Source organism: Plecotus auritus (genome assembly GCF_963455305.1).
Source record: "Plecotus auritus genome assembly, chromosome: 5".
NCBI lineage: Eukaryota > Metazoa > Chordata > Mammalia > Chiroptera > Vespertilionidae > Plecotus > Plecotus auritus.
The window spans coordinates 150,054,445-150,198,623 of NC_137776.1; the positions used below are offsets into that span (position 1 = coordinate 150,054,445).

At 40.8% G+C, this 144,179-nt stretch overlaps 2 protein-coding genes across 2 annotated transcripts; both read left to right on the plus strand.

The window, feature by feature from the left end:
- Positions 1-37,331: 37,331 nt before the first annotated feature.
- Positions 37,332-88,577, plus strand: LOC308248332 (spermatogenesis-associated protein 31D1-like; the record flags this gene model as incomplete). The annotated part of the gene is given in 5 exon segments (XM_080668301.1): positions 37,332-37,592; positions 37,595-37,905; positions 78,177-78,715; positions 78,718-78,751; positions 88,574-88,577. Coding segments are annotated over 5 exon segments (1,149 nt in total).
- A 247-nt stretch (positions 88,578-88,824) lies between these two features.
- LOC308248333 (spermatogenesis-associated protein 31D1-like) lies at positions 88,825-94,978 on the plus strand (the record flags this gene model as incomplete). Its single annotated transcript, XM_080668302.1, has 3 exons — positions 88,825-88,897; positions 91,098-91,161; positions 91,576-94,978. 3 exons carry the CDS (start codon positions 88,825-88,827, stop codon positions 94,976-94,978), a joined length of 3,540 nt encoding a protein of 1,179 aa, XP_080524428.1.
- Between the last annotated feature and the right edge of the window lie 49,201 nt (positions 94,979-144,179).

Here is a 144,179-nt window from a genome sequence, read left to right on the forward strand (position 1 = left end):
ACTGCTCCATCTAGAGTTCCATTCTGTAAATAAATTATTTGCTATTTCCATGTGATGCCCTTCCTCCCATCTGCAGAAGGCTTTGCCTTGTCTAAACATTAGCTTTCTATTCCAGGTCAGACCCAAAATAAACTGATCTACAGTGGTGTGCACAGCAAGTGGCTTCCTGTAGATATTTGGAGGGCAGCACATTCCTTTTTATCGTTTCTTTTCTAAACAAATATATCTCTATTTCAATCTTTCTTCCTAGGGAGCTGCTCTTCCCTTCTTCTTCTCATACTCTGAACTCTCTTTGTCTCTCTTTCATCCCATCATTTAGAATCTTCAATTTTTATTCTGCTCACTTTAAAACAAAACCAAGGTGAGGGTGGGCTATTGTTTTACAATGTGTTCATTTAAATCATCCCATCCTTCATGTAGAAAAATGTCATCCTGAAAAGTGACACAGTGGCAGCTGAAATCTAGATAAGAGCATCCCTGATCTTCTTAATCTATTGAGCAGGTTGACACATTTGTAAAGAGGACACAGAGTTTTTTACTTACAAAGTTCAATTCCAAATAAGATAAATCCCTGGCCTTAAAAGCAGTGGTTGCTAAAACCCTTAAAAATGATTGGGCAATAAGATTCTCAGAGCATATATTGGCTTCTTGTGGTTATATATGATCATAGCTTCCATTATGAGGTATAGTACTGGCTGTGTGATTTTTGAGTAATCTTTACATAGCTCAGTTTGCTCATCTCTGAAATGAGGATAATAAAAATAACTACCTTATAGGGTTGGCATGAGGAATAAATTATAAATATATCTTAGAACTTTACCTAAAATTGGAAGTTTAATATGTTACCTATTAATATCATTCATTTAAAATGCTAGATCTCCTCTTTCTTATTTGAGTAGTATCAATTTGTCACTCATACAACCTTTCTCCCTCCCTCCCTCTCTCCCTTCATTTGAAAAGAATGTATTTATTTAGTACATTGAATATATGCCAGACACTGTGCTAGGCTCTAGAATACAATAGTAAGCAAAAGGAGACAGAGTCCCTGCCTTCATGTATCTTACAGTCTAGTACAGAGATAAGACAGAAATTAAACAATCATACAAAATTGTGTAAATAGCCGAAACCGGTTTGGCTCAGTGGATAGAGCGTCGGCCTGCGGACTGAAGGGTCCCGGGTTCGATTCCGGTCAAGGGCATGTACCTTGGTTGCGGGCACATCCCCAGTGGGAGGTGTGCAGGAGGCAGCTGATCGATGTTTCTCTCTCATCGATGTTTCTAGCTCTCTATCCCTCTCCCTTCCTCTCTGTAAAATATCAATAAAATATTTAAAAACAAAACAAACAAAAAAAAACCAAAATTGTGTAAATATCTTGTGATACATTTTATGAAGGGTTCATGAGTTTGATGGTGCCAAGGGAGTTTAAAACAAGGGGATTTGGCCTAAACCGGGCAGGAGAGTCTTCCTGAAGCACCCCTCAGGAGCTGAGGGAGCTGATATGGATTAAGCGCTAAAGGTGAGTAGGAGACAACTTGGCAGGGGAATGAGAGCAGAAGGAGTGAGGAGGGAGGAACATGATGTAACAAAAAAGAGGGAAAAGGGCAGCAGGCACAGATTAAGCAGAGTTCTCTGGGCCAAATTAACTAGTTAAGTCTTTGGAGCAATAGGGAGACAGAGAAAAAAATTTTAATAAGGTTTTACGTGTATGCGTGGGGTATTTAGATTTTACCCCATTATTTAAGTTTTCAAAGGATTACTGTGAATGAATTATTGTAAATTAGTATTGTTTGAGTTTTCAAAGGATTATTGTGAATAAATTACTGTAAATTAATGAATTACTGTGAATTAACATGAAGAATAGTTTGGAGGGGGCTAAGTAAGATGCAAGAGACCAATTAAAAGATGCAATAATCTAAAAGGGATGACATCAGCATGGACTACATTGGTGGAGGCCAATGTGGAGTGATACAGATGGATGTGAGCAACATTTAACAAATAAAATTCATAACATTTAAAGATGGATGAGGTTGGGGATGGGGCAGGGAGAGCTGGTCCCATGGATGACTTCACTAATTCTAATGAGACTGAACATTTTTCCCTCTAGTGCCCAAAAGGTAGAGTAGGTACAATATGTGGTGGTATTTTATTGAGTTGAAATAGTCAACAGACCCAAAACATTTCAGAAAGGCTGCTTAGGAGTGCTTGGTTGGCCAAAATAAAAGAGGAAGTTGACCTTCAACCCTTGTCTTTGTTTTGTTCCAGCTGCAGAAATCATTTTTGGTTGCTCTCTGACTCAAGTAAATAACACTCCCTGTCACCTTATCCCTTTGAAGGTCGGTTCCACGTCTATATTTTCACTGGGACATGATTCTCACTGACAGTAGAAAGTTCAGCACCCAGACCTGCAGCTGTGAAAATACTTGCTCCTCTCCAGAATGATTAGTGCTTTTGGGAGTCACATCACAGTGCCAACCACTCACCGGTCCTGAAGTGACCCTGTTATTTTGGGAGGCAGTAAAGGAAATTATGTTTTAAAAAACCTCAAGTGGCACTCACCTCGGGCATTGAAAGGTGTAAGTGATAAAACGCTCACTATACTGACCGACCAGGGGAGTAAATGCATGCTGAATGTTCCCCAGACTCTCTGTCAGCAAAATATATCTGAGCTTGGTGAAATAACCTGGAACCAAAGTGTTCTCCTCAGTTGAATAATTAGACAACAAAGGTGGTCAATTTAAAAAGAGTTAACTCTCTTCTTTTTCTGTCCTTGTTTTAGAATTTTTATTACACAATTTTAAAAACACAATCCTTAGGCAGATTTACTAGTAAGAGCATTGGGAAAAGACTGCTAGATTTTGAACTGCTGTGAGAGGAGCCTATGTATTATTTATCTTTGTATACAAAGCACATCCATGGTGCTTGCCATATAGTAGATACTCAATAAATGTTGGTTGGATACAGGTTCATCCATGTTTTCCTTGGGTATTTATATGGTATGGTGAGTTAATAATTTTTTGCCCCACTTGATAGAGATGGATGCTTCTTGAACTCTATATTCAGTTTGAACACTATTTAGCTACAAGGATGTGCTAAAATAAAATAATAAATAAATCAGGTTTTGTATGATTTTACATACAAGATGGATGTACTTGCTAACAAGGTGCATCTAGGGGTGCCTTCCCCTGAAAGATGCTTTTGTAACCTACATTGTACTAGAATGAGGTTATGGATATGAGAGGAAGGGAAAGTAAAATAAAACTTGCAGCTTAATCTCTAGACAGAATTACTATTGTAAAATGAATTTCAAGTGTTTTTTGTATACCTGGCATTGGCACTAAAGATGATTTGTGATTTGAAATGATCCAGAACATGGTCCAATGTCCCTTGAAGCAGTTAGTCTTTAAAAAAAAAAAAAAAAATATATATATATATATATATATATATATATATATATATATATATATATTATTGATTTCAGAGAGGAAGGGAGAGGGAGAAAGAGTTAGAAACATCAATGATGAGGGAGAATCATTGATCAGCTGCCTCCTGCACGCCCCCTGCTGGGGATCGAGCCTGCAACCCAGGCATGTGCCCTTGATTGGAACTGAACCTGGGACCTTTCAGTCCACAGGCTGACTCTCTATTCACTGAGCCAAACCAGATAGGGAAGTTAGTTTTTTCTACTAATTGCTGCTCTATACTTTCTCATCATCATCTCCCTAGTCAGGGACCCATTCCTCCTGTCTGTCCTGTTGAAAGATTCCCTTCATTTTTGCACTACCATAGCCCTGACTTCTCCTTGTTAGATTACTCTGTTACTGCTTCTCAAATTGTGGTCTTCAGATCGATACCATTAACATCACCGGGGAACTTAGTAGAAATGCAAATTTTTGAGCCCCACCCTGGACCAACTCAAGAAGAAACTTTGGCCTTGGGGCCTAGCAATTTGTTTTAACAAGCAGGTAATCGCAAATGCAAGAACCATTGCTGTATGTAAAGGTCAATTCTGAGCATATCACCTCTGTTAAATACCCTTTTTGCCTTTTTTTTGGTCAACAAAAATGTCAGCAGTATTTGCATGTCCTTGTATTCAAGGCTGTCTACAGTAGAACACCAGTTTAGGATTCTCTATCCATATTGTATTCCACACTGCAATCCAAACAAATTACTTGCTCTTCCCTCTGCTATCCTGCCTGCTTTGTGTTAGTTTTGGTTCTTCTGCTAGAAAACCTAACCTCCTTCTCCTTTGTAGAGACTTTACATATTCTTGAAAGCTCATTTAAAAATTAATATGTATCTAAGTAGTTCAAACAGTACTGGAGGGTTTATAAAGACACACAATAAATCAAAGAATTAACATCACTAAAATGTCCATGCTACCCAAAGCAATCTATAGATTCAATGCAATTCCTCCCAAAATACCAATGGTATTTCTCACAGAACTAGAACAAATAATCCAAAAATTTGTATGAAAACACAAAAGACCCCGAATAGGGACAGCAAACTTGAATAAGAATAATGTGGGAGGTGTCATGTTGCCTGATATCAAACTATATTACAAGGCTGCATTAGTCAAAACAGCATGGTACTGGCATAAAAACAGACACATAGATAATTGGAAACAAATTGAGAGCCAGAAATAAACCATGCTTATATGTTAAAGTATGACAGAGGAGGCAAGCACATACAATGGAGTAAAGATAGTCTATTCAATAAATGGTGTTGAGAAAACTGGATAGATACATGCAAAAACACCTGAATCTAGAACACATTCTTACACCATATACAAGAATAAACTCAAAATGGATTACAGACTTAATGTAAGACCTGAAATCATAAAACTCCTAGAAGAAAACATCAGCAGTAAAATCTCTGACATTTATCTTAGCAATATTTTTTCTGATATATCTCCCTGGGCAAGGGAAACAAACAAACAAAAATGAAAAAATGAGACTACATCAAACTAAAAAGTTTTTGCTCAGCGAAGGAAACTATCAACAAAATGAAAAAGAGAACCCACTGAATGGAAGAATACATTCACCAATGATACATCTGATAAGGGGTTAATACCAAAATTTATAAAGAACGTAAACAACTCACCCCCCCCCCCAAAAAAAAACCCACCTCCAAACAATCCAATTAAAAAATGGGCAAATAAAATGAATAGACACTTCTCCAAAGAGGACATATGGTTGGACAATAGATATATGAAAAGATGCTCAATGCCACCAATCATCAGAGAAATGCAAATTAAAACTAAAAAGATGGATCACCTAACAGTACCCCTATGTTCACTGCAGCATTATTTACAATAGCCAAGATATGGAAGCACCCAAATGCGCGTCAATAGACAACTGGTTAAAAAATTAGTGGTATGTATATACAATGGGATATTACTCAACCATAAAAAAGAATTAAATCTTACCATTTATAACATTACAGATGGAATTAGAGGTTATTATGCTAAGTGAATTAATCCAGACAGAGAAAGACAATACCATATAATTTCACTTATATGTGTAATCTAAAGAACAAAATAAATAAACAAATAAAATAGAAATAGATTCATAGATCAGAGAACAGATTGATGGTTGCCAGAGGGGAAGAGGGTTGGCAACTCGGTGAAAAGGGTGAAGGGATTAGGAAATACAAATGGGTAGTTACAGAATAGCATGGGGATGTAAAGTACAGCATAGGAAACATAGTCAATAATATTGGGATAACTATGTATGGTGCCAGGTGGGTACTCAAAATATTGGGGGGGACACTTTGTAAAGTATATGATTGTCTAACTTCTACGTTATACATCTGAAACTAATACAAAATAATATTGAATTGAAATTTTAATTGGAAAAAGTAAAGAAAGAAAGAAGAAAGAAAGGAAGGAAGGAAGGAAGGAAGAAGGAAAAGAAGAAAGAAAGGAAGAAAGAAAGGAAGAAAGAATGACAGGCCGTATCCCACCTCACAACCCCAATCCTTTCTATCCCTCCAGTTCCACATCCCAGGGAAAACTTTAGCCATTTCTCTCTTAGTTTTTCCTGTGTCTACCTCTACTTTATAACTAACACACAAATACTTTGCATCTCTCTTAGTGCCTTGCTACCCATTCCCCACCCCGACCTCCTTGTATTACAGCAATGTTTGTATGTGTGCAAGAGCCAGGGAAATCTAACCTCTTTTTCACTTTCTCTGCATCCTCCCAGGATAAAGCACAGGGCCTGGGATAAGATACAGACTGAGTAATTGTGGCCAATTTAAACATAAATAAAATATATGCCTGATCTTTGAAACTTGGTGGTGTGACAGAAGTGCTAGAAATGAATCTTTCCTTTCCAATGTGGTTTTCTAATATTATTGTGGATAATATTAAACTGGAATCAGGAGACTCAAGCCAGACCAGTCTTCTTGGTGACTTCTAAAACCTTCAGTAAGGCACTCATTGGCTTTGTTTCCATTTTTCATCTATAAAATGGCAACAACAATAATATCTATGGACATAATTGTAATGAGGACCAAATGCAACAGCACGTATTATCTGTTTAATAAAAGCCTAAGCAACTGTTACGGCAGAATGACCAGAACAACCGGTCGCTATGATGCGCACTGACCACCAGGGGCAGACACTCAATGCAGGAGCTGCCCCCTGGTGGTCAGTGTGCTCCCACTGACCACCGGGCTCACGGCTGGCAAGCGCAGAGGCGGTGTCAGAAGCCTCTCCTGCCTCTGCGGCAGCACTAAGGAGTAGTGAGCCAAGCAGTAAGGAGCCAGCAGGTGGGCGGTAAGGAGCGAGGGGTCCCGGACATCCCCCGAGGGGTCCTGGACTGCAAGAGGGTGCAGGCCGGGCTGAGGTCACCCCCCCCCCCCCCCACCGACCAGTGCATGAATTTCATGCATCAGGCTTCTAGTTAAATATAAGGTACTATGTTGATTCCTTATATTTAAAACAAAAAGGCAACCTATTTTATGGGTTCATATCTATATATATAAAAGCCTAATATGCAAAGTGTCTTCTCAGGAGTTTGGCTGACTGGGAGTTCGTTAGCTCACTATGACCACCAGGGGGTGGTGTGGAATGAAGGAAGGCCCCAGCCAGCAACTGGCAGCCAGGGAAGGGAGGCCCCGGCCAGTAGCCAGCAGCCGCTAGGGACACTACCCATGCACGAATTTCATGCACTGGGCCTCTAGTAGGGTATAAAGGACATTAGAAACAACCTTTAAATAGAAAACTTCATTTTTAGATTTTCCAGGAGTCTTTCTTCCAAGATCATCCTAAGATTTTTTTTGGGGGGGAGGAGGGGGTAAATTTTACTCTCATTGTCTGAAATTTGAAGCAAGAAAATTCAAATATTTAGTACCATTTGTCTCTTCTGACTTGGTGATGAGAATTCAGCATTACTGACAACTTTTCAGGCTTTGAAGGGAATTCAAGCTTTATCTTGATTTGATGACTAAAAAAAAAAAAAAATCAACCAAAGGTACACTTTCAAAGTCCTTGTCCAGCCCTACCCATTAGAAAAGTGTGAGATACTGTTCTATCAAAACTAATTAAACCTTAAATGTATAACCAACTCTCAATGATCAAGGTTAATGGGACTGCATGCATATATAATTATATCTTACATTTATACAGTGCTTTTAACTTCTTCAAAGTATTCTTCACTGTATTGCATATATAAAACAGATGGATTTTTTTAAAAAAAAAATCCACAGATAAGGCAAAAAGAAATATTGGAATTAATAATTTCAACTTTGTAGCTTACCAAAACTATTAGAACTAGTAAAATTATTTAATAGGACTTTCATCACTCTACTTCCTTCTTGACCCCTCTCAACTAAAGTTGGGAAATGACTGAAAGATCTGGAGGAATCTCCAGAGGAAAGGAAGCCAAGGAGAAAAGGAAGCCAAGGACCTGGCTATCCATAAACTAGATCCGTGGTCGGCAAACTGCGGCTTGCGAGCCACATGCGGCTCTTTGGCCCCTTGAGTGTGGCTCTTCCATAAAATATCACGGCCTGGACGAGTCTATTTTGAAGAAGTGGCATTAGAAGAAGTTTAAGTTTAAAAAATTTGGCTCTCAAAAGAAATTTCAATCGTTGTACTGTTGATATTTGGCTCTGTTGACTAATGAGTTTGCCAACCATTGAACTAGATCATTAGCTCCAGGGTAATTAAGAATAATTGACTGTATGTGTGGCTATATCCAGGAAGTCCAGAAAGAGGTGAAAAGCCATAGGAAATGATCATGAGTAGAAGTATTTACAGAGCTCTTGTCCTTGCCATTCACTCAACAAGCATTACTGAGCACCTACTCTACGCCAAGTCCTTTCAACAAAGGAGACAGATACAGTAATGAACAATCCAGGCAAAACTGCTGATGTTATGGAGGTGACCTTCTTGAATGGTGAAGACAGATAATAAACAAGAACATAAGTAAACAACCAAGATAACTTCAGTAGCACTAAGCACTGTGAAGTCCATAAACCCAGGAATGTGATTGAGGAGGGGATGCTATTTTAGATAGGGCTACTAGAGAGAGCCTGTCAGGATATTTGAGCTGTAATCTGTAAGAGGAGTGGACTCTGTGCAGGTCTGCTAACCAGAAAGATGGAATGAATGAACTCACCAAGAATGTTAGAGGGAGGGAGGGAGGGCAGGGCCCACCCCATCCTGGTTCTGTGGTTATTCATTTTGTGTCTTTTTATGGACATTCCTAAAATCTCTCCCTGATTTATTGCCTCTACAAAGAGGTTTGCTAATACTGATCACCTTGGCAGGGGTGCTCTGAGGAATAATGGGTAAACAATTGTGAGGAGCTATATAAATGCTAAATAATGATCTCAGTAATAACCTTTTATTAAAGTCAGCACCGTGATAGGCAACTCACACTTTGATGCCTTGGCAAATGTGGAAATCGATATGGCTGCTCCCTGTGCACCCCAGCACCAGCCTTTAAAATAGAAAAAATAAATGAGCCGATGATCATGATATTCAAAGTGGTTAGTGATCAAATAACTGTCTTGAGAGAAAGCTGATGTGTGAAGTATAAAATGGGAGTCACAAGATATGGCACATTACAGCCCTGAGCAGGTAGAGGACTGGCAAATGCAACTGGATGCTTGCTGGGACACACGCCGCCTGCTACAGGGTGGTAATTTGAACCTCATCAGAACAGGCGCTGCCACCACCAAAAGCACTGGCAGACGGGAAGTGGGAGAAGAAAGAGCCATATCAGCAGCATCCCTGCCAGCAGCCCCATCTGGCCCTCTTGGCCTTGATCAGCCTCCCCCGGGAAGAGACTGAGAAGCCAGCACCAAGGGGCCCTACCTTGGAAGGGCACCAAGGAAGGGAGGGGGGAGGAAGGAGGGGAGTTAACAGTGCATGGTTTCTTTTCTAGAGTGAAATATTCCAATGCTGGTAAAGACTTCAGTTGTCTTCATACGTGACCCTACCTACACAGTTAGACATAGGAATCCATCCCCTTAGCTGCGCCCCACCCTCTCCCTCAAATGAACACTAATGCAACAAAAATGAATTCTTTTCTTGTGGGTCCTACCATCTCTTTGACATAAATATGCATGTGCCTGAACATTCTTTCCTGTCTCCCACTTCATATCAGCAATCACATTGTGTGACATGAGTACACACATGCCTACCACTGCCCCCACCCTCACCCCCCACCCCAAATCCTTTGTTGACGGTGGCTCAGGCATTATAGAGCGCCTGTGGAGTCAGGCCACATAGCAGAGAAGTTTAAACTGTTGTTGCTTTTTCTCCAAAATGTAGAAAAAAAATAGAAGACAGTAAGAAAAAAAGAAAACACTTATTTTTAGATTGATACTACACATTTTGCAGCATATTTATTGAGCAAGTCCCTTTTCTACTGTGGGACAGGTACAATTGAGATGCTCTTTGAGGTGTTAAGAGCCCCCAGCGCATACTTCACATTTTGAGGGTTGACTGGAAATCATGGAAATTAAAAAGAATATGGCAAGCTAGTCCTAGTCTTCAGGAAATTATAGTTTAAATTGGTGTGGGAGAAGATCAAGATCTTCAAAAAATCTAATTGATTTTTTTTTGTTTTGTTTTGTTAATCCTCACTTGTGAATATTTTTTCCCACTGATTTTTAGAGAGAGCAGAAGGGAGGAGAAGAGACAGGGAGAGAGAAACATCGATGTCAAAGAGACACATTGATTGGTTGCCTCCCCATGCCCCAACTGGCCTGGAAAAGAGGCACATGCCCTTGACTGGAATCGAACCCGGGACCCCTCAGTCTATGGGCCAACACTATCCATTGAGCCAAACCAGCTAGGACAAAAAAAACCTAATTGATTTTAACCAAATGGAGAAGTTTTAAAATGTTAAATACACTTGGATATTATATTTAAAGTACTTTGGGTAAGCATGTTGCATGGGACATAGTAAGTGTTCAGTAAATTTTGTGCTCGTGAGGCATTTCCATTTACCAGTGTCTCAGGCAACTTAAACATGAAGTAATTTATTTAAATATACTATTTCTTCAAGTGCTTTATTTCTCCAAATAGTCAAGGGAGGAATCTAGGGAGAGCTATCCTCAGGAGATGTGGTCATCTTCATGGCCAAATCAGGCTGGACTAAGTTGGTCCATTAGCAGGACTGTCTAAAAGGTAGATTTTTCTTGGTAAGTATTTTTAATGCCTTGTAGACTGTCAATAAGGTGGGAGATAAAATTCATAAGGAGAGAAGGTATCTGCCCACAGCCTATGCTTTTTAAAAAATATAATATGTGTTTATTGATTTTTAGAGAGAGAAGGGAGATGGATAGAAAGATAAAAACATTGATGAGAGAGGAACATAATTGATAAGCTGCTTCCTGCATGCTCCCTATTGGGGGTCAAGCCACAACCTGGGTATGTGTCCTGATCAGGTATTGAACCATGACTTCTTGGTTCCTGGGTTGACACTAAACCACAAGTCACACCGGCTGGGCCAGAGTCTGCGCTTTTAAATTAAGCTAGTCCAGTATCAAACCCCAAGAAATGGTTCCAATTGTCCTGGATCCATTATTTCACTTTGCTTTTTTTTATTTTTTTCTTTAAGTCTCTATTTCTGTTTTAACCTGCACTTGACTTTCTTGATTCCCCTTCTCCTTCCAGCTTCTGGCTCTGTCCTCATCCCTGGGGCCTGGATGACTAATTTTGGCTTTTCTGCTTTTCACCTTTGGCTTTCCTTTGAAAATGGGTGTTTATCTTCTGGCTTTTTCTATTTTTGGCTACTCAGAAGTTTTTACCCTACTCAGCCAAGTTTTGATCCCAGGACCTTTCCTTAGCTTTGACTTGTTTCAGTATCATCTGTGCTGGGCTTGACTCCTCCAGATGAGGGCATGGGCAAGAGGAAAGGTCAAGCAGGGGAACAGGAAGGATACCTGGCTCAACTTAAACTGTGCAGGGCACGGAGGCCTTGCTGGTTGTACACTCTCTGCCTCTTAATTCCTCTGCTTTTTAAAATTCCCTCCTGTATCTGACTCTTTCTATTTCAATTTTTATTAAGTCTCCACCTTCTAACTGGTCAATCCTCTCTAGTATCTCTTTGTAAGACTTAAATGAAAGCGATAGTAAGTGATATCCATTAGCCAAAATAAATTTGACAGCCGGGATAAATCGCTGAATCTCTCGTGTCTTTATAGCACTCATCAAATGCCATTTAACCATAGCAGTTGGCAAACTGTGGTGGCTTTCTAGGGAGTCAGTCAGTAGGTAAGTCAATAAATATCTGCCAAATGAATGAAAGCATACTAGTTGTGTAGCATTGTATCAGGTTCTTTAAATAATACGAAGTATAACACTTCATCCTTGTCTTAAGAAGAAAGATATCTCATGTCTATTCATAAAGAGGCTGTTTTGAAATAGGACTGAGGGCCAGACCAAGCCTACTATTTCTTTTAGAAAATAAGTCATCACTAAATGCACTAAATGCACAACCACTGGACAAAAGGGAATGTGAACAGAGCACTACTTATGGTGGTAACAGATACCTGCAAGCTAATGAACTATAGAAGTTGAACATTTCATTATCAGTGAATTTTACATATAACTAGAGGCCTGGTGCACGAAAATTCGTGCACTGGGGGGGTGGTTCCCTCAGCCTTGCCTGCCCCCTCTCACAGTCTGGGAATCCTCAGGGGATGTCCTACTGATGGCTTGAAGCCGCAGTCTGGCCTCCCTCTGCGGGAGGTGACCAGGAGGATCAGGGGAAGGTGCTGCCCCCATCACGCCGCTGCTGCTGCCAAAGCCGACCACTGCCGACCCTTGGCCCTCACTTCTTAGTGCTGGCCCTACCCCCCACCCACTTGTGTGTGTGTCGGGGGGGGGGGCGATCTTGGGCCAGGCTGGCTGGGTGAGGGGCTTTGGGAGGTTGAGGCACACCCCCCATTCAGCCTCTGCAGAGGCTCCAGGACCCCGGGCCACCCTGCCTCTCCCAGCGCCCACCTCTGTGAGCAGAGGCTCCAGGACCCCGGGCCACCCCGCCTCTCCCAGCACCCACCTCTGTGAACAGAGGGGCCGTGTGGCAGCAGGTGGGACCGACTCACCTCTCCCAGTGCCCACCTCTGTGGACAGAGGGGCCATGCAGTGGTGGATGGGACCGGCCCACCTCTCCCAGCGCCCGACTCTGTGATGGGACCAGCCCGGGCCCTTAGCGCCGCTACCTCTCCTATGCCACCGGCCCTTGACCCTCGCAACTACTGCGGTTTTGTCCAGAAGGAGGTCTGGAAGACCTCTGGTCTAATTAGCATATTACCCTTTTATTAGTATAGATATCTTCATAAACAGTAAAATGCATAAAACATAGATGAATAGAATGAAATGAGCATCCATAGAACTACCACTCATGTCAAGTAAAACGATTTTGATATTGCCCCAAAAGCCTTCACTCTCTTGTCTGATATAATAATCTTTACTTACTTTTCTTCATAATTTTACCACCTTTATACATTCCCCTAAAAAGTTTAGTTTTACCCAGTTTTGAATTCAAAGTAGATTAAAAAGAAACAACAACTGCATGCAACATTAGATATAAAAAAGAAAACTAGTTATTTCCTTCATAAGATATTTTGAAGTGTACAATTTCTGTTGATGATCAAGATGCCTTATCTCACTTTTATGTTTGCTGGCTACCAGTCACTCTACTCCTTAATACTTCAAAGGTATTTTTCCCAAAGCTTCCCTTGCTTTTATACTAATGCTTTTCTGGACTCCATGGAACTTTGAAGGATACTGAGCTCATCATGGTGAAAATGGATGTTGACATTTCATGATTATCACTGTAATTATTTCTAATTTGTACTTTGCTTCAAAAAGTATCTTCCCTTGCCCCCTAAAGTCTGCACTTTCAAAATGGTATCTACAGCTTTAATTATACCTGACAATAAACTTCTCTCACTACAAAATCTGTTTGATCATGGAATACACCCATCATTATCTTCAAATATTTTATTTAAAAAAAATTCCATTTATATCAGACTCCCAAAGAGTTATAATATTCATAATAGTGTTTTCTTAACTGTTTCTGTAATTACTGTTTGTAATTATTGCAAATCAAGTTGTGTAAATGTAGACAAGAAAAAGCTAAAGGAGCTCATTGCCACCAAATCAGTATTACATGAAATGTTAAAGGGTATTCTTTAAGAAGAGGAAGAAAAATGAAGAAGGTAAAAATAGGAATAATAAAATGGCAATAAATATATATCTATCAACAACTGAATCTAAAAATCAAAATAAATAAGGAATCTACCAAACAAAATAAACTGATGAATAAAATAGAACCAGAAGCATGGAAACATGGAACAGAATGATGAATCTCAGAGGGAAGGAAGAGGGAGGGGCCTGAAGAGATTAACCAAAGATCTTATATGCATACTAGAGGCCCGGTGCACGGATTTGTGCACTGGTGGGGTTCTTGGCATGGCCTGCAGGGATTGGCCAAAACTAGCAGTCCAACATCCCCCAAGGGATATAGTAGTGGACCCAAGTGGCAGGCATATGGGGAGGAGCCCGAGCCCGAGCCCAGGCCGGGCGCCATGCCGCTCCCGCTCATCCCGGCCCCCGCTGTGCCTGCCTGCCAGCCATGAGCCCGTGTCTGGTGCCCATCAGTCAGTTGAGCCACGCTCCCACTGTGGGAGCACACTGACCACCAGGGGTCAGCTCCTGCATTGAGCGTTTGCCTCCTGGTGGTCAGTGCATGTCATAACAACCAGTCGACCAGTTGACCGGTCGCTTAGGCTTTTATATATCTAGATATGCATTATCTATGGATACAAACAATAGAGGGGTGAAGGCCTGGGACAGGCCAGGAACTGGGTGGAGGGGAAAATCGGGGGGTGGGGGAGAAAGGACATCTGTAGTATTTTCAACAATAAAGATAAAAAAACACACACAAAAAAAACAAAGTTGTATAAATGAATGGATGCTGGTTGAATTATCTAGTAACTGGGGTGAAACGGTCCTTTAAACTACTGTGTACTGAACAAATCTACAGAGTAAAAACTGAAATGGAACTTGAGCATCTGGTCTTTACAGAGAATCAAATCAGATGCTTATATTAAACAAGGTTCCAGAATAATACTGCTAATCAAACTTCCTCCAAATGAGTCAGCTAACATCAGCTTCTATAAAGAAGGGTATTCTTGTGGGTTCTGGTGAGATAGGATTTGGGAAGACAGAGAGCAGCAGAGAAGCTCCTGGTGATAGGATCAGTTAGAGCAAAGGACAGAAGACAGAAATGAGATGGCTACATTTGTGAGAAGTGGTCTGGACCCTATGTGCTATAATTAATAAGCTTACAATGTTGCCACACTGCTTTGTGAAATACAATATTTTTGTTGTTTATTATTTTCTTTGATTTAGATTTCACATTTTTAATGATATAATGAAAAATAGTGATATATAATCTCATTTTTCTATGTATTTGGTCAGATTGTGAAAAACCTTAAAATGCTTATATTGAATTTTATCCTTCAGAAGTCATTTAATTTTTTAAATTGGGAACATTATGAGGAAAATTATTTTTGATGGTTTCTAAGGGTGATACAGATTCTAGGCAGGAATATAAGGTATGATAATATAGCAATAATTCAGGCATTAAGAAATAGACCGGGGGCTGGGGAACAGGAAGAGATTAACCAAATAATTTGTATACATATATGCATAACCCATGTACCCAGAATGCATGTATATTTTTCACATTTTTTTTCTTTAAAGATCAATTTATTGCTCATGAGCCTTGAAATTGAGGAAATATTTAAGCAAATAGTTTAAACAATATCATATTTTGAGTACTGGTTCAGGATAAAGTGATATAGATATGACAAGAATAATTGATATGTAATCAGAAGATGGAGTTGAAATCTTAGTTCTATCATTTATCACTATATAACCTAGGGCAAGTTATTTAACGTCTTTGACTCCTAGTTTCCAATGTTATAATGTATTTTAAATTACTTAGTAATGCCTGACAAAATATAGATATTTAATAAATTTCCATTTCTCTTTCTCTTATGAAAGTGTACTGATAAGTGCTATCATGTCTAAGTTTAACACATTATTATACTGCTTCCTAAAATGGAATATTTTTATTATTTATCAAATATTTATATTGATAAATTTTTCATAAGCTTCCATAGTGTTGCTTTTACTAGTGTGATCTACCTTACTTTTCCTGGGGAGATAACCTGTTTAATAGATTTGGGGACTCACTGTGCTGGATTCTCACAAAGGCATTTTTGCAGCAATTTTCTTTGGCTTTCAAGGATATGACCCTATTTCACATCTTGAATGTGGTTCCCTACCCTAGTGCAGATGTTAATAAGTTAAGTGCATATCAAATAAGAATTTTAATCTTTTTCATCATATGTTTATGTATTTAAATTTAAGAGTCAAATTGATATAATTGGTAACATTACCCATTTGCTTTGATTTGAGATGCCAAGTGATTGAAAAAAATTTTAATTTAGAAGCGAATTACCTTGCTTATTTGAATTTATCATTTTTGCATAATTAGGATGAACTAATTTAATTTGCAGTTATCCTTCTAAATGACTTAAATGATGTCTGCTGAGATATTCAAGGCCACGTGATTATTGAAATCATTCTGAATATTACTCTGTCTTATAGGTTGGAAAGCACAAGCGCAACTTAAGAAGCTTGGCAATAGAAGTTGCAAGCTTGATCTTTTCTCCTTTTATATCTTTCCTCTGTTTTGCTCTATTCACCTCACTTTATGCTGTTTCATGTTTTCCAGAGGGACCACATATTGCATTTGGTGATGGTTCTCCTTTTCCAACTCTGTTCTGATTTTATGTCATTTTCACTTGATGTTTTGTTCACATTTCAGATCGGCAAAGGAAAGCCTAGTTATTCATTTGGTGAGTTATGTTAGGAATCCCCAATACAATGCCCTTTTGGGTGACTGAGGTTCCTGCAGCAAATATTGCTTTTTGATAATGTATTTAAGTGAGTCTTGAAAAAATTTGGACACAAGACTACCGACTAGAGTATCTGGAACCTATAATTTTAAAACAGTTTTTCTCAATGGCAGGTCCTGACAGGTAGTGGATTATAAAATAACTATTATAGTTAGTGGGGATTGTGACAAGCACTTAAAAAGCAATAAAACAAAATAGAATAGATAATATTAGAGTGCATTATATGTAACAAGGGTCAGTAAAACTTCATAAAACTTTATTAGTTTGTGCATGAGTGTGTATACTGGTCAATGATAGAAATTATGTATATATATCTCCTATATAATAAAAAGGCAATATGCAAATTGACCCTCACACTGTCACAAGATGGCTACACCCACAGCGGAGGTAGGGTGTCCATAATACAAGATGGCTGTGCCCACAGCAGAGCGGGGGTTCCCATAATGAGCCGTAACGAGCAGTCAGCAGGGATCTGAGGCTGCTGTGGTGCTGGGCCAGGGCAGGGGACCTGAGGCTGCACCCCCAGCCCAGTGGGGCTTGACTGGGGACCTCAGGCTGTGCCCCCCTCTCAATGGGGCTTGACGGGGAACCTCAAGGCATGCCCCCCACCCTAGTGCCAGGCTGAGGGACCTGAGGGTGCGCCCCCCAACCTGGTGGGGCTTGACGGGGGACCTGAGGCTGTGCCCCCCACCCAGCACCAGGCCAGGGGACCTGAGGTTGCGTCCCTTGCCCAGTGGGGCTTGACAGGGGTAGGGCTGGCCGGGTCTGGGTCTCGCACGATTTTGAGGCATGTGCAGGTGGGCGGGGACTTGACTCTGGGTCCTGCAGCGCGCCCCAGACTCTGACAGGAGGAAGATTTTCATATACATTTTATTAATTTTCTTTCATCTCTGACACTTCTATTATAGAGAAAGGGCAAATAGCAATATTAAAATATTTCCTCTAATTAATTCCCTTTTAATTGGACAAATTTCGTGCACCGGGCCACGTGTGTGTGTGTGTGTGTGTGTGTGTGTGTGTGTGTGTGTATATATATATATATATATTTCCGTGAGTTGCTGTCAAAAGAATTTGAAAGCCACTGCCTTGGATTTAAAGCTATCTGAGGCAATTTTACTACATAGCAGTCTGAAATGAAGCCCCAACAACTTATTTAAAATATGGAAGTGTAGATAGCTGGTAGTTACACATTTTAAAGGGACTAGCAAGTTACTTTTGCCTGCAAAGCCTAATCCTGGAATAACTGGCCGTTTTCCAAAGGGCCAGAACCCATTTGTCCCAATAAATGCTACCTGCCTGGGATGGTCAGAGGCAATGTTACTTATCCAGTATGTGGTATTGCTACTGCCCTGCTGTGGCTGGAAGTTGGAAGCACTGTGTTTTCCCAAGGTCTCAGTCTGCCAGTCAGATGGCATCAGACTTCTCTCCTAGTAGTGGGGCCTGTGCCTGGCTTGGACAACTGGATAATTCTAACCCTTATCTCTCCTCTTTGGTAGAGAACTTTCTCTTTCTTTCCCAGTGGACCTCGGGATAGAAAGCAGTGTTAAAGGCTATTTTGAGTGTTATCCATACAGTGTGAGTCTCTGTTTTTGTGCAAAGGCCTGCTCACTTAGAGGAGAGTTCCATTTGGGAATTAGAGGGTTAATCCTTACCCAGAATGATGCAGTGACACATTTTCACCTGCTAATGAGCTTTGGAGAGAGATGCCACACCTTCCTCCTTTTGATGGATGCCCCCCTTAGAGGAGATATGATCTCCTCACTCAGTCTTCACTAGGGTAAACTAACACATCAGAACCAAATGAAACCTTAGGGCAGGAAGGGACCCCTTACTTTTTTGGCTCTTGCCTATTTAAGTTTCCCAACTTCTCCTCACTTAGAATCTACTTTCTCTCCCATTAAAATGTCTGCTTATTAAACTTACTAGTGGAATCGGCCATACTGTGTCACTTAACTTTTTCTGACTATGTATTTGTTTGTTTTTCATATAAAGCCCTGACCTAATTCCTTTACTTGTCTTATATGAAGCTTTTATTTTGATCTTACTACTGCAGAATTTCAACCAAATTCCTTCACCACTGTCCCTCTCCTGCAATCTCCATCAATCTTTTTCTGTTATTCAGGTGTTTTTTTTGTTTTGTTTTTTTCTTCTATAGCTCAAAATGTAGCAGAAGGCCCAATTTAAGGAAAAGAGCCTTGGGGGTGGGGATGGGAAGAGATTAGACAAAGAATTTATATGCATAGCTCATGGACAAACAATACTGGGAGGGGGGGAGGCCTGGGGAGGGGGCGAGAGCAGAGGGGAGAAGGGACAACATTTGTAATACTTTCACCAATAAAGTTTAAAAAAGAAAAAGGGCCTTATTATAAGTTGTCTGGAAGATTCTGAGATTGTCTTTCTTTAAGAGCAGTGCTATGGGAGAATATGAAGCACAATCTTGGACATACCAGTATTTAATTTAAATGGCAAAAGAGAGATGGTCTCCCAAAGCACTGGGATTGATTTTGCCCTGATCCCCTCCTCAATGGTTTTAAATTCTTACAACCACAGAATACAGAGAAGGAAGAAACTTGGTGTTCATTCTGTCTCATGTTACAAAGCAGCAAATTGAGACTCAGAGGCATGAGATCATGAAGATCATCCAGTTATTTGGTTGGCTACTTGGACTAGGGTAGTTTCAGAAAGGATGCAGAAAAGTAGAAGTTTTTGAGTGCAACTAGGGGCTGTCATAATCAGCACCCACTGACTGGTTGGGGGTGGGCTGACAGATTGGGCACTGGGGGGTGGGGAGGGAAGATTCAAAGATGGTGTTCAAGTCTTTAGCTTTAGCCTCCATACATATGGGAGAATTCATTTTCAAGGAAGGCATAGGAGGAAAAGTGTATGTGCAGAGAAAAACTGCAAGTTCAGTCTGGGAGTATTGTGTTTGGATGCCTTTGTAAAGTCTCCAAGAGAGTGTATTACAATTGAATATACACAGGAGGAAAAACCGTGAGACTATTGAATTATGACATTTAGTAAAGTCGGTATTTCCAAGAAAAAGTTATCATCATCCAAAGCCAAGTAAGAGAAAGATGGAAAAGTCACTGTTGGGTTTAGCTAAGGAAATTGTTGGCGATTTTGACAAGTGACACTTCAGTGAAGTGTGTATGGGGGTAGAAGCAAGATTGCAGGAGGCTGAGAATTGAGTGGGAGGTGAGGAAGTAGGAAAAATGATAGCAACTATCAAAAAGCTTGGGACAGTTAAGGGGAGGAGAGAAGTAGGGCCGTACCTGCAGGGAAATATGTGGAGGAAGGGTTTTATTTGATATGAGAGAGGGTTGGGCATGTTTAGTGCTGATGGTAAGTGGGAATTTTTCTACTGAAGTAATTTGTCTTTTCTGTGGCTCCTGCCTTCTGTCTGAAGGTCTATGTAGTTCCTGGAAATCTCAGAGCAGATCTTTTAGGAGCATTAGAATAATATCTTGCTGATCCATTATCAAGTTACTCTTTAACAACCAGCTTTTGTTATCAACTCATAAGCCTAAAGTCCCCTCTATTTTCCAGATACTCATACTCACATTAAAAATACCTCTCAAATGTATTAATGAGGGTAAACAGAGCAAAAGTAATCTTCCCACACTGCAAACTGCCCTGTTTATGAGTTCAAACTGAGAGACCAACATCTTAAACCAATTTTTAAAGATTGGAAGAAATCATTAATTATGACCATATTAATCACAACTTTAGTTACTAGTTTTCACTATTTTTTCTTGCTTGCCTACTATATAGCAACTTTTTGACATTACCAACAAGCTGCAGAGTTGAGATTTGAACATGGTCACTTTTGTTTGTTATGAATTCCAATACTTCTGGTCCTAACACTCTACAAACAGCCTTCACTGACACTTTGCACTCATATGGTGATGCTTCCCTCCTGTTCCCGACCAAGGCAGAGTCTGCATTTCACTTGTCCTTTTTATATTTTACTAGGGGCCTGGTGCACAAGATTTGTGCACGGGGGTGTGTGTCTCTCAGCCCAGCCTGCACCCTCTCCAATCTGGGACCCCTCGAGGGATGTCCGACTGCCCGTTTAGTCGGACATCCCTCTCACAATCCAGGACTGCTGGCTGCCAATTGCTCGCCTGCCTGCCTTCCTGATTGCCCTTAACCACTTCTGCCTGCCAGCCTGATCACCCCCTAACCACTCCCCTGCCAGCCTGTTTGCCCCTAACTGCCCTCCCCTGCAGGCCTGGTCACCCCTAACTGCCCTCCCCTGCAGACCTGGTCCCTCCCAACTGCTCTCCCCTGCAGGCCTGGGTCCCCCCCAACTGCCCTTCCCTGCAGGCCTGGTCATCCCCAACTGCCCTCCCTTGCAGGCCTGGTCACCCCTAACTGCCCTCCCCTGCAGGCCTGGTCACCCCTAACTGCCCTCCCCTGCTGGCCATCTTGTGGTGGCCATCTTGTGTCCACATGAGGCCAGCCATATTGTGTGTTGGAGTGATGGTCAATATGCATATTATCCTTTTATTAGATAGGATTAGATAGGATAGAGGCCTGGTGCACGGGTGGGGGCTGGCTGGTTTGCCCTGAAGGGTGTCCCGGATCAGGGTGGGGGTTCCCTTGGGGCATGGGGCAGCCTGGGTGAGGGGCCTGTTGTGGTTTGCAGGTTAGCCACGCCCCCCGGTGACCCAAGTGGAAGCCCTGGTATCTGGGGTTTATTTATCTTCTATAATTGAAACTTTGTAGCCTTCAGCGGAGCCAAGCCTCTATGGCCGCACCCATTTTTGTTGGGATTTATTTATCTTCTATAATTGAAACTTCGTAGCCTTGAGCGGAGGCCTGGGCCCGCCAGGGCGGGTGGAAAGCTTGGCTTCCTCCATTTCCAGGGGCAACCCAAGCCTCCTGCTCTCTCCGTGGCTGCAGCCATCTTGGTTGGGTTAATTTGCATACCCACTCCAGATTGGCTGGTGGGGGTGGCTTGTGGGTATAGCGGAGGTGCGGTTAATTTGCATATTACTCTTTTATTAGATAGAGGCCCAATGCACAAAATTCATGCGAGAGTAGGCCTTCCTTCTCCCGGCTGCCCACATAGGTTTCCCTCTGACACCTGGGACCCGGGCTTCCCTTGCAGCTCTGGCTTCATCTGGAAGGTTGTCTGGAAGGATGTCCGGTCTAATTAGCATATTTCACTTTTATTATTATAGATTTTTCTCACTTGCCCAAGAGGAAAGGCAAATTTCTATTCTGTACGGCACTTCACCCATTCTTCTGTTCATGATGGATATTAAGTTGATGACTATAGCCCAGCCGTGGGCAAACTACGGCCCGTGGGCCGGATCCGGCCTGTTTGGCTGTTCTATCCGGCCCGCGGAGCCGAAAGAGCGGAGGGTTCTCTTGCTCTCCCCTCCGCTCCTTTACTTTGAATTTATATTAGTTCACACAAACACTCCATCCATGCTTTTGTTCTGGCCCTCCGGTCCAGTTTAAGAACCCATTGTGACCCTCAAGTCAAAAAGTTTGCCCACCCCTGCTATAGCCTATCCCAATGAGCCATCTGGAGAATCCCTCTCCCTGTTCCACAAGAAGCCAGACCACTGCAATTGGTTAAAGATGAATCCTATTTAAGATTCCTAGCCTAGAACCATGTCTCTCACACAAATATGCTAAGCACATTGTTATTAGCATATTTCCATTTTCTTCATTACAGTTGAAGAAATATTATTTAAAGACTTAAATAATAAGCTATTCATGTGGGCATTTTTGTGCCCACCTCATTGGGTTTTTGTGAGGATAAATTGAATTAGTGCACATAAAACTCTTCAAATAGTGTCTTTGCATAAAGTAAGTTAGTTATTAGTACTCAAAACTACACATGTTGAATCTATAGAGATTGGAAGGCTATTGGTAGTTGGCAGGGGCTCGGGAGAGAGAGGAATGGGATGTGACTACTGAATGGGTATGAGAGGTTTTCTTTGGGGTGATGAAAACTTTTGGTGCTAGACATAGATGGTTGTTCTCAACATTGTGACTGTACTAAATGCCACTGAATTATAGATTTCAAAATGGTTAATTTTATATGAATATGCACGCCATTAAAATAGTCACAGAGTTTGTAATGGGTGGAGCAGGACCAGAGGGAACCCCGGAGTGAGTGTTGCCTTATATTTTTCTCCCTGGGCTCATTGCACACCTTACCCTAGTCGAGACCTGGTAAGGTAGCCAGAATTTGGACCTCAGCCTTCAGTTCTCTAAATAAAGCATTCTTTCCACTTTAGTAGGTTGCTTTAGAAATCAGGGATGATCCATCCTCACTGGTAGGTAGTTGTGAGATGTATGCTGTTAATTGCAGATGGAACAGGAGTGTCTCCACCTCAGGCAGGAAAACAAATGAATTTAAAGGCCTTTATGGTTTACCAAGCAGTTTTGGAGAACAGTGGTTGCAAGTAATAGGAACTTATTGGACACTGGGTACCACCCAATGTGCATAGCAAACATGACTCAAGGGAGGGGTGGGCTCAAAGAAGCTCTTGAAAGTTCATGCCCCCTCCACCCCTGCCCTGCCTGGTCTGAGAAGAACTCCCTTAGCTTGTTGTGGCATTAATGAGGCTGACGATGGCCAGTTAGTCTAGTTAAATAGACCTTAGGGTACAGGCATGACTTTGCCATAAACATGAAGTGACTGGGAGAATCCTAGTAAAAACAAATAAAATCTCAGATCTTCCACTGTTAATCTCTTTGCAGTCTGCTTTGTTTATGATTGTGTCAATGCGTTGTAGCCACAATCCATTTTATAAACACAGTCACCTCATTGCTTATTAATAAACAGCTACTTCTCATTTTGAAGCAACTTGACATATAGAACTTGGCTAAGAATTAAGTGGCAAAAAGAGGTTTTAATTTATTACATGTTGTTCTTGTATTTATTGTAAAGGGATTTTTGAGATGGCCTTACCTGATTTCTGGGTCGAGTGGGAAACCAGTGTCTAAGTGGGAAGCCCAGATGTCCATCATCCTGGTAACCTTGTCCCTGATATATAGTGGAGCAGAGGAAAGGGCATAGGAATTACTTCTATTATTTATAAAACTTTAAAGATATCTTAAAACCCTTTTCATATTTTCTTTCAGCATAAATTCTGAACCTTCTCCCTCTTCTACTGGCAATACAAAGGTAAACTGCCTGATTTCTGCCTATAAGAGCTAAAAATCTAACCGGAAAATGGTCACTGGAAGAGCTAACTATAACACAGGTGATAAGGACCATTCTAAAGTTTGGGGACTAAGTGCCAGGTGAGCAGAAGAGTGGGGTGTGGGATGTTTAATTATGTTGGTCAGATGGAGGGTGGGAGGTGGTTCTGGAAGTCACGGTATGGGGCGAGGTTACTGAGGAGTTAAGACCACATATAACTAAACCTTGAAGGATTTTCTTGGACAGTGAGGGGAGTCAAAGGGTGTGTGTATGTGTGTGTGGTGGAGACAGGGAAAAATGTTTCCAGAGCAATGAAAAAACACAGAACCCTGTGCTTAGGTGAATTTAGGAAGAGAAAAAGACTTACATTGTTGAAATGTGGGAACCAATTGGAGGGGTAGGTTGGGGAAAGAGTTAGTTGAACAGTTTTGCTTTCCTATTTCATCAGTGAGAAAGAACAAAGATGTGGAAAGTTTATTTATTTTTATTTTTTATTTTTTTATTATTTAAAGTATTACATACATTAGTACATATATCTTTTTTTTTTCCCATTGACCTTCCCCCAGCCTCCCCTACCTCTGTCTCAAGCCCTCATCCCACCCCCCAAGTGTCTTGTGTCCATTGGTGTGCTTATATGCATGCATACAAGTCCTTTGGTTGATCTATTTCCCTCCCTCCGCAACACTCCCCAGCCTTCCCGCTGTAATCTGACAGTCTGTTCGGTGCTTTACTGCCTCTGTATCTACCTTTTTATTAATCAGGTTATAATGGTCTTTATTTTCCATAAATGAGTGAGATCATGTGGTATTTTTCTTTCATTGCCTGGCTTATTTCACTTAACATAATGCTCTCCAGGTCCATCCATGCTGTTGCAAATGGTAAGAATTCCTTCTTCTTTTTATTTTTTTTATAGCAGCGTAGTATTCCATTGTATAGATGTACCATAGTTTTCTAATCCACTCATCTGCTAATGGGCATTTAGGCTGTTTCCAAAAAAGATGTGGAAAGTTTAGATGGCCCACTTGAAGTTCACAAAGATAAGAAAGAATGCAGATAGTAATGGAAAAATGATGCAAAGGGGAAAGATGATCCTTTGAGATGCTACAAAGGACAAATATTTTTGTTTTCCTAACAATACAGATGATTTTATCATGATTTTATTTTTTTAAATATTTTTTATTGTATTACATATAGTAGTACATATATCTCCTTTTTTTTCCCCCACTGACCTTCCCCAGCCTGATTTTATCATGATTTTAGACAGCAGATGTCAGAAAATGTATCACTGAGGACCTGTCTTAGCAAAGATGTTAGAAGACACGTTACTTTAATGACTTATGCAGACAGGTCAGTGTGGATGAAGTGGGCTCGTGTCTCCACTTATGATCTGACATAGGATCACTCTTTCTTCAGCTTTCATTTGCAGCATTTTTATTTCCAGATTTGTTTTGGTGATTAAGTTTTATCATGTCATTATTTCTACAAACTCGCTATTTCTATAGCTAGAAACTACTGGGGTCTGTAATGCTAACCAGGGTTGGGGCAACTTAGCTGAAACTGTCATACGCTGGTTTCAGAATGCATTTAGCAGTTGCTTCCTGTGCTGGAGGTTTGTTATATAGCAGACCCCAAGCTTTAGCTTTTTTGGTATTATATAATTTACAAACAAGTCTGGCCCTTTGCCCTGGGAATAGCAAACACAAGTAAAGAATTGGCTTCAGTAGTGTTTGCTTCCACATAACCTAAGCCAGTGGTCGGCAAACTCATTAGTCAACAGAGCCAAATGTCAACAGTACTATGATTGAAATTTCTTTTGAGAGCCAAATTTTTTAAACTTAAACTTCTTCTAACGCCACTTCTTCAAAATAGACTTGCCCAGGCCGTGGTACTTTGTGGAAGAGCCACACTCAAGGGGCCAAAGAGCCGCATGTGGCTCGCGAGCTGCAGTTTGCTGACCACTGACCTAAGCAAACAAAAAAATGCCTTATTCTTATCCACTGCTTCCTTCTCATTTTCCTAAAAATATTCACAAACCCTCTGCCAATATAAGTGTTGAGGGAAATGAGTTTCTGAATTGTTGTTCTAGGAACTGCCTTTTGCAGCTAAAACTTTACCACTTAGTAAAGCCCTCCCCTGCCATCTGCTCGCCTCTAAAACTGATGCAAAGGTTGAGAGGAGCTACTTAAACTATAAAGAACCATATCTATGATATAATTTCCATGGCATGAAATCTCTCATTTTTCTAACCTGTCGAAAACTGGCTCCAGAGGATCACATTTTTAGGATCGCCAGGGAATTATTGAAAGGTATTAGATCTTCAAAGGCAGTCCCTTGAAAATGGTTCACAAAAATTTATCTCATAATCTATGGTTGCATACTCATCTTATCCTAGGATGAAAAAAGCAGGAATGTGAGGGAAGAACCAATGCAACTTTATGCTCCAAGATAATTTTCGTACCTACTGATTTCCCAAACTTATTTATAAGGATGTCCCAGTGTCAGGTGCTGAGCAGCTTGGGCAAGGAGTAGCTGAGTAGGCATGCTGGGGATGTTTGTATTCCCCACTCACTCATCCCAGCAGGCAAATTCTGTCTTGACAGTTGGTATTACAGGAGAAAGGAGGCTTTGGGGAAGCAACTGTAGCCTATTACATGAACTCTTTCTACCTTCTTTGAATGTTCTTGTTTGACTTTCCCTACATATGTAAATCTGGAAATGTAAATTAGTATTTTCAAAATGTTCACAGATTTAATAACTTGTTTGAGTAGGCATTGGAAAGGGCTCAGAAAAATATTCTGGCTAGTTTCCTTAATAACCAGGCCAGAGGTGACAAATGTGTATGAAGTTTCTTTCCATTCTGACCCCTTCTCACTCTTCTACTATCAGACATCACTAATAGATCACTGTATTTTCATACAGAGCTTTAGAATCTTTCCTAAAATGTTCCAAGTAGCAACCACCAATTCAACAGAATTGGCACATGAGACAAAACCTTACTTTCCAAAGATGGTTTTACATATTTCTAAATGTGAGACTCTTATTCTACCTCTTATTTCCTTTTTTAAAAAAAATATATTTTTATTGACTTCAGAGAGGAAGGGAGAGATAGAGACATCAATGATGAGAGAGAATAATTGATTGACTGCCTCCTGCATGCCCCCTACTGGGGATTGAGCCCACAACCCAGGCAGGTGCCCTTGACCAGAATCTAACCCAGGGCCCTTTAAGTCTGCAGGCTGATACTCTAGCCACTGAGCCAAACTGGGTAGGGCTACCTTTTATTTCTTCTTTACCTCCTCATGAAGTAATTGATCAAGGGCCTTGAAGGCAGGAACTGGGGAGGCCTCACACCAAGGCATTCTCAGCAGAGTGAAGAGCATAAAGATGTGGGGTGACCCAATGGAGCAAAGCAGAGTGTGCATTGGAAAGTCACATGAAATGAACTTGGAATAGTAGGGAGGAGCCAGATTAAGGTGGACATTGGCATCTAAACCAGGATATTTGAATGTATTTTCAAATGTCAATGTTCCCAAAGGCTGGCAAGGGTATTAGGGTTTTCCAGAAAAACAGAACCAATAGGCAATAGGACAGGATGTGTACACACACACACACACACACACACACACACACACACAGAAGTAGAGAGAGAGAGAGACAGAGAGGGAGAGGGAAAGAGGAATGGGAGCAGGGATTTATTCATAGGGCTCTGGCGTTTCCATACTTCAACGCTAAGAGAATGGGAAAGGAATTCAGATCAGTTTAGTAAGTACCTCGTGTTAATCTAGCTCAAGGTTGCATTTCACTTAATGGCTTGAGAGAGCCATTCGAATTCTGTGATTCTAGTAATAAAAGTTCCAATGGGGAGGAGAGATGAATGCTCCTGTAATGTTTAGCCTATTAAAATGGCCATATGCAAAGTTTAAGCAGAGTAAATTCTTATTCTGCATAAGGGCATATCAACATGGAATAAACATGAGAACATAGGAGAGCTAAAGCAAGTCTGGGAGTGTCATTTCTCTCTCCAAATTAAGTCCCATGATTATAGTGGACATTTGTTAAAGCCTCCCTCTAATGGAGATTGGGCAGTATCTCCCCAAAGTCTCTCTATGTGCTTCCAGAATGCTGACTCATCCCAGGGTTTATAATGGAGTATGAACATTAGACAACAGTTTCTCAAACTTTCTGAGGTGAAGGACAAGTTTGCTTCCTCTTGTACACCGCTATCCACCCTGGACTAATATTGTGGAAATTACAATCGAAATAAATCACTAGCAAAATGACACACAAAACAAAAACATACAAAATACAAGCCTCAATTTTGTTATTATTAGATTTAATTACTCTGTCAAATGGCAATAAATGTTTCCTTTTAACCATTCTCAATTTCTATACTTAAACTGTTGCAGATGATAAGAAAAATGTAAAAACAGACATTGGTCCATGAACCACACTTTGAGTAGCAGTGACATAGACTTAGCTAATAGTAATCTCTGATTCCAAGTAATTGTTTCAAGAGTGTTCTTAAGACTGAGATAGTCCCAATTCAGTGGAATATGGGAACTTTAGTTGAGAACACTGGGACAACAATTCTGCTTTTCCTGTCAGGATGCCACCTTGGGACCATAAATGAAGTGGATTGGGAATGAGCCAACACTGAGGAAGCAGAACCAAGGGATGGTGAGCCAGAAGCTCAATCTACTCCTCTATTGTGGAGAAATATATGCCAATAAAGCATAATATTAGCTGAATCCAGAATTCATCTGGTTTTCTATAATCTCCAAGCGAAAGAATCTTATGTGACATAGTGATTAATTTGCATATTTCTCCATGAACTTGCAACCATCTTTTCTTTTGCCAGTCATCTTCCAAAACAGAGATCTGGATATGCCTTTCTTCTGGCTGTGAAACTTAGCTTCCCACTGCCCTCAGTACAAAGTTCAAATCAAGCTTCTTAAACTGTCAGTCAATGCTTTTCACCACTGAGTCCCCTTCTATTTTTCAGCCTAATTTTTTGCTGCTCTCCTTAGTTAGGCACCTACCTTATGTTTTACTGTGACCAGATATATACTTTTATATATGTTATAAGTTTGCTCATGTTCTCTCGAGCAGTATTGCACTTCCTCCACCCACATCCTTTTCAGACTTTCTAAGAATAGAACCTTGAGAACATAAGGTGTTCATTATTTTTAAATGTTAAACATCACCATCATTCCTGCTGATCTAAGGGCTATTTTTGAGAGTGTTGGCAGATATTTGATAAAAACTTCATTTAAACCCCAAAGGTCTCATTTCAAAGAGAATCTAATATGGTTATACTACCAAAATCTCAGAAAGCAACAAGCTTTGACAGAGTGTAACTTTAAGTTATTACAAAAATGAATAAGCAGAAATGAAAACATATGTCTGCACCAAAACACTCACACAAATGTCTTCTGTAGCTTTATTGATAATAGCAAAAAAATGAAAATACCCAAATGTTCAACAACTGATTTATGTGTAAAGAAAATGTGGCATCTCTATACAATGGAATATTATTTGCCATAAAAAAAAAATGAAGTACTGATTTGTGCCACGTAGAAACAAACCTTGAATACATGCTAAGTGAAAGAAGCCAGATACACAAGGCCTTGTAATGAATGATTTCATTTATGAGAAATGCTCTGAATTGACAAATCTACAGAGTAGATTATTGATAATCTAGGGCTTGGGGGGGGCATAAGAATATTGAAGGGTAAAGGCTAAAGGGAACATAATTTCTTTATGAGTGTTGAACATGTTCTAAAATGGATTGTGGTGATGAATGCACGACATTCTGAATATATGAGAACCCACTGAATTGTGCACTTTTAATGGGCAAATTATATGGTATGTGAATTATATCTCAATAAAATGTTTTTTTTTTAAATAAAAAGAGTTTACAGGAGATTTATTCATAGTTGCCTAAATAGGAAGCAATCAAGATGTCCAAGGTGAATAAATAAAGCAACTGTGGTACATTCAGATAATAGAATATCTTCAACACTAAAAAGAAATGAGTTATTAAGCCACAAAAGGACATGGAGGAACCTTAAATGCATATTACCAAGTAAAAGAAACGAGTCTGAAAAGGCTACACACTGTGTAATTCCACCTAGATGACATTCTGGAAAAGCAAAACTCTGGTGACAATAAAAAAAATCAGTGATTGCCTAGGGTTATAAAGAGAATGGGAGGAACAGGCATAAAACAGAGAAATTTTAGGCAGTGAACCTACATGTGTGATATTATAACAGTGGACACATGTCATTGTACATTTTTCCAAACCCATAGAATGTAGTACATCGAGAATGAACCTATTTTAACTATGGACTTCGGGTGATAATGATGTGTCCATGTGGATTCATCGATTCTAAAAATGTCCACTTGGTGGAGGATATTGGTAGTTGGGAAGCTTGTGCCTGTATGTGTATGGGGCATGTAGGACTGTGTACTTCCTGCTAAATTTTCCTATGAAGCTAAAGTGCTCTGGGCAATAAAGTCTAAACAACAAGAACAACAACAAAACAAACGAAGTGTAATAGGAGAAGGAAGGAGAAGGGAAAGGGAACACAACCTCATAAGGCCCATGTCACTTGGCACCAAGTCTGAAGTTTAAAACCCTGATATCCACTATGTCTGGTAAAAGAATTATTGCTCCTTTTCCCCATGTTTGCACTGTGTTCTTATTCCTACTTATTTTATAACTCCTATCACTTTATTATAGTTGTACGCAGTTCTCTTAGGAAAAGATTATATTTACAGGGCCCACAAAAATAATCAGGTGAGGATGCTCAAGACTGAATCTGCCCTGAGGCTTTGACCCTCCGAGGTCCCACCCTATCACCAAAGGACTAAGAAAGAAAATCAGTAGCTTAGCACAATGTAATCTATTTCAATCTTTGGGTGTGTTATAGACTGAATGTGTTCCACCCCAAGTTCATAGGTTGAAACCCTAACCCCAATGTGGTGGTATTAGAAGATGGGGCCTTTAGGAAGTGATTAGGTAATTAGGATGGAGCCCTTATTAATAAGATTTGTGCCCTTAGGAAAGAGAGCTCCCTCACTACGTTTTTCTTTAAAATTTTTTTCTTTCTTTTTTTTAAGAAGTCTTATTCCATTTTGAGAGTAATAAAGTTGGGAAGGGATATATCTTATTCATCTTTACAAAGCATATTACAGTGATGTTTTGCAAATACCAGGGCTCAGAAATGTGATGCACTGATTAGAATATCAAATAATCATGCATTAATATCAGTAAGTTCCTTACTTAATTAACCCTTAGTAAAAGGGAATAGATGATTATTATTCCCAAGTTAGAAAAATGTATAGAAAGTGTTGTAAAAAAACAACCCCCAAAAATATCTTTGATTCATGAAATCTATCAGTAACCTTTCCTCATGCTTTGCCTTAGATATTGGTGAATGCAGTGTATCAGAACTCCGTCTGGTGTTGACTTCAATCTGGATCGGTACATGGCTATTTATGTGTCTCCCAAATACAAGAACATCTGACTAAACTCGTTAAACCACAGCACTGTAATATATTGTATATGATATAATTAATGGAATGTAACACATTTCATTATATAGTATCATATACATAATACGTTATTCTGTATGCTGAGGGCATTCGGGAGACGCTGTGGAGCGGGCTAACAGGAGGTTGATGATAGCGGAAAAGGGGAGGTAAGGCAGGTTCAAGGTAAACCATCGAATACTGGAAGAAACGCAACTCCAAAGTTGTAGCAGCTTTCCAATAAAATCAAAGAAAATTACCAAAAGGCTTCTTGTAACAACCAGGGCTAGAAGGATCTTGTTCCGTCAGATATGTGAAACTGAGAAAAATCTTACCTCCTGCCTCTCGTTGGGGCCAATGCTGTCTCCTAATGAGCCCATCTATCTTGGCTGGACTCAAGCCCAGGTGGGCCCACTAGCACTAGACCTTCACTTCCGCTGTGGAATCCTGGAGGCTTTTTCCCGCCACTGCCCGGGTTTCCGCCTCTGGCCGCCCGCAGGAAGCGGGACTGCGCATGTGCGGTGCCCTGCGGGCTAACAGGCCCTCTGAGGCTCCGTGGACAGCGGGCCCTCGGGGAGATGGAAGCGAGCCTGTTGCACTAGTTCCCTTTGCTTCTGCCCCAGAACCGAACAAAAACCGTGTATGAGGGATTCATTACTACTCAGGTACTGCCCGATGTTGCCATCTCGCTAAGAGAGCCTCCCTCTCTTGGCGCAGGGCCACCCCTTGGAGTCTGTGACCCGAGGGGGTGAGGAACCCTGACTTATGGACCAAAAATTTTTTTGAACCAACTGATTTTAGAGAGAGAGAGGGAAGGTGGGCGGGAGAGAGAAACATCAATTGGTTGCTTCCCTTACATGCCCCCACCAGGGATGGGACCTGCAACATAGGTATGTGCTCTGACCAGGAATCAAACCTACAACACTTTGGTGTATGGATGACGCTCCAGTCAACTGAGCCACCCGGCCTCGGCGATTTTACAGCTGTTAGGGGCTGCCTATTTTAGAGAGAGTACAAAGAAGTAGGGTCAAAATAAAAAGTAAAAGATTGAAATAAAAAGAGAAAACACTTTATTATTAAAATACAGGATTGGTTTGTCAAAAGATGTTTGTGTGTGTGTGTAGCATATACTGAAAGTGTTTACATAGTTTAAGCTTCACTAATTTCAGAGAAATAAGTGCCACAGATTTACTCCCAAGATCATTTGAATGTTTAATTATTTAATTTATTTTATACTCATTTTGGTTTTGTGAATGTTGAATAATGAATTATTATTTTAGTTATTTGAATCATCCCCTCTTATAGAAGACAATAAAAGCGAACTGAAACAAAAATCTAAAATTTGCTATTCAAAATTCAGAAAACTGAGTATTAAAGAACTCAGTTTTAAGTTCTATGTCTGGGTTCGTGCAAGGCAAAACATTCTATAGGAAAGACAGATCTTATTTTTTCCAGGCTTTCAAAGTAGTGGGCATGGTGAGTCCCACGTCAAGGTCTCCAAACAGTAAAGGGGGACCCAGGTAATATCTGGGTTACAGATGGAATAAAGAGAACATTAAATATATGATGTCAGGTGGGTTAAAAAATTAGGTAGGCAGCCTTGGCCAGTGTGGCTGTTGGTCATGGGATTAATTCCAGCTTGGGGCACATGCCTAGGTTGTGGGCATTATACCTGTCCCAGCCAGGGTGCGGGAAGCAGATGGTTAGAGTTTCTCTCTTACACAGATGTCCCTTTCTTTCTTCCTTCTTCCTTCCTTCCTCCCTCCCTCCTTCCCTTCCCCCTTCCCCCTTCCCTCTTCCCTTCCCTTTCCTCCTTCCTTCCTTCTCTCCTTCCTTTCTCCCTCTCTCTCTCTCTCCCCCCCCTCCTTCCTCTCTCTAAAAATCAATGAACATGTCCTCAAGTAAGAATTAAAAAAAAAAAAAAGAAGAAGAATGGCTGAGTAGGGCAGAGGGACCTAGAGAAAAATGATGGTGGGTTAGTACAGGGAGAGGCTATGGACACACCCTCTTAAAGGTATACCCTTCCCCATCCTCAGAAACCCTTTGTGACTCCTCAGTGCTCTGTGATGCAGGCCTGGCAATAAAGTCAGGATTCTGCATTCTCAGAGCTCAGTTGCCTCAGGCAGCATTGCCATTCAGAAAATGTCTTTCAGCCTATTTCTGAATAGCCTCCTAGAGCTTAATCTGAGCTTCTGCTCAGAATCTTTGTTACTGCAACCTAACTTGCCTCTTTGTGTTGTGCTTGCTCCTCCTCTTCTATTTCCTGGTGAAAGTTCTATTGACTCCACGAACCTTCTGTGAAAATGAACACACATAAAAGGTAAGGAACCCTACACAAGCCCCAAAAGAGATTCTTTACTGTTGTTTCCACTGCTAGTCCCATATTTATAAATGAGTTTAGTTGGAAACATCACTCTTCCAGGAGAAGAGACCAGGCAGGGTTAAGGGTTCAGGAAGGACTCAGGTTACAATCTGAAGCTCACAGACTATCGGGGTATAAATCTGGGTATAAAGGCAGATTGCTCAATAAAGTCCCAAACAATGATTTCTTGGCCCTGGATTGAGTTATTTTGAGAGTTTGGGATCTCCACAGAAGAACCAAATTGCCTAGCACTTCATCATGAGTCATATTCCCATGTCAGGCCTCACTTGATAAGCCTTCCCTTGTGTTGGGCTAATCAGGAGAGCAGTGCTGAGCCACTGAGAGGCACTGTGTAGAGGCTAACAGCCTTGGGCAAACTACGGCCCTCGGGCCAGATCCGGCTGTTCTATCTGGTTCTCTTGCTCTCCCCTTTGCTCCTTTACTTTGAATTTATATTAGTTCACACAAACACTCCATCCATGCTTTTGTTCCGGCCCTCCGGTCCAGTTTAAGAACCCATTGTGGCCCTCGAGTCAAAAAGTTTGCCCACCCCTGGGCTAGAACCTGTTCTCTCTGAGGGAACAGAGATGCAACTGTTGGCCTCTGATTCTGTGCCTTTCTTGAGCAGAGCACCTTTGAGAATATCAAGTGTGGACCTCATAGACACAATACTACTTTGAATTTTTCAAAAAAGAAAAACTTAAAAATATTTTAAAGCTATAGGAATAAAAGGAAGGAATATGACGTTCTCATAATTAAAACTGAGTCATATTATTCTTGGATTATGAATGTCTGATTTTCCTAAGGAGAGAAGTGAGAGAAATGATTCTCTTCTTTTTATAGTGTCAGAGCAGAGCCAAGAGGAGAAGGAAAAGTGGGACACAGGAAGGTAAGGTTCTGCCTATTCCCCAAGGTTTTCTCTCTCCTTTCCATGAAATCTCAGGTCCATAATCATTGAGGTTGTCAGTTGCTAGATATAATCCCACCCAGGAAACAGAGCCCTCAGAGCAGGCTCTTGGGAAGACAGTCAGAACCTGAGACACATCTCAGATTCCCTGCTCTGCTGTCCCTGGGTATGAAGCAGTGATGGGCCTGGACAATGGGTGTTGCCCAGTAGGTGTCGAGTGTCAGCACTTCTGTATCCTAACTTTGTGAAAGTACTTTGACTTCAGGATAATCAGATTCCTCTTTGATGTAACTACTGACCTCTCTGCTTCACACAGTGGTTTTCAGCATCAAATGAGATAATGTACGTGAAAGTACTTTACAAATGAAGCAACACACATAGGAACCATTTTAATATTATCATTGACCAATTGACCTCATCTACTAATTATTGGGGCTTTCAGAGTTTAGTATCCCAATGATCCCCCATAAAGGGACTCCTCTGTAATACCTGTGCTTCTACCTTTATCACATATAACCCACTGTACTGGTTTCCCAGGTTGCAGATACTACCAGAGGGAAGAGGAGGAGAAAAAGATGCTGATTTCTATCCTTAAAAGGTGACTGGTCTTTCCCCCTTTTTCCTGATCCCTCTTTAGCATGTTCTATGCAATTTCGGGGATTCAGTGCAGCCTTCCATAGTGATGGGAGGGGGTGCCACCGGAACGGGGAATGTGAGTGAAGGCCTTGGTGTGAGTGCTATTGAGTGCATTGTGAAATCATGGCTGTGGGGCAATGTGAAGGGGCAGCAGGCTTCAGGTGCTCTCCCTGCCCAATCAGGCCAGTAGGTCCTCCTTTCCTTGTTCTGGTTGGTCTTGGCTGCAGCTTTGTATCTCTTGTCTCCTGTAGCCGCTTGGGCCAGCATCATGATTCCATCCGCTTTCGTCAGCTGTTATGTCCAGATCCCTCCTGTGATGTGTGTAATAATGCAACCCCTGAGATGGATCAGCTGCTGTCCTCATTGGCCTTGGAAGATGCTACTCTCTCTGTGTCCCCTATAGCTTCCACAGCTCCTGTGACCTAGCCCATGTTCACTCTGTCCCCTGCCTTCTCAGCAGTTCCTCCAGGAGAACTAATACAACTTACACTGCCTGAGCCCTTCCCACTACCCCTCTCCAATCTCTCTCCTAACCCAGTGACCCCCTTAAGTGATTTTGTATCACCATCACCACCAGATCACTCTCTGCCACCAGAGCCTTTTCCTCTACTGGAATCGGAATTTGCAGTGAACATTTCTTCCCCCAACCCCTTGCCTTTCCATCTCTCCCACCACATGTACTCAGAATGCGGATCCTATTGTCCAATCAGAAGACCCTCTGACTCTGAATACCATCTTTCTTGATTCCTCCATTACCCAAGATATCAACCCCTTACCTCAAACCCTGCCTGAATCCCAGCCCCTACCACTCACTCAGATCCAACCCCAGGTTCATATTCCATACCCACTTCCAGTCCTACCATTCAGTCCCATACCCCAGATTAGGGTCTATGGAGTGTATTTTCAGAATGAATCAGACTGTCTCACCTCATCTGAAATTCAACAGCTGGAATGGAATATGTTGCAGAAGCAACATGAAAGTTTGTGGGGTTTACCTACTGTGGTGCAATGATCTCAGGAAGAATTTTGTTCCTCAGCTCCCAACTCTCCTTACTGCTCGCCCTCTAAGGCCCATGTTTAATCTCTATCCTTCCTGTGAAGTTTTCTCTCAGCAGTGAATTTAGGGAGAAACGAAAACATCACCTTGGGAAGAGGCTCATCCAACACCAGTGGGGCCTGCTCTGCAGGATCCATGTGTCTCTGTCACTGATGAGGCCTCTGAGAGTTTGCTCAGAGATATCTGTGTCAAAGAGTAGATATTGCCTCTCATGCATCTCCATGAATAAGGGTCCAAGTAGCAACAATCTAAATGTTGGATTGAGCCAACCAGGGTTTCTGTGAAAGGGGCTCAGAAATGCTTCAGCCAGAGGAGAATGAGGGGGAACACAGCCCAGAGAGTGGCCCCAAAAGATGCTCTGTTGAGTGACTAGAGAGCTCTTCTAATAAGGATTTGGGGTATGACTCTGAGAAATATCTAAACAGCTACAAAATGAGTCTGTCAAGAGAAAATTCAATGGTGTCTGGACAGAGTGTAAGAGAGAACCAGAAAAATGCTCTAAAAGAACTTGAGCAAGAACTTTGAGGAAATCAATGAGGGTCAGCTCCCTGTGACTGTGCATAGTTCATGGCATGTTATCGAGCAGACATTTTCTGTGGAATCCAACACCGAAATAAAACAGAGAAGTTGGTACCATGAGTGGGAAGGGAAAACTGCCTGAACACGTGCCAGGAGCTTTCTTTCCTTGAGTCCAGTGCTGGAAGTCCACATTACCAAGTTTCATTTAAGGAGGATGTGGGGCCTTCCCACCAAAGTCCTTGAACCTAGGGAGAGCATTAAATTGAAGTATACTTCCTCTCATTCCTTGCTTGATTCCAAATCTTCCTCCTCAACCAACCTGATCGGAGGTGGATTCCAAATCTTGGGGCTTCACATCCCTTCAAGGAAGCTCTAAAACCCTGAATCATCCTCGCCTTGCCACCTCACTTGTGGGCAAGGAAGGACAAGGGACCCTGAGACAATCACCCTCATCGCCCATGGGCTAGCAGAGAAGGTTCAGAGAATTCAGGATGCCGGACAGACTCTTCTGCCGGTCACAAACAGTAATATTGGTAAAGAAAGTCAGAGACATTCTCTAAGAGGCAATATTCGCACCCCCAAAGCTGCCCACAAGGGAAAACAGGGCTGGACATAATCCCTAAAAGATCAGAGAATGAATTCCAGTCAGGGCAAAGAGATGAAGAAATCAGAACCAGTCTCCATATCCAACATGTCCAGGTCTGAGAGGCTCAATGATCTTCAATCCAAAATGAGTGACACCTTGACAACCAGCAAGCCGGGAATCCCCCAAAGGATAAATGTGAGTGAGAGTAAAGGAGTAACTACTGTGACAAATGAAAGCCTCCCAGCAAAATTGTCAGTTCTCCAAGATCCTAAATCAGCAGACCCTCAGAAGCAACTACTTTCTGAGTTAAAGTGGAAGCTGGAGAACAGGAAGCAGAGCCAGACCCAAGGCCAACACACATGTCCCATGCCTCCAATAGCTTGACTTACAAAGCCTCCCTGACTCATGCTCAGGGTGTCTCCAGTGTGGATGGGGCAGCTCACCAGGTGCTGCATGTCCATTTGGGGAACAGAGGAGTCAATATGGAGCAGCCACAGGAGCCTTGGGTCCCTAAGAATATCTCAAGGTTGTGCCAGGATAAGAATTTCCCACCAGCTGCAAAGAAAGCGAGGCCCACAGGCTCCACATCAGAAGAGGCTGGTGGAGGGAATGCAGGCTTGGGCACATCCCAACCTGGAAGGAAGAGATTTCCAACTCAGGACCTGCCATTAAAGGAGAGGCTCGGGAGCAAGTCTTCCCAGACCCCATCACAGAAGGCATAGTCTCCTCCTGAAAGCCTGTTCAGAAATAAAATAACCCCCTTTTTTTTCAATGGCTTTATCTTGGGATAAAATGCAAACAGCAAGAATACTCTCAGGAAAAGGGCAGCCCCATATCATCCACACAGAGCAGAGGCCCAGTTAAAAGTAGAGCAGACACTGGGAATTTTCCAGAGAAACTGGGGCATCAGCATGTAGTAGATATCACCTGCCCTCAAGATGCCCCAAAGCTCAGCAGTGTGGGCATAGGCCTTTTAATTCCAGGGCTCTCTCCTGTAAAGTGACAAATACCAAGTCCTGTGGCCAAGAAGCTGTCTGCAGAGAAAGTTCTGGCATTAAAGGACCAGCTATTATGTCAGAAGCACCCCTAATCTGTGCCCTGCAGGGGCCATCCTAGCCCCACCTGCAAACCTCCAGCTGCCTGGGATCTCTTGCTGCTCTCACCACTGCTGAAGGCACTGTGTTCAGAGATCCATCTCTAATATGTAGACAGAAAACCATTCTGCAGAATTTCCATGGGAAAAAATTTCGCACCACAAAATAATTCCTTCCTTGTAAAGAATATTGATTTTCCCTAATAAATGTTTCACTAATAAAGTGATGCCTTTTCTGTGTACCCAGTTGGAGACATGGGTTTGGGGTATCTCAGAGCTTGTGCTTAAGAAAAGAAAGAAGTTAGTTCAGCTCTTACTGTTTGCTTCCTTTGGCTTCCAAAAGTGACCTGCTTCCTGGAGCTCTTGTTGAGAAATAGATATCATGTGCCTTGTGCCATCCCCCCTCCCCGCCCCAGCTCATATCCTCCCTGATGAAGTTTGAGAAGATGGGCTGTGTCTCTTATCTTTTAGTTTAGCTTTAGTAAACATATATATCTTTCCTCTCATTCTCTCTTGGGATGCTTAATATCCTTTCAAACAGCACAGAATACAAGCCTCTGTATCTGAAGATCAAGGTCAGGTATACTTTTCAGAGAATGTCAGTGAAGAAGAGACAGTGGCTTAAGCATTATTTAGAAGGTAGTGATAAGAGCATCCCACAGGTGGGTGAACCCTGAATGGGAATGTTTGGGGGATATGGCTGCAGTAGATCCTGGGCTGGTTGGGGAAGGGTCTAGGAACAGCATAGATCTGCTTAAAAATCTGTCTCATGGGTCATGTTAATGTGATGGGGAAGTGTATTTTAAACTTGACATTGAAGTTAAACTACTGGAAAATCACTGTGGGGAAGGGGTTCCTGCCCCTGGGTGTTTCTTAGATTGCAGGATTGATGCTATATTTTTGCAGAGCAAGAGCATCACTCAGCTGGTCAGAACTCTGAATAGGCAGTAACTACCTCCCAGAGTAAAATAAAGATGAAAGTAAGGAAGAGATGCCTTAGAGTGAGTGGGAAAGTACAAACAAATGCAGAGGGGGAAAGAGTGACCTTACTGTTGGAACAAAGGTTTATGCCTCATCATCCCCACACTATAACCCTGTCTTGGTCCCAGCTTCCTCAATCTGATTCAAGTTCCACCTGATTGAGGCTGATCAGAGCACTGCACAGCCTACTGATGCCTCACACCAAAAAGGCATGGGGCTGTTCCTTGGGCACTAAAACAATATTTACAGGATGTCATCAGGCATGGCATCTCTGTCTTTGAGGAAGGTGATCTTGGTGCCTTCCTTCCATCCATGCTTGATGGAAATATGCAAGATCTTGCCCTTAGCTAATACATTTCACCTACCGGGATGGAGGTGCCATCTTTGATATTCATGGTCTTGATGGAGTTATAATCTCCCCCAGAACACCTGCAGCATATGAACCAGAGGTGAGATCTAGACTATGCACCAGGATTACAGATGTTTTGGGGGGCTCATCATGGATCTCCATGGAATGCTTCCTTTGGGCCAAACCTGCACACATTCCCACCCTTATCATAAGGGTCTGGAGGGCAAGGAACTCCATTTGTACAGACTGAAATACAAAAATGGGATGAGTGTCCTAGTGAGTATTTCAGGTAATTTTCCCAGTAAGCCTTGTGAATCCTGGGTAAAAACAAATAAACAAAACAAAACAAAAAAACAGATGTTGACCATAGCCCTCTCTCACTACCACACTTGTATCTTCTTGTTCAGAGTTATGCTATTGACTCTACAAGGTCACAGAAAATAATGCAGATTTTGTGGAAGCCCTGGGAGGGACCAAAGGTCGGATGAGGCCCAGGCAGGGAACTTGAAGAGGTGAGCAGGCAGTGGAGGACTCTAACATCCATACAGACCGAGGAGCCAGTAACTCAGCCTCCAGTTCCTTCATCATCTCATCCTAGGCTCTTCACTTCCACTACAGTGCACTTTCTTCTACAATATAAAGCTTATTACCAGGAACACCTCTGCCATCTGGAATAGTACAGTCTAACCTTCCACCCTTTGACCTTAAACCCCTATCCTTCCAGTTTATATGCCCCTTGTTAAGTTTTCATTTTTTACTTATCATTAATTTTTCTACTTGTGATCAGTCCATCAGGCTCTTTCTTACCTTCCTTCCTCACAAAGGTAAACTTGATGGCCTATTAAGCAACCAACATTTAAAAAGCTCCACTACAAATTAGCCCTTTCAAGTTCCCTTTAATCCTTCCTGTCTGGCAAAATTCCAACTATGTGTTTTTCCAGAAATGCCTTCCTAACTGATCACTATTGAATTAAATCTCACAGTTGAGTCTATTGGTGCCCCAGAACTATCTGGAAACCATTTATTTACTCCACAAATAATTATTCCATGCTTACCAAGAGTTGGACAAAACAAATGGAGCTTAGGTCCCTATTTCCTTAGTCTGTTCTCTCTCCAAAGCTACTCAAATCTATTTCAAATCTCTTTCACTTTCCTCAAGCTGAGACCATCTCCACTGGATCAACTGATGTGCTGGCCCACTGTTCACAGAGGATATAGAAACCTTCAGATGGGAACTTTTCAACAAAACACTTTCACATTCTTCCTTTTCATGTTATATGGAAAGAGCTTTCCTTCCAAACCTCAAAGGAATGACACTTCCTGAAATCACCCTATTGAGACAGAGTTAAATTCTAATCTTGATGGACTGATGCACTCTTGGCAGGTTTTTCTCCCCCTTCTCCTGTGAGGACCCTAACATCTTTTATTTATTTTTTTTAAAGCTTGTTGTTACCGAAATATATAAACATACACAAAAGCAGATAGAATAGTATATCTTCCCATATACCCTCACCCAATGTTCACAATTATTATTTGGCATATGTATTACAACCCATTTTTACATTATGATTAAAGTACAAAAGTCCATTGAAACATCTTGCCATCCACCTCTCAGACTTATGCTATGTACCAATACTATGTTTCAAAGCTCTCACATTTCTTTGATATTTATCACACATGGAACATACGTTTGCACCACAGATGTAAACAGCCTTGGTAAGGAAAAAGCATTGAGTTTGAAAGGTTTTGGTGATCAGTTCTGCTCTGCCTTTTAGTCAACCCTGAGGAGTCATTCGAGTGAGTTCTCTCAACTACGCAAGAAGTAATCTTACAGAGTAAACCCAGTGCACAATATCACTGTTCCTTAATCACACAGGAACTATACTAACATGCTAAATGTATAGAAGTAGAAAACTATAGAATTGGCATCACTATATGTGTTTTCAAATATTTAGAAAATGTTTTTCCTCTCATACATGAAAATTACTTAAACTCAGTAGATCAGACACTTGTTTACCTCTTTTTCTTCTCCAAATGTCACTAAAAGTAAAAGATGCTCAACATCATTAGCCATCAGAAAAATGCAAATCAAAAACACTATGAGATAGCACTCCACACACACACACACACACACACACACACACACACAGAGAGAGAGAGAGAGACAGAGAGAGAGCAAGAGAGAGAGAGAGAGAGAAATAGCTAGAATCAAAAAGTCAGATAAGTGTTGCAGAGAATATAGAGAATGTGGAACCCTCTTACACAGTTGATGACAATAAAAAATGGTACAGTCACTTTGGAAAACAGTCTGGCACTTCCTCAAAATCTTTTTTTCCCTACTCAAAATGTTAAGCATAGAGTTACCATATGACCCAGCAATGTGACTAACATTTGATTGAAATGTTCTGAATATATCAATTAAATCCATCTGATCTAGTGTGTCATTTAAAATCACTGTTTCCTTGTTGATTTTGTGTCTGGAAGATCTATCCACTGATATCAGTGGGGTGTTAAAGTCCCCTATGACTGTGTTTACTGTTGATCTCTCCCTTTATGTCTGTCGATATTTGCTTTATATATTTAGGTGCTCCTACATTGGTTGTGTAAATGTTTAGAAGATTTAAATCCTCTTTTTGAATTGACCCCTTTATCATTATGAGATATCCTTCTTTGTCTCTTAATATAGCCTTTGTTTTAGCTTTTAAAGATGTCTTTTTAGATCTGTTACCAGTAAACTGTCTTCATTTGTAATTAAGGATCTACAGAGTTGGGAGAGCTCTACAGTAAGAGGCAAGCTAAAAGACAAGTTTGTGAAGGAGACTGACTGTTCTACTTAAGTAACAAAAACCTCCTCAGCTCCTCCTCCATGCTCCAAGACCTGCTGGTTCTTGAAATAGGCCTTTGCCCACCCCTTATTGTGGGGCTGGTTCCTTATCCATCCTGACCTGCAGCATGGATGTCTTGTGTGCTACATTCCCTTAATAAATTCTAGCTGTAATACATACATATATATATATATATATATATATATATATATATATATATATATATATATATGTATCTATATATATCCTTTGTTTTAAAGTCTATTTTGTCTGATTTAAGTATTGCTATCTCAGTTTTTTTGTTTCCATTTGTATGAAATATCTTTTCCCGTTTCTTTTCTTAAAGTCTGTGCGTGTCATTTGATCTGAAGTGGATCTCCTAAAAAAAAAAAAAATAAATAAATAAATAAATAAATATCTCCTATCTAATAAAAGAGCAATATGCAAATTAACCATCACTCTGCTACACACAAGCCACGCCCACAAACCACACCCGCCAGCCAATCAGGAGCGAATATGCAAATAAGCCCAACCAAGATGGCTACAGCCACAGAGAGCAGGAGGGAGGCTTGGGTTTCCCCGGCAATGGAGGAAGCCAAGCTTTCCGCCTGCCCTTGCTGGCCTAGGCCTCCACTCAAGGCTACAAAGTTTCAATGATAGAAGATACATAAACCCAAACAAAAATGGCGGCAGCCACGGAGCTGGAAAGGCAGGAGGCTAGGGTTGCCCCCGGCGATAGAGGAAGCCAAGCTTTCCACACACCCTGGCCGGCCCAGGCCTCGCTTAAGGCTACAAAGTTTCAATTATAGAAGATACATAAATCCCAACAGAAATGGCTGCTGCCACGAGCAAGCAGAAGGCTTGGCTCCGCTCCAGGCTTCAAAGTTTCAATTGTAGAAGATAAATAAACCCCAGATACCAGGGCCTCTGCTTGGGTCGCCAGGGGGCATGGCCAGCCTGCAAACCACCACAGGTCCCTCGCCCAGGCCACCCCATACCCCAAGGGAACCCCCACCCTGATCCGGACACCCTTCAGGGCAAACCAGCTGGCCTCCACCTGTGCACCAGGCCTCTATCCTATCTAATAAAAGAGTAATATGCAGATTGACCATCACTCCAACACACAAGATGGCTGCCCCCATGTGGTCAAAGATCCTGCCCCCATGTGGACACAAGATGGCTGCCACAAGATGGCCAGCAAGGGAGGGCAGTTGGGAGGGACCAGGCCTGCAAGGGAGGGCAGTTGGGGGCGATCAAGGCTGCAGGGGAGGGCAGTTAGGGGTGACCAAGCCGGCAGAGGAGGGAAGTTGGGGGCGACCAGGCCTGCAGGGAAAGGCAGTTGGGAGGGACCCAGGCCTGCAGGGGAGAGCAGTTGGGGGAGACCAGGCCTTCAGGGGAGGGCAGTTAGGGGCAAACAGGTTGGCAGGGGAGCAGTTAGGCATCAATCAGGCTGGCAGGGGACTGGTTAGGGGGTGATCAGGCTGGCAGGCAGAAGTGGTTAGGGGCAATCAGGAAGGCAGGCAGGCGAGCAGTTGGGAGCCAGCAGTCCTGGATTGTGAGAGGGATGTTCGACTGCCCGTTTAGGCCCGATTCCACTGTGATCGGGCCTAAACGGGCAGTCGGACATCCTTCAAGGGGTCTCAGATTGGAGAGGGTGCAGGCTGGGCTGAGGGACACACACCCCCGTGCACGAATTTCGTGCACCAGGCCTCTAGTCCATATATATATATATATATATATATATATATATATATATATATATTATTATTGACTTCAGAGAGGAAGGGAGAGGGAGAGAGAGAGAGAAACATCAAAGATAAGAGAGAATCACTGATCGGCTGCCTCCTGCATGCACCACACTGGGGATTGAGCCCGACACCCAGGCATGTTCTCTGACCAGGAATCAAACCATGACCTCCTGGTTCATAGGTCGATGCTCAACCACTGAACCACACTGGCTGGGCTGAAGTGGATCTCTTGCAGATATGTATGATCTTGGTTTCTTATCCATTCAGCTACCATATGCCTTTTGATTGAAGCATTTAATCCATTTACATTTACAATGATTATTGATAGGTACATAGTTATTGCCATTTTATTATTCATATTTATGGGTTTATTTAATCTTGTTCTTAAAGAAGTTCCTTTGACATTTTTTGTAATACTGGTTTGGAGTGATGAACTCCTTTAACTTTTTCTTATCTGGGAAGCTCTTTCTCTCTCCTTCAATTTTAAATGATAGCCTGGCTGGGTAGATTATTCTTGCTTATAGATATTTGCTTTTCATTACTTTAAATATTTCAATCCAATCCCTATTATACAAGAGTGCCAGGTGGATAGTAACTTCTTGGGGGTATCACTTTATAAATTATATAAATGTTGAATCAGTATACTATACACCTAAAACTATCTATATATATAAAAGGCTAAGTGACCGTCCGACTGTCTGACCTTCCGACTGGCCAGTACTTATGACACGCCAGGGGGCAGACGCTCAACACAGGAGCTGCCAGGCTGCGGTGACAGTGGTGGTTCTTGGTGACTCATCCTGGAACCAGAGAGGAGGGAGCCCGATTCCTTGTGGGGCTGCGCGCTTCCACCTTCCTCTATGGGTTATGTTGTTGCTGGGGCACTGTCGGCCCTGAATCTGGTTTACTGCACACTTGCATTTGCTTTCCACACCCTGTACAACAGCAACTTTGCAGAGTGCCCTCTCATACTCTGGGACCCCTCGGGGGTTTCGGCCCGATCCCCGCAAGCCAGGCCAAGGGACCCCACCTGCCGGGGAGGGTGCGAGGGAGGTTGGCTCCAGGGCATGTCTGGCCTTCTCGCCCAGTCCCGCCCCGCTGGCCACCACCTGGGACCACCTGCATTAGTCCCTGCACCGGAGCCAGCGCCGTGAGTTGGAAGATCCGAGCATGAGTTTTCTTTCTTTTTCTGTCCTCTCCTCCCCTCCACCACCCTCACTCTGCAGATGCTCTTCAAGCTGCGGCACCACCCCAGGAATTCTAATTAATTTCCTTTCAATGTGCATGAATCCATGCACTGGGCCACTAGTTATAAAAGAATACTGAATGTTAACTGTAATTGAAAAATAAACATAAACAAATGTTCATAGCAGTATATCATTCATAATAGTCAAAAGGTGGGAACAACCCAAATGTCCAGTAACAGATAAATGGGTAAGTAAAACACGGTATATCAATCAATATTATTTTGGCAATAAAAAATACTGATACATGATACATCGTGGATGAACCTTGAAAACAATATGCTAAGTAGATGGAGCCAGTCACAAATGACCACATATGATCCCATTACTAAGAAATATACAGATAAGGAAATCTGAAGAGTCAAAGTAGATTAGTGGTTACTCAGGGCTGCAAGGCACCAGCTTTATTTAAGTAGGAGGTTTAGGGAAACCTAAAGACACTACAGGGGACAATAGCAAAGATAATATAGGAAATGGAAGCCTTTGACATTAAATATAGCCAACACCTAGCCTTTCCCTGTAATTTTCTGTCATTCATTTCACTTATCCACATCATATAATACATTGTTGTTGTTGTTATTATTATTATGTCAATGTTGCCAAAGCATGGAATAATCTTTTGGCCAAGTCTGTTATACATCCATCCTTAAAGTAAGAGTGTTATTAAGGAAAGACCACTCCACTTACACTTGGACTGGTACTGAGAATGGGGTTAGTTTCCCAGAGGTCAACAGAGCAATTATTTCCAGAATAAATCCTGGGTATCAAACAAAACAAAACAAAAAACAAGTAAGATGTCTACTACAGCCCTCTCTCTCACCGGCCCATTTCTGACTTCTTGTCTGGAGTCATGCCATTGACTGAAGCTTATAATTGCTCATTCTGTGGGTGGACCCTTTACCTCCATTCCAGTTCAGTTATGGACATATCCTAGAACTTATCACCAGGAACCCTTTGGCCTTCTGAAAATATGACATTGAAACCGAATCCTTTCAACTTATGCCCTCAGAGTGCCAATTCCTCAACCTATTCAGGAACTACAAGCCACTTTATACTTTCTCCCTGTCTATTTAACAAATGTTTCTCTTCATTTCCTCTCCAGGAAAACTTCATGGTCCATCACTTAACTCCTAACCTAAACAGTCTAAACATCCCACCCCACGCCCCTTTCCTCCACACTGCCTGTCAAAATCAACTGCCTTTTTTAGACCTGCCTTCTAGTAAGGGGCTTATTTCACTTGGATAAAATCATGCATGTATGCTTGTGCCACCATAAATCTATGTTATACTACTGTGGGTTAGCTCCATCATGCCTGAAAAGAATCCATTTCCTCCTTCCGTGTTTAAAATATGTACTAGGCTCTCTTCTAAGCACTTGGGACACAGGAGTGAAGGAAACAAACAAAGCTTCCTGTCTTGGTGTAGTTTACATGATTGCTTTCTTAGTCAATTCTCTTGTTTAAGTACTGAGAACTATTTCACTTTCCTACAACTTCTGCGCACACCTCACTCGTTGAGCATTATGTGCTGGACCACCGCAGGTGAGTGAGAGGTCAGCAGATCAGAAGTTTTCATTATAAAATCATCAAAACAACAACAAAACCAAAACCAGTATGTGACCCCCACCCTCTATTCCTCCTTTCCTTCCTATTATACTGAAAGGTTCCCCTGGATGTTTTCCTGGAACCCCACCCCCACACCAGCTGGTGGTGTCCTTGCTTTCCAGTTCACACCACTTTGCACATTGTGTGGAATACTTGGCTTAATTACAAATGACCCTCAAAACAACGCGGGTTTGAGGTAGATGGGTCCACTTATATGTGGATTTTTTTCCAATTGACAAGCTCAGTTCTATATGATCACAGTTCAATTGACCCAGGAAGTTCAATTGACCCTGTTAGTTCAAAAATTTGTTGTTCAAACTTCAACTGCTGGGAATCCTCATGCGCAGTTAACATGCAGATTTTCGTGCGAGTCGTCGCCGCCCCAACCCCAGTGTGTGCTCATGTCAACTGTGTCTACCTTCTGAGAGGACAGAGATTTACGTTTTACCTCATCACAGCCCGGAGCACCTGGTGGAGCTCAGGAACCTCTGGAGGAAGGAACTAGAATTCTGCAAGGGGAGCTCCGCCCAACGTACCCTGGGGGCGGGGCCACGTCCGGGCCGGCCCCTGAGGCTGTGGCTTTTGGCTTTGTAAAGCAAGCTCAGCGCCAGGCAGGTGTTGGGACTGTACCTCCAGCTTCTGGGTCGTATTTTCATCTTCCTGGAAGATAAGAGTTAAGATTGAACTCAGAGAGTTTGCCAGGAAGGCATTAAGACTTCTCCCTGCCCTGCCAGCCCTCAGTCTACCTTTTCACCCCTACCTGCCAGGCCTCACAAGCTCTACTTTCCTGCACCCTGTGGAGGCTGAGGCCCCAGAAGACGCTCAGAGGCCTGGGGTAGCGGCTCTGCCAGCCAGACGAGGTCTTCCTTCAACGTAAGGACTCATCCAAGCTCCACGGAGGCGGATTTTCTCTTTCTCCATCTTAGTATTGAGGACCGAGAGGGCTTCACCTTGCCCTGGCAGCCTGGCCTTTCAAAGTAACTGCAGTCTTAGATCTCATCTGTTGTGTGCGGAGATACTACTGGAGGTGGAAGAGAATCTTTTTTTGTGACTTTCTTCACTATCAGAACGTATTATGTAGTAATTTTGAAAGAAAATGGAAAAGTCAAAGGAAGAGCCTCATAGATTCCCACCTTCAAGACAATTCTTAATTTTCTGATGCATGTTTTTCCAGATTTTGCTATGCCTATTTTTTTTCACTTTTTAAATAATAGGTACTGTAAAAGAAAAACACTATCATTAACATTTTTATGTTATTAAAAACTTTCATTAGTAATATTTTAATGATAAAATCCTATTAAGTGGAACAGTATTAAATTATATTTTTTGACATTTGTATAGTTTATAATTTTTTGAAATTTTAATATTTTGCTTATTGTGTTTGCTCAAAATTGTAGTTGCTTATAAACAGTCCTGTCCAAACAGCATAAAGCTGTTCCTAGATGTCTGCTTACCCCAGGATTTTGTCCAGAGCTGAATGCTTTTCTTTCTCCATCTTCCTTAGATGAGTTGTGCACCCATTTGGTTAGCGATTTCAGTACTAGATTTTTCTCTGAGTTTCAAGCCAATGAAACCAATTACTTGCTAAACATCCTCACTGTAGAACCTTGCACACTTAACCTATTATTTTCCTCTACCCTCAACCTTTTTTTCTCTTATACTTTCAGTATCCAACACCACCAGGTTCATTCTAGTTTTCTCCCTTTTCTTGTTTGTAACTTCTTTCTCCCACAATGAGGAATCTAATTCCATTATCTTTAAATATTGTTCAATCATTCCTCCTGTATGTGAGCAGTCTCTCATTAACACTGTCCCCTCCACGTATGGGTGTCCTCTTCTACCACTTGTGCTGAGAAATCCGCATGTTTGGAAGTTGTGTTAGGAAGCACCAACGCTCTGTACCAGGTAACCCTTCTATGCCAAGCCCCCTTCACCCTGCTTGGGCTCTGAGACTCACATTTGGGACATTGACAACACCTCTTATTGCCCCACCCCCTCCCACATCCCCTTTTGGTTGTGAATGTCTATTTTGTTTGGCTCACAAATTTAATGGGCATAAGGCTCAATTATTCATGAAGGGAAGAGGAAGAGGAATGCATAATCTTTTACCACCTTAGTTTTCTTGAATCATAATTGACGTAAAAAACTGCAAGTATTTAAAGTGTAATACTAGCTGAGTTTGATAATGAAATTATTACAGTCAACACATTCAGATCTCTACATTCATTTTGAAATTTTTTTAAATTAAATTTTTATTGAGACTTGAAGATTCACATACCATTTTAAGAAATAATTAGCTGTATCTCATGTATTTTTTATCTAGTTTCCTCCCAAAACTGCAGAGTAATATCACAATGAAGATATTGACATTGATATAGTCAAGATACAGAATATTTCTATCCTTACAGATGTCTCTCATGTTGGTATGTTATTGACATACTCATTTCTCCCCTTTTCCTACCCCCTCTAATCTGTTTTCCATTTTTATAACTTTGCTAATTCAATAACATTTTATATATATGGAATGATATACTATTTAACTTGCTTGGATTTGCTCTTTTTACTCAGCTTAATTCTGTGTAGACTCATTTAGGCTGTTGTGGGTTCATTTATTTTATTTTATTGCTGAGTAGTATTCCATGGCATGGATGAACTAGAGTTTGTTCAGCCAGTTGAAAATACTGTTTTCAGTTTTGACTGTTACGAATAAAGCTTCTTTGAACATTTGTGTACAGGTTTTGGGAATATATAAGTTTTCACTTCTTTATGCTAAATGCCCCATAGTGTAGTTAGTGAGTTGTATGGTAGCTGCAAGTTTAGTTTTTTAAGAAACTGAAATTATGACTGTATGTCCATTTTTACATTTCCTTCAGCAACATATGAGTGATCCAGTTTCTCCTCATCCCTGTCAGCATTTGGTGCTGTCACTGTTTAAAAATTTTTTTAGTGATCTGACATTGTTTAGTGATATCTCATTGTGGTTTTAATATGCATTTTGTGAATGTCAAATGATAATGAACATTTTTTTCCTGGGTTTAATTGCCACCTATAGTCTTTGGTGAAATGTCTCTTTGTGTCTTTTGCCTATGTTCTTAATTGGATTGTATTGCTTTTTTACTGTTGAGTTGCCAGAGTTCTTTATGTATTATTGATACTAACTAGCCCTATGTTGGATTTGTGGTTTGCAAATATTTTCTCATAGTCTTTTCATTCTCTTAACTGCCTCTTGCAGAACAATAGTTTTTAAGTGTGACAAAGGTCAATTTATTAATATTTTCTTTTACAGGCCATGCTTTTGGTGTCACATTTAATAACTCTTTGCCTAACCTTAGATCATGAGGACTTTCTCCTTTTTTTCTAAAAGCTTTATAATTTTATGTTTTACATTTAAGTTTGTGATCCATTTTGGGTTAATTTTTACATAGTTGTAAGCTTAAGCTGAGGTTCATTTTTTGTTGTTGTGGAGAGGATGCATATGGGTGTCCACTAGCTCCAGCACTATTTGCTTATTTATTTACTAGGGGCCCAGTGCACGAATTCGTGCACCTTGAATAGAACCATGGGCCGTGAGGCTGCGGTAGGCACAGGGGCGGTTCTCGGCCCATCCTCTGTGCTCCTGCCCATCCCCTGCTGTCACGCTCCCCCCAGTCACCTGTCTGCTGGCAGCCCTGCTCCTGCCGCTGCCGCTCCTCTGTGCTGATGGTGCTGGCCCTGCCTGCACCCACTGAAGGCACGAAGCAATTGGGGCTAGTGCCGGCAGTGGGTGTGAGCGGCAGCTGCTGCCCCGATTGCCCCTTAGGAGCAGGGGGAGGTGAAGAAGCCCTCAGGGGCGATTAGGGCTGGCAGCTGCCACTTGCACCCACTGATGGCGCCAAGTGATTGGGACCAACACTGGACACCGGCAGCGGGTGTGAGAGGTGGCTCCGGCACTGGCAGTGGGTGCGAGCGGGGCCATCACCAGCAGCAGGTGCAACAGGTGGCTGCCAGCCCCGATTGCCCCTCAGGAGCAGTGGGAGGTGGAGAAGCCCTGTGGGGCGATTGGGGCCAGCAGCCGCTGATGATGCCGAGCAATTGGGGCCGGCACCAGGTGCCAGCAGTGGGTGTGAGCGGTGGTTGGGTGCAAGCAGGGTCGGCACTGGCAGCAGGTGCCAGCGCCCGACGGGACCGCAGTGTGTGGGAGCAAAGAATTTTCAGTACACCAGAGGCTTGCCCTGATACAGCGACTGGCACCATGACTTGGTCTGGCGCCGCCATTCACCTGCTCCACCATCCCACCACGGCTGACACCCATCACGTTCCATGCACGTCCCCTGGTGGTCAGCGCACGTCATAGCAACCGGTTGTTCTGCTGTTGGTCTATTTGCATATTAGCTTTTTATTATATAAGATATTAAATTGATTGGGGTTACATTGGTTCACAACATAATATAATTTTTAGGTGTACAAGCTTGTAATTCAGCATGCTCACCACCCAAATTCTAGTTTCCTTTCATTACCACATATTTGACCTCTTTACCCACATTGCTGTCCCCACATTCCCTTTCTTCTCTGATAACCACTATCCTGTTGTCTGTATTTCTGTTCTTGTTTTGTTAGATTTTTTGTCACTTTTTGTTTTATGTTGCACATGAGTGAAATAATATGATTTTTGTTCTTTTCACCTAGCATAATACTCTTAAGATCTATTCATGTTGTCACAAATGGAAACATTCCATCTTTTTTATGGCTGAGCAGTATTCCATATCTTCTTTATCCAATCATTTGATGATAGACACTTAGGTTGTTTTCATGTCTCGATGCTGCAGTGAACAGAATGGTACATATATATTGATAAATAAGATTTTTCTTACTTTCTTAAATACCAAGAAGCAGTATTGCTGCATCATATGGTGGTTCTATTCTTAATTTTTTGAGGAACTGATTTCCATAGTGGCTATACTAATGTAAATTCCCATAAACAATGTACAAAGGTTTCTTTTTCTCCACATCCTCTGTAATACTTGCTCTGTTTTTGTTAATGGCCAATTCTAACAGGTGTGAGGAGTTATCTCAGTGTGGTTTTGATTTCTTTTCCCTAATAACTAATCATGTTGAACATATATACTAATAAAAGCCTAGGTGGCCCTCGTGTGATGCCCTCATATCATCACAAGATGACCGCCCCCACGCCATCACAAGATGGCTGCCACAAGATGGCTGCCCCATGTCATCACAAGATGGCCATCCCCACGTTGTCACAAGATGGCCACCACAGGATGGCTGGAAGGGGAGGGCAGTTAGGTGGGACCAGGCCTGCAGGGGAGGGCAGTTAGGGGCTACTGGGCCAGCAGGGGAGGGCAGTTGGGGGCGATCGGGCTGGCAGGGGAGGGCAGTTAGGTGTCAATCAGGCTGGCAGGGGAGCGGTTAGGGGCGATCAGGATGGCAGGCAGAAGCAGTTAGGGGCAATCAGGCAGGCAGGCAGGTGAGTGGTTAGGAACCAGTAGTCCCGGATTGTGAGAGGGATGTTTGACTGGCAGATTAGGCCTGATCCCTGTGGATCCCCAGATTGAAGAGGGTGCAGGCTGGGCTGAGGGACACCGCCCCCCCTCCATGCACGAATTTTGTGCACTGGGCCTCCAGTCTTTTCATATGTCTGTTGACCATCTGTATGTCTTTTTTGGAAAATTATTTATTCAGGTCTTCTTCTTTTTTCTTGATTGGATTTTTTGTTGTTATTGTGTTGTGTCAGTATTTTATGTGTTTTGGATATTAGCCCCTTATCAGAAGTATCATTTGCAAATATCTTCTTTCATCTGTTTGTTGTCTTTGTTTTATTAATGGTTTCTTTTGCTGTGCAGAAGGTTTTTAGTTTGATAGAGTCCCATTCATTTATTTTTGCTTTGTTTTCCTTGCCTTTGGGGTAAAGTTCACAAAAACACCTCTGAAACCAAGGTTCATAAGTTTTCTTCTATGCATTTTTAAAATATAGGCATCTAATTTATAGCTATTGGGGTGTTACTGCTCTCATGTCTTTCTCAATGGATAGAGCTATATACATACATATAATATGCACCTAGTCTATATTTATTTCTATATCTATGGACATTGAAAACTATGAATTCACACTAATACCTCCAAAGCCAATCAAACACCCAACACTGCAGGGTTAATTTTAATTATCTTCCTCTCCATATCTGTAACTCTCTTTTCTATTAGTGAGCATTTTGGCTCCTATTATTTTTCCCTTTATATTGAAATATAATTGACATATAACAAGGCTCTTCCTCCCCCTCCTCCTTTTCCTCCTCCTCTCTCTCTCCCACCTCCCCTTCCCCTCTTCCTCCTCCTCCTCCTCTTCCCCCTTTTCCTTCTTTTTTGATCAGAAAAAGAGCTCAATAGCCTCTGGATTTCTTCCATATGATCTAACTTCCCTCTACTTCTGTGGTGTTATCTCTAACATTCTTTCCTTTCCTTATTCTACTTTAGCCTTTGTGCTGTTCTTTGAACATAACAAGCATTTGCCTGCCTTAGGGCCTTTGCAATTATTATCTCAGGCAGGAATGCTCTTTACCCTGACACTTGTTTGCCTTAAATTGTTCAGTTCTTTTTTCAGGTCTCTACTGAAATATCACCTTTTCAGAGAAAGCTTTGCTGACTGCCTTAAATAAAATAGCACTTACCTCTTTATGCTCACTATTGCCCTTATCCTATTTAATTTTTTTCATAGCACTTGTCATCATTAGACATATTTTATATATAATTTAACTTGATATGAATATATAGTCGACTTATAGCCCCGACTAGACTAAATAAAGTCCATGAAATCAGGGACTTTGTTTTTCTTATTATATTTCCCCAATGTTTGGAACACTGTGTAGAATGTAATTGGTGTTCCATTAATATTTGTGAAATAAACTAATAAAAACACCTTATGAGAGAAAGAACCTATTTTACTCAGCTTCTAATAGTACCTATTAAGTCAAGACATTTCCTGAAATTTTTTCCCCTTCCTTTGACCTGTCCATCCCCAATGGAAGCAGGGGCAAATTTGTGTGTGGAGATGGGAGTTAAGGGGATAAGTAAGAAAATGCAAGGTGGGGAAATAGAGAAAAAGAATACCATACCTTCTTCTACTCTAGGTCTCTCAGCCTAAAAGCACTACCAATTTGGCAAGAGAAGTGTTTTAACTTTAAATGAAGTTGGTGTTTTGCTTAATAAAATAGACTGGACATTTAAAGTACAGAGCTAGATTATTTTTGGCTCTATAAGTGACCTAAAAGAAGTGTGTGTACGAAAATTATGGGATCTTCTCTCACCCAACATTTCCTTCAAAAGGCAAGGGAATAACGAGTCTGTAGATGGGTAATGAAGGACCTGTGGAAGTAACAAATGAAGTTTTTTGTTTGTTTGTTTTTGCCTGCATGCATTCTAAGGAGTTCTGCTTCTTCAACGTAATGGTTACCCTTCTATTGTGGTCCTTATTATAATGCTGAGTAATCTATCATTTAAGTGTCTGTCTCCTTTACTAGACTATGAGCTCCAGTGTTTTATTAATTCTGTTTATCTAACACCTGCCATCATGGTGCCTGACACATAGCAACCGACCATTTAGTGTTTGTTGAATACTCTCCCGATCCCATCTCAGTTCAAAAGTTACTTAAATACCAAAAATGCCTTGAGTATGAAAAATGCAATATTTGATAATATAAAGAAGACTGACCCTAGATATTTAAAGAGATTATACTGTGTTCCAAGATGGAAATTCATTTACCGTTCTGAAATTTAGCATCATTCCATTCTAAGGAAAAACACTTTACTTCTAAAATGTATCACAGGATTGGCTGTATTTTTTCCTTTTCACTTAAGCTCTTCGTCAACTAGTCTGTCTCCCTGTTGCAGCAGGACAGGAATGTGGCTTTTATGGAGTCCAGTGTTTGGAATTAATGCTAAAAATAATCCCTTTCTCTCCAGATCTGGTATTGCTGTGATTCCTCTTAAAGGCCATGCCTGAATCCTTATTATTAAAAGTTTGAAAGTCAACATGTGCTGTATTTTTATGACAAGTGCAAAAAAACAAAAAAAGATAAAAAAAGAAGACAGTGTTTTGAAAGACAATAAAGGGGGTCTGTGCTTCAGGATAAAAATATAGCATTATTATCACTGTGATCTAGAGATGAAAAGTTATAAAGCATTTTGGCTCAAAGAGATGCCACATGAGTTTAATAATTTTCATGTGGATAATCGTTTTCCAAACAAACTGTAGCCATGAATTAATCCCTCCTAGAAAGACAGGAGTGTGTCTTCAAACAAACTGCCTAAGCTGTTCACAGTTTGCTTTTTGATTCAGCAAGATGGATTATGAGGGGTAACAACCAGAGCTGTGACAGCTTTGGCTAAATCCCACCTGGCATTCAATCCCTGTTTTCTTTAAAAAGCTCTCCAAGTTCATAATTCTACAGAAGGCTTAAAGTCATTGGAGGAATGCCTTAACTTGGGGGTAGGGAGGGGGATTTAACATGCCAATGAAAAAATCCATTGTTATTGAAAACTTCTTGGCTTGTTTATTTGTATAGTGAAGGCAACCAAAGTACCACTCCTGTTTGAATAATGCTGCACTTGGGCTGACAATGAAGTGAAGTAAAAACATTGAAGACCTATCCTACTTCTTTTAGTGAGTTTTTGCTGGTCAGTGACAGCCCAGTGAACCTTCTTGGGACACAGTGAAGTTGCCATTCTCCTGCCTCTAGATATCGTATCACCCATAGCACTCATCCACAATCATGTTACATATACAATATCCATGGGAAACCATCATATTGATCAGCCTGTCTGCTTTCTACTGTGGTTACCATCTCCTACGTTCCCTTCACCCTGGCTAAAACTGTCAGTAGGGAAGGCAAGAAAAATTATGATAGTCTTTCAGTGTATATGAGAGTTCCAGACAGAGGAGTTACAAAATACAGGACCAAATGGCTATTAAGTATTTCTTCTTTCCATTCTATGATGGTTTTCAAAATACCTCACAGTTTTTTGGTTAGAATTGTTAAGTTAGTATTAATCTTTTCAGGTCAACAACTGTTCCCTTTGAAATACCACCATATTGGTCAATCTTCATCACTCATAAAGTGTGTAGCAGATAATTTGCCATTAATAATTAAAATGCTGACATTTAAGAATAAATTATTTTAAAAAATAGGAGCCAAATCGAAGCTATCCTTATTTATAGTAAAATCACTATTACTTGCATTGAAACAGCAGAAAAAACAATAGAATTCACGTGGAGAATTGCTTCCTATGTTCCTGGGAGGACAAAATGTTAAGAAACACAGAAATTGGCTCCAAGGACCTAATAGTAGAATAAATTAGATGACTTTATATTCTTTCATTCCCTGTCACCATTCTCAGTATGGAAAATAGTTTTTTCCCCAATGCTTATTTTTAAAGTTGTCTTCAAGACTTGGTTTCTAATATATAATTACTTAGCATAGATTTGATTATATATGAGTGCTGATGGCCTTAGAAGCCAATCACACTGAAGCCAGCGGATGGGCATGTAGAAAGGTAGAAGAGATCAGAAGGCATCTTGGCAGAGTACCTGCAGGGTCTGCTACAGGAGTTATTTGACTTACTAAGCAATAGAGATTCATCACAGGGGTTCCTAAACTCAGTTGGACATTTAAAAACTCCTGAGGAACTTCTAGAGAGAAATTAATAACTGGACTTCATCCCAGATGAATTAAATCAGAACCTCTTCAGGTAGAAGTTGGGCATCAATGCTTTCTAAAAGCTCCTTCCGGAACGAAAGGATTGACCTTATTATAGGCTCCTGGGCAAAAATGTGGCAGAGGGTGCAACAGTACTTTATTTTAGGGAAATAAGTGGGCAGGGATTTATAGGCTGGAGTGAAGGAAGAAAAAACTGGAGGAGACAGAGTTTGGGCAAAAGGCGATGATGTGGACTGTGATAATGGCAGAGAAAAAGAAACAAATGTGAGAGAGATTTTAAGGAAAAAAATTTAGGAAATTTAATATCTGGTTGAATGTGAGGGCTTGAAGGGATGGAGGAGTCAGACGGCTTGAAGATTTCCAGGCTGGGAATCTGGCTTTGAAGCAATGTTGTTTGAGGAACTGTGAACTGTGATGCTCAGACTATGTGGGAAATTGTATCAGCATAGTCTTTTGACATTTTCAGTTGAAAAAGGGAAGATACTTAGTATTAATGAGGAAGCTTGTCTTGGGGCCTAAATATATTCTTTGGTCATGATTTAGAAATTTTACAAACTCTTTCAGGCTGAAAGTGATTTTTTAAATCCAATGATATAATGGAACTAAATATCTTATATACTAAAAGGGTAATATGCAAATTGACCGAACTGCGGAATAACCGGTCGCTATGATGCGCACTGACCACCGGGGAGCAGACGCTCAATGCAGGAGCTGTCCCCTGGTGGTCACTGCCCTCCCACAGGGGGAGCGCTGCTCAGCCACAAGCAGGGCTGATGGCTGGCAAGCTCAGCAGCATGCCTCTGTGGCACTGCTAAAAATGTCTGACTGTGGCTTAGGCCCTCTCCCTCTTGGGAGGGGGCCTACGCCATCAGTTGGACATCCCCCGAGGGCTTCCGGACTGCGAAAGGGCACAGGCCGGGCTCAGGGACCCTCCCCCCCCAACCCTCAAGTGCACAAACGTTGTTTACCAGGCCTCTAGTATCTTATGTTGCCTGAGAAATTTGTTCCTGTGGAACTTGGAGCTTGGGTATTTAGAGGATGGTATTCATAAACCTAGCATACTGTGCTAGTGTCAGTATCCTAGTTGACAGGATTGTCATTGGTTAGTTCTGTTATTGATGCTGGTAAATATACAGGTTTGTAGCTATCTTTTCTTCAAATTTGTAACCCTGGGCATGCATATATTAGATTATAAATTAAATGTTTTATGTTGGAAGGCATTTCTCACGTTTGTGGAGTAATAGAAATGACTTTTTTCTCTTGACACAATAATTATACAAGCAATTGAAGTTTACATATTTTGACCTAATTGTGCAGTGTTTCTTTAGGTGTACAAAGCAAAAGATAGTCCTATAACTACTATTACCACTCATTTTGTATATGTTCTCAATATATCACATGAAGAATCCAGTAAGACAGTTAAGTAGTACTATTATCGTCACTTTACAGATGTAATAGTCGAGGCCAGTAGAGGTAGTGTGACTAGCCCATGATTGCTTAGTACATAAAGTGGTGGGAAAGAAGAATGAAATGAAGACTTTTGTTTCCCATCTCAAATCTCTTTCCTGTATGTACTGGTCTCTCATCATAAAGCACTAAAAAGTGATTCTTCTGAGTTCTGCTTTTCCTAGGTAGTGATCATTCAAATTTGGCTATTTTACCTGCTGTATATGAGCTGTAGCTTGTCAGTTTACAAACATTTTCTCTAAGCATTTTAATAATCCTATATGAAAGGCAAGTAATAATCTCATTTTACAAATAAAAAATTGAGCCTTAGAATGATGTTTTTCTTCACCAATAAAAACAGTTGTATTTTTCAGGAGTTACAGTTCAAAGGAAAGAAAGGAAAGGAAAAATGTATTCCCAATTTTGAAGTTCATACTATAGACAAATGTTTATTGAAACCGTATTCTTCAAATAGTTTTCTTATATGCATGATGTTTTACATAGAAAGATTTCTATTTGATTAGCTTCTAATCATGGAGTGTTTAGAATAATTTCTTCCTATCTCCCCTAAGGCTCCTATTAGTTTCTATATTTTTGGGTAATGAAGTGTTTTTTGTGGATAGTTAGAGTGGACAACTGTGGCTCATAGTTGTGTCTTTTTTTTAATCCTTATCTGAGGATATGCTTATTGATTTTAGAGAGAGGGGAAGGGAGGGAGTGACAGAAGTAGGAGGGGGAGAGAGAGAGAGAGAGAGAGAGAGAGAGAGAGTGAGAGAGAGAGAGAGAGAGAGAGAGGGGGAGAGGGAGAGGGAGAGAGAGAGAGAGAAGAAAAAACATTGATGTGAGAGAGAACAACAATTGGCTGCCTTTTGTGTCAGGGGTCAAACCCACAATCTAGGTATGTGCCCTTACTGGGAATCAAACACTCAACCTTTCAGTATATATATGGGACAATGCTCCAGTCAACTGAGCCACAATGACCAGGACAAAGTTGAGTCTTTTCTTCTAATGTTTTATCCTGGTTTTAATTCTGTGGTTCCTTCCAGAAACCTCCTATCCAGAACCCCATGCTCTCATCACTGGAATGCAAACAGATCCAGCTTGGCCAATCAGATTATTTCATTTACTAAACCTTAGTGATTGATTCTTTTAGGGATGGCCAAGTAGGGTTGTGTAATAAAGAATTTGGCCTCAGTTCAAGGAGAAGGCTGGCCTTTGTCCCTAGTTCCTAGGAGGTAACCTCTAATCCCTTGGAATTTCCTAATAGGAGTGTTTTTATTAGTCATGATGGGCCCATTGGACCATATCTGCTACTTTATTTTAACAAAGTGAATTATGGTGTGCTCCTTAGACCACGTGATGTCATCTTGACTTCCAGAAACTATGTGGGCTGGAGGTTGAGTTAAACCATGTAGGTAATTATTCAATCAATCATGCTTACATATTAACCCCCAATAAAAACTCTGGCCACAGTAGCTTCTTTAGCTGGCTGTACTCTTAGAATATTATCATACATTGGTGCTGAGAGAGTAATTTGTCCCTGAGGAGGATGAAAGCTTGCACCTGGAACCATTCCAGACGTTGGCCTCTGCATCTTTTTCTTTGGCTGGTTCTAACTTGTATCCTTTTGCTATTATAAAACTATAATGATAAGTCAAATGTTTTCCCGAGTTCTCTGAGTTTTTCTAGCCAATTATTGAACCTGAGGGTGGTCATGTGTTACCCTAATTTTGTAGCTAACTGGCCTGAAGTGAGGGTGGCCTTTTTGGGACCCCGAACTTGTGGCTGGTGCGTAAAGTGAGGGGGCAGTCTTGTGAGGACCATTCCCTCTCATTTTGCACTTTGGCTTATTCACTGCAGTTGGTGTCAGAAGTCTTTGGCAGACTTGGCTGTCTGGAGACCATTGAGTTTGACTAACCTTGGGTAAAGATCAAGCAGAATATTTCATAGGATAAATATATGGGCAGAGAGGGAAATTCCATTTCTGGAAATGTTAAGCTGGGGATATTATACTGGAAAGATGTGGTTGGTTTGCTGATGGCCATATTGACTACCATGTGGTGATAGCTTGAATGCAGAATATAGTAGGAAGAGTAATAGAATGAAATGGAGAGAAAAAGGAGGCCTGATAATATTGTTTGAGCTCATTGATTTCATTGTGCCAGATGTCATATGAATCCATGGTTTCCTGATTCAGTAAATCATTAAATTTCCGTTTTGCTTAAACTAGTTTGAACTGGCTTCCACCATTGCAATAAAAGAATTTGTCAAACATCTGTTCTTTGAATCCAGTGTTTCTTCTGGAGGATCACAAAGCTACACATGTAATACTGAATAAAATTTTGATCAGGAATCTCCTTATTTTCATATGATCCTGATCATCACTTAGAATTTCATTTTAAATATATTTTAAACTTTTATTTATTAAGGAATAAACCTTATTTCTATGAAAACATTTCAAAACTGAGTACCCATGTTTATCCTCCTGAACTATATTATCTGTCTGACTATATATTTTTGTGGTATGGAAATTGAAAGGGGGAAATAGAAAGTCCAAAAGATATTCTCTCTCTCTCTCTCTCTCTCTCTCTCTCTCTCTCTCTCTCTCTCTATATATATATATATATATATATATATATATATATATATATATATACACACACACACATACACACAGTCTAAATATTCTTTGTTGAGCAAAATAAATAACTAATAACAGTTTGATGTTCTGGGTACACAGACTTGAATTTGGGAGCAAAATATGTTGGATTAGAATTATATTATGTATAAATTCACATTTGTGGAAGTTAGCCCTTTACAAATGAGCGAATAGAATTTACTATTATATTTACACATCTATATATATAAAAGCCTAATATGCAAATTATCCCCATGGGAGACAGTCGCTTGCTATGATGTGTGTTGACCACCAGGGGGCGGTGCAGAATGAAGGAAGACCCTGGCCAGCAGCCAAAAGCTGGGGAAGGGAGGTCCAGGCTGACATCCAGAAGGAAGGCCTAGGTTGGCAGCCAGAAGGCCCCAATTGGCCTTAATTGCCTGCCAGGCCTAGGGACCATACCCATGCATGAATTTCATGCACTGGGCCTCTAGTGTTTTAAATAATGATTGAGTCTGTTCTGTTAGAAAGCAAATAATACGTATTTTAGAAAGTGGAGAAATGAAAAATATTAATTTACTCAATATATATTTCTTTAGCACTTATTATATATTAGACATTCTGAAAATATCACGGTAAACACGATAAATGTAATTTTGCTCTCATGGAGATTAAACTTTAGTAGTATAAAAAGAAACAGAGAAACCAAGATGGCGGCATAGGTAAACACCTAAACTGGTGCCTTGCACAATTTCAAAACTACAACTAAAAGACAAAACTGACATCATCCAGAACCACAGGAAGGCTGGCTGAGTGGAAATTCTACAACTAGAAGGAAAGAGAAAAGCACACTGAGACCCAGAGGAGCTGCAGGAGGCAGAGGTACTAAGACGCGTGTGTGCACAGAGAGGACTGGCAACTGAGTGCGCGGCTGGCTTTCTCAAGCAGGAGGGAGACAAAAGCTCCTGACTGCACTGAACTCCAGTTCTGGGCGAGACTCTGGGGACCCAGACTCATACGGGGTGAAACTGGACTGTCAGGAAAGAGAAAAGCACACTGAGACTCAGAGGAACTGCGGAAGGCAGAGGTACCGAGGCGTGCATGCGGAGAGGGCGGGCAACTGAGTACACGGCTGGCTTTCTCAAGCGGGAGGGAGACAAAGCTCCCGACTGCTCTGAACTCCAGTTCTGGGCAAGACTCTGGGGACCCAGACCGATTCGGGGAGAAACTGGACTCTCTGGCAGTGGGTGGAACTCGAGAGCGGCTTTCTCTCAGAGGTGCTTGCAGAGATTACCGCGGGACACTGAGACCCAGGCGTAGGGCAGCTCTGATGGGAAACCAATGCTGTCTGCTTTGCCCTGAGACTCCACCCCATCCAAGCTGAGCACAGAGGCGTTTGCAAGTCTTATCTCATGAGGGTGTCTCCAGCACAGTTGTTCTCCCATCATAGACACAGCTGATCCTCACAGCCAATTTGCCTGGAGGTCAGTTCCTCCCAGTGATACCAACAACAATCAAGGCTTAACTACAACAAGACTGTGCACACAGCCCACAAAGGGGTGCACCAAGAGTGTCCACCTCAGGTAACTGGGGAGGCTGAGCCACTGTGCCCTAGAGGACACCTAGCACACAAAGCCACTCTATCAACTCAGGGGAGCAGCCAAAATGCGGAGACAAAGAAACAGGTCACAAATGACAGAAATGGAGGAAAGCAAACGACTGGATATAGAGTTCAAAACCATGGTTATAAGGTTTTTCAAGAATTTTCTAGAAAAGGCTGATAAATTTAGTGAGACCCTCGAGGATATGAAAAAGGACCAACTAGAAATTAAGCATACACTGACTGAAATAAAGAATAATATACAGAGATCCAACAGCAGACTAGAGGATCACAAGAATCAAGTCAAAGATTTGAAATACAATGAAGCAAAAAACACTCAACTGGAAAAGCAAAAAGAAAAAAGAATCCAAAAATATGAAGATAGTATAAGGAGCCTCTGGGACAACTTCAAGCGTACTGACATCTGAATTATTGGGGTGCCAGAAGAAGACAGAGAGCAAGATACTGAAAACCTATTTGAAGAAATAATGACAGAAAACTTCCCCCACCTGGTGAAAGAAATAGACTTACAAGTCCAGGAAGCGCAGAGGACCCCAAACAAAAGGAATCCAAAGAGGAGCACACCAAGACACACCATAATTAAAATGCCAAGAGCAAAAGACAAAGAGAGAATATTAAAAGCAGCAAGAGAAAAACAGTTAGTTACCTGTAAGGGAGCACCCGTATGACTGTCAGCTGATTTCTCAACAGAAACTATGAAGGCCAGACAGGAGTGGCAAGAATTATTCAAAGTGATGAATAGCAAGAACCTACAACCAAGATTACTCTACCCAGCAAAGCTATCATTCAGAATTGAAGGGCAGATAAAAGCTTCACAGATAAGAAAAAGCTAAAGGAGTTCACCATCACCAAACCAGTATTATATGAAATGCTGAAAGGTATTCTTTAAGAAGAGGAAGAAGAAGAAAAAGGTAAAGATAAAAATTATAAACAACAAATACATATCTATCAACAAGTGAATCTAAAAATCAAGTGAATAAAAAAATCTGATGAACAGAATAAACTGGTGAATATAAAGAAATCAGGGGCATAGAAAGGGAGTGGACTGACAATTCTCAGGGGGAAAAGGGTATGGGGGTGCGGGAAGAGACTGGACAAAAATTGTATGGATGAAGACAGTGGGGGGCGGGTAAGGGCAAAGAGTGGGGTGGGAACCACGTAGAGGGGAGCTATGGGGGAAAAAAGAGGAACAACTGTAATAATCTGAACAATAAAGATTTATTAAATTTAAAAAAAGAAACAAAAATTAGCCATAATCCTACTCTTAGGCTCTACAGCAGCGGTTCTCAACCAGTGGGGTCGCGACCCACAGGTTGAGAACCGCTAGCAGGGTCGCCTAAGACCACTGGAAAACACAGATATTTACATTACGATTCATTAACAGTAGCAAAATTACAGTTATGAAGTAGCAACGAAAATAATTTTATGGTTGGGGGTCACCACAACATGAGGAACTGTATTAAAGGGTCATGGCATTAGAAAGGTTAAGAACCACTGTGTTAGACTCCTGCCAACGAGTTAGAAAATGCTTATTTCATTTCACCTTTGTGGTCATTAACCACATTTCTTGCCAACATTGTTTTATACTTTTGTTTTTGTTGAAGGATGCTCTTCTGCAGTACACCTTCAACTTACTACAGGCATTTAGCAGATCAATTGATATTTTGCTCTGCTTTGCTCTTCTGCAGCAGTGGTCTTGGTTTGAAGCAACAATCAAACTCACAACTCACAGTAGGCTTCACCTAGCTTTAAGTTAATCTAGCATTAGGAAAAGACAGATACACCTGAAAGAAGCATACACAACCACGAAGAAGAGGTTTTGTGATTTTTAGGCACAGATTCCAAAGTCCCAGTTACCTCATATTTGATATATGTATGGGGATGCAGATGAGGCTGTGTGGTAAACCATCTCAACTTAGGGAAGCCATCATCTCCAGGGTCCCTCCAACTTTTATATAGCTTATCTAATAGCCTCTTTATGGATACAGGAGTAGAACCCATTCTCTAGTGCAGCTGAATCTTATCAATATATATTCCTCAATACTTGATAAATATATATATCCTCACCAGAAGATATTGAGAAGGAGGAAGGGAGGGAGGGAGGGAGGGAGGGAGGGGAGAGAGAGAGAGAGAGAGAGAGAGAGAGAGAGAGAGAGAGAGAGAGAGAGAGAGAGATTGGTTGCTTCCTGAATGCGCCTTGACTAAGGGCTGGGAACTGAACCTGCAACCCAAGTATATGCCCTACGACCCTTTGGTATAGGGGCTAAAACCATGAAGGAAATTGTTTAAATCTGATGCTTTTCAATGAGTTGCTTAAACACTCAGATTCCCAGGCTTCTCCTTTGGGGATGCTGATGCATGGGGTAGATATGTCGCCTGCATATGTATTTTAACAGCCATGTGTTTGTTGTCATGAGCAAAATGTGGGGAACACTGTCCTACAAAGTATGATTTTGAAAGGTGATTAGAGAAGGGGAGAACATGATTCCCAAATAGCCTTCATCATCCCCATGAAGATATTTCTCTTTCTTATTACTTTCCCAAACCTTTATTTTATACCTCCCACTAATTGTCATTTAATTCCACTTGGGTATGTTGTTCTTACCTCAGATTTATCACGTCCCCATCACTTCACCTCAGCCTACAGTTTCCATACCATTTCAAGTCATTCCCTTCCCACACACTTTCAGTCATAGTGGTACCAAACTATTTGCTCTCCCATGCCTATACCAAGCTCTTCAAAATTTTTGACCTTTCTCACATTCCTGAGTCTTTTTCAGCTTCCTCAGGCAGAGTTAATTCTTGCCTCTGTGTTTTCATAGCATTTTTCTTACCTATAAGGTATGTTATGTTGGAATTATTTGTTCATTCATCTGTTTCTCTTAGTAGGCAGCATGGATAGGGACAATGTCTTTATCTCTATATTCCTATGTCTAGCAGAATACCATGTAGATAGTAGGAATTTCACAAATATTTGCTGTGACCTTCAGACTGTAAAAGGATTATTATCAAATAAAAATACATGGATTAGTTTATTTATTCAGGCAAACATCCATTGCACCCCTATTATATGCTAAGCGTTAACGATTCTGAGCTAAGCAAAAATTAGACATGATCCTTGCTTTCATGAAACTTTGAGTAATATTTAATGAGTAGAAGATTCACTACAGTAGAAAATACCAAGAAGAATAAGCATATGCGGGAAATGAAAGTATACACTGGAGGTGGGGGTGTCATACTTGATCTTAATGAAAAGGGATTATCTAGGGAGAAAAGGGAATGAAGAGCCTTCCAGGTTCAGGAAAAAGTCTGTTCAAAGGCCCTTTGGTGGGAGGAAGTTTGGTAAGCATAAGAGACTGAAAGATGGATAGTATGTCTGGAGCAGTGAGCAAGTAGATTTATGGCCAGAGAAAAGGCTATCACTTAAAGCATATGAGTTTTCATAGGCCCTGTTAAGAAGTTTTGTTTTTATTCTAATTGTAATGGGAAACTAGTGAAAAACTGAACGATTTTGGTGTGTTATTCCCTTTTTTTTTTTTTTTTTTTTTTGGTGGGGATTTATATTGGCCAGGCAATGTCTTGCTTTACTAATTATTATTGTTTTGACCTTGCAATCTTCAGGACAGGAACCATGTCCTATATTTCTTAGTGTTCCCCGCAGCACTATACAATAAACAGAGTAGGTGACTAAGAGATTTTGCTTCTTGTTTGATTTCAGATTCTTGAGAGTGAGGCTTTATAGAAACACACTTGGAGAGATAATTAATTAACCAAATCCATTGTAGTTTATAATGACAACAATTTGTGTTAAAATTGTGAGAAATGTGTTTGACATGGTGAGTAGACAGATGGTTATCCACTACTATTTTAATCAACAAAGACTGTTTCTTAAGTGTTTGGGAAGCTAATAATCAGAGTTAGTTTCAGGAGAACCTTTTCCCCCTTTCCAATAAATTTGCTTTATCCCTCATGATGCTTGAAATCTTATTTTACAGAATCATTGATAGGCCTGAAAAACCCTTTAGTCTTTAAGAGTCCTCTTTGAAAATATAAATACCTAATTGTATGTGACAGATATATTAATATTTATCAACTAATGTATTTGGGATGTTTTGATGAGGATTCAAGTATAAAGGAAATATATATATATATATATATATATATATATATATATATATATATATTTATTGGGTTAGAACAAGGGCATTGGTGATATAGAAGTAAAGTTTGATGAGGATTCAAGTATAAAGGAAATATATATATATATATATATATATATATATATATATATATATATATTTATTGGGTTAGAACAAGGGCATTGGTGATATAGAAGTAAAGTTTGCCAGGTTTTACTTCTGTTGTTACCTCTAGAAATGAAAGTCATTTTGTGAATGATAGCAATGATTGTGCTACTGACTGTAGCTGAATCTGTCTGGACTCTGTTTTCACAATAAAACAGGAAGTACCATTTTTCTAACCTTTAGGACACTAACGTTTAATGATATCATGAGGCTTTTTTGTAAGGCCAGAATTTCATTACCCATGTGCCAAATATTAAAATACTGCATTCTCATCTTCCATCAAATTTTCAAGACTTCTGTATTTGCCTTACTACTCAATAAATTTCTAGTTGCTGGAGGGTACATGAATGAGAGAGTGTTTGTTGAGATTTTTGGTTGAGAGTCTTTTTTTTTTTTCCAGAATATTTCATGATGGTTTTACAAATTAAGGTCTCTGTGGCTAACATTTTCATTACACACATTGCATGAGAATTTTCTGATTTCTCTCTAGGGCTCCCTCCACTCTGCCTTATGGGTTTCTACCACATCATTTTCATATTCAGTAATTGTTCCTCATTGAATGGATTGTGACTATCACAAATTTTGTATAAAAAACATTTTAAAGTGAATGAAGCAATTCTGTTATTAAATATAACAGTTTTACTTCTTTACATACTCACAAGAAATGCCATATATTTTATTTGGAGTTTTAATAAATGAAAACAACAACAACACCTCCAAGGAATAAGGTTCTGATTATAAGTGACCACACTAACCAAAGACTGAACCACTCATTTTTTTGCCTCTTCCTCTGAAAGATGCTCATCTCAGGCCCTAATTTGTCTAACGGAGTCTAAGTCAGGAATCAGCAAACTGCAGGCCAAATCTGGCCAGCAGCCTTTTTCTGTAAATAAATTTTTATTGGAACATAGCCACAAGCTTCTATTTAAGTAATGTCTGAGAAATAGAGTGAAGAAATAAAATGGAGTCACTATAGTTAAGCTGCTAAATTACTAAAATCAAGTATGTTGAGGCATGAGGAAATGGTTCTATTTTTAACTAGCCTGAGAACTTAAACTTTTGAACTTTCCAGTTCTGAGTCAATGCCTAGATGTACATCAAACCTCCAGATAACCCTCTGATAACTCCCTGAAGGACTAAGTAAAGAATCTTCATGTATCCAGACAGCCTGGCATTCATTCTCCAGATGTTGGTCATTGAGAGAATTATCATCTCAGACCAATCTTGAGGCTAAAAATGTAGGACTCATTATTCTCAAGAATGTACTTGTGGTTTTTTTCCCCATAAGAACCCTTAGCTTTTCTTTCTTCTTTGCAATACAATGGTTATTGCCTACTTGTATTTCTAGTTTGCAAACCCTAAGACCCTTGAATAAATCTTTATCATTTCTTTCTAGCCAAGCCTCCATATTCTTCTTGAGTTTGACATACTGATGCTGATGCTGCTTTTGTGCTACAATAGCAGAGTTGCGTAGATGCAACAGAAAACATGTGGCCCACAGAGTTGAAAACATTTATTATCAGACTTGTTATAGAAAAAGTTTGCCTGCCCTGGTCTAAGGAATGATTTTATATGTTCTGTGACTGTCTAGTAAGGTAGGCAGTCCCTGAAAGCATGGTCAAATATGATTTCTCTTTGTATCTTCAGTGCCCATCACAGTCTTGTTGAAAAGAAATGCTTAGGTTCAAAATAAATGAAAGTAACCGAATTCATCTGTATAAATAATCATGTTGCCCCTACCCCCAATCTTAAGAACTATGGAAAAGAACTACTGAACACCAGATATAGGGGGATTTTTTTTTCATCATGAGAATTTTGGGTTGATTTTCTGGAAAATCTATATCAGGAGGGCAAACTCTGTTCTTGCTGTACTGAAAAGGCTTGCTTCTGTTTTCATTCCAGCAATCTAGGGATGGGAAGGCAGATATGTGAGGGAAGGACCAATGTAACTTTATGCCCCAAGAGCATTGTCATACCTGGTGATTTCCCAAAAGTATCGCATGATCTCACACATATGTAGAATCTAAAGAACTAAATAAACTGATGAACAAAATAGATCCGGAGACACAGAAGCATGGAACACACTGTCGAATCTCAGAGGGAAGGTGGGGGAGGGTGGGTGGTGGGAAAAGATCAACCAAAGAAGGTATATGCATATGTGCATAAACCCGTGGTCGGCAAACTGCGGCTCGCGAGCCACATGCGGCTCTTTGGTCCCTTGAGTGTGGCTCTTCCACAAAATACCATGGCCTGCGTGAGTCTATTTTGAAGAAGTGGTGTTAGAAGAAGTTTAAGTTTAAAAAATTTGGCTCTCAAAAGAAATTTCAATCATTGTACTGTTGATATTTGGCTCTGTTGAAACCATGGACAAAGACAATAGTGTGGTGAAGATCTGGGGCAGGGGTGGGGTAGGAGCCAATGGGGGTGGGGGGGAAGACGAAATATGTAATACTTTCAACAATAAAGATTTTAAAAAAGGAATAAACAATATTAACACCTTAAAAAAACTGCCCGCTGGTGTTGCTCAGTGGTTGAGCATCCACCTATGAACCAGGTTCCATTTTGAGGAAGTACTGGATAAAATTAGGAGCTTTTTGAGTACTTATCTTTATATTGAGAGGTGATTTAGGGCCCCGAAAAGAAAGAAGTCTCATATTGAGTATATAAATTGTTAAAATTCTGCAGACACCAAGTTTCCAAACCTTCTAAGAAAACAGAAACACACATACACACACAACACACAGGCATATACAAACTCATACCCACACACAAAATGAAGAATTAAGAAGAAAAGAAATAATCCTGTCCCGAGCTCACTTTTCAATCTGTAAAATGAGAAAGCTAGACTAGAAGTTTCTCTATGGTCACTTCCAGCTCTGAGTGGAGCAGATATCTCCAATCCTCTGCCTATATTAGCCTTTGATGGACAGTGAGATTAAAAACTTTAATTGCAAAACTTTAAATAGAAACAGAATCAGTAGGCTCTTCCAGAAACTGTTCTTTTTAAATTTTATTTTTACTTGTGTTTTTATTGTTTCCATTTTATTTTAAAAGAACTGAAATCCAGATTTTGCCAAACTGCCACACATGCTTCCTTGCTATATAACTGCCCTAGTAAGTTGACTTAAAACAATATTGTAAATATACTTTTTAAAAAATATATATTTTATTGATTTTTTACAGAGAGGAAGGGAGAGGGATAGAGAGTTAGAAACATCAACGAGAGAGAAACATCAATCAGCTGCCTCCTGCACATCCCCCACTGGGGATATGCCTGCAACCAAGGTACATGCCCTTGAATGGAATCAAGGCTCTCCTAAGCCACTGAGAGAAAAGCAACTTTGAGCTAGACTAACAAAAGGTACTTACTAAACAGATCTGATTTTCTTTCCCTTGCTCTTGGCAATGAAGCATGGAAACTGCAGATCTTTATGAGAGGTCTGAAGGGGAAAAAATGTGCAGGACAACTTTTGAAGTTAGAATTTTCTCATTAAAAGTATATTTAAGCCCTGACCGGTTTGACTCAGTGGATAGAGCATCGGCCTGTGGACTGAGAATACTGGGACAACAATTCAGCTTATTTTCTGCCAGGATGCCATCTTGGGACCATAAGAGAAGTGGATTGGGAACACTGAGGAAGCAGAACCAAGAGGCTAGGCCAGCCGTGGGCAAACTACGGCCCGCGGGCCGGATCCGGCCCGTTCGGCTGTTCTATCCAGCCCGCGGAGCTGAAAGAGTGGAGGGTTCTCTTGCTCTCCCCTCTGCTCCTTTACTTTGAATTTATATTAGTTCACACAAACACTCCATCCATGCTTTTGTTCCGGCCCTCCGGTCCAGTTTAAGAACCCATTGTGGCCCTCGAGTCAAAAAGTTTGCCCACCCCTGGGAGCCAGAAGCTCTATTTACTCACGTACTGTGGAAAAATATAAGCCAATAAAGCATAATATTGGCTGAAGCCAGAATTCATCTGGTTTTCTATCATCTGCAAGAGAAAGAATCCTATGTGACACAGTGATTAATTTGCATGCTCCATGAGTTTGCAACCATCTTTTTTTTTGGCCAGTCATCTTCTAAAACAGAGATCTGGGTATGCCTTTCTTCTGGTTGTGAAAACGTTAGCTTCCCACTGACCTCAGTACAAAGTTCAAATCAAGCTTCTTAAACTGTCATTCAGTGTCTCCCACAATTCAGTCCCCTTTTACTTTTATAACCTAACTAGAAGTCCAATGCATGAAGATTCATGCAAGAATGGGCCTTCCTTTCCCTGGCTGCCGGCACCGCCTTTCTGCTCCAGCCCCGCCTTCCCACACTGCCCAGAGGCCCTGAGTAGCTGGGGTGGTGCGGAATGCCTGCATTGTCACCATGGTGACAATGCAAGCGTCCCGCCCTGTCCCCGGCTGCTCGGTGCCTGTGTATGCAAATTAACCCACCATCTTTGTTGGGTTAATTTGCATACTCACTCCTGATTGGCTGGTGGGTGTCACGAAGGTATGGTCAATTTGCATCTTTCTCTTTTATTAGTGTAGATTTTTTGACACTTTCATCCTTAGGCACCTACCTTATGTTTTATTGTGACCAGATATATACTGTTATAGGTTTGCTCATTGCACTTCCTGTATACCCATACTCTTTTCTGACATTCTAAGAATAGAACCAAGAAAATTTAATGGAGTCATTATTTTTAAGTGTTAAGCATCACTCCTGCTAATTCAAGGGCTAATTTTGAGAGTATTGGCAGGATGGCAAATTGATGACCCAGATTTTTAATAAAAACTGCATTTAGCCCCCAAAGATCTAATTTCCTAGAGTCCAATGGTAATACTACCTGTATTAAAAAGTATGACTTTAAGTGCAAAAATAAATAAGAAATAAAAACATACATCCACACCAAAACATGTGCCCAAATGTTCATATCAGCTTTATTCATAATAGGCAAATAGTAGAAACATGTTCAACTGATTAATCTTTAAACAAAATTGGGTATATCTATGCAATGAAATATTTTCTATAAAAAGAAATGAAATAATGATATGTGCTACAATGGAAACAAATCTTGAAAACATGCTAACTGAAAAGCCAGATACAAAGAGCCACATATTGTATGATTCCATTTGCATGAAATGTTTGGAATTGACACATCTACAGAGAAATTAGAACAGTGGTAACCTAGAGATGGGGGAAATAAGAAGACAGCTGGGGGAAATAAGAAGACAAAAATCTTTATAGTGATGAAAATGTTTTAAATTTGTGGTAATAGATGCACAACTTTGTGAATATATCAAAATCCATTGAATTTACACTTATAATATGTGAATTATGTATCTATAAAGTAAACTAAAAAAGGGGAAAGTTTATAGGAGATTTATTCATAGTTGCCAAATCTGGCAATCAAGCAAGATGTCCAAGGTCAATGGATAAATGGACTGTGGTACACCCAGATGCGGAAATATTATTTAGCATTAAAAAGCAATGAGCTATTAAGCCATGAAAAGGCATGGAGGAATCTTAATGCATATTACTAAGTGAAAGAAGTCTATCTGAAAGGGCTACACACGGTATGAGTCCACCTAGAGAAAATTCAGGAAATGGAAAAACTCAGGGGGCAGTAAAAAAATCAATGGTTGCCTGATGTTAGGGTGGAGAATGAAATGAACAGGCAGAACACACAAGATTTTTAGGCCAGTGAAAATACTCTGTATGATACTATAGTGGTGAATACATGTCATTATATGTTGAACAAAACCCAAAGATGTATGACACATGACACCAAGAGTGAATCATAATGTAAACTACAGATGTGGGATGATACTGATTTGTCTATGTAGGTTCATCAGTTGTAACATATGTCCCACACTGATGCTGAAAATAGACAGTGGGGGAGGTGGTGTGTGTGTGGTAGTGTCAGAGGGCATATGAGAACTTTGCCCTTCCTGCTACATTTGTTGTTAATCTAAAATTGCTCTAAAAAAATAAAGTCTAAAGAGGGAAGAAGAGGGTGATGATGAGGAGGAGGACAAGGAGGAAGGGGAATACCTCATAATGCCCATCTCACTTGGCACTGACTCTGAAGTTTTCCCTGACCTCTTTCCCCTCTCCTTCCTTGCACAATACTTAATTGCTTCTTTATCTATATTTTGCGTTTTTATTCCTACTTTTGTCATAGTTCTTATCACTTCATCAAAGTTGTTTGTAGGTTTCACTTACACAGGCAATGCCTTACTTTGCTAATATTTCTATTCAAAATACTACAAAATAGAATTCAATAAGTTTGTTATGTAAATGATGGACATCTTATAGCTACTGTTTTAACTAAAGTTTTAAAGGATTTTGCCCCAGAATCTGTTTTTCAGCCTTTTTGGTATCCTGAAAAGTCTGTACCCATGTGGTTCATTCCAGGGACAGTGATCAGGATGGGAGTGAGGACCTTCCCTAGAAAACCGAGGACCTAGGAGAGTCCTAAACTAATGACTTATCTCTAATGTGTCTCCTCAAATAGAAGCACAGTATTCTGGTATAGCTTTTGGAAATTACTCCTTCTTGGAGACAATAGGACCAAGTGCAGTCTGAAATCTGAAACCAGACTTCTGTGTGGTATGTACCCTAGTTGGGGTTGTATGGAGATCTATATCTACCAACATCAGCTTGGGCATCTCCATGCTGCCTGAAATGCCCTGAGAGCTTTATTACAAAACCTAGTGGTTAGATATATGTAAAATATGTGAGATGTATTCCTCAGAGAGATCGCATTTTAACCTTTTATTATTCATTTATAACTTATTGAAACAATGAAAATTTGATATTCAACATTCACAAAACTAAATAAATGTAAGATAACTTTAAGTTCTGTATCCAGGTTCATGTAAGCAAAAATATTCTATAGAAACCATGGATTTGAGGATATACATGTTCCTGAGTGTAAATGTTTGGGCACAAGCAAAAATTCCAGGCAATATTTCAGACTTTCAAGGTGCTGGAGTCCCAAATCAAGGACTCCAAACATTAAAGGGAGACTCAGGTAATTACGAGGTTACAGATGGAACATGCAGAATATTTCATTAAGGTAAACGTATATGATATAATGTGGCTGGAAAATAGCATGGCAGGATAGGGCAGAGGGACCTAGAGACGAAAGAGGGATGGAGGGAATCTGCTGGGCTGGTGGAGGGAGGGGCTATGGACACACCCTCTTGAAGGTGTACCCTCTCCCCCACCCTCAGAAACCCTTTGTGACCCTTCAGTGCTCTGTGATGCAGGCCTGGCTATAAAGTCAAGAATCTGCACTCTCAGAGCTCAGTTGCCTCAGGCAGCATTGCCGGTCAGAAAATGACTTTGAGCCTATTATTGAAAAGCCTCCAAGAGCTTTATCAGAGCTTCTGCTGGAAACCTTTAGATTGTTACTGCACCATAACTTACTTCTGTGTGTTGTGGTTGCTCCTCCTCTTCTTCTGTTTACTGGTGGAAGTTCCATTTACCCTAACCTTCTGGGAAAATGAACACACACAAAAGGTAAGGAACCCTGTGGGAAGCCCAAGAGAGATTTTTTATTTTTTTTCCATTTCTAGTCCCATATTTATAAATGAGTTTAGTTGTGTCAGAGAGACACCTATGATGGGATGTCTGAGGAGAGAACAGAACATCACTTTTCTGGGGGAAGAGACCAGGCAGGGCTAGGGGTTCAGGGACTCAGGTTACCATATGAAGCTCATAGACCATCTGGGGATGGCGGAGAATTCCTGTATAAAAAAAAATCCCACAGTGATTTCATGGCCCTGGATTGGGTTATTTTGAGTTTGGGATCTCTGCTAGAGATCAGAGTTCCATCGCACTTCATCATGATCATATTCCATGTCAGGCATAACTGGAACAAGCTTTCTTCTCTGTTGGGCTGATCAGGAGAGCAGTGCTGAGCACCTGGGAGCCTCTGACAGAGACAGGAGCCAGAGCTCTGTCCCAGGTCACAGGGTCTTACCTGAGGGAGCAGAGATGAGACTGTTGGCCCCAGATTTTATGCCCTCCTTAAGCAGAGGGCTTCTGACTGAGAGCTGACTATGAATCTCATGGATACAATCCTATGAGTTTTTTAAAGAAGAAAAAACTGAAAACATTAAAAATATTTAATAATTGATATAAAGAAGGAACACGTAGTTCCATTAATTAGTTATATTATTCTTGTATAATTAACGTCTGAGATTGCTAGGGAGAGGAGTGACAGAAATGTGTCCCAACCCCTCATTCTTTTGTTCTTAGCATCATCAGGGCAGAGCCAAGAGGAGGAGGAAAGGTGGGACACAGAAAGGTAAGGTTCTACCCGTCAATGTGACCTCCCCAAGGGTGAACCTTTCTCCTTCCCATAAGGAATCAGGTTCATGATTTCTATGATGTCAGTTGCTAGACACAGTTCCTCAGAGGAGAGGCTATTGGGAAGACAGTCAGAACCTGAGACACATCTCAGATTTCCTGCTCTTCTGTCACTGGATATGAAGCAGTGATGGGTCTGGGGAATGGGTGTTGAGCAATAGATGTTCAGAATCAGCACTTCTGTTTCCTGACTTTGTGAAAGTACTTTACTTCAGGATGATCACATTCCTCTTTGATGTAACCACTATCCTCTATGCTTCACACAGTGGTTTTCAGCATCAAATAAAATAATGTATGTGAAAGTACTTTACAAATGAAGCAACATACACATGGGAACCTTTTTAATATTATCAATAACCATTTGACCTCACTTACTGATTCTTGGGGCTTTCAGAGTTATATGCCAATGGTGTCCCATAAAGGGACTCCTCTGTAATAGTTTTGCTTCCCCTTTCACCATATATTATCTACTCTCCTGGTTTCCCAGATTGGAGATACTACCAGAGGGAAGAAGAGAAAAAGATGCTGCTTTCTGTCCTTAAAAGGTGACTAGTCTTTCTCCTTTTTTTCCTGATCCCTCTTTAGTATGTTCTATGCAATTTCAGGGATTCAGTGCAGCCTTCCGTAGTCATGGGAGGGGGTTGCCACAGGAATGGGGATTTGGGTGAAGGCCTTGGGGTAAGTGCTATTGAGTGCATCGTGAAGTCATGGATTGGGGCAATATGAAGGGGTAGCAGGCTTCAGGTGCCCCCGCCCTCCAATCAGGCCAGTAGGTCCTCCTTTCCTTGTTCTGGTCCTGGCTGCAGCTTTGCACTTCCTGTCTCCTGCAGCCCCCTGGGCCAGCATCATGATTCCACCTGCTTTCGTCAGCTGTTATGTCCAGACCCCTCCTGTGAAGTGTGTAATGATGCAACTGCTGAGATGGATCAGCTGCTCTTCTCAGAGACCCTCCAAGGTGCTACTCCCTCTGTGTCCCCTTTGGCTTCTGCAGCTCCGGTGACTGAGTCATTGTTCACTCTGTCCCCAGCCTTCTCAGCAGTCCCTCCAGGAGAGCTAATGCCACCTCCTCTGTCTGAGCCTTTCCCACTACCCCTCCCCAACCTCTCCCCTAACCCAGTGATCCTCATAGATGATTTTCCATTACCAACACCATCAGTTCACTCTCTGCCATCAGAGCCTTTGCCTCCACTGGAATCTAAATTGACAATGGATGATTCCCCATTCCAAACCCTTGCCTTTCCCTCTCTCCCACCACATGACACTCAGAGTTCGAAAACTTTTCTGACCCTGAATACCATCTTTATTGATGCCCCCATTACCCAAGATATCAACCCCTTCCCAGATTTGGGCCTGACTTTGAATTCCACAGCATCAGTGATTTATCATGGTCCACCAACCATGTCTGTTTCACCACCACCACACTACAGTTTAACTGTGACTCAACCTAAATCCATTCACATCTCATCCAAGCCTGCTCTGGAGAACTCTTCTCCAGACAGCACTGGGGCATTGTCCACTTATGTCCCTCAAGGCACTGACCATCCAAAACTGTCAATTTCACACTTTTTCTGTCAGGAAGCTTGTGTCAGAGACCCATTGCTGTCCACCTTGGCACAAAGTGATTTCAATCAAGTTCAGGATGTGGGGTATGACTCTGAGAAAGACCTAAACACCGACATAATGAGTCTGTCAGGAGCAAATTCATTGATGTCAGGGCAGAATGTAAGGCAGAGACAACCAGAAAATGCCTCAAGAGCACACTTGAGCAAGAAGTCTGAGGAAATCAATGAGGGTCAGCTCCCTGCGACTGTGCATAGTCCATGGCATGCTATCCATCAGACACTTTCTGGGCAATACCACAACAAAATAAAACAGAGACATTTGGCACTATCAGTGGGTGAGGAAAACTGCCTGAACACCTGCCACGAGCTTTCCTTCCTTGAGTGCAGTGAACAGCAGAAACTGGAAGCCCACATTACCAAGTTTCATTTGAGGAGGATGTGGGCCCTTCTAGCCAAAGTCCTAGAATCCATAAAGATCTTTAAATTGAGGGATACTTCTTCCCATTCCCTGTCTGATTCCAAATTTTCCTCTTCAACCAATCTGATTTTTGAGAGGGATTCCAAATCTAGGGGCTTCCAGACTGTTAGAGGAATCTCTAAAACCCTGAATCACCCTCACCCTGTCACCTCACTTATGGGCAAGGAAGGACAGAGAACCCTTAGACAATCACCCCTTAATATTGCCCATGGGCTGGCAGAGGAGGTTCAGAGAATTCAGGTTGCCCCACAGACTCCTCTGCCTGGTACAAACAGCATCATTGGCAAAGAAAGTGAGAGACACACTCCAAGAGGCAACATTTGTCCCCCAAAGCTGTCCATAAGGCAAGCTGGGGCTGGACATGAGTCAAAGGATCAAAGAGTGAATTTCAGTCAGAGAAAAAGGATGAAGTTATCAGAACCTGTCTCCATGCCCAACATGTCCAGGGCTGAGGAGCTTGATGCTCTTCAACCCAAAATGAGTGACGCCTTGACAACCAGCAAGCCGGGAATCCCCCAAAGGGTAAATGTGAATGAGAGTAAAGGAGTAACTACTGTGACAAATGAAAGCCTCCCAGCGAAAACATCAGTTCTCCAAGATCTTAAATCAGCAGACCCTCGGAAGCAACTACTTTCTGAGTTAAAGTGGAAGCTGGAGAACAGGAAGCAGAGCCAGGCCCAAGGCCAACGCACTCACATGTCCCATGCCTCAGACAGCTTGACTTACAAAGCCTCCCTGACTCATGCTCAGGGTGTCTCCAGTGTGGACGGGGCAGCTCACCAGGTGCTGCATGTCCATTTGGGGAACAGAGGAGTCAATATGGAGCAGCCACAGGAGCCTTGGGTCCCTAAGAATATCTCAAGGTTGTGCCAGGATAAGAATTTCCCACCAGCTGCAAAGAAAGCGAGGCTCACAGGCTCCACATCAGAAGAGGTTGGTGGAGGGAATGCAGGCTTGGGCACATCCCAACCTGGAAGGAAGAGATTTCCAACTCAGGACCTGCCATTAAAGGAGAGGCTCGGGAGCAAGTCTTCCCAGACCCCATCACAGAAGGCACAGTCTCCTCCTGAAAGTCTGTTCAGAAAGCAAATGAACCACTTTTTTCAATGGCTTCATCCTGGGATAAAATGCAAAGAGCAAGAATACTCTCAGGAAAAGGGCAGCCCCCTATCATCTATACAGAGCAGAGGCCCAGTTAAAAGTAGAGCAGACACTGGGAGTTTTCTAGAGGAGAAACTGGGGCATCAGCATGCAGTAGATATCACCTGCCCTCAAGAGCCCCTTCCCTCTGCAGTGAAGATTGAGAATGGTCAGCAGAAGGCAGTAGTGTGTGCCCCAGCAGAGCCTGTCCAGGGGCATCCTTTCAACTGCAGGACTCCCTCCTTTAAAGTGACAAATACCAAGTCCTATGGCCAAGAAGCTGTCTTCAGACTCAAGGACAGACACCCCCAGAAAGTTGTGGCATTTAAGGACCAGCTATTAGATCAGAAGCAACCCCAATCTGTGCCCTGGAGGGGGACTGTGCCTCATCCAAGCCCCACCTGCAGGCCTGCAGTTGCCCGGGGGCCTCCTGCTCTCACCACTGCTGGAGGTATAGTAGAGATCAATGTCTACTATGTAGACAGAAACCGACTCTACAGAATTTCCAGGGAAAGAATATTTCCCACCCCCAAATAATTTTTCCTTGTGGTGATTATTGATTTGCCCTAATAAATGTTTCACTAATAATAGTGATTTCTTTTCTGTGTACTGTGATGGGGGCATAGATTTGGTGTGTTTCAGAGCTGCTGCTTAGGGAAAGGAGGGATTTAGTTCAGCTCCTACTGATTGCTTCCTTTGGGTTCAAAGTGACCAGCCCCCTTTAGCTCCTTTTGAAAAATAGATATCTTGTATCTCTCCCTTCCCTCCACCCTCCGCCCCTAAAAATCCCATTTCCTCCCTGATGAAGTTTAAGGAGATGGGCTCTGTCTCTTACCTTTTAGCTTAGCTTTAATAAACAGGTATGGCAGCCCATATCTTCCCCCTAGGATATGCTTAATATTCTTTCAAATAGCATATAATACAGGCCTTCTGTATCTGAAGAAGATCAAGGACAGGTATATATTTTCAGAAAATACCAGTGAAGAAGAGACAGTGGCTTAAGCATTATTTACTAAGTTAGTGATAAGAGGATCCCACAGGTTGGGTAAACTCTGAATGGGAGTGTTGCGGGGGATATGGCTGCAGTGGATCCTGGGCTGGTTGGGGAAGGGTTTAGGAACAGCACAGATCTGTTTAAAGATCTGTCTCATGGGTCATGTTAATGTGTTGGGGAAGTGTACTTTAACCTTGACACTCAAGGATGCCTACTGGAAAGTCACCTTGGGGAAGTCATTCCTGCCCCTGGGTCTTCAGCTTGTGGGATTGCCAACTTCCTCCCTCCCTCCTTCCCTCCCTCCCTCCCTCCCTCCCTCTTTCTGAGCAGAAACATTACTCAGCTATCTGTGGGAGGGATGTTAACCAGGCAGCCACCTACCTCCCTCGGTAAAATAAAGCTGAAAGTAAGGAAAATATGCATTAAACTAAGTGAGAAAGTAGGATCAAATGAAGAGAGGAAAGAGTGACCTTGTTGGTGGAACAAAGGTGATACCCATCATCCCAACACTGTGATCCTGTCTTGTTCCCTAGCTTCCTCAAACTGACTTAAGCTCCACCTGCCGTGGCAGATCAGAGCACTGCACAGCCTGCAATGTCTCACACCAAAAGGCATGGGCTCTTTCTTGAGCACTAAAACAGTATTTGCAGGGATGTCATCCCTGTGTTTGGTGATGGTGAAATTCGTTCCTTCCTTCCATCATGCTTGATGGAAAATGCAAGGCCTTTCCCTTTGTGTGTGTACACGTCACTTATCAGGAGGGAGGTGTCACCTTTGATATTCATGGCTTTAGGGGAGTTATAATCTCTCCCAGAACACCTATAGCTCATGAACCAGAGGTGAGTTCTCAACTATGTACCAGGGTTACTGATATTTGGGGGCTGTGTTTTTTCCAGAAATGTCTTTGTATAAGTAACTGACCATTATTGGATTAAATCTTTTAATCGATTCTACTGGTGCCCCAGAACTATCTAGAAGTCATTAATTACACAAATAACTATCCCTTGTTACTAACATGTGAATAACACAAATGGAGCTTAGGTCCCTGTTTCCTTAATCCATTCTCTCTTCAAAGCTACGAAAGTCTATTTCAAATCTCTTTTACTTTCCTCAAGCTGAGTCCATCTCCACTGGCTCAACAGATGAGCTAGAAGACATGAGATGGGAACTTTTCAACCAAACACTTCAAAAAGCACTTTCATATTCTTCCTTTTCCTTCCTGTTGCATGAAAAGAAGTTTACTCCCAACCTCAAAGGAATGATACTTCCTGAAATCACCTTATTGAGAGAGATAGCTAAATTCCTGTCTTAATGGACTGATGCACCCTTGCCAAGTACCCTTTTGCCCCTCTCTTTCCTTATGAGGCATTTAACATATTTTATTTTTAAAAAGCTTGTTGTACAGAAATACATAAACATGTACAAGAGCAAATACAACAATATATCTTCCCATGTACCCGCAACCCAACTTTCACAATTAAGAATTGGCATGTGTAATAAATAGATCCCATTTTTACAATAAAAGTGAAAAAGCCCATTGAAACATCTTGCCATCTGCCTCTCAGACATATTCCATGTGCCCATGTCAAAGCTCTCACATTTCTTTGATATTTATCACGTGTGGAACACATGTATGCACCACAGATGTAAACAGAATTGGTGAGGGAAAAGCATTGAGCTGTAAAGGCTTTGGCAATCAATTCTGTTCTGCCTTTAAGTCAACCCTGAGGAGTCATTTGAGTGAGTTCTCTCAACCCCATGCACAGAGCAAATCCCGTGCACAATATTGCTGTTCCTTCATCACACAGTGACTACACTGACATGCTAAAAGTACAGAAGTAGGAAACTACATGTTCAGTTGGCATCACTAAATGTGTTTTCAAATATTTAGAAGAAATATTTTCCTGTCACATTTAAAATAAGATATTGTGTTTTGAGTTAAACAGTCGATCAAACATATGTGTTTATCTATTCTCACTTCTACATTCCATTAAAAGTAAAAGATTAGATGTTCAATATCATTAGCCATCAGGGAATGCAAATCAAAAGCACTATAAGATAGCACTACACACAAAAAAAAGATGGCTAGTATCAAAAAAGTCAAATGTTAAGTGTTGGTGAGCATGTGTAGAAAGTAGAACCCTCATACATTGTTGAGAATAAAAATGGTGCAGCCATTTTGGAAAACATTCTGGTCCTTCCTCAAAATGTTAAATACAGAGTTAACATATGACCCAGCAATTCCACTTTCAAACATATACTCAAGAGAACTGTAAACATATGTCCACTCAAGAATTTATAAGGAATGTTCATAGCAGTATTATTCATAATAGTCAAACAGTGTAAACAAACCAAATGTCCAGCAACTGACAAATAGGCAAATAAAACATGGTATATTTAGAAAATGTAATATTTTAGCAATAAATAATACTGATGCATGCTATAACATGGATGAACCTTGAAAACACTATGATAAGTGAATGAAGCAAATTACAAATGACTACATATGAAAAATACACAGATAAGAAAATCTACACAGAGAAATAAATTAGTGGTTTCTTAGGGCCAGGGTGGGGTGGGGAGGGAGAAGAGAGATGATTGCTAGAGATTATAAGCTTTCTTTTTGAAAATGTTTTATTTATTTAGATTTTAATTTCCCCCACCTCACCCCATCTGAGGATATATATATATATATTTATAGATTTTAGAGAGAGAGGAAGGGAGAAGGAAAGAGAGAGAGAGAGAGAGAGAGAGAGAGAGAGAGACAGAGACAGAGACAGAGAGACAGATCTGTTGCCCCCAGTAGGAGGAACCTGCACCTAGGTATGAGCCCTGACTTGGAATCGAACCCACAACCTTTTGGTGTAAGGGATAATGCTCTAACTAACTGAGCCACCCAGTCAGGGCTGAAGTCATGAAAATATTTTAAAATTGATTGTGGGGATGCCCATGCCTGTGAATATACCAAAAATCACGCAATTATGCACTGTAAATGGGTGAATTGTATGGTATATGAACTCTAATTTCAATAAAGCTGTTAAAGCAAGTAAAGGGTTTAGAAGAGTATGTGCTTAACAATGACAAGAGGGGATAGGATATAACAAAAGATGTCAACACATTTCTGGAAGATGGAAATCCAGGTGAGGGGTGATAAGTGACTAGCAGAACAGAAAAAATGCTGGCAAAGCCATTCACTGCACAAAACACAGAAGACAAATGACCTGCTGGACCAGATAAGAAAGAAATTAGGTGTTCTATGTGGTAAAAATCTTGATTTTTTTAAATGTTCTATATTGTGTATAATTTTTTTTATTATTTTATTGATTTTCTACAGAGAGGAAGCGAGAGGGATAGAGAATTAGAAACATCGATGAGAGAGAAACATCGATCAGCTGCCTCCTGCACACCTCCCACTGGGGATGTGCCCGCAACCAAGGTACATGCCCTTGACCGGAATCGAACCTGGGACCCTTCAGTCCGCAGGCTGACGCTCTATCCACTGAGCTAAACCGGTCAGGTTGTGTACAATTTTTAAAGATTATTTTTGGAGGGCATGAGGTGAGTATTTTGTACCATCTTGTTAAAATGTTAGTGTGTTTCAAATGTGCAGAGGATCCCAGGTTACTTGCCTGGGACAGAACCCAAGACAACTGTGGTACAGCTGGCATTGCACACTTCTGTGTTCTGCATATGGTGGTGGTGATTGGCTGTGGGGATCAGAGGCAGAAATCTCAAACTTCAGCTAAAATTCAGGACAACAGTCTGTGGTCCATTTTATAAAATGTATTTAAAATTTTGCATGGATCGTAAAATCATAAACCCTTTGTCTAGATATACCTACAAACATTTTGGCCCATTTACTATCTCTCTCCTCTTTGTTGCTACCTCCTTCCCTCCCTCCCATTTCTCTATATATGAACACACACATATACATTAATGAAAACTATCCACACATACCTGGATATTTGAAAATATATGTTTTTTATTGATTTCAGAGAGGGAGAGAGATATAGACACATCAATGATAAGAGAGAATCATTGACTGGCTGCCTCCTGCACATCCCCTACTGGGGATCAAGCCTGTAACCTGGGCATGTGTCCTTGACCAGAATCGAACCCTGGACCCCTCAGTCCACAGGCTAACGCTCTATCCACTGAGCCAAACTGGTGCAGGGGTGGGCAAATTTTTTGACTTGAGGGCCACAATGGGTTCTTAAACTGGACTGGAGGGCCAGAACAAAAGCATGGATGGAGTGTTTGTGTGAACTAATATAAATTCAAAGTAAAGGAGCGGAGGGGAGAGCAAGAGAACCGGATAGAACAGCCGGATCCGGCCCGTGGGCCGTAGTTTGCCCACGGCTGGGCTAGGGCCATCCATTTTCTCTTTGAATATTTCATTGTGTGTTTATTAAGAAAAAGTAGTGTGTCTTACATACAGTAGTTACTCCCTTCAGTAAATTTAACTTTTGGCATAAAACTTTTAACTAATTTCCCATTCTTAATTCTATTTTTGCCAACTTATGGAGTAACTAGAGGCCCGGTGCACGAAATTCGTGCACGGGGCGGGGGGTGTCCCTCAGCCCAGCCTGCACCCTCTTCAATCTGGGACCCTTTGAGGGATGCCCACCGGGATCGGGCCTAAACGGGCAGTGGAACATCCCGCTCACAATCCAGGACTGCTGGCACCCAACCGCTCACCTCCTGCCTGCCTGATTACTCCTAATCGCTTCTGCCTGCCAGCCTGATCACCCCCTAACCACTCCCCTGCCAGCCTGATTAATGCTTAACTGCTCCTCTGCCAGCCTGATTGCCTCTAACTGCCCGCCCCTGCCAGCCTGGTTGCCCTTAACTGCCCTCCCCTGCAGGCCTGGTCACTCCTAACTGCCCTCCTGTGCAGGCATGGTCATCCCTAACTGCCCTCCCTGCAGGCCTGGTCATCCCTAACTGCCCTCCCTTGCCAGCCTAGTCACCCCTAACTGCCCTCCCGTGCCAGCCTGGTCACTCCCAACTGCCTTCCCCTGCAGGCCTGGTCACCCCTAACTGTCCTCCCCTGTGGGCCCAATTGCCCCTAACTGCTCTCCCCTGCTGGCCTGGTCACCCCTAACTTCCCTCCCTTGCCAGCCTGGTTGCCCCTAACTGCCCTCCCCTGCCGGCCTGGTCACCCCTAACTGCCCTCCCCTGCCGGCCTGGTCACCCCTAACTGCCCTCCCCTGCAGGCCTGGTCGCCCCCAACTGCCCTCCCCTGCTGGCCTGGTCACCCCTAACTGCCCTCCCTTGCCAGCCTGGTCACCCCTAACTGCCCTCCCCTGCAGGCCTGGTCCCTCCCATCCTCCCTCCCCTGCTGGCCATCTTGTGTCTACATCGGGGTGGCCATTTTTGACCACATAGGGGCAGCCATCTTGTGTGTTGGAGTGACGTTCAATTTGCATATTACCTCTTTATTATATAGGTTGTCTTTTGTGTTTTTGTTTGCCAAGAAACTCCTCCATTACAAGATTCAGTCTAGATTCACATACTGCATTTAGTTGTCTCCTTTAATCTGAAAAAGGTTCTTAGCCCTTCCTTTTTCGTGACAAGGTCCTTTTTGAAGAATATATTCTATGTGCCATTTTTATAACTACTTCTCACCTGGAAATTTCTTGGTGGAGCTGATCCTGTTTATCCTTTAAAGGATGTTTTTGTAGTTGTGAGTCCTAATGACCTTAGAAACAGCCAGAACCAGACTTGATATAAAAAATTAACAGACATGCAAAGATGTTGAGGGATTTTTCTTAACAGAGACACCTCTGTCAGATAAGGGAGGATATGGGAGAAGGGGGGGCAAGGAGGCTTGAAGTGTGCCTTCCTTTTGCATGTGGACAATGGCAAAGCTGTGGATGCAGTAGAAGACAAGCAAAGAAAGGAGCTGTCATTACTGATAAAACTTCCTCATATGGGAGGGAAAGGATTGTGTGTCTGGGGTCAAGACTGATTCACCAAGACTCAGCGAGGGAATGCAGGCAAGCAAAGTAAGGAATTGACACAGTAGGCTTCATTTCAGAAATTTATATCTAAAGAATGAAGCTGAAGAGTTATTATTAAATGACCAGAGGCCCGGTGCATGAAATTCATGCATGGGGGTGGTGTCCCTCAGCCAAGCCTGCACCCTCTCCAATCTGGGACCCCTTGAGGGATGTCTGACTGCCCAACTGTCCTCCCCTGCAGGCCTGGTCCCCCCCAACTGCCCTCCCCTGTGGGCCTAGTCTCTCCCAACTGCCCTCCTCTGCTGGCCTGGTCATCCCTAACTGCCCTCCCTGCTGGCCTGATCTCCCACAACTGCCCTCCCCTGCAGGCCTGATCGCCCACAACTGCTCTCCCCTGCAGGCCTGGTCCCCCCCAACTGCCCTCCTCTGCAGGCCTGGGTCCCCCCACACTGTCCTCCACTGCAGGCCTGGTCCTCCCCAACTTCCCTCCCCTGCAGTCCTGGTCCCCCTCAACTGCCCTCTTATGCTGACCTGGTCTCCCCCAACTGCCCTCCCCTGCAGGCCTGGATCCCCCTCCAACTGACCTCCACTGCAGGCCTGGTCCCCCCCAACTGCCCTCCCCTGCAGTCCTGGTTCCCAGCAACTGCCTTCCCCTGCTGACTTGGTCTCCCCCAACTGCCTTCCTCTGCCGGCCCAGTCACCCCTAACTGCCCTCCCTGCTTGCCTGATGGCCCACAACTGCCCTCTCCTGCAGGTCTGGTCCCCCACAACTGCCCTCCCCTGCAGGCCTGGGTCCCCTGCAACTGCTCTTCCTTGCTGGCCTGGTCTCCCCCAACTGCCCTCCTCTGCTGGCCTGGTCACCCCTAACTGCCCACAACTGCCCTCCCCTGCAGGCCATCTTATGGCAGCCATCTTGTGTCCACATGGGGGAGCCATCTTTGACCACATGGGTGTGGCCATTTTGTATCTTGGAGTGACAGTCAATTTGCATATCACTCTTTTATTAGATAGGATTAGCTGGCATAAAGAGATGAAATAAATACATATACACCACCAACAAAAAAAATATTATTTAAAAGGTATGGAGATGTCAATAGGGATTTTGGTAAAAAGTAAGAAAGTAGAGTGAGAAAAAAATCATAAACTTTTCATGGAAGAAATAACCATAGGTGTGAGTCAAAAAAGACAAAAATGTATTTCTAATGGGTTGTGCTCTTTAAAAGTTATGCTAAAGAAAAGCCCGTTCTCTAAGTCAAGGAGAGTTTGGTCCTGTGGGTTGTGGGCCAGTACAACTGCTCTGTAAAATGAAGAAATTAAAGTATTGCAGGGAGAGAAGGGATTTGGCAGAGAGAAGAAGGAAGAACAGGGAGAGATAATGTATGGCTGGAAGGGGCTGAATAGCCTAAAAGAGATACTGGAAGAAAAATTATTTGCCTTGTCTCTCTTTCTCTGTCTCTCATCATTTTTATTCATTATTACAGGCTACTCTGTCCTTTTATATTTTCAGTGAATGTGAATTCTTTAGGGAGATATGAGGGTAGGGCTGCTGATGAATAGATTTCAGGTTTCATTCAAGTAAAAACACATTATATAAAAGGGGAGATCTTGGATGTGTAAATCCCTGGGCTCAGCAGACTTTGAAAGGTTATGTAGGGTCCAAAATGAGATCACCAAGCATTAAAGGGTCTCAGGGACTACCTAGTTAACAGGAAGAATAAACAGAAAAGTTCATTAAGGTAAACATAGGGTATGGTAAATGGGTGGAGTTGGAAGTTAGGTTAGAGCAATGCAAAGGGACCTGTAGGAATGGACAGATCTGCTAGGCTGGATGATAGGGGTGGGTTGTGAGTTCACCTTCCCTTAGTTGTCCCCTCCCCCACCCTCAGAACCTCCGGTGTCTGTGCTGAAGCTCTGTGATGTGTGTGGGCCTGGAATTCTAGTCAAGAATGTGCTCTCAACATCCAGCTGCCTGAGGCAGAAAAGAACTTTTAAAGATGCAAACCACCTTCTTTGTCTGAGCAGCCTTGCTATAACATGGCTGAAGTCCTGCTCAACTTCTTAGTGATTCCCATCTTTGCCTTCCTGTGTGGGGTGGGGCTCCTTCTGCTGTCTCTGTATCACCTAAAGAAGGATCCATCTTTCCCAGTATTTTGGAAACAGAGAGACATCAATCAGGTAAATATTAAATTTATAAATAATAAATCGTTCCAAATACATGCATTTAATATAATCAAATTTTCTAAGTACTGCTTTAGCTGCATCTTACAAACTTTAATTTGTATTTCTATTTTCACTTAGTTTAAAATTCTTTTTTTTCTTTTGAGACTTTTCCCTTCACCCATGTGGTTGTAGTATGTTGTTTAATCTCTAAACATTTTGGGGTTTTCTAGCTGTCTATCTGTAATGGCTTTCTAGTTTTAATTCCTTTATTTGTTTGAAAACATTCTTTGTATGACTTCTTTTATATTTGTTATAGTGCGGTTTATGGCACAGAATGTGGTATATCTTGCAGAATGTTTCATGTGTGAATTCTGTTGTTGGATGAAGTTTTTATAAATATTGATGAGATCAAGTTGATTGACAGTGCTATTCAGGTCAACTATATCCTTACTGAGTTCCTGCCGGCTGAATCTATTCTTTTCTAATAGAGGGGTGTTGAATTCCTCAATAATAACAGCAGATTCATCTATTTCTACTTGCAGTTCTACCTCACATATATGTGAATTTGTACCTCACATATTTTGATACTTTGTTGTTAGAAGTTAAGGGTTATTGTGACATCTTGGGGAATTGACCCCTTTGTTGTTATGTAATGCCTCTCCATGTATGATAATCCTCAAGTCGGTGTCACATTTGAATGGGATCTGAGGCTTGCTTGGTTTATTTAAACTGTTTTTTCTTGTTTTTAACGTGACTTGTAATTTTTTGTTGGAAACCAAACATGAGGTATTGGGTAACAAGAACTGGAGTAAATAGACCATCAGCATGAAGTTTTATGTGTTCTGGGTAGGTGTTGACTTTGTTTAATATTTACTGTAGCTGTATATGTAAGAGTCTTCAAATTACTTTAGTTTTTAAAAAAATGTTGTCTCCAGTGATGTCTTTAGGTTTCCCTAAGTCTCCTCCTTAAATAGAGCCTATGCCTAGCTGTTCTTTCAGTGTGATCCCCTTACTATTCTGGAGCTCTGTTGATGTGGTGGTAAGGTCTTGGGGGAGTGCATATGATTAAATCTTAGGCCTTTAGTGCACTTGTGTCCCTGGGTTGTGAGGTCTACAAGTGTTTATAACCTTTTTTCTTTTCCTTTTCACTCTTTAGATGAGACAAGAGGCTAGAGAGGCCTACAATTGAGTAATTTTCCTTCTCTCATGTAAGATAAGGCTCTGGTAGTCTTTTTGCCAACTGAGGAGGCTTCTGTGATGGATAGCACTCAGGGAATATTTCAAAATGTTTCAAAATGGTTATCTTTCACCCCATTCCACCTTGGCCAGAAACACGAGAGTTTTTTCATTGTGAGAACCTAATGGAGTTCTTGGGGGTAAAATCCATAAATAGTTGGGGGCCCCGACATGCATCCTCCAGCAATTTGTCAATGTGTCAATGTGTCCTGCCAGTTTATGGCCCCAGTGGCTTCTGCTCCATGTAAGTGGATCTTGACTATGATTCTCTGAATTCACTATGAAAATTTTGGGTAGAGCTTTGTCCTTTGATCTCGATTCTCTGATGACTCCACAAAAAGTAATTGCTTTTCCCATTTTTAGGCTTTTGCTGCTATAAACTGGACAGATGTCTTTAAATATAAGCACTTTAAATATCAGATGTGGAACCATACATTTTTTCCCAAAGAATGATTCTTTTATTTTTCTGTTACTCTTCTCACATTTATAAATGAGTTTGTTTGGGTTAGAGAGCCACTTAAAATGGAAAGTCTGAAGAGAGAATAGAGAACATCACTCTTCTAGGGGAAGAAGAGACTGAGCAGGTCTAGTGGTTCAGGGAAGATTAATATTTCACAAACCATATGGGTGTGGTGGCATGTTGCTGGATAAAATCTCAATATAGTATATCTAGCTCTAGATTGTGTTAGAGAATTTGGGGTCATTGCACTTCATCATGAGTCACATTCCCATGTTGGGTGTCACTGGACCAAGCCTTCCTTTGTATTGAGCTGATCAGGAGAACAGTGCTTAGGCCCTGAGTGCCTCTAAGCGAGGCTGGAGCCAGAGCTCTGTCCCAGGTTACAGGGTCCTAGCTGAGGGAGCACAGATAAAACTGCTGGCCACAGATTTTATGTCCTCCTTAAGCAGAGAACTTCTGACTGAGAATACTAAGAATGAACTGAGAATACTAAGAATGAACCTCATAGATAGAATCCTTCTTTGAGTTTTTCAAAGAAGAAAAAAAAATGAAAATATTTTATCCCCCTTAAAACTTAATAAAAGATAAAAAATGCAAATTGTATTAATTGAAATAGAGAGTTGTATTATTCTTGGATCATAACTGTCTCAGTTTCCTATGGAGAGGAGTGAAAGATATGTGTCTTAGCCCCTCATTCTTTTCTTTTTGTTTTTAGCGTCAGGGCAAAGCCAAGAGGCGGAAAAAAGGTGGTAGACAGAAAGGTAAGGTTCTGCCTATTTTATGTGAGATCTCCTTTCTGTACTTTCCTTGAGGTCCTAGGTCCATGGTCTCTGAGGATGTCAGTCTAGATAGAGTCTCTCTCAGAAAACAGAGCCTTCAAAGGAGAGGCTCATGAGAAGACACTCAGAACCCGAGACACTTCTCAGATTCCCTGCCCTATAATTCTTGGGTATGAAGCAGTGATGGACCTGGGCAATGGGTATTGCCCATAGGTGGCCATGTGAGATGTCGAGAGCCAGACTACTGTCTACTAATTTTAAAAATGACTAACTTTCTGGAACTGAAATTCCCCTTTGAGATAACCATTGACCAATACTCCTCAAAGGGTTGTTTTGAATATAATATGAAATAATATATGTGAAAGCCCTTCGTGAATGAGAAAACAATACACCTCTGAGCTTTATTATTATTACTGAACATGTGACCTTGAATCCTAATTTTTGGGGCTCTCCAAATCCAATTTACCAAGGGTATCTTTCAAGAACATTCTAAATAGCCTCCTATAAGATGTCTTTGCTTCTACCTTCATCACTTTCCTGGTTTCTCAGGTTGGAAAACTTACCGGAGCAAAGTGGAGGAGGCAAGGAAGGTGCTTTCTCTTCTGCAAAGGTGACTAAACTTTATTGCTTTGATTCTGTAATCCTCCTTTTAGCAGTGTCTAAGGCTCCTTAGCAGAGTCTAAGGCTTTTTAACAGAATCTAGGGCTTCAGTGAAGTCTGGGATTGACAGGGGAAATCATCAGAATCAGAATATGAAAGCCTTTGGGAAAGGAATACCAGTTATATTGTGAGATCAAGGAAGTATCGAAATTGAAAGGATAGTATACAGTGTGAAGCCTTACCTGGGCCAGACCTGCCAAGATCCCATATGTTTGTTCTGGTCCTGGCAATAGTTTTTGTTTTGTTTTGTTTTGTTTGTTTGTTTGTTTGTTTATTTATTTATTTATTTATTTATTTATTTATTTATTTATTTATTTCAGAGAGGAAGGGAGAGGGGAGAGAGAGATAGAAACATCAATGATGAGAGAGAATCACTGATTGGCTGCCTCCTGCACACTCCCTACTGGGGATCAATCCTGCAACCCAGGCAAGTGCCCTTGACCGGAATTGAACCCGGGACCCTTCAGTTTGCAGGCTGATGCTCTATCCACTGAGCCAAACCAGCTAGGGCCTGGCAATAATTTTGTACCTCCTTTCTCTTGCAGCTCCCGGGGCCGTCATCATGATATCCAATTTCATCAATTATTATGTCCAGACCCCTCCTGTGAGGTATGTAATAACACAACTGCTGAGGTCAACCAGCTGCTGTTCCCAGAGGACTTGGAAGATGCTACTCCTTTGGCTTCCACAGTTTCTGGTACTGAGTCAGCATACTCTCTGTCTTCTGCCTTCTCAGTAGTCCCACTAAGAGACCCAATCCCTACCTCTCTGTCCAAGCCTTTTCCACCACCACTTCATATTTTTTCCCCTAATCCAATGACCCCCACAGTTGACTTTGTTTCACCTTCACCATTATGTTACTTTCTGCCACTAGACCTTTTCCTACTTTAGAATCCAAATTCCCAGTGGACCATTTCCCACCCCAACCCCCTGCCTTACCCATCTCCCACCACATGACAATCAGAGAGTGGATCCTATTCTCCAATAAGAATCTATTTTGTCTCTGAATACCATCTTCTCAAGTGATCCCATTCTTACCCAAGATATCAACTTCTTACCAGGTTTGTCACAGTCAACGAATCCCACTGATTCACTTGCTTGTCAACACATCCCATCAATGCTGTCTACTTCACCACTACCAGACTGCCCTTCCACTGTGATTCAATCAAAATCAATTTTCCCCTCACTGAAGCCTGTTCCAGAGGACTTGTCTCCAGATAGTACTGGTGGATTGTCCACTCATCAACCAATAATCAGAGACACTGACAATTCGAACTTGTCAATATCAGACAATTCCTGTTGGCAGGCTTATGCCAAGAACATGTTTCTCCCCACATTATCATGCTCTGATTTTCAGCAAGAGCATGTTTTTCTCCATCTACCAGAGACCGGCCTCTGGGAAGACTCTGTTTCAAAGCACATGGAGGCCAGTAGCCACTCTTTCCTTGGCCTTAATGTCCAGGCACTCCTGGAGAGACAAATAAAAAAGAGAAAGGATTTGCAGATTGTAGAGAAGGAAGAAAATAAGCAGGGACCATATTCAAAACAATTTTGGTCAGAATACCAACAGTCATCTTTAGGTAATTCATTGCAACTACTTGATGTACAGAACACCATAGTCCCCCAAACTGGCTGGAACACTGAAGACAAACCAGAGCAGCTGCACAATAGCCAGGAGCTATTTTATGTCAAGACACTGGAAGAAAACTTGCAGCAGAAATATAGCCAGCTCTTCTGGGGTCTTCCCTCTTTGCACAGTGAGTCCCTAGTAGCTACTTTCCTGGTTTCCAGTAGTAGCTCCCCACTAGAAACTCGCTTTGTCTTATTCAATGGAATTTGTAATGCTTCCATAATCAAAATGCAGCATCAAGGATCTCCACCATTTCCTCATTTCCATTTCCTTCCCCTAAACAATGTAGATCCTCAACATTTGCCTCAAATCAAGCCCCAAACACAGTATTTCACTCAGGTCCAGCCCCAGCCCCACTTTCAATCCCAACTTGCAATCCTGCCATCTTCTTCATCCCAGATTAGGGACTGTGGAGTGTCTTTCAATAGATCTCAGAATGAGTCAGACTCTAATATCTTGACTGAAAATCAACACCTGGACTGCCATATATTGCAGAAGCAACAGGAAAGTTTGCAGGGTTTAGTTCCTATTCTCCAAAATGCTCAAGATGCCACTTGTCCTCAAGCTCCCAACCTTCCATTGGTCAGCCAGTCATCCCATGCCTATGTACCAGTCTCCATCCTTCCTGGCCATTTTCATACCACCAATGAACCTCAGGGGCAACTGCAGCTCTATGCTCCGAGTAGGGTAATCCCATTCCAATGCCATCATGCCTGCAGGAATCTAGAGCCTCTAGAACTGATAGTACCTCAGTATAAATTAACAGAAACCTCTCTGCAGAAAGACAGGCATGCTCACTTACAACTCTCTGAGCTTCAGGGAGAATATAGCAAGTCTCTAGGCAAGAATGAATTGTGTTTCCCAGGACATTTATGTGAGGGGGTTCCACAAAACTTTCAACTAAGGGAGGACATAAAGAGGAATCTTGGGTATATCCTAGAGAAGAGCCCAGAAGACAGCCCACAAAGGATCTCAGAATGCTACTTAGTAAAGCGTCTGAGGGCGGCCTCAGAGACAAAAAGTAACTGTGTGTGTCACTCGAGTCACTTAGGAAATAAATTATTAAGTGTCTCAAGGAAGGGCATAAACCAGAATAAAATTAAAGGCATTCTTACATTACATTTGAGCAAGAAGTCTTCTCAGATCACTGAGGGTAGAATCCCTATAGGTGTGTGTCATTCATGGATGGCCGAGGACAATACATGGTCTCCTTCTGGGAATTCCTACACCAATAAGAAAAATACAAATTCAAAAAACACAATGACTGGTAGAGTCTTCTGTCAGATTACCACTCTAGAGCTTTCTTTTCTTGATCCCAACACTCGACAAGTGCTAGAAGCCCATATTATAAGGTTTCGTATGAATCAGAGATGGGGTCTCCCACTAAAGGTTATTAAATCCATAAAATTCTATACAGCAAGAGAAGGCAAAACATGGCCTCTTCCCCAGTTTGACTTTACCTCCTCAGCCATCCATATTTCTAATGTAGTTTCTGAAGCTGAGGTTTTCAAGCCCCTTGAGGGAAGCTCCAAAACTTTTCAGGGAAACAAGCTGAGAATAAATTCAGTTGGTATCCTGGAGTCTCCTCTCCCGGCTTTTCCACATGTAAGCTGGGAAGGACAGGGGGTCCTGAAAACATCACATGCTGGTATGGAACATAAGCTTGCAGAGAATGTCCAGAAAACTGTGTGTGGCAGGCAGACTTTTCAACCCCTCATGCACCACACCATAGACAAAGGGAGACAGAATGAGACTGTACTGAACAACAGATACAGCCCAAAGGTGCCCAGGAAGCTAGCTGGAGCTGGACATGAGCCCAGGGATGAGAATGTGAGTTCCCGTGATAGAATAAAATTGATTCGGGGCCAAAAGACAATGGCGGAAAATTTAAAATATTTTCCCATCTCCAAAATGTTCAGTGAGATATTAAAGGCCCAGGAGCCATGTGCAATTAAATCACAATCTTGTGACATCTTGACAACCCAGGAGTTGGGAGTATCCCAAATGATAAATGTCAATATGAGTAAAGAAGAATCTACCCTGGCCACCGAGTGTTCCTCACCAAAAATATTAGTTCCCCAAAATTCTAAGCTATCAAACCTGCAAAAACAGCTCCTTGATGAGTTAAAACTTAAATTGAAGAGCAGGGAGCAAAGCCGCACTCAAGGCTGTCCCACTGACATGTCCCTTACTTCAGATAGCTTTCCTTCCCTAGCCTCACCGACTCTGCCCCGGAGCATCTCCAGTGGGCACATGGGAATGTCCAAGGGGCCTCATGTCTACTTTGAGGACAGCACAGAGCTCAGGCAGGAATCCTGGGTCCCTAAGAATGTCTTATGGAAGTGCCAAGGTATCAATTTACCACCAGCGGCTAAGAAAGTGAGAACTTTGGATTCCAAAGCAGAAGAATGGAGAAGTGAGGATTCAAGTGTATGGACATCTAAAGCTAGAAAGAAGAGCCACCCTGTTGAAGAAAGAGAATTAGAGGGTACTTTCCTGTCTTTGTCACAAAATGAACAGTTTCCTCCTGATAGTTACTTCAAAAAAAAGAGGAGGGAATTTACTCAGTGGGTCAATTCCAAAAGAAAAAGTAAAGAGCTGGAAACTCGCCAGCAAAAAACTAACTTCATGTCAACCTTTGCACAGGAACATGACTTAGCTGAAAGTGCAACTATCTTTTTGGATTGTGGGCTTCCTGAAGCTCATGAGCTCATGACAGCCATTGGGAAGATCCTAGAAGAAAAGGTGGCAAATAGTCATGAACTTCAGGCCTTCCATTTAAGTCAACAGAAGTAGGAACTGCAGGCCTAGGAAAAGACTGTCAAGGGACATCCCTCCAACTATGGGGGGCTCTCTCTGACCCACTACCAAGAAGAATGTGCAAGTACCAAATGCTGTAACCAAGAATCTGTCACTAAGTAGAGTTTTCTTGCAAGTGTTACAAAGAACAGAGTCAGGATCAGACATCCTCAGAAAGTTGTAGCCTTCAAGGACCAGCTACTGTGCCAGAGTCAACATCCTTCCTTACACTCTCAGGAGCCCATCCAAGACCCACCAGCATGCATTAATTATGCCAGGTCCCTCCAGCCTCTCTCACCCCTGATGAAGACACTGCACTCAGAGATTTGACTCTTCTTTTCAAACAGAAAACATTTCTCCAGCACTCTCCAGCACCACCAAGGAGAAAAAATTTCTTTAAAGAAATCATTTGGTCCTTGTTGAGAAAGCCTCACAATTTTCATGACAACAAAGCCTCTGATGAAAACAATCTTTCTTTAAAAATAACCGAAGATATTGATCCTGCTCAATAAACGTTTCTTTTAATGGAGTAGGGTGTCCTCTATGTACTGCACTGGGTCTTGGGTTTTTCATATCCATTGACTTGTGCTTAGAAAAATGAAGGAGTCATTTCAGTCCTAACAGATTTCCTCTTTTTGTTTATCTAAAAGATGACCAGTCCCTTGTAGGGAGTCTAGGTGGCCTCAGTTTTATCCTGGGATCCTTTATTTGACCCTGCTCAGATTTCCTGTAGTTAAAAACACTATTTTCTCATAGAGAGTACAAAAAGTTTACTCTAAAACCTTTCAGGCATTTCCAAAGTGAGAAAAACCCTAAAGTCCAGAACTTGGCTCACACTGCCTTTTTATTTGCTCCCTCATATAGCCAGAATCCTTCCTTGTTACCTCCCAAAAGTTTTGGAATTGGAAGTGGGAAAGGAAGGGTGTTTAGGAGCAGAGGTTGGTGGTAGGGAGAAATCTTCCTCTTAGGTCTCTTGGTGAAGAATAAATGTCACCTGTTCCTAAGAGCTCTTCTCTCCCTCATGAACTTTGGGGTGATAGGTTATGTTTCCCACCCCTTAACTTATTCTAATGAAAATGTATAGCAGTTCACCATTTCCCATTCCTCTTCACTTACTGGAACAGAAGGGAGGAGAGAACTTGCATTTCTAAAAAGAACCAGAGATAGAAATAATTTCCTGAAAATAGTGGCTAACTTTTATTTATATGTAGGAGTGGTCAACAGGAAGCCACCCAGAATTTGGGACAAAGGGAGACAAATAGTAATGAAAACTAATGGTGGAGTGAGTGGGAAAGAAGAAAAGAATGAGGAGAAAAATGATATCATTACAACTCATGACCCCATCCTGGCTATCCATTCCACCAAACATTATCTTATCTCCAACGTACCTCCTGGAGACTAGCCAGGGCTTGGTAGAGCACAATGATACCATTTTAGCATAAAAAATATGTGGGATAATCATTGAGTATGAAAACAGTATCTCCAAGGATGTTGGGAGGCTGCCCTCCTACTTGGTGCCTACCTTCTCAGCCATACTATATCTTACACCAAGGTTCTAGAAATTTAGGGTTGTTTAAGTTAACTCTTGCTATATAATGGATACTTCAAAATTTAGTGCTTTAAAAAAACACATATTTATCATTTCACAGGTTTTGTGGGTTAGGAATGTTGACCCAGCCTACCTGGATTCTCTGCTTCAGTGTCTCTCAAAATGTTGCAATTACAGTGACAGCTGGGCTCGGGTTTCACCTGAAGGCTCAACTGGAGAAGGACCCACTTGTGTGCTCACTTTTGTAGCTGTTGTTGGGATTCAGTTCCTTAAGGCCTATTGGATTGAGGTACTCAATTCCTTGCTGGCTGTTGGCTACAGTCCTCAGTTCCTTGTCATGTGGGCCATTCCAACATGGCAGCTTGCTTCATCAAAGCCAAGAGAGAGTCTGCTATAAAGACAGAAGTTACAATCTTTTATAAACTAATGGAAATGACATCCTATCACCTTATCCTGTGAGCCAGAAGCAAGGAAATGAGCCTACACACAAGGGGGAGGGTAATTTACTCATGGTGTGAATTAGGAGGTATACATATCATTGGAATCTTCTTAGAAGTCTTCCTAACACAAGGATTTCTTCCTGGATACCACACTAAGTTCACTGAAGCACAAGTGGCCAAAGTTGCCAAGTGGATCCTCATCCTCAACTATACCAATGCCATCAAGGTCAAAACTGTTTAATTGCTAAGATGTAGTAGTGGTGGCTGGTAAGAAAAACATCAAAGAATTGGAGCATCCAAAGAAAGAGGGATAGGTGCTATTCCGCTCCTTTACTTTGAATTTATATTAGTTCACACAAACACTCCATCCATGCTTTTGTTCTGGCCCTCCGGTCCAGTTTAAGAACCCATTGTGGCCCTCGAGTCAAAAAGTTTGCCCACCCCTGCTTAGAACCACCTGACTCATCAAAGACAGTATGTAGACTTAGAAGAGAGGAAAAATAAGGCTCATCCTGGCTCCACTACAGTCTCTTCACTCTACCCTGGCTCCCAGACCATAAGCCTAAAGAAGCAAACTTCAGTTCTTGTAGAGGTATCCTGTTTGTGACAGTACCTCAAGAGGAAGCAAACCATACAGGTTACAAGGTTTAATTTCTGTTCTTCTTAGTATACTTAATATAGCACATATATTATTTCATATTTATTTAATTCTTACAGTTTGACCATAAGAGAGAACGAGTCACCCAATTGATGGAAAAGTCGTACTGTATTAGGGAATGCAGACCATGTATCTCCCATTGTGGAATGTTTTCCATATACTCATGGCCCAAGGACTTTGAATCAACAAAGTGTGGTGGCTTAAGGCCTGAGATACTTGGTTTGGGGTCATATAACCAGTCAGAGAAACACTGAATGAGGTCATGAGAATGAATTTGCACACTCAGAATATCTAGAAAGTGACCTCTCCAAATGAGGTGGCGCACTTTCCAGGAGTGATCTCAAACCCTTGTTCTGCTTCTAGGACTTTTTTCCGTTTTCTCAGACTTTTGTTCCTATGGGAAAGCAGGACCATTATAGGACGCAGGAAAGCATGTTAGTTGAGAAAATGTTTGGAGAGATGAGGATCAATTTCTCTAGAATAACATTTCATGTGCTTTGTGCCCACACTCATGGATCAGTGATATATAATTTCTTTTTTTTTTGGGGGGGGGTATCATTTACATGATATAGTGTGGCACCTGAAGAATTGTCACTAACATTCAATGGGAATGCACTACCACATTTTTTACAATCTCATGCTTACACCCTGACCTAATATCAGAGCAAACAAAATGCATGAATGGACTGGTACCTTCACCTGGACTGGGCCTGGGGACCCTAGATCCCAGCTTTATGTATTGAGAATATCTCTGGTGCCAGGTGTGCCTAAGAAAATAAGATTCCTTGAGGCAGCCTTTAGAGAGATTAACACTGAAAACTATGATCCATTTTGAAGTCTCAGTGAAAAAGCCCAGACTATGAACCCTTCTCTTGAATCCCTTTTTCTAGAACCTCCATTGGCCCTGAATAGGTGTGTGTATTAGGCTATTTTCCTAGGGCACAAGGACATATTTAGTTTTTGGTAGGGAGACCACTGTGGAGACTGTCTTCTTATCTCTCTCAAGAGACATAGGGTCTGTTCCTTCCTTCCTGGAGGGGGACTGGGTGTTCATAAAAGAAACATTATTATGCAAGTTTATCAGTGCTTCACTGTGGGAAGGAGGTTAGGCTGACAATGACAAGAGTGCGTAATTTTCCTGTGCAGGGATTCTTGTCCAGCTTTAGGCCATTTTCATTTGAGGCAGGACATTTTACCAAGGTATTGATGTTCCTACTCCCTGCCAGAGGGGACTCCGAAGGAATAAAAATTAACTTTCCTCTTTTGTCTTACAGGAAGTTCTGGGCTTCAGGTCTCTGGGATTATTAATGCCTACCATGTTTCCTGACCCAAACAGAACTTGTGAGGCACCTGTTGTACAGTCCTGTGCAGACTCTCATGTGAGAGGAACATTTAGCTGGTGTTCCCAGGATAGAGGAGATAGGGGTTCACACAGTTGTTGGGTTGAAATAAGGATAGTTGCCTAAAGGTAGCAGTGGCTCCAATAATTTGAGAATCCTATCTAATAAAAGAGTAATATGCAAATTGACCATCACTCCAATACACAAGATGGCCGCTCCCATGTGGTCAAAGATGGCTGCCCCCATGTGGTCAAAGATGGCAGCCCCCATGTGGACACAAGATGGCTGCCACAAGATGGCCGGCAGGGGAGGGCAGTTGGGAAGGACCAGGCCTGCAAGGGAGGGCAGTTGGGGGCAATCAGGCCTGCAGGGGAGGACAGTTGAGGGGGACCCAGGCCTGTAGGAGAGGACAGTTGGGGGGGACCAGGCCTGCAGGGGAGGGTAGTTAGGGGTGACCAGCGGGCAGGGGAAGGCAGGTAGGAGCAATCGGGCCTGCAGGGGAGCAGTTAGGCATTGATCAGGCTGGCAGGGGAGTGGTTAGGGCAGGGGTGGGCATACTTTTTGACTCGAGGGCCACAATGGGTTCTTAAACTGGACCGGAGGACCGGAACAAAAGCATGGATGGAGTGTTTGTGTGAACTAATATAAATTCAAAGTAAAGGAGCGGAGGGGAGAGCAAGAGAACCCTCCGCTCTTTCGGCTCCGTGGGCCGGATAGAACAGCCGAACAAGCTGGATCCGGCCCGCGGGCCGTAGTTTGCCCACGGCTGGGTTAGGGGCAATCAGGCAGGCAGGCAGGCGAGCGGTTGAGAGCCAGCAGTCCTGGTTTGTGAGAGGGATGTCTGACTGCCCTCATGGGGTCCCAGATTGGAGAAGGTGCAGGCTTGGCTGAGGGACACCGCCCCCCGCCACCCCTGTGCATGAATTTCGTGCACTGGGCCTCTAGTAGGGATATAAAGATAAGTTCCTTAAGTATATGGGTTTTGTGTGAAACCCGTGTGAAAGTTCTTTTGTACACAGCACAATTTTTTAAGGTCTGAAATGATGTTTGCTGAGATAACTAATCATCAAGCCCTATTATCTTGGGAACTAACAATACATTGCATTGCAGACAGTTGGCATAGAGACAGTGTAGCCATTGGCCTTTTAATAGGCCAAATGGCCTTGGACGTTGAACATCACAGTAACAATCATGATGGACTTAAGAGCCTCTGCTTTTGAAAACTTAAAAAAAAAAGGACTCATTTTCATAAAAAGTCTGAGAGTAAGGTTGGCCTCTGGAAGGACCGTTCATACTCTGGCTCAATTATGCCATCAAGATTCAATTTCTATCCCCTTTTTTTGGCCCTATACTCTGGACTGGCTTCATTATGAGACTTTCTGTCTGGCAACATCCTCCAAGCTTCAGGTGCTGCTGAAAACGGGTTGTCTCTCACTAGTTTCTTCAAAAGTCCCATTGTGCCTAATTGTTTCCAGTTGGGTCACATGCCCTTTTCTGACCAATCACTGTTGCCAAAAGCATGGGGCAATTTTTTGGCCAAGTCTTAGTTACATATTCATCCTTAAAAGAACATTGTTGCCCAGTCAGCATAGCTCAGGGGTTGAGCATCAACTCATGCACCAAGAGGTCATGGGTTCAATTTCTCCTCAGGACACATGCCTGGGTTGCAGGCTTGATCCACAGTAGGGGATGTGTGGGAGAAAGCTGATCAATGTTTCTCTCTTATTGATATTTCTATCTCTCCTTCTCCCTTTCTCTCTCTTTCAAAATAAATAAAAACGTATTTTTTTAAAAAAGGGACAGTGTTATTAGGACCCCTCCACTTGCACATGGACTGATACTGAGAATGGGATTAGTTTTCCAGAGGGCAATAGAGAGATTATTTCCAGAAGGTGAGTGAATGCTGGGTGTCAAAACAAGCAAAACAACAACACAGATGTTTACTATAGCCCTCTCTTTCACTGTCCCATTTCTGACTTGTCCAAAGTCATGACATTGTACCTCAATTCCAGTTCAGTTATGGCCACATCTTAGAACTTATCACCAGCAACCCTCTGCCTTCTGAAATACAGTCTGATATTGAAACTTTATCCTTTCTTTCAGCTTATGCACTCAGAGTGCCAATTTCTCAACCTATTCAGGAACTACAAACCATTTTATACTTTCTCCCTATCCATTTGACAATCTTTTATTTTCATTTCCTCCTCCAAGGAAAGCTTTATGATCCATCACTTAACCCCAAACCTAACTAGTTCTACACTAAACAGCCTACCCCAGTCTGCTTTCATCTCTCCTGCCTGGAAAAAATCCAACTCTGCTTTTTTTTTTTTTTTTTTTTTTTTTTTTTTTTTTGACCTGCCTTCTAATAAGGGGCTGACTCCCCTTAAGTATGTTGATGTCACTATAAATTTACATAGTAGTTACTGGTTAGCTCCAAATATGACTGAAAAGAATCCATTCCTTCCTCCCGTGTTTAATATGTCCTAGCAGTCTCCTAAGCACTTGGGACACAGAAATGAAGGAAACAAAGTTCCCTGTCTTGGTGGAGCTTACATGATTGCTTTCTTAGCCAATTCTCTTGCCTAAGTACTGCGAACTATTTCACTTTCCTACAACTTCTCCGCACACCCCACTCATTGAGCATTATGTGCTGGACCACCACAGGTGAATGAGAGGTCAGCAGATGGGAACTTTTCATTAGAAAAACTTCAAAACAAAACGAAAACCAACCCATAAACCTCCATCCTCTCTTATCTCTTTCCTTCCCTATTATACTGAAAGTTTTCCCTGGATGTTTTCCAGGACCCTCCCAAGCTAGGATATATCCTTGTTTGCCCATTCACATCACTTTCCACATTGTGTGGAATATCTGGCTTAATTACAGGTGACCCTTCAATAACGCGGGCTTGAACTACATGGGTCCACTTATAATTGGATTTTTTCAATTTACTCGCTCAGTTCTGTTCATCACAGTTCAATTGACCCTGGCAGTTCAAAAATACGTTGTTCAAGGTTCAACTGGCAGTTAGTTGTGAATCCGCGAGTGCACAGTTAATACGCAGATTTTCGACTGTGCAGATGGTTGGCACCCCAACTCCAGCGTGTTTCCGAGTCAACAGTGTCTGCCTTCTGAGGGGACAGAGACTTACCTTTGACCTCATCACAGCCAGGAGCACCTGGTGGAGCTCAGGAACCTCTGGAGGAAGGAACTAGAATTCTGCAAGGGGAGCTCCGCCCAACGTACCCTGGGGGCGGGGCCACATCCGGGCCGGCCCCTGAGGCTGTGGCTTTTGGCTTCTTAAAGCCGAAGCATTGGGCAGGTGCTGAGACCATGCCTCCGGCGTCTGGTTCCTATTTTCATCGTTTCTGGAAGATGAGGGCTGAGATTGAACTCAGAGAGAGGTTGTTAAGAAGGCATGGGGCTCCCGCAAGACTTCTCCCTGCCCTGCCAGCCCTCAGTCTTCCTTTTCATCCCCAACTGCCAGGCCTCGCGGGCTCTCCTTCCCTGCACCCCGGAGAGGCGGAGGCCCCAGAAGACGCTCAAAGGCTTGGGGTAAGGACTCTGCCAGCCGGACGAGGCCTTCCTTCCGGGTAAAGACTCCTCCAAACTCCACGGAGGCGGTCCGAGTCATAAATATAGTGACAGTATTGACGGTGAGGGCTTCACCTTGCACTGGCGGCCTGGCCTTGCGAAGAAACCTCAGTCTCAGGTCTCATCTGTTGTGCGCAGTGATGGGGTTGCTCTGAGAACTGGAATGAACTGGTACAGGCCCATGTTAAGGGATGGGCTGGGCGCCCTGATGTAGTTAGCTCGTGGGCCTTGCCAGCCCCCAGAGAGCCCCGAGCCGAGCCGTGCGAGTGCCGGCCCCGTCAGGCCTGTGAGTCATCCAGTTTCCAGTCCACGCTCCAAGTGAAGAAGGCGTCATCTCTGATTCCCTGCAGGACCAGTGGCCTCTCTGGTTGTTTTCGGAGGATCCAGCAAGGGAGTTACCTCCCCTGGGACCCGTCGGTGAATCCGGTAAGAATGGTACCTGGGAACCCCAGGAAAATGTACATCAAAGCATTCGTGTCACTGGACAGAAAGGTAAACGCAGATCAGTTTGTCGAGCACTGGAAGATCCGGGGCAGCAGGAATGAGTCTCTCCAGCAAACACGACTGCAGGCTTTCTATGGGGCAGAAAATCTCAGGTAACAGCCTTCACTGCAGTTATAGATACGTTTATGCATTTACTGAGGGCCTACTGTGTGTCCAGGTTCTCTGTTAATTAGGAACTCTCACCATGTTTATCTTAGGAAGAGGCACAAGAAAATCTTTTGTGTGACTTCCCAAGTAGAAAATATGTAGCAAATTTGAAAGATATGGAAATGTAGAAAAACCTCATAAATTTTTACCTTTAAAACATGCTAACTTTTTAATGCATCTCTTTCCAGATTTTACATGTCTTTTTTTCATTGTTCAAATAATATGTTGTTTAAAGGAAAAACACTATCATAAATATTTCATGTTATTATAAAGTTTCATTAATAACTTAAAATGATAGCCTATTAAGTGGTAGAATATTAAATTCTATTTTTGTTGACATCTGGATAGCTTATAACTAATGTGGTTAGGTACCCACCCATGAGGTTATCTATTTCAGCACTAGATTTTCCTGAGTTTCAAGCTTGTGAAACCAACTGCTTGTCAATCAAACATCCTCAGTGTAAAATCTTCCAAATGGAAGCCATCATTTTATTTTACCTCCAAACTTCTCTTTCACTTATATTCCCAGTATCAATCAGTAGCACCTGGACAGCCAAGCAAGAAACATAAAATTCACTTTACATTCTTCCCTCTTAATTTTTCCCATTGCTGGTCATCTATTACATGGATGAACTGGAAAATGTGATGGGAGAGAAATCCTAGCGTCACAGTCCACCACATTCCCCTCAAATATGTAAGAAGGTCATGAGCTATATTTTTAATTACCAATTTTAATTATGTTACTAATACATGGTCACATTCTGTGAGTCAAAATTAAAACATTTTTAGTAAAGATGAATTTCCATTCCAAAACAAAAACATGTAATTTCACATAAAATCTTCAATTTCTTCATTTACTTATTTTCTTTCTATTTATATAAGTATAGATTCTTGGTTTTCTAACTGATTCACTTCAATATGTTACTAACAATATTTCACAGATTTAATTAGTTACTTCAGTCTGACTTCTGCATTCTTTTGATTTATGTGTAAGTTCTTACTTTCTGACACAAAAAGATTTTTCAGGCTGATTGTATACATCAGCCCTGGGAAAATTTCAACAATTTCTCCAAGTAGCCTAATTCCTTTAACGGAGAATGATATTTAGACTTGAAGGTCAGGGTGTTGAATGTACTCAATTTTAAAAGTATACACATATTTTTTATTTCAGAGAGGAAGGGAGAAAGGATGAAAGAGATAGAAACATCAATGATGAGAGAGAATCATTGATTGGTTACCTTCTACATGCCCCACACTGGGCATCAAGCCTGCAACCGGGCATGTGTCCTTGATGGGAATTGAACTCGGAACCCTTCAGTCTGCAGGCCAACACTCTATCCATTGAGCCAAACCGGCTAGGGCATTTTAAAAAATATGTTTTTATTGATTTTAGAGAAGAAGGGAGAGGGAGAAAGAGATAGAAACATCAATGATGAGAGAGAATCATTGATAGGCTGCCTCCTGCAGGATTGGGGATTGAGCCTGCAGCCTGGGCATATGCCCTGACTGGGAATGGAACTATGACTTCCTGGTTCATAGGTGGACACTCAACCACTGAGCCACCAGGGCTGGGCAGATGTGCTGATTATTATTAGGATGTTGCTGCTTCTAGGCCATCTCAGTGAACACAGTTAGGGAATATGTGTATGTATATGCATGTAGACATTTACACATTTAAATATTGACTTATTTTTATATATATGCTGAAAATCATGGATTTAAATTAGTGCCTCCATTTGCAGTCCAACACCACCGGGTTCATTCTAATTTTCTCTCTTTCCATGTATGTAACATCTTTCTCCAACAATGAGGAATGTGGCTTCATTATCTCCAATATATTTACTTGCTCAATCATTTCTGTATGTGAGCAATCTCTCATCACCACTGTCCCCTCTATGTATGGGTGTCCACCACTTGTGCTGAGAAATCCGCATGTTTGGAAGTTGTGTTAGGAAGTACCAACACAATGTATTAGGTAACCCTTCTATGCCAAGCCCTCTTCACCCTGCTTGGGACATTGACAACATCTCTCTTACTGCTCCATCCCTTCCCACATCCCCTTTTCGTGTGAATGTTTATTTTGTTTGGCTCACCTAATGGGCATAAGGCTCAATTATTCAGAATGGGAAGAGGAAGAGGAATACATAATCTTTTACCACCTTAATTTTCTTGAAGCATAATTGACATGTAAAAAACTTCAAGTATTTAAAGTGACCTACTAGGTGAGTTTGATAAGGAAAGTATTACAGTTGAGAGAACATATTCAAATCCCTACATTCTAATGTAGGTACTTAAGCTTTCTATTCCTTTCTGTGCCTCAGGCTGGTTAATTCATTTAACACATCCTCAAGTTTTCTGATTATTTCTTTAGTCAATCTAAATCTGCTGTTATACTCCTCTAGTGAGTTTTTCATTTGTTATTGGACATACAGCTTCAAAATTTCTGTTTGTTTTAAAATAATTTTTATCTCTGTATCGATATTCTTTATTTGTTGAGATACAAGCTTTGTGATTTTCTTAACTCATCCATGGTTTACCTCTTTGAGCATATTTAAGACAGTTGTTTAAAGTCTTTGACTAGTTAGTCCAATATCTTATTTCTTTTTTCCTTGTAAATGGAGCTTAATTTCGTATTTTTCTGCATGTTTTATAGTTTTATGTTGAAAACTGGGCATTTGAGCTGGAAAGCTATCTAGTGTTCCTAAGCGCAAGAAAGCTGTGATGTGCCTCATGGAGAAAATGTGTCAGTTAGATAAGCTTCATTTAGGCATGAGTTGTGTTGTTGACCATGAGTTCAGTGTTAATGAATGAACAGTCAATATTAAATAAGGTGTCTTTAAATAAAAACTCACATAAAAAAAGTTATGTATTGATTGGGTGACAAAAACGTTCTGACCAGAAGCTCTGAGAAACTTAATCCGTTATTTCCCTTAGGGGTAATGATTCAATATTTGCTAAATCAGTGTCTGCAATGACATTATAGAACACAATTACTATGAATAATGAGAATTGAATATATTTTCTCACATTCTGTGGGTTGCCTTTTCACTTCTCTGGTGATATGTTTTAAAGCATAAATATTTTTAATTTTGGTGAAGACCAATTAATCTATTTTTTTCTTTTGTTGCTCATGCTTTTGGTGTCATATATAAGAACCATTTGCCAAATCCAAGGTCATAAAGATTTACCCCATGTTTTCTTTCAGGATTTTTAAAATTTTAGCTCTTACATTTAGGTCTTTGATCCATTTTGAGTTAATTTTGGGTATGGTGTGGAATAAGGATCCACACCATACCCAAAATTGTTTAAAGGCTCATTTTACAATGATCAGGTTAAATAATTTCTCAACAAAAGTGTTTGTGCACCTAATGACATTTCTTATTAGGGTTTAATGGCAACGAAGACCTAGATCATTAGGTTTCACCAGACAGTTTTTGTTTTTGTGCCCTGGGACAAACTGGAGATTCTGTGATGCAGGTTTTTTGCATCCATTCATTCATTATTCATTCTCTCATCAAAAATAGTTATTGTTATAAACCCTGTGCCAGACATTATTAAGGACTTTTAAGACACATTGATAGAGAGAGAGAGACAACCTTTTAGTTAGTTATTTACCTCTAGATTCCTGTATCCACAATAGACTGTACATATTATAAGGCAGAGACCATGTTTGTTTTGTTCCCCCTGATATGTCCTGCTCCTGATAATGTCACTTTTGAATAATTAATTGATTGAATGACTTGAGGGTCCATGGAGAATTACTCAATATTTTAAAGAATTGAAAAAGGAAAAAATTATTTTGTAACTTATTAGGAATAAGGGCAAATTGGGCCTAACATGGGCCTATCATTTGTTAAACTCCATTGCTATCTTTGGTAGAAAACTTAAAAAGAACATTAGAGCTTGAAGTGTCTTAGTAATCAACTAGTAAAGTCCCTCCCTCCCTTTACAGGGAGGGTAGAAAAATGAAGGTAATTAGCCCATGTCCCACAGTTGTCATGCAACAGATCCAGGACTTTAACCCAGATTTGAAGAGTGTCAGATCTTTGATCATATTAATATTCTGTGACAATATGTGAGGATCACTTCAAGAGATTAAATATGTGTTTTACACTTTAGCCTTTATACACTAAGGTGAAATTATATCACCCTTGATAAAGATCTTAACCATGGAGAGAAATCCTTAAGTAAATCAGGATAATCAAATGTGGCAGGTGTTAGTTGGCATCACGTTTCAGGAAAGAATAACTTGAGTTGGCTGTGTCCTAGAGCTTACACTTGTCTCTTGCATGAAAATGTGTTGGGGCTTTGACATGTGTGGCAATCAGTTCTCAAAAGAGTGAGTCACACTTCCTCCTACTCTGCAACTGTCAGTGCTGGCTTCTGGAAACATTGCAGTCATGTGGCTTGGCTTGCTGGGGGAGAATAGACCATGAGCCAGGAGAAGGCAGCACTAGAGGAAAGTCAGGAAGAATATGAGACAAATGAGGGTAAAAATGGAACCTCAGGGAAGGTGGCTGACCATTGGATATAGTGTCCCAGAAGGAATGAGTCTAATCCAGAGTATTTTCTAAGATCTATCTGCTTTAATTCCTGCAAAGAGAAATGGTAGATTTTGAAAATGCAGGTAAGATTTTACAGGTATGATTTTGAAGATGCTGAGTATTTAAAGAGTTTTAGAGTATGTTGCATTATCCAGAGAATGTTTACAGGCCATTACGGGAGAACAGGAATAGGCAGGTAAATTGGTTCTAAACAGAAAACTAGGAAGTAAGATAGATCCCGTTTTGGTAATATTCCTTTGGGTGGTATCTTGGGAGTATCTGGCCATTCCTCTGTTAGCTGGAAGCAATGAACTTGTTCCACTCCTCCTGCTTTTGGGGCATGCATATGATAGGCTACTGTCACTAGGTTCCTCACTGGTTCTAGGGTAGGTTATGCCAGGGTGTTTATGCTAAATAGCGGGACAGTGCTAGGGCATTATGGGAACTTATGTGTAGCTCAAATAATAATCCTGAAGCATTTTGGAGCGAGGCTTTCCATGGCTACTGATTTATAGGTCACCTGAGTTGGGGTCTTGGGGAAAGGTATGAATTTTTGAAAGTATAAAAGAAAGCTATGCACAACGAGAACAATTTGTATATGCACAGAAGCAGGTGTTAATGGCAGCTTAATTGTCACGGAGTAAGGCAGATGGGGTAATGGAAAAGGAGTAAACAACAAAAAGGCAATTTCTACTCATATTCAGAGCAAGCGAGTTCTGACTTAGGCAGAAACATACATTTTAGAGTAGGCCAGCATATATGTATGACTTTTCATGCGAGAAGGGAGCTAGAATTATAAGACTGGACACATAACATTAAATTCATCACACTTGTGTAGACTTTCAGGGCTTACAATTTTTATATGCTTCCTTTAGTTTTTCTTGTGCAAAACATATAATTAGGTATTATTTTATTCTTATATCACAGATGCTGATGTTGAGTCTCAGAATCATAATCGTCTAAGCTCATATAAATACTAAATTAGGAACTAATCTCAGGTCTTATGATTACGAAGCATTAGTTTTTCCTCCAAGATTTTACTGTTTCACTCCAGTGAAGTCTGTGCATTGCTCTGGATGGTCTTGGCTAGGGCCATGGCTATCTTGGTCCTGATGGTGCCCAGAATGCTTAGTCTGATGTCTGGTACATGCTAGATAGGCACACAGTACATGTGTCATAGGAAAATATAAACAAACAAATGGGTGAGAAATATAGGTGATATTTAGTGATGATGTGAATTAGACATTTGCCCCAGTAAATGCCACTCCTAGAGATAGTGCCTTTTCATTCACCACCACTGTTGACTCCCTGACCCTATACTTTTCAGTTACAGTGAGAAAGAAAACACAGTAGCGGATGGGCAACTAATCCAGTGTTCATCTAATATCTGACTAAAATTTTGGGTTAAACATTAGCCCACATTAAATCACATTATGGATCAACATTATTCTTCCTACATTAGACACCACTGACATAGAACATCTACCAGCTCATGTAATATTATTGTTTTTTTTCTTCTTCCCTAGCCCAGTGAAACAGAGTAATAGCTTTATTTTACTGATACCAATCCCAATTTTCTTTGCACTAAATAATCTTTAATATTATTATATAATAATACATATAATTGTTGGCATTTATATGTATTGTTCTGTGTTGAGATTTCTTTGGGAAAATGAAGCTTGTTTTCTGATTCTTTCATTTCTCCCACAATTTTAAATACAATGTTAAGCACTTAGTTTGCTCTTAATAAATACCTGCTGATGGAGTAATTTTCTGAAAAGAAAGTGAATTATTCTCAATTTTGCTCGTCTGTCATTGTGTAATAAAAGTTGTATATGTTATAGAAGTATGACTTTGCCTATTATGGGAGGAACCTAGTTTTGATATCATACATAACTAGATTTTTATCCCCGTATAGTGGCACTTATATACCTGTGGGACTTTGGGTAATTTTATAATATTCAGAGTCTTAGTTTTGTCACCTGTGAATGGGAATATAATTCCTGTCTTACAGGGTAATTATGATAATTACATGAGCAAATAGATGAAAAACCACTGGAATACTGTGTAACATATGACAGGCATTCTATCTTTTTTCTACTCTTAAAAAGTATTTTGTGGACAAAACCAGTTTTAACCTCAGCTTCCACATTTATAAGGTGTATAATTCTGGACAAACAATTTGACTTCTGTAAATTGAGACCAAGAAAGGATCAAACATAATAGTTAATGAGAATGGATTTTGTAAATGACAAATCCTTATACAAATGAAAGATTTTACTACCATACATATTTTATTGACTGTGATGAGGCACTAAGAAAAGAGATTGTGGTATTAATTTTCTTTCCTCTTTGAATAGAAGAAACGTGCACAGTGAATTAAAGGTTTTCCAACCAAATTCAATTTTAGGAGACCTGGCCTCAAAGTAGAATATTATTTTTTATCTCTTGGTCACAGAGTCAAATTATGGTGGAGTCCTAGTTATTATCATACATATTCATTAGTAGAAATGCTAAAAATATATTTTCAGCTTTTTTGCAACAAATACCAGCCTTTTTTTTGTTGATAGACTTTCAATCTACTTACACAATTCTAGAACCACTTTTTTCTTCCCCTTTCAGATCTTCTAAAAGTGATTTTTGTAGTTGATCATAGTAATAAACATTTATCAGAGCTAATAGACATCAAACATGTTATAAAACATATATTTATAAGCTTTAATTTCAAGAATGGAATGGGCAACACTTACAACAGTCATTCATAAAAAACATGAAAAGAAGGTAGATACATAATGCATATTTTATTATGGCATTACAGGGAAGACATGTATATGATGCAAATGCAAAGTTAGTATCACCCTTAGTTCTTTTTGAACTCAAACAGTAGTATGAATATTTGGCTTCCATTCACTGAACTTCCAGAACCTCCTTAACAAGATTTATCTTTCCATAGGAGGGCATTAATCAACACAAATTCCATCACAACTGTTGCCACACATTTCTTGCCATGTGCTGTGTAGTTAGTTCACCCAGAGCCTACTTCAAAGGACTATAATTTCAGTATTTCATCACTTCAGCATTTCATCTGTCGTTCTGGCAATATTTGATGCCTCTTTTATCTTTCAGGTTTTTTTCCATCTAAACTATTAATATATATGAAAATGCATGTGTCTCTCTTAGGCTCTCATTACCATCTTGCCTGCACTGCTAGTTTTGTATGCAGCCTACAGTAAATTCAGTGTGGATGGTCTAAGTAAGTTATGGAAAAACCAAATCTGATTGTACTGATTCATAAAATATAGTCAGGTTGTACACTACTGGATATACATTTCTTCCTCCTTCCTCTACACCCACACATAAGGCAGTGTGCTTGGGAATATACATACTAGTACTCTATGGGAGAAGTCTCGGCCACACATAAATAAATTGATGAAGTCCAGGAGTCATATAGCACTTACCAGACATTGAGTTGCAGTTCATGAATCAGAGCTAACTATAAATAAATGGCCATGGGTTCATTACTGTGCTGGTTATGGGCCTTTTCAGGTGATTGGTTTTTAATCTAAAAATAGGGACCAGTAGGCTATTTCAAATATTTCATGTCAAGGGAGTAAATGTCCATAATCAATTGCCTCCTTTTTTTTTTTTTTTTTTCTTCTTGAGTCAAGACTCATTTTAATACATAATGGCTAAGAAAAGTGGTTGGCTCCAGGCTTTCTACGTTGTAATTTCCCCTCAGATGCCAGAGCACAAAGCATTATGTGACCCTGCATTAATGATTTATCATCCCTGTGTTCCTGTTTACTAAATTTCTAAAATGTAATCATATGTCATAAAATTAATCTCAGCTAGTTAGCTGGTTGGTTTACTTTCTGGACACCATTCCATTATTCATGGTTCTTCAGCTTTATTGTGCAGTGTATTTGTCTTTTGGTTGCAAGTGACAGAAATGCAGTTGAAAGTAGTTTAAGCAGAAAGAGAACTGATCAACTTACTTGCTTCCTTCATCTGATGGTGCTCCAACCAAGAAGAGAGCTTTAGAGAACAGTCACATGACCCCCCTTTCTTACAAAGGAGAATCTTACTTATTTTACTTGAACATTAACCTTTCTTGGTTTGCCAGGTCTTCCAGTGGATTCTCCAGAGCCTTTATCCTAGAATACCAAGGGTATCTAAGCCCTTTATATGAGAATTTCAGATAGAGGAAAGAATAATGGGAGAAATATTTTCCTTCCTTCTCTGGGTGGAAACAAATTATGTTTCCATTTTTTAACAAAGGCCGTGTTGGGGTTAAATCAGTTAAACTTATTAGACCTGGTCTGTAAGAGACTAAAATAGGGCTCTTTCCCCTTTTTTAAAATGAAATAACCAGAATTCTAAAGGACATCCCAGTTCCATAAGACTATGTGGATTGTGTCCACTACTTACTTTGTTTCCAGAACAGTTCTAAAAACACAATTTGATGGAAAAAATAATTTTGGTGACTGATACGTTTTTATACTCCATGTTACCCTCTTTCCCTTCCTGTACCATTTTTAGATTTTGTCACAGTATTATCTGGCTTATGATGACATATTGGCAGATGAGAACATAACACATACTTTTCTTCCTTGGACTCAATATCCTTTGTCAATAAAGAAAAGACCTCTGCCTCCTTCTTACAGCTACTGGTGTTGCGATGTCTGTAACAAATACCCTCTCATTGTCTTTTGGTCAGGAGTTACCATTTGTATCCACAGCCAGGAATCCTTTTAGTGTGGATAGCTCTTCTTAGAGTTATTTCATACCCACCCTTCAACCTACAACTGCTTCATGTTTGGACTTTACATTTGAGACCATCTGGATTTGCTTCATCTTAAGTTTTCTTGTGTAACTGAGGTATTTACTTGAATCCAAATAGGGATTCAGACATGTCTAGGGAATGTTTAATGAACTGGTATGGCAGTCTGCCAGGAGACTATTTGATTGGGCCACTTTGCATGAGATTTTCCCTCCCTCCCTCCCTCCCTCCCTCCCTCCCTCCCTCCCTCCCTCCATTCCTGGAAGAGATGGAGGAAGCCTAGGAAATGAAAACAGGAGGATTACAATACAAGGTCTGTTTTGTTCAGATTGATCCATAGGCCTAGTGTCATGGATATTTGTCTAAGCATTTTGGAGAGAGAGAGAGAGAGAGAGGAGAGAGAGAGAGAGAGAGAGAGAGAGAGAGAAAGAGAGAGAGAGAGAGAGAGAAAGAAAGAGGGGAGAGAAGGGAGGGGAGGGGAGAGGAGAGGAGATATAAGTGCAAGGGAGCCCTTTTCTTGTCCCTCTGTGAGACAAATGGGCACACTTCACTACTTTAGTCCTCTTTTGGCAAATGATGTTAGAAAGTGGAGGAGAAGCACAGTCTCTCCATTTCTGCATAAATCACATGCATAGAACACATGACTGTTTTAGAGTATTGAAGTCTATGGGTGAAATTGCTATATTTTTTCCTTAAAAATTTGCAGGCAGCTTTGCAAGCAACAGGAGGCAGCATCTTTCCATAGACATCAACATCTTCATGGTGAGGTGCTGCTGCATTAAATTTAGTAAACTGCCCTTAGTTGTTTCTCCAGTAGCAGACATCAGTGAAGGGGATTAGGATGGGAAGAACATGGTGGACCCTACTTGGTAATAGGGAGGTCTGTTCATGAACTCCCAAAAGACAAATTTGAGGGACTCCTATGAATTACTGAGTGATACCCGAGATCCTGAGAGAACAATTTAAGCCAATTGTCAGTGAAATAAGAGCTATTACTTTTAATCAGACCATGGTTGTACTCTATGAATCCTGGGCAAACAGTTTACTCTTGTAAAGATTTTGACTTCATAGTTTTCTTTAAGAGATATTGTAAGAATTGATTCAGATATCCTGAGGGAAAAGACTTCAAACAAATGCAGACCTATTGCCCTAGCCCCATGGTCGGCAAACTGCGGCTTGTGAGCCACATGCGGCTCTTTGGCCCCTTGAGTGTGGCTCTTCCACAAAATACCATGGCCTGAGCGAGTCTATTTTGAAGAAGTGGTGTTAGAAGAAGTTTAAGTTTAAAAAATTTGGCTCTCAAAAGAAATTTCAATCGTTGTATTGTTGATATTTGGCTCTATTGACTAATGAGTTTGCCAACCACTGCCCTAGCCGGTTTGGCTCAGTGGATAGAATGTCGGCCTGTGGACTGAAGGGTCCCAGGTTCGATAAAGGTCAAGGGCTCATGCCTGGGTTGTGGGCTGGGTCCCCAGTTTGGGGGCGTGCAGGAAGTAGCCAATCAGTGGTTCTCTCTCATCATTGATGTTTCTATCTCTCTCTTCCTCTCTGAAATAAATAAAAATATATTATCCCAAGAAACTAGAAACACGAATCGAAAGGATATATGCACCCTATGTTTATAGCAGCACAATTCACCATAGCTAAGATTTGGAAACAGCCTAAGTGCCCATCAGCAGATGATTGGATTAAAAACTGTGGTACATCTACACAATGGAATACTACGCTACGGTAAAAAAGGAGTTCTTACCATTTGTAACAACATGGATGGAGATGGAGAGCATTATGCTAAGTGAAATAAGCCAGGCAGAGAAAGATAAATATCCATGATCTCACTCATTTGTGGAATATAATGAACAACATAAACTGATGAACAAAAATAGATCCAGAGACAGAGAAACATCAATCAAAACGTCAAACCTCAGGGAAGGTAGGGAACAGTGGGGGTAAGGGGGAGAGATCAACCAAAGGACTTATATGCATGCATATAAGCCTAATCAATGGACACAGACAACAGGGCAGTGGGGGCATGAATGGGAGGTGGGGGGTAATGGGGGAATAAGGACACATATGTAATGCCTTAATCAATAAAGAAATTAAAAAATAAAAAATAAAAAATAATGCAGACCTATTATTGCTACTTCATTATTTTTCAAATAAATTGCATGATTTACTAAAGATGAATACATACCTACATAAATATATATGTATATACTTACAAAGAGAGAGAATGAGAGAGAGAGGTAGGTTGATTTAAAAAAATGATTGACCATAGAATGATGCCAAATTTTGACTATTTTGATGTACTTTCATCTCTTTATTCAGTACTTTTTAGAGACACATGATTTACCTAGTCACAGATGTTTGGGGATATTGCTGTGTAGTAGACTTATACTATAGTCAATTTTTAATTTTCTTTATAGGAGATAAGCTATGTGTATTCCAAGAAATGTTCTTTAATTCCTGGTAATGTTTGTTGAGGCAAACCACATATCTAAGATCTACACATAACTGGAATTTGAGGAAGAAGAAGCTATTCTTGCTATTTCTCCAGTGACCTGAGTTAGGGCCATTATATTTATCTACCTAAATTCTTTCCCTTTTTGGGGGGGACATTAATAAAACATTGATGGTATCAGTACACTCCATAGCCCTATAACTTTATTCAATTTAGAATATTTAATTCCACTTACTAGAAGTGCAGGTTTGTTTCACAAACAAATCTCCACTAACCATCTCATAGCAGCTCTCTTCCAGCACATTCTTGGGTTTTGATTTAGTCAGCCAATTAACTGAGTCACATTTGCAGACTGACCGCTTGTTGTACAATCTTAGCAATGTCATCTTCATTATGTATTTACTATGGAAGCTCCAAGAGAGCATATTTTTTTCTGTGGTTGCCTGGAGTTTGTGTTTGGACACACTGAACTAGTTTCTACTTCATTGGCTGTGACTTGCATTTATGTGAATTTTTTTGGTTAGATATTCCAAAGATTTATATAAACACAGCCAAGACAAAGCCTTCCTTTTTTGAAGGACATCCTCTAGGAATAGTAATATTTATGCTTCAGATTATTCCTCTCTCTCCCTTGGTACTATGCTGACAGCCATGAGAAATGTGTTTTCTTTAGAAGGATCAGATGTCATTCTTCTCAAGTCATCAGAGCCACCTCCTGCAGAACTTTGGCTTAGTTTTCTTACCTTGAATTTTCCATTGATGTTTCATTTAGCTATAACCAGGTCAAGCAAAGCTGACTGAATCCAGACAGGACTTTATTTTTCTTCCTTTGGCATGCCTACTTAAAACATTTTCATCAATGGTTATTTCCAAGCCTTCTTCTGTCTCTTCAAACCTAAGATCATATGTGTCTTTTAAGACATGTAAAAATAATACGAGGAATGAAAACAAAACACATTTAGTGAAGTTTGGAAGTCTTTCAAACACAGAGAGCTTGACACAAGAAACCAAAACCAGTCGTCCTATACTTAGAGAATTTTGCTCATGATAAAATGTGGCTTCCTGTTTATAAGGCTAATCCAAGTTCATGAAAATCAACTTGGTTATCAGAGGGCTCTTGCCAAATTCTGTTTTGGGTGATGTAAGTTCAAGCAATTAAAAAAAAATACAGTCATATAAAAACTTAGTTAAATACAAGACTAGAATATTGACATATTCCTTGCTGAAATATATTTGAGCAAACTATTCCTATTAAAATATACATAATTCTAGCAGAACTTATTAGATATTAAAAATATTACACATTTATTTATTCATCTATTTTATTTTAAACCCAATGAACACTCTCATTTCTCTCAGATTCATTATTTAATGTGTTGAATAATCAAACTTCTGCAAGAGCAACTTAATGCTCATGACAAATATAGGTTTTGGAAGATGTAAGCAGATTCTTTTTGAAGTCTGCCTCTGTGGCCCTAACCGGTTTGGCTCAGTGGATAGAGCGTCCGGCCTGCTAACTGAAAGGTCCCAGGTTTGATTCCGGTCAAGGGCATGTACCTTGGTTGTGGGCACATCCACAGTAGGGGGTGTGCAGGAAGCAGCTGATCCATGTTTCTCATCAATGTTTCTAACTCTCTATCCCTATCTCTTCCTCTCTGTAAAAAATCAATTAAAAATATATAAAATAAGTCTGCCTCTGTGACAGACTCAAAGCAAGTAGGTTTAAAATAGGGCACATGTATTTAACATTATTTATAGAAATATTAAGTTTAATGTAAAAATTATATAAATGAATGCTTCAAATGCATATGATAGTCAATATTTATAACTTAAGTTTGGTTTTCCTGTGGTGCTTTCATATTCTGAGGCTAGAGTGATCATGGGTAAACCACATCCAACTGACTGTGGAAAATAGGAGTCTAAGCATTTTACAGATGTTAGATAACCTTCTGGGCAGGTAAAGTGTTCTTGGATGTTGGGAAAGGTCAGTGTGTCAGGATAATCAAGATACATAAAGATATAAGTGTCCTGGTCATTTGGGGGTCCACAGAGATGGTTAGTGTGCCTTTGTACAGTTCCATCCTTCTTTATAGGCCTTACTGGCCTGAGAGTGGGGCCTAAGAGCAGCCAAACCCAATGTAGCAGTGGGAATGAGGGGTGGTGGTGGTATCTTTCAGGGTCTTATTAGGAAGAAAATCTACCCCCTGCCCTAATCTATCCTATCCTGCCCCATTCACATTTTTTTTTCTTGAATCCATTTATATTTTTTAAAACTCTAATAAACAGGTTTATCAATTAAGTAACAATCATCTATACATACTTTAATTCTAGAAAAGATGAATAAGTGAAAACAAAATGATATTGCAGATAGTTTAAAAAGTAATGATGAGAATGTGATCTTTGGTCAGTATAAATTCTTTTAAAAACACATTTATTAAGATATAATTAATGATCTATGCAATTCACTCATTTAAAGTATAAAATTCACTGTTTTAATATATTCACAAGGTTATGCAATAATCACCAGAATCTAATTTTAGAAAAATTTCACTCCCTTAAAGAAATCTTGTATTCATTAGTTGTCCCTTGTCATTCTTTCCCAGCTCCTCCCACCGTCCTTAAGCAACCATTATGTATTCTCTGTCTCCATAGATTTGTATATTCTCGATATTTCATGTAAATGGAAATGTAGGATATATGGCCTTTTCTGATGAAGGATTTCTTTTACTTAGCATGTTTTCCAGGTTAATCTATGTTTTGCCATGTAGCATGAATCAGTACTCCATTTCTTTTTATCGCTGAATAATATTTCATTGTATGGATATACCACAGTTTATTTATCAATTCACCAATTGATGGATGTTGGAGTTGTTTCCACCTTTTGGCTATCATGAATAGTAGCCAACCTTGGTATTATTGTATGGAATCTACATAATGTGAGTGAGCTGGAATGGAATGATTGGGGTCTCAGCATTCTTGGCCTGCCTAAAATATAGCTTCCATCTTAAGAATGGGAGCTGGTTGGAAGAAGAGTTACCTGTTCCTCTTGGCTGTGCCACCTGAAGAAGAATTTCTGCAACACAGGGCTGAGGAGTTTGAGAACCAGCAGCAGTCTGCTGTGGAACTGAAGCCCCAGACGTGGAACTGGGCGAGAGGAAGTCTCTGTCTTTTGGGTCACGCATGCCTTCTGTTACTTGGGAGTAGGGTGGGTACAAAGTGGAGTGAGTTATGTCTCAAACCCTATAAACTCTTTTTGTTCTTACCAAGATTTGGTATATTTTCTTGATTGATTATTTTTCCATTTGCTTTACGTTCTTAGGAAAATTTCCAGAGACTTTATATAATTTGCTTTTTATAATTTTCACTAAATTGTTGTTTGCTGAAGAGTGGATCTTCTGAGCTTCTTACTTTACCATTCTGGAATTCCTGCCTCCTTCATTCAAATTTAAGTGCAAATATTCAAGTAATTCTGACAAAATGATAGTACTCATATATTTCATGCATCATTACTTTTTAGTCTTCAAATTACTTTTCTTTCTTTTTTTTTTTCTTCCTGTTTTGACACATGGAGCCCAAAGAGTTTACCAGTTGCCTGTCCTCTTATGGAAAGAGAAGCTTACTTTAGGCATCAGTATTTGCTGAGGCAGCATTCTTAGTATTCCTTTACATGTACTTAGTCTTTTTTGAGAGAATATGGCAATTCTATAATTATTTCTCCCCACATGTATTATTTGATCTGGAATAATAATGGATTATTTATTTAATGACAAGTGATAATGCTGTGCTATTCTATGAAAGATAACGTAATTCAATTTTTTTTCTAAAAAAGATTGAAAAGTGAAAATAAAATTATACCCTTTTAGTGGTATATTTCTTGTCACAGCTTTAGTCTGGGATAAAATACAGTAAAAAATATGTCATGGCTAGGGAAAACTGATAAATTATGATTGGTAACATTATTTGAAAATTTGAATGATTCATGGGGTATAAGTTGTATGTCAAGGTCTGGCATTTAATACTCTATAACAGAATCTTTGGAAAAAGCACAGACCTCTGAAGAATGATTTTCTAAGCATTAGCTTATTGATTTCATTTTGAGTGTAGAATTTCTATAAGAACCTATAGCATAACCCCTCAAAATCACCTTTACTGCTTCTGCTTCTGCTTCTATATAATAGCCCTGGAAGTTGGCTTTAGAAATATCCAAATTACAAAAGAGAGGTTGTTATTATGTATGTGGTATTTTTTAATATATATATATTTATTGATTTCAGAAAGGAGAGGGAGAGGGAGAGAGATAGAAACATGAATGATGAGAGAGAATCATCGATCGGCTGCCTCCTGCACACCCCCTACTGGGGATCGAGCCCACAACCTGGGCATATGCCCTTGACTGGAATCGAACCAGGGACCCTTCAATCCACAATCTAAAGCTTTATCCACTGAGCCAAACCAGCTAGGGCTGTATGTGGTATTTTTTTTCTAGGTATATTAGTGATTGTAAATTTATAGATTTTTTTCCCCTCATGAAATGATGAAAATACTAATTTTGCAAACACAAATCCCCACGGCTCCTGTTTTTATGGACCTGAGCACTCCAAACGACAGGACAAGTAATAATGTTTTCTCTGCTCTTCCATTTGAGATTATTGCCCATTTCTTTTACAGTACTAGAATTAAAGTGGATTTCTGAACCTACTTAGAGTAAATGTTATGTCTGTTGGTACTTTTATCTTTCTTAGAACTAATTTCAAAGAATAACTGGGAGTAGTTCACCCATCTTCATCTCCATGCATGAACTTTGTTGCAGAGATAAACCTGTCCATGAATCACCTTTAGTGAAGATTTGCAGATGCCAATGTGTAGTGGTGCTGATGACTACACAAGAAGAATTCTGGAATTTCCCTCCATATTTTATTTTATTTTTTTTTAACTCTTGGTTTTTTTTTTGTTCCACATTCTGAAATATTTTCTCACCTTTATCTTTTAAATTTCTGATTGAATTTTTATTTTTTTTCAATTATATGTGTTTTCTCCCTCTCTGATTTTTCCTTTTATCATTGCATTCTGTTCGTCTTTTGTGGATCACATGTCCTCCTTCCAACACTGAAATCTCCTCCACAAATATTCTAGTTTGCATATTTCTCCTATCTATGACACTATTGACATGCTATTATTTATTTTCTATCGTATGTATTCATTGAAATTTACTCCCCCTGAACATGTTATTTTCTGTATTATAGATTTATACCTTTAAGTTAGTTATTCCTTTAACATAATTTTAATAGGTTCTGAAAAGGGAGGAGAGGGAAACCTATACTCTCAGTTGAACACTTTCATCCAGAAGTTTTCTCCATACCTTACTTTAAAAAAATGTTTTTATTGGTTTTAGAGAGGAAGCGAGAGGGAGAGATAGAAACATTGATGTGAAAGAAACATGGGGCCTCCTGCATCCCCCCCCACTGGGGATCACACCAGGAATCAACCAGTGACCTTCTGGTGTTTGGGACTATGCTCAATCCACTGAGCAACACTGGCTGGGTCATATCTTAATTTTCAAAAAAATAAAAATCCTAACTTTACATGCTCTGATTAAGGGATCTCCTTTCACTTGGTAGCATCTATATTTGCTATACTTTCAGTTTTTCCAGCTAAAAGCTCTTAAAAATAAAGTTGGTTTAGACAGCCGTGGGCAAACTACGGCCCGCGGGCCGGATCCGGCTGTTCTATCCGGTTCTCTTGCTCTCCCCTCCACTCCTTTACTTTGAATTTATATTAGTTCACACAAACACTCCATCCATGCTTTTGTTCCGGCCCTCCGGTCCAGTTTAAGAACCCATTGTGGCCCTCGAGTCAAAAAGTTTGCCCATCCCTGGTTTAGCATCTACTTGGATAGGAATGAAATATTCATATTGATGTACTATTATATTATCTAGATGTCATTATATTATGGAATATGGTAGGACTATTATAGTCCCCTCTCTCAGCTGTTTTAGGATTATCTGATATATAGAACAAGAAATCTTACCATAAATATATATAATTATGCTTAATTAACATAGACAGATTTCTTGTCAGTGGTTGGTATATTAATCTGGAAAGCCTATTTTTTCTGATCCTGCCAAATTTTTTATTCCTTGAAAGTCTGCCAATCTAATTCTTAATGGCTCTAAATTTGGGGAACCCTTCATTTAGACTTCTTGAAGCAGTGGCCTGCCTTCTTGCTGCTCTTACTGTAATTCTCATGGATTGTTCTATTTTTTCCTCTTCCTTGTTCAAAACTTGAGAAAGTTACTCTCTTCCTCAGTGGTTAGACTTGCCTGGTTTACTCTTAAACCCTGTTCATATTTTACTAAATCCTCTTTGAATTCTTCAGGGGATATGGTTTGCATGTCCTCACCTTCCTTTCCTTTTTCTCTTATGAATACATCTAGCTCTGTGTTCCTTAAATTCCTCTTGAGATTTTTCACATTCACTTTCTCTGTGTGTTACTTTTCACAGTGCATTGTGAAGGGGGTGTTTACAGTAGCCTTTTGATCAGATAAATAAGAAAGGACCTTAGAAACCATTTGGACTTTCACTTTCAGCAACCTTAGATCATTTTTGGGGGGATCAAGATACATGATTAATAACTCTTTAGAAGTCTAAAGTATCTCCCTCATTCTATTAATTATCCTATCTAATAAAAGAGTAATATGCAAATTGACCATCACTCCAACACACAAGATGATCGCCCCCATATGGTCAAAGATGGCCTCCCCCATGTGGACACAAGATGGCCGGCAGGAGAGGGCAGTTGTAGGTGATCAGGTCAGCAGGGGAGGGCAGTTGGAAGGGACCAGGCCTGCAAGGGAGGGCAGTTGGGAGTGATCAGGCCTGCAGGGGAGGGCAGTTTGGGGGGACCAGGCCTGCAGGGGAGGGCAGTTGGGAGGGACCAGGCCTGCAGGGGAGGTCAGTTGGGGCAACCAGACCTGCAGGGGAGGGCAGTTGGGGGTAATCAGGCCAGAAGGGGAGGGTAGTTAGGGGTGACTTGGGCCAGCATGGGAGGGCAGTTGGGGGGGGGCAGGCCTGCAGGGGAGGGCAGTTGGGGGCAACCAGGCCTGCATGGGAGGGCAGTTGGGGGTGACCGTGACCAGGCCTACAGGGAAGGGCAGTTGGGGTGAACAGATTGGCAGGGGAGGGCAGTTAGGGGCAACCAGGATGGCAAGGGAGGGCAGTTAGGGGTTACTGGGCTAGCAGGGGAGGGCAGTTGGGGGCGACCAGGCCTGCATGGGAGGGCAGTTAGGGGTGACCAGGCCAGCAGGTGAGGGCAGTTAGGGGTAGTTAGGTGTCGATCAGGCTGGCAGGGGAGTGGTTAGGGGGTGATCAGGCTGGCAGGGGAGTGGTTAGGGGGTAATAAGGCTGGCAGGCAGAAGTGGTTAGGGGCATTCAGGCAGGCAGGCTGGTGAGCGGTTGGGAGCCAGCAGTCCTGGATTGTGAGAGGGATGTCCGACTGCCCGTTTAGGCCCAATCCCGGTGGGCCTAAACGGGCAGTCAGACATCCCTTGAGGGGTCCCAGTTTGGGGAGGGTGCAGGCTAGGCTGAGGGACACACAACCCCCCACCCTGTGCACAAATTTCGTGCACCGGGCCTCTAGTATATATATATTTATTCAAGAATATACATTGAATTCTATTAAACCCTTATATACTGTGGTCAAATAACATATATGGGTTCTATTTAAGTATTAATAAATAATCACACAAATAAAAGTAAAATTGCATAAGAGCTATGAAGGAGAGAGACAGTGCCTTGAGGATTTATCATGATCTTTGAGGTTGGGGAAGGATCTTAGGAAGTGATATTTGACTATGGGAGGAATGGCATGATTATATTTGCATTTAAAAAGATTATTCAGATTGACTGTATTAGAAGGAGGGCCAGAAAGGATGTGAGTGGAACAGTAACAGGAACAGTGCAGGTGAGATATGAATGTAGTTTGGTCTGAGATTGGGAATGGAGAGAAGAGTTAATTAGAAGGTAAAACAAAATCTGATGATTGGTTAAAAAATATTGAAAGAGAAGTATTTCAAGGATAATTTCAAGGCTTGAGCAGATAAGTGGATGAAGGTGCCATTTATTGGGGTGGTGGCACTGAATGAGGGCCAAGTTTGGCAAGGAGTAAGAAGATCTTATGTGGGATTCTGGGCATGCCAAATTTGAAGAAGTTTTCTTATCTGAGTGGAAGTTCCATGTAGTTACTGAGTTATAAATAGACAACTAAAGCTACAGTTCTGAACAGGAAGGATACCTATTAGCTATTTAGAGAAGTTGCCTATAGATTGAGGGAATTTCCCCCATCAAACCCCTTAGTGAGTGACAGCTTGGATTAGAACCCAGATATCCTAATATCCAGCAGCAAGCATTCTGGTACAGCTCACCACAATCCACTATTCAAAGGTATTGCTTTATACACCTTTCTCTAACTTGTCGTCTCTCATGGCCCACACTTTTATTCAGACATTTTTATTCTCAAAACCCAAGGCTCACTTTTTCATAAGAAGTGGTTAAATTTTTAAGAGCAATTTTGAGTTCACAGAAAAACGAATTGAAAACTACATAGAGTTTTCATATATTTCCTGCCCACAAACACTCACAACCTCCCCCACTATCAGCACAGTGGGACATTTTACAATTGATCAACCTACATTGACACATCATTATCACCCAACACTTTACATTATGGTTCACTTTTGGCATTGTACATTCTATAGGTTTGGACAAGTATATATTGACATGTATTTATAATCATAGTACCAAATAAAAGTGTTTTACTGCTCTAAATGAAAGTCCTCTGTTCTTCATATATTATGTATCTCTCCCCACTAATTCCTGGCAATCACTGAACATTTTATGGTATGTATAGTTCTGCTTTTCCAAAATGTCATATAGTTTGAGTCATAATGTGTGTATCCTTTTAAGATTGACTTCTTTCACTTAATAATATGCATTCAAAATATATTCATGTCTTTTCATGAGTTGATAGCTCATTTCTTTTTAGTGCTGAACAATATTCTATTGTCTGGGTATATCACAGCTGATTTATCCATTCATCTGCTGAAGGACATCTTGATTGCCTTCAGGTTTTGGCAATTATGAATTAAGCTTCTATAAACATCTATGTACAAGTTTTTGTTTGGACATGTTTCTAACTCCTTTGAACACGTTTTCAACTTCTACCAAGGAGTGTGATTTCTGGATGGTATAGTAAGAATATGTTTAGTTTTGTAAGATGCTGCCAAACTGTCTTCCAAAGTGGCTATACCATTTTGTATTCCCACCAGCAATGGATGAGAGTTCCTGTTGCTCTACATGCTTGCCAGCATTTGGTGGTGTCAGTGTTCTTAGCTTTGGCTATACTAATAGGCATGTAGTGGTATCTCATTGCTGTTTTAATTTGCATTTCCCTAATGACAATATGTTGAGCATTTTTTTCATATGTTCATTTGCCATCTGTGTATCTTTGGTGAGGTTACTGTTAGTCTTTAGTCCATTTTTTAATTTGGTTGTTTGCTTTCTTATTATTGAGTTTTTAAGAGTTCTTTGTATATTTTGGATAACAGTACTTTATCTGATGTGTCTTTTGTAAATACTTTCTCCCAGCCTGTGACTTATCTTCTCATTTTCTTAATATTGTCCTTTACATCAAGGTTCATTTAGATATACAATTTTATGTTTTGGGCACTCTGGCTCTATGTGCTGGAAAATACTTATGGAATTTGGAAATTCATGTTGAAAAGTGAAGTAGCTTTTGTGAATTCTGAAGTACTCTCTAGAGTGACATTTCAAACTTGACATCTTAGTATACCTTTGAAAGCTCACAATATGTGTGTCAGTACTCACCTCCTCAAAGGGAGTCTTCTGCTCTTGACACAGGAAAGGTGTGGAGTTTTATCTATGAAATGAAAGCTAAATATAGTCTGCAGTCTGAGTCTCTCATTGGAAGGAATGTAAAACCTACTCCTATAAATATTTAAATTGGTTGCAATAATGTAAGAGGCAATATGGTAATGAAATGTGCATGTGACGAAGAATAGAAAGATCTGGTTTTTAGAAACCAAGATGGCGGCATAGGTAAACACCTGAACTTGCCGCCTTGCACAACAACTTCAAAACTACAACTAAAAGACAAAACAGACATCATCCAGAACCACAGGAAGACTGGCTGAGTGGAAATTCTACAACTAGAAGGAAAGAGAAAAGCACACTGAGACTCAGAGGAGCTGCGGAAGTGAAGTGCAGAGGTACAGAGGCACGCACGGAGAGGGCTGGCAACTGAGTATGTGGCTGGCTTTTTCAATCCTCAGGGAGACACAATCCTCCTGACTGCTCTGAACTCCAGTTCTGGGCGAGACTCTGGGGACCCAGACTCATACGGGGTGAAACTGGACTGTCTGGAAGCGGGCAGAACTCAAGGGTGGCTTTCTCTCAGAGGTGCTTGCAGCGATTACCGTGGGATACTAAGACCCAGGGGCCTCTTAGGGCAGGGCTGACGGGAAGCCATTGCTGTTTGCTCCGCCCTGAGACTCCGCCCCATCCAGCTGTGCGCAGAGGTTTTTGCATATGAATGGCCTGGTCCTTTGAATTCTAAACTTACCTATCAAACTGCAGCTGAGTCAGAGAGACCCAGAACATCGAAAAGAAGGCCCAAGGCTCCACAGAGCTTGCATTGCTTCACAGCTGGGCCTCATCTGGGCAACTCCAAAACCCAAACAAAGAAGAGGAATCTGCAGATCTCTCTGTAGCTCCTGCTGAGTGGCCTCAGGCAGAGGCTAAATTAGAACCTCCTTGGAGATCCAAGAGCCAGTGTACTCAGGGGTCAGAGTAAGACCATCCAGATTACAACTCCTCAGATCCATAAGGGACACACTCAGGGGGGAGACTCAGTGAGCACCAAAACCCCACTGAAGCAAGTCTTGCCTCATAAGGGTGTCTCCAGCACAGAAGTTCTCCCATCATAGACACAGCTGATCCTCACAGCCAATTGGCCTGGAGGTCAATTCCTCCCAGTGATACCAACAACACTCAAGGCTTAACTACAACAAGACTGTGTACACAGCCGACAAAGGGGTGCACCAAGAGTGTCCACCTCAGGTAACTGGGGAGGCTGAGCCACTGTGCCCTAGAGGACACCTAGCACACAAAGCCACTCTATCAACTCAGGGGAGCAGCCAAAATGCGGAGACAAAGAAACAGGTCACAAATGACAGAAATGGAGGAAAGCAAACGACTGGATATAGAGTTCAAAACCATGGTTATAAGGTTTTTCAAGAATTTTCTAGAAAAGGCTGATAAATTTAGTGAGACCCTCGAGGATATGAAAAAGGACCAACTAGAAATTAAGCATACACTGACTGAAATAAAGAATAATATACAGAGATCCAACAGCAGACTAGAGGATCACAAGAATCAAGTCAAAGATTTGAAATACAAAGAAGCAAAAAACACCCAACCGGAAAAGCAAAAAGAAAAAAGAATCCAAAAATATGAAGATAGTATAAGGAGCCTCTGGGACAACTTCAAGCGTACCAACATCCGAATTATTGGGGTGCCAGAAGAAGAGAGAGAGCAAGATACTGAAAACCTATTAGAAGAAATAATGACAGAAAACTTCCCCCACCTGGTGAAAGAAATAGACTTACAAGTCCAGGAAGTGCACAGAACCCCATACAAGAGGAATCCAAAGAGGACCACACCAAGACACATCATAATTAAAATGCCAAGGGCAAAAGACAAAGAGAGAACATCAAAAGCAGCAAGAGAAAAACAGTTAGTTACCTGTAAGGGAGCACCCATAGGAATTTCAGCTGATTTCTTAACAGAAGCTATGCAGGCCAGAAGGGAGTGGCAAGAAATATTCAAAGTGATGAATAGTAAGAACCTTCAACCAAGATTACTCTACCCAGCAAAGCTATCATTCAGAATTGGAAGGGCAGATAAAGAGCTTCACAGATAAGAAAAAGCTAAAGGAGTTCACCACCACCAAACCAGTATTATATGAAATGCTGAAAGGTATTCTTTAAGAAGAGGAAGAAGAAGAAAAAGGTAAAGATAAAAATTATGAACAACAAATACATATCTATCAACAAGTGAATCTAAAAATCAAGTGAATAAAAAATCTGATGAACCGAATAATCTGGTGAATATAATAGAATCAGGGGCATAGAAAGGGAGTGGACTGACAATTCTCAGGGGGAAAGGGGTGTGGGGGGTGCGGGAAGAGACTGGACAAAAATCATACACCTATGGATGAGGAAAGTGGGAGGGATGTAAGGGCATGGGGTGGGGTGGGGTAGGAACCGAGTGGAGGGGAGCTATGGGGGGAAAAAGAGGAACAACTGTAATAATTTGAACAATAAAGATTAAAAAGAAAAGATCTGCTTTCTGTGTGTGCCAACATGTGTTAAGTGGTAATTTTGGTTGAGTCTTACACTAGAATAATATTAATAATACTAATATTAATATTAACTAATAGTATACATTTACGGTTCTTCTATACCTTTTCATAGCTTGACAGCTCATTTTTTTTTAGTGATGGATAATATTAATGAATAATATTGTGAAGGTTAATTTTATGTGCTGACTTTTCTAACTCATAGTACCCATTTTTTGGTGAAACACCAGTCTAGATGTTCCTGTGAAGGTGTTTTTTAGATGTGCTTTTTGTTCAGATCAGTAGACTTTGAGTAAAGCAAATTACCCTTCATGATGCGTGTGGGCCTCATCCAGTTAGTAGAAAACTTTGAGAGCAAATATTGAGGTCCCCAAAAGAAAAAGGAATTCTGCCTCTGATTCTTTTAGACTTGAGACTGCAACATCAACTTTTCCCTGGATCTCCAGCGTACTGGCCTACCCTGCAGATTTTTGATATCTCCACCTCTCTCTCTCTGCCTCTCTCTCTCTCTCTCTCTCTCTCTCACACACACACACACACACACACACACACACACACACAATATTGGTTCTATTTCTCTAAAGAATTTGAACACAACTATCTTGTCACTATAACAGGATAAAATCAACTAATGAGTATAAGTGCTATGTAAATTTCAGAGTATCACACTGAAATATGTGACATAAAATCCAAATATATAGATACAGAGTCATTCCTGTATAAAGGAGTGATTATTTTCTTTTTTTAAAAAAATATATTTTATTGATATTTTACAGAGAGGAAGGGAGAGGGATAGAGAGCTAGAAACATCGATCAGCTGCCTCCTGAACACCTCCCACTGGGGATGTGCCTGCAACCAAGCTACATGCCCTTGACTGGAATCGAACCCGGGACCCGTCAGTCCGCAGGCCAATGCTCTATTCGCTGAGCCAAACCGGTTTTGGCAAGGAGTGATTATTTTCTTTTTTTAATTGATATTTGTTTGACACATCCCTCTTTTAAAAATTGGGTCCCTCGTTGGAAGGAATGTAAAACCTACTCCTATAAAAACTTAAATTGATAGCAATAACATAAGAGTCAATATGGTATGAAATGTGCATGTGATGAGGAATGGTACTGGGTCTCCACATGTATGGAAAAATCCAAAGTTACACAATGCTTTCTTTTCAAGTACACTCTAGAAAAAGCGTAAGCTCTAGGACTCACACCCTATAGAGTTATCTCAGAAGCATTTATTGTCAAAGGATATCATGCATCATCAAATGGCCAGGGCAGTAAGTTAATCCTGTGGTGTAAGAGGTCTATATGTGAGTTTAAGAGTGGAGAAGGCAGTTTAATATCTTACTTCTTTGTTCAGATCTCTCTTCACATTGTTTGGGAAAGTTCTTAATAAGGCAATTAAATACAAAGAGTGCAGAACTTTCCTTAATATACTATGTACATTTGATGCTATCAAGATTGGCAAATTTCCCAGATCAAAGCTGCTATTAGCTCACTGTTTCTTTAGCCAACATATTTTCCGTTCAGATTATCTACTATGCACTGAAATGCAAGAGAAATATCAATTCCTAATAAAATATGGCCCAATATTATCGAATGTGTTATATCTAAGGATCATCTCAAGAACATAAACTTTAATAGGACTCCTTAAGTACTGTACTAAGTAAATATCCCTTTTTGCAGTAACCTCATGACTATATTTATTTTTAATTGCTGGAATATATGACTTATGTTCAAATGGCTTTAGATAGATCCACCCAGAGCTGATTCCTTGATGCAAATGCTGATGTGCAAACATTAAGAGGCTGAATGCATGTTCAATCAATAATGCATCTAGAGGCTCTCAACTGAGTTCAGTGAGAGTATCTATTAGACCTTGTCTCTCTGTATCTCATCTCTCTACCCAATTATTCAAACATTCCAGGGAACTTGGCTGCCATAACCCACCTTCCATTGAGCAATAAGGAAAAAGAAATTATCCTCAGAGGCATAAAGAATATTTGTCTGCAGTGGCTCCATACATATTTGAACCTATATCTTAATGATTATGCACAACAGCACATACTTTAGAGTCATTTATTTATCCAACATTGATTAAAAACATTTATTAAGTGCTTTCTAGATGGGCAAGGATAGAAGACAAGTTCTCAGCTGTTTTTATACCATTTAGTTGGAGAAGACAGAAAATAAACCAATAAAACAATAAATAAACAAGGCACTTTATAACTAGCATACATAAGTCCTAAAACATAATGAAATATGTATTATAATGCAGGGAGTGTTGGCAGGGCTAATTATACAGTCAGGGAAAACCTTTTCAAGGAAGTGACTTTAAGGTAAAGAATAAGCTGAAATTTCCAAGGCAGAGGGAACTAAAATTCAAAGACCCTGAAGCAGGATTTAGTACGTTGAAGAAACAGAAAGGAAGTCTGCCTGGCCTGAGTGCAGAGATTAGGGCTAAGAGGGGATGAAGGAAGGCTGCGATTGGGAGTCTTGAACACTGTGATTGGGAGTTTGGATTTTATTCTGACCATATTTGGAAGTTACTGGAGTGTTTTGAGTTGGGGATTGACAGGATCTGCTTTTCCTTCCTTCTGCCATTTTCTCCCTTGTTCAAGCAACTAGCATTCAGCTTTTTTTTATGGGTTTTCAGAGTCAGTATTTCTAATAATGTTCTCTGGAGAGTTCCTGTCTGTTCAAGTAACCCATCCTATGACATAGTAGTTGTAGTATTGCTACTCTTTTTTTAAAGAATTGATTAATTTAAAAATATTTTGGTTTCATATTGCATAAACTGTGCTACTATAATATCTCATGAAGGGAAATTGAGTTGGTTCCATTATATTAGAGTTTGCACATTGATAACTTATGAGTCAACATTCAGCTCATAGATATGCTTTATTTGGTCTATTTGGAATTTTACAAGTTGGAAAATTTAATATAAACATTTGGAGTAATGGGTTGAGCTTATTTGAATTACCCAATGGCTCACCTTTGGAAAATAACATTAGAAAAGGAACTTATAAAAAGGGACTTAAGTTAAAGTTAAAAGACAAACAGACTGAGGAGGCACATTTTAAAAAGCCAGAGGTTAGACCCTAAAGACCAGTATTCAGTGTATAAGACTTGGAGTGTTTGGAAAACTGTCATTTTATATAGAGCCAAAGGAATCTAATAATTATATGTAATGAACCCATATTGTAGAAGTTCAAATCTCAGTTCTAATACTTTTTAGACAAGGTGCTTCATCTTTCTCTGCTGCCATTTTCTTTTGTGTCTATAATGGGGGTAGTAAATACTTTCCTCATAGGGTTGCTATGAGGATTAAATTATTAATATATATGAAGCAATTAGAACAATGCCTGTTACTTGTAACATTCAATAAGCATTAGCTATTATTATTGTTATTGTCCTCACTTTACAGATGAAAAAACTTGACACTCAAACAACTAATTAATATAGAAATTACCCAGCAACTTCATGGAAGAGTCAAATCCTGAGACAAGTTCTTTTAAGAAGCTCAGTGAGAGATAAGTATTTCAAGAGTAACTTGAATGATTTGGCTTGGGTACCAAAATTGCCAATTTTACTTCTGTTTAGCCCCAAGTTTTATCTAAATCAAATTTTATCTAAATTAAGATGCTTTAATATTCTTTTTCTTTTATAAATATATTTTTATTAATTTTTTACAGAGAGGAAGGGAGAGGGATAGAGAGTTAGAAACATCGATGAGAGAGAAACATCGATCAGCTGCCTCCTGCACACTCCCTACTGGGGATGTGCCCACAACCAAGGTACATGCCCTTACCTGGAATCGAACCTGGGACCCCTGAGTCCGCAGGCCAATGCTCTATCCACTGAGCCAAACCGATTAGGGCAAGATGCTTTAATATTCTTAAAAATTATTGAAAATCCCAAATAAGCTTGTGTTTATATGGGTTTTATCAGTATTAAAATATATATATACACAGTATATATATCCTATATAATAAAGAGGTAATATGCAAATTGGCCATCACTCCAACACACAAGATGGCCACCCCCATGTGGTCAAAGATGGCTGCCCCCATGTGGACACAAGATGGCCGCCACAAGATGGCCAGCAGGGGAGGGCAGTTGTGGGCGATCAGGCCAGAAGGGGAGGGCAGTTGGGAGGGACCAGGCCTGCAAGGGAGGGCAGTTGGGGGTGATCAGGCCGGTAAGGGAGGGCAGCTGGGGGCGACCAGGCCTGCAGGGGAGGACAGTTGTGGGGGACCCAGGCCTGCAGGGGAGGGCAGTTGCAGGGGAACCAGGGCTGCAGGGGAGGACAGTTGGGGGGACCAGGCCTGCAGGGGAGGGCAGTTAGGGGGGGGGACCAGGCCTGCAGTAGAGGACAGTTGGGGGTGACCAGGCCTGCAGGGGAGGGCTGTTGGGGGAGACCCAGGCCTGCAGGGGAGGGCAGTTGGGGAAACCAGGCCTGCAGGGAGGGCAGTTGGGGGGGACCAGGCCTGCAGGGGAGGTCAGTTGGGGACGACCAGGTCAGCAGGGGAGGGCAGTTAGGGGCAATCGGGCTGGCAGGGGAGCAGTTAGGCATCAATCAGGCTGGCAGGGGAGTAGTTAGGGGGTGATCAGGCTGGCAGGCAGAAGCGATTAGGGGTAATCAGGCAGGCAGGCCGGTGAGTGGTTGGAAGCCAGCAGTCCTGGATTGTGAGAGGGATGTTCGGCTGCCCATTTAGGCCCAATCCCACCGGGCAGTCGGACATCCCTCGAGGGGTCCCAGATTGGAGAGGGTGCAGGCTGGGCTGAGGGACACCCCCCTGCTCCTGTGCATGTATTTCATGCACCAGGCCTCTAAAACACACACACACACACACACACACACACACACACACACACACACATATATATATGTATATGTATATGTGTGTGTGTGTGTGTGTGTATGTGTGTGTGTGTATATATATATATATATATACATTGATTTTTCAGAGATGAAGGGAGAGGGAAAGAGAGAAATATCAATGATGAGATAATCATTGATCAACTACTTCCTGCATGCTCCCTACTGGGGATCGAGCTCACAACCCAGGCATGTGCCCTGACCAGTTAGCAAACCGTGACCTCCTAGTTCATAGGTTGATGCTCAACTCTGGAGCCATGTCGGCTGGGCTTAACTATCAGTATTTACCATATTAGAAATTAAAGCTGACAAACTAAACAAAATTTACTCATTAATTCATTAAAAAACAAAACAAAAATAAACCTATTACAAGCTATCATGAATAACATATTTTTAATGAAAAATTACCATTTAAAAACATTTAATGAGAAAGTAGAATATTTTACATTTTTGCAAATCTCTAATCTCTGGCACAAGGCCAGCTAACTGGATTCTGTTATCTGCTTTCATATTTAATCTGTTTAAATATTACTTTGAAAAACTCCAAAGTATATACATCATACATCTTCTTATTAATATGAAAGTAGTTTTGATTTGAGAGACTCTCTGATAGTCTCAGGGACCGCCAGAAGTCCTCAGACCATACTTTGCGAACCATTGAATTGGTAAAATCAGGGATTTGAGATGAGAAAGGTACTAATTCTACCCAAGTCCCAAAACTTACTTTTGAGAGTGAAACTCAATGGCAAAGAACAAATCTTCCAGGGAACAAACACTAAAATAAAAAATGTTGCCTTGCGTAAGATTAATGACTGAAGTTATATACCATTACAACAAATGCTCACAGTTACCCCCCCCCCAAATCTTGATTGATTTGTCCAGCATAATTATGAAATATTGTCTCTCTAAACCCACCCCTTCAAATTATGTGTTTGAAAGAGGTTAAGTGAAATAGCGATGGTTCTCAATTGCTCAGAAGTAAATTAATGAGTAAAAACATATTCTTTGTATTCACAGGGAAATGAGAAATATGTCTTGTACTCATCTGTCTTCCTTCTTCTTGTCCTCCCAAGTTCCTTGGCCCTCTTGAGTATAATATTAGTTTGCTTTGCAATGGGAGTTGGGTAATTCCAGTGGCTCCTTTCTGCAGCTGATGGGGATAGATGAGGTATTTGAAGGGTAATTTCCACTTGATAACAGATCCAATGATCTGTGAAGAATTCAGTTCTCTTCTTATCCATTAGATCTTTATAGTTCTGAAAACTGGCTATTACACTGACTGCATTTAGAGAAAGAAAATTATAATCACCCCAGCAGAGCACTGATATTTTAGGTTGGTACATAGAAAAATCTTTGGATGAACCATTTCTTGTAATGGGTTTTATTCTGATGTGGTCATTCTATTTGTGGACTCTTTAACAGGCCAAGTATTTCTTTTTTAAAAAAATATTTTTATTGATTTCAGATGAAGGAGAGGGAGAGAGAGATTGAAACATCAATGATGAGAGAGAATCATTGATCGTCTGCCTCCTGCATGCCCCCTACTGGGGATGGAGCCTGCAACCTGGGCATATACCCTGACCAGGAATCGAACTGTGGCCTCCTGGTTCACACTAGTAAGACGATGCTCAACCACTGAGCCATGACAGCTGGGCTATGGTTATTTTTTAAAAAATCACTTTCTTTACTTTGTAACAGATACTAGTTTGCTTCTGAGACTGTTAAAAATCCAAGTTCTGATCAGCTTTGGGAACACCATTTTTATGTGGTGCTTATCTGATCCACATTTAACTTCATTTAGACACTATTACTATTCAAGCAGAAATAGCTCAAGAGAACCTGCTGGATGAATGAAATGGTGTCATATCTCTATTAAATAAAAATCTTGTTAAGGCTTGTGCCTTGGAGAAGGCTACTGAGATTAGAGTCAGTGACTCTTTCACCTCCCTTTGCTCTGTCAAGCACAGGAAGAGGAGGGGCTAAGAAGCCTTGACAAGGAGAGCAGAGCCTTTAATGGAGGGCAAGGAGGGCTCAGTTCCTGTTTCATAATTATAGATGTTCTTTCAGACATCAGAGGTGCAAATCCAAATGCACTGCAATTTGCTAGAGGATAAAGCCCACTTAAATAAAGGACCATTTAATTCAAAGACATTTTTCTTTAGCCAGACACCTACACATCATATTCTTGTGTCCTTGCAGAATCTAAGACTCTGAATGTGGAGTTGCACCTGCCATTTTTTCCATCCTTGGATCTTTTTTGGTGTGTATGTGACTATGTATATATATGTCTGCATATGGTTCCACAATTTGCTTTTCAGCACAGGGGCGAGGTTCCTGATGACCAGCACTCTGCACTTGTCGTCGCTGTCACATATATTACTTTTATAGCTTCCATGTTGCTATTTCAATGAATAAGAAATATGATCACAGGGCACCTGGAGTTAATAACCAATTTTAGGGGGATATTGCTTAAATGGTTTCTCAATTATGTTCCAATTGGTTCCTTGTGTTGATAAAATGAAAGCCTCTTAACAATAGAGTTTGCATTGTAAAGTTCAGTTAAAGTTAGAGGATTCTTCCCATCATTTAACATTTAATGGCACTCACTTTTCCCGACTTACATTTTTGTCACAGTGCCCCACATTTCATCTGTCATAGAAACATTCCTACTTGGGCCTCTGGGCCCAATGAACTCCACCTATTAAATTTTATGGTGTACTGTTCAATTGTTCTTTTACTTAGTAAGTCATTATTAATTTAATGAAACTTGTCCCAGTCTCTTTCATATGTGGTACAATAGGTGGAAGAAAAATTTGAATGTTTCTACAGTATTGATGAAGATTTTTTTTTTTGATCATGTGAATGCCACACAAGCAGGTCCCCAGCCAGAATTTCTTGGTGGCCAAATATAAAGCCTTCTAATTAGAAGTATGTGATGCTATAATGAAAACATTATTGAGCCAGCTGTACTATGTGTACAGATTTTCTGTTTTTATTCATGTGTGTGCATCTATTACAAACATAGCACAACTAGAATATAAAAATAAGTTAACACTTACAGCCAAACCTGTTAAATTTAGTTCAGCAAATTGTATGCAACCCTCCATCTGTTTGCTACATTATCCTCACAATGATAATAGGCGAGGCAGATTTGCTAGCTGAGTTTTATAGAGAGAATGGCTTGTTCAAAAAATATGTAATAAGCTCCCCTAAATGAAACGAAAGCAAACCGAACAGTATTATTTTCTCCTCTGTGGCTTTGAGTGCTTATGTTGTGATATTGCATTTACACAGATGTTATTGTTGATCTGTTGTGCCAAAGGATGATTTTGAAGCTCATTTATCAATAATTATTGTTTTGGCCAGTATGAATGTTCTAAGGGAGCAGACAAGTATAGGAAAAGCTCTTTTGATTTTGTTAGTAATGGCTGTTTTCTGCCTTTCATAGCTTTTCTCTATGGTTTGCTCTTGGCATTGCAAAGACAACATTTATATTTTCAACAATACAGCAGGGTCACAAAGGTCTTTGTCATGTAATTATTTGTAAATGGACAATAATCATATCGTAGAATTATTGTGTGATGTGTCATACAAAGAAGCACCTGGCACAAATACTAATTTCTTAGCCGATTAAGAATTTTGCTTACCTCTCAGGATCCGTGTCTCACAGTGGTGATTGTCAATTGTTGGGGACATCTCAGAAATCTCATTCTACAGTTAAAATTCTTCTGACTATAGTTTCATGAACGACTAACTTACCTTTCAGATATCTTCCTCATCATAATTTTTAAAACCATTTGCACTTTAAACAAACAATTAACTAGTTCCTATTATGTGTGAAGCATCTGTGTGTTGGATATATAGGGGCCAAAGATAAATGAATCACACAATCTGTACAGGTTCAAATGTTTACTCAGAACTCTAGGCACACTTTTATTTTATGAACACTAATTTCTCTTTCAATTTTTGAATATTCTGACTGTGTTTAGGAAAAACCTTAAAACCTGTCAGACATCTAACATTATTCATTATTTTCATTATTTTTTATTTATTATGATTAACTATTTTATATAAACAGGGTTGGAAGCATTTCATAGAAATGAGAACTATGGAGCAGAACAGAACAGGTTTCACTGTCCTCTGCCGTCCTTAGTGACCAGCATTCCCAAGGCCTCAGTTGTCAGGGCTGCATTTCCCTCTTGCATCGAAATACTAGTAGTACAGCTCATCATAACCGCAGGCAGGCCTGTCTTCACGTTCTCATCCCCACAGCTCTGGGAGTTCCTGAGGCCCATGTACATGTTCACCAAATCCCATTCTGGGGAGGCTTGCGACTCAGCCTGTTTAGGTTTTCTCAAGTCACATTTGGGGGGTCTTCTGGCAAAGTTCTTCAAGCTACTGCCATGCTGCCTTACTTGTTTACACATGTGAACACCATCCTTCATCAGACTTTCTGTAGCACATTGTACAAACTCTACTGAAGAACTGCAGATAACTTAGGAAATTACAATGCAGAAAAACATTTAAACTGGACTCTGCATTTTATAACTTCCGGAGTTCACAGGCCCTATTTCTGGATAGGGTGTTTTGCACTGGTTTTCCTTCTTTGCTCCAGCCCATTGGCCACATTCACCTTCACAATAGAACTGAGTACGTTTGGCCAGGTTTTTTTTTTCTATTCAGAATCCTGACACCCAACTTTCTCTTGGGCTAACTGAGAAGAAAAAGGAATAATAAAACATTTCCTCTTTACCTCCAGGCTGTGGTTCATGCTCTCCAATAAATCCATAACCTAATTCTTGATATAACACTATCTACACTTAGGAAAATATTTATATTATTAGGGGAAGAGTTTAGCATCTGGTTTTCTCAACCCACTTATTCCTGAAAAGCAGGATTTAAAAACTCAGATATCATTGAAACCTGTTAAGTATAAATGGGAGATGTGGGCTAGATAGAAGAAAAAATTGGCTGTCTTCAATTTTTTTTTTTTGAAATAAATTGTTGGTGGGCCTCTTGGTGTATCTTTTATTATTCAACCTTTTATAGACAAGGTTATAAGAACTGTTCACCTTAAGTCTGTTGACAGTAGTCTCCTGACATATAAAGAAGAGATGGCAGGGCTTGGCGAGCATATCCTTCACTTGTGAAGGGCTCGGTGACTCGGCTTCAGCTGATTACACCATGAGAAAGCATGGTGCCAGTGCTCCCAGCTCTTCCAGCTTTTTTGAAAGATACCAGAACTCCACATTCCACACTTTTGTGATGACTACTTATGAAAAGACTGTTGCTTTTTAATTTGATAAATTCCAACATTTTAAAAAAAGTGGGAGGGTTAGGGTTCTTAGTATTGTATATTTCAATTAAACACATCTGCAGCCCAGATCAGATCTGAGGCGGCCATCTGGCAACCTCTGTTGGAAAGAATATGGGCTTTACCTTTGCAAACCAAAAGTTCAATGAAAGGTTTTTGTTTTTTATTTGCCAGTAATCTGCCCACAAATAGTGCTTTCATTCTCCTTTGGAGCAACAGAAGCAAAGAGCAATGGCATTATAATAGCAATTTGTCCCTACTACATAGACAAGATGAAGGAATTGGGAAGAATGGTGGTTGACCTGAAAGTGTTTAATTTGGTTATAGGAATTAGTGTGAAATAGCAGAAAGTTACACGAGGGGTTTGGAATCAGACAGATCTAGGCTTAAATCCAGCTCTGACATTGAGCTGTAATTCACTTTTCTCATTTGTAAATTGGGGATCATAAAGTTTAGCTTACAAGTTAGAATAAGGCCAGCTAATTCATACAAATGTCTAGTTCATAGTAAACATTAAAAAAATATCACTTCCTTCCTTTCCACCCATACTTACGTAGTTGTTCATTAATTTCTGTATTTACCTTAGTTCCAACGCCAGACTCTTAAGTTTGTTTTGTTTCTTTGTAGGTTTGGTAAATGTGTGGGTGGGATGGCTATTTCAACACGTTCCAATGAATTGCTAGTTTTATCAAATGGCTATCTGGTCTCTTGCCCAGGATCAGTGATGGCACTTCCTTAGTACATTTTATCATATTCTTGGTACAGGGTTCCTCCATCGCGCTGTGCTCACTTGATGTCTCATGGCCGGTCCTGCTGATGTAACCTTAGCAACCTTATTTGCATCCAGAGCAGCCAAGTGCTTCTTCACCAGTTAGACATTTCATTGTATTCCTACTTGCATGCCTTTCTCTGTTACATTGCATTCATATCATTCTTAGAAATTTGGGGCAGAAAAGCTGCCATCTTTTTTTCTCTCTGCTTGTCATTATTGGTTTGTACAAGACAGTATAAGGCAGTCTAGAAAGCACAGGTTAGGTATCAGGAATGATATGTTCTAGTAGCAGGTCTGTCATTAACTATATGCCGTTAGGCCAGACACCTGATACCTAGGTGCTTGATTATCTCTTTTATAAATCAGAGCTAATAGTGTTTGTCCTGCTTATCTCTCTGGGTTATCATGCAATAATAGATAAAAGGAATTTCACTGCACAAATGTAATGTGATAGAAAATAAAGGCAATCATTTTAGACTTTTAAGAAACAGAGCAGAGGTTCTCAACACTGCTATACATTATAATTACCTGGAGAGCTTTAGAAACTCCCCAGGCCCAGAAGGGGAGAGTGGCTGTGATGGGAAACCTAGCCTTACCTTCAACCAGGAAGAACTCAGATACCTCCCAGGAACCTACAACCACAACACCCAGAGACCAGCTGTGAACCCACGAACATCAGGTCTCCAGCAGCGCGAGTACGTGGATGCGGACGAGCCCTGCACTTTCTCACGGAAAGGTCAAATAACGCCTAGAGAAAGGTGATGTCTGCGATCCAGGCTGGAGGGAGAAACGCGCGCAGCGGCATCTAGAATTTCAAAGGAAGTCTGCACCCCACAAAATCTGGGGCCGTTGGGGTCAGCGTAGCCCGCGAATGTGGAAGGGGGTCCACAGAGATGCTGGCAGAAGGGAACTCTAGAAATCAACCCATAGCTGGGCTGGGCACAGAAAGGTAGCCTGAAGTTCTACAAGTATATCAGCTGCGCAGTGCCAAGGGAAAAAGACGTGCACAGAGACGTGCGCAGAGATGCGGACAGTGCTGGGGCGGGAATTCGCAAGTCTGTGCACTTACTCTGGCTTTTTTTTCTCTTTAAGTTCTTTTTTTTGATTACTAAGCCCAGTACATAGGATCTCCCAATTAAAAACACTCAGAGACTGCAGGGGAAAGTTGTTTTTGTGGAACCTGGGGATCAGAGCGGGGAGAAACAATCAGAAAACCAGCTCTGGGGCAGTCCATTCCCCCAACCCAGTATTAAGTGCGACAGGGAAAACAAAAACTAAATACTGGGTAGAGAGGAATTATAGCCCCGGATGTCAATACAGAAACACTGCTGCCAAAGGGTTGAATCACAAATTGACTCTTGTGTGTAAATACAACTAAAGGCAGGCTGAGAAACAAAGAAATACTGCCTGCGTGAAAACAGGATTGTGGCTTACGACACAGAGAAGCAGTGGAACACAGGGAACTTCAATACTGTCCTGACTACCTGAGAAGAAACAGGTGTGCCAAACAGAACAGTAGAAGAAGTGAATGACCTTCACTACTGCACATTTTTATTTTTTTTAATGAATTTTTTAAAAATATATATTTTATTGATTTTTTTGCAGAGAGGAAGGGATAGAGAGTTAGAAACATCAATCAGCTGCCTCCTGCACACTCCCTACTGGGTATGTGCCCCAACCAAGGTACATGCCCTTGACCAGAATCCAACCTGGGACCCTTGAGTCCGCAGGCTGAAGCTCTATCCACTGAGCCAAACCAGTTAAGGCTCACATTTTTATTTTTTATCTTTTACTTAAGAAAGTAAATTTTTTTCCTTTTTTTCTCATTTGATTTTACCTTTTTAATTATTATATTTTTATTTTTAATTAGTATTATTACTACTGTTATTTTACCTTTTTAAAAAGTTTCTTTTTATTTTTTCTTTATTTTATTTTATTTTATTTTGGGATTAGTGTCCTACAGTCTATTTTCATTTTTCCTTGAACATAATTTTACTCTATCTCAACTTTACCTTTATGCCAACACTCTCTTCCTCACTTTTCCCCTTTTGTTGTCCTGTTTCTCTTACCCTATTCCTGCTTTAGATTTTCCCTATTCATTCTTTTTACTCCCTGTTAAAAATTCATCCTACTTATATATCTAATTTCCGCTCCCCTGCTCCAAGTCCATACACACTTCTCTCTTTTCTTTCTTCACTATCCAATTTTTTTCTCTCTCCCCCTTTTTTTTGTTTTGTTTTTGTTTTGTTTTATGGTTTTTGTTTTGTTTTGTTTTGTCATTCTTTTTCTCTGTCCTATTGTTGTTGTTTGTTTGATTGTTGATTAGTTTGTGTGCTAGTTTCTCTCCTTTTTGCTTCTGTTTTTCCTTTCCTCACTTGTTATTAGTTATTGTTTGTAGTTTGCATTAATCTTGGGGTGTCTGTTGTTTGCATTTTTTTGGATTAGTTGTTGTTCTATTAGAGTTTTCTCCCCATATAAATAGTTCTTCCCCCTTCTTTTTTTCTTTTCTCTCTTCCTTTTATTTTTCCTTTTATCAATATCATTTTTGCACTCTTTTGTTTAATCCCCTAATTCTCTTTTCTCTGGTGGTCACCTTTATTTGGGGTTATTAGTATCATGAATACATTTGTGTTCAGTGCCTTGTGCGTTGTTGTGTGTATTTTGTGCCTTTAAGTCAATGCAGGAGAGAGAGAGCTACATAACCAGACACCTGGAGAGGAGCGATCATGGGGAGACAAAGAAACAGCCCACACATGAAAGAAAAGGAGGCATCACCAGAAAAGGAAGTAAACAAAATGGAGGCAAGCAATATGTCAGAGAAAGAATTCAGAGAAATGGTCATAAGGTCGCTGAAAAGGTTGGAAGACAAATGCAACAATATGTGTAAGAACCACGAGGAAATGAAGAAGAACCAAGAAGAAATGAAAAATGACATGGCTGCAATAGAGAACTCAATGGAAGCATCAACAGTATACTGGAAGAAGTGGTGAGGACCACATCAGTGAACTAGAAGACAAGGAAAAAATATCCAAGCAAAGCAGCATGTAGAAAAATACTTAAAAAACAGGAGGAGAGCCTAAGGGAACTTTAGGACAACATGAAACGAAACAACATCCACATAATAGGGGTGCCAGAAGGAGAGGAAACTGAGCAAGGAATAGAAAACCTGTTTGAAGAAATAATGACAGAAAACTTCCCTGATATAGGGAAGAAAAAAATCACAAAAGTCCAGGAAGCTCAGAGTCCCAAACAAAATGAACCCCAAAAGACCGATGCCAAGGCACATTATAATTAAATTGGCAAACACCAATGACAAAGTAAGAATCTTAGAAGCTACCAGAGAGAGACAGAAAGTTACCTATAAAGGATCCCCCATCAGACTAGTGACTGATTTCTCAACAGAAACACATCAGGCCAGAAGGGAATGGAATGAAATATACAAAGTCATGCAAAGGAAGGTTCTGAATCCAAGAATACTGTAACCAGCAAGGCTATTAATCAAAATTGACGGTGAAATCAGGAGCTTCATAGACAAAAAGAGGACTAAGGGAGTTTACTACCACCAAACCAGCAATTCAAGAAATGCTAAAGGGTCTGCTGTAAAAAGAAGAAATTGGAAGGGAAGCAGGAACATAGGGGTAAAGTATAAAAATGGCAACAAACAAGTACCTATCAATAATAACTTTAAATGTAAATGGATTAAATGCCCCAATCGAAAGACATGGGGTAGCTGAGTGGATAAGAAAACATGACTCACATATCTGCTGTCTACAGGAAACCCACCTCAGAACAAAGGACTCACACATACTGATGATGAATGGATGGGAAAAGGTTTTTTAGGTGAATGGAAATGAAAAAAAAGCTGGGATAGCAATACTTATATCTGACAAATTAGACCTCATAGTGAAGGCCATAACAAGAGATAAGGAAGGACACTTCATATTACTAACGGGAGCAATTCAACAAGAAGATATAACTCTGGTAAACATATATGCACCCAATACAGGAGCACCCAAATACATAAAAAAACTTCTGGAGAATATCAAGGGAGAGATTGACAGCAATACAGTCATAGTAGGGGACTTTAATACCCCACTAACACCACAGGACAAATTATCTAAACAAAAAATCAGCAAAGAAACATCAATCCTAAATGACTCACTAGATCAGATGGAATTAATTGACATCTTCAGAACATTTCACCCCAGAGCCACAGAATATATATTCTTCTTAAGTGCACATGGGTCATTTTCAAAGATAGACCATATATTGGGTCATAGGCAAAGTCTCTGCAAATTCCAGAAGATAGAAATCATATCAAGCATCTTCTCAGATCACAGTGGCATAAAACTAGAAATCAACTACAATAAAAACAATAAAATGTCAAACACTTGGAGGCTAAATAGCATGCTATTAAACAATGACTGGGTTACCAGAGAGATCAAAGAAGAAATAAAAAGCATCATGGCAACAAAAGACAATGAAAACACAACAATCCAAAATCTATGGGATACAGTGAAAGCAGTCTTGAGAGGGAAGTTCATAGCTCTACAGGCCTACCTCAAAAAACAAGAAACAATGGTAATAAATTATCTAACCCTACAACTCAAAGAGTTAGAAAAAGAGCAACAAGAAAAGCCCAGTATAAGCAGAAGGAAGGAAATAATAAAGATCAGAGCGGATATAAACGACATAGAGACCAAAGAAACAATACAAAAGATCAACAAAAGCAAGAGCTGGTTCTTTGAAAGGATAAACAAGATTGATGAACCTCTAGCCAGGCTCACCAAGAAGCAAAGAGAGAGGACCCAAATAAGTAAAATCAGAAATGAAAGAGGTGAAGTAACAGCAGATCCCACAGAAATACAAACAATTATGAAAAAATACTATGAACAACTCTATTCCAACAAAATGGACAACCTAAATGAAATAGACATATTCTTAGAAAAATACAACCTCTCAAAACTCAACCAAGAAGAATAAAGAAATCTGAATAGGCCAATAACTACCGAAGAAATTGAAACAGTGATCAAAAATCTGCCAGCAAACGAAAGTCCTGGTCCGGACAGTTTTACAGGGGAGTTCTACCAAGCATTCAAAGAAGAACTAAAACCTATCCTCCTCAAGAGGAAGGCACACTTCCACACTCTTTCTGTGAAGCCAGCATTACCCTAATGCCAAAACCAGATAAAGACACCACAAAAAAAGAGAACTATAGTCCAATATCCTTGATGAACATAGATGCTAAAATCCTCAACAAAATTCTAGCAAATCGGTTTCAGCAATACATTAGAAAGATCATACACCATGACGAAGTGGGATTTATTCCGGGGATGCAAGGATGGTACAATATCCGCAAATCAATAAATGTGATACATCACATAAACAAATGAGAGACAAAAATCACATAATCATATCAATTGATGCAGAAAAAGCATTTGACAAAATCCAACACCCTTTCTTGATAAAAACTCTCAGCAAAGTGGGAATAGAGGGATAATACCTCAACATAATAAAAGCCCTAAATGACAAACATATAGCCAACATCATACTCAATGGGCAAAAACTAAACTCATGTCCCCTAAGAATAGGAACAAGACAAGGATGCCCACTTTCACCACTCCTGTTCGACATAGTACTAGAAGTACTAGCCATATCAATCAGACAAGAAGAAGAAATAAAAGGCATCCCAATTGGAAAAGAAAAAAAAAACTTATTTGCAAATGACATGATACTATACATAGAAAACTCCAAAAACTCCATCAAAAACTACTAGACCTAATAAATG